Below are 144,179 nucleotides of genomic sequence, written 5' to 3'. Positions count from 1 at the left end.
CATTTTCTAAGGGCCCAGATCTATATACCCATATGCTGGTCTTTAACTTCATCAGCTAAACATATTGGATTTGTTTCTTAAGCTTGGAACAACATTATTTACCCTCTGCTCGATCATGCAAAGTTTAAAAGTGAACTCAATTGGTTTTGCTATTTGTCCTAAAACTAAGGCAATGATCTCTATCATCAGCATTAAATTCAGCTTGTTCTTAAAACTCATCACAGTTCTCTAAATCGCTCTTCTGTTTTCACAGGGGGGGTTGGTTGAATTTTCTTCTTTGAGAAAACTGCCTATATACAAATATATCAGCCTATGAAACGGTCGCCAACATTTGGTAGAGAAAGGAAGACAAGCATACCCTGTACCAAATTCTGTGCAGTTGTTATCCTCCATTACACAAACACTTGGCAGGCTTCCATTATAAAATTTATGCACTAAAATTACCTCTCACAATTGCAATCAATTGCAACAATGAAGCGTAAGTAATTAAAAAAAAAAAAAAAAGGTGAGCATGGAAAACAATGTTACAGCACTGCAGTGGTTCCTCTATTTATTTATAATTATGTCCAATACAGTCTTTCTATCCATTGTTCGTAAGGCTGCAAACACACAACCCGTAAGCAGAGTCATTTCTCAACAAGAAGCTTCCTTCTGCGATGCCCCAGAACATTTCCTTGTCATTTCATTTCTGGCACTCTCTCCCCATCTTGGGGAAGGAGGCTGGGAAGGCACCCTACAAACTCTCCAGTGCAGAAGATGCTCGCCTCCATCTCCTCACACCCCAGGTTTATCCAGCACCTCTTGGGCTGCTTCATGTACGCGTGCACGCACCCCCTTTTCCTTGCCCCTCTTTCTGCATACAAGTGACCTGGGCACCGCTGCCCTCTCCGCTCTTCCTCGCCCAGAAGCCATCTGCGCAGTGCTAAGGGAAGGGATGGTGCCGCTCCGCAGGATCCCCGCAGGGACAACCTGGCCCTGGCTCTATAGATTCTTCCCAGGGCTGAATCCCATCTCTGTCGAGTAGAGGAGCACAGGGGATTTCCAGGAGCAGCGGGGAGGGACAGGTCCCTAAAGCAGCACCAGGGCTGCCTGTCACCGTTAACAGCTTGCAGAGCGGGGACGTGCGCATCACCACTTTGAAAACATGAGCCTTATTTTCTCGCTACAGTGTGGGGAGGGATTAAGGGTTAAAAGCCATCTTACCAACCAACAGCAAAGCATCAGGAATACTCCTCAAAAAGACTTTCGTGACCACGAATGACTTTAAGACTACTACACAGTGACTTGGTTGATAGGCATTTTTTTTTTATCATCCTCTTTGACGCAGATGGTATATACTGTGGATAGTATGGTGCCAGAGCAGAACTCAAAGTTACAGGCAGCTTTGTACAGATTTTTCCCCCCTTGAAACAACTACTCATGAAACTAGTAATAAATGTTATATTGTTTGGAACAAAAAGCAGATAATATATATAAACTTCTGGAAACTAAACACATATGGCAAGAATATGCTAGAGAATACAGAATACTCTAGAGAATGCAAATAATGAAAAAACCCTCTCTGTGTAATTCAGTGTAAATATTACATCTGATTGTCTCTTCTCTCCCACATGCATACAAGCAAATCAATGTCTGGCATCCCACTTTAATCTGAGCAGTCCTCCATCTTCTATACTAACAATCTATGTAACTTCTGACCCCCGAGAACCTACATATTGCATGTCATCACACATTCAAACTGAATTACCTGCCACTGTTTTAATTCACTTCTGGGTTTTGGGTTGTTTTATTTTAAACAGGTCACAGCTGTATTATAAAGGAATATAGATATATAAATAAGCATATGGTATTAAAGGAACATTTTCATTTTGCAAAGAGAGGAGTAAGAAAAGCTTGCATGGTACAGCTTGATCAAATCAGAAGCAAAGCCCTCGGGTACTACACATTTGTCTCCCTTCCTCAGTTCCTAACAGCAGATGCTCTTCTGATCCAGACCTGAAGAGAAAGATCCACACTGAAGAGAAAAAACGAGCATAAACTCATCATTCTTTGTATCATCTAAAAGCTATTTACAGTGGTCAACATGAAAAAAATTAAGCCGTTTTGGACACAAGAGAGCCCACCAACACAAGTTTAAGAATTTTCCATGGATGTCACTTGGCCTTGGTCCAAGCCCGTCATGTCATTTCTCGCTGACATCCTTTTGCACGATGAAATTCATGTTCACAATTCATATCAGATAAAGCCAAAGAGGCCTCTCAGCAAAACGTCCAGAGAACCAGCTGACTCTTCAGCAAAGTCTACCGTAAAAAAAAGCGTATGGGCGTGATCAAAAATGGATTTAGTATAATACTGGTTCACATGACACTAAACAGAAGCTGGTATCTAGCACGTCTTGCCTTTTTTTTATTTTTTCATTGAATGCACCTGTTCTTCTCATTCAAGATGAGGGCTAAGATGTTTAAACAGACAAGTGACTTTGCAAGCTATCTCCCTTAGCACACAAGCAAGCCCAGGCAAGAGAAGAACATCCCTCCAAAACATGGCTGCTCCCTGGAGACAGTGCAGGGCGAAATTTGTAGAGTAAATATGCTCTGTGACTGCACAAAGAGCCTCACACTTGGCGTTTCAGCACAGTATATTCCATGATTGCTTCCCCCCACCCTGAAATGCATGTTGCAATGGGTTCTACCATCAAACTCTCATCAATTCGGCTTTTTTGCTCACAGACTGAGCCGCACCTGCAGGTTCAAGTTCCTCCACCCCTCCAGGCAAACCAGCCGGCATCAGAAGAAGGTGACTGTCAAAAATGATACTGGAAAACAAGAGCTACAAAAATATTTTTTTATATGAAAAGTCTTTCAGTTGAGGGATGAAAGTTTCTTTTCAAAGGAGAAGAGAAATCCCAGAAGACCCATCCATCCCGTGGCCATTCACCTGGGAGGATCAGACGTGTCTTGGGAAGAAGAGCAGGAACCTGAACCTGGGCTCCCACTTTCCATTCAAGCACCCTGATCACTGCCAAGGCAATGCTCATCATTCAAGTCCAGAGCAGCTTCTTTACACCCTCCCTGATTCAAATCCAGTTTTAACGCAAGCATAGGGAGAACATTTCTGATGATTGCTTCAAGTTTTAGAGGACAGCATTTATATTTTCAATGCAACTGCAATTAAAAGTTATGCATAAAATGCAGGGGTGATGTCAAGTTATTTAAAATTCCTCATTTTGAGTTTGCATTAAGAGGAAAAACATCTAAGGAAAGATTTTTTTAAAATATATGTGCTGTAAGGGTTAGTTTTAAATATAGCAAAAAAGCCAACGGCTAGAGGAAAGGATTTGGAGAACTGAAGCTGATAGCCAGGAAAGGGGAATACAACAACATGCCAGACTGCAGAATGCCCTCCAAAAGCAATGAAAAGATAATCATTGCAAAAAGCATTGCCACAACAGAAGATGATCAGCAGCTGAACACATCTCTATAAATTCTCATGCTCCTGCAGTGCTATGGAAATGCAATGATATCCCAAATACTGGAATTTTCTTAGACTAGAGAGACAGGGAAAAGAAAACGGCCACACTCCAAAAGTATCTTAAAATATTTTCTGTGTTGACTAGCACAAAAACCAAATAGTAGCAGAGACTTATATACCCATGTTCCCAGAAGGGAAAGGTCTCATTAATTTGCCATCCCACTCCTCAGCCTAGGAAGCATGCTGCCAAGCTGCTCCAGGTACCAGGGGCAAAAAGTCCAAGAGCAGCCGCTTAAGTAGGTAACTTCAAACGTGGCATGACCAACCCAGGCACTACATGTCTTTCAAGATCAGGTGCTCACTGAGCAGATGACTGTTCAGATAACAAGCTGTAAACAAAATCATACACATGGATACACAGAAGAAATACTTTGGCTTCAAAGGCATTTTTCTTCAGCACGTAAACATTGCAGGAATTTCTCTCATGTCTCAAATAGCATTACTCTGTGCACAAAGTCAAGTCCACTCACAGCATGGTTTATTTTTGTCCGACCATTAGAAACAAAACAACAGCCTTTAACCACTCCAATAGACTGCGGTACAACATTCTGAGGTTCAGAGATGCTCTGCAACGATGGGATAAGCTATTTTTGGAACTCTATCTGGTTGCTAGGGCAAATTCTTCTAACGATATGTACCATCCACCAAGCAGAATCTGGTTTGCAAGTCAGGAGAGGCGGAAAAATTAAGATGAGAGATGACTAACCGGGGTAACGTGAGAAACCAAATGAAATGCCACGCTATATAGAAACATGGTTATGGCTTCCATCAAGACGCAGCTGAACTCCTACGTGAAACACGCCTGGTTGTTTTGAGCCAACAGAGCCTAGATCACAGGCTTGAAAGAAATTTCAAAAGGTTGTACAAGGCATCCTGCTGCCCCCAAGGCAGGATTAACTATATCTAAATAGTACCTTATGCAGGGCATACCACTACTGAATCATAAGCATTTGTTCATACAGCTCTCTTGTATCAATATTTTTTGTCTTTTACACAAGGGAGTAAATGAGGCAGACAGAAATGAAGCAGTTAGTTAGCCCTCAATTGCACACTGTCTCTCCTGCAAAATTAGGAAATCATTCCGGATGCTCAAAAACCCACAAATAACTGATGGATCAGTTTTCTAGGAGCTGTATATGCATGGATATCTTCTCATTTTCAAAATTACTGGAGCCTCAGTTCACATCAACCTGTTACACATCTGGATAGTCTAACATATTTTACAAAAGACCATGACAGTTTTTCTATCCAAATTCCAAGCTTTCAGCTCAAGAAATGTCTTTTGAAAGTTAACAGGGCAAAGATGGTAAAGAAAGGACTAAGGGAGGAGGGGGGGATTATAAACTATTTTCCATTTTCTCCACAAACAGTGAAGAATGGAAACTTGCATGCTAATGTTCAAAAACACCAGCTTTGGATGACGCAAACTGGAAAAGGTTGTATAATGTATACTTTACTGCCATATCTTCTGGTCAGCTTTGCGCTGAACTCAACTGAGATTATAAGAAAGTGTGCGGATCAAGTTTAGGAAACTGCCATACTCTTCTTGGTAGCTGAGCGCTTTGCATGTCAGAAGAAAGCTTCTGTAATTAAAATAGTATCTCCCCTACAACTGAGAAGAGAGAATATTTAGTTAGGCTTCAAACTGTTGAGGAGAGGCTTATATAATAATCTCACTTAGACCTCAAAGTCAAATGAACAGCGCCTACCAAGACTTAGTAAAACTTAAGCGTACCTCACTGGTAACAGAGAGTACTCCCAATACCACCTGGCATTAAAACTGAATTAGTGTGCTCTTTTCCTCCATTTTGACTTCTGAAATAAAAAGATTCAAATCGATGACAGATTTAAAGACTGCAGAGACCACAAACTAAGTGAAATTCATAGAGCCACCAGACTTAAAGATTACTGCTGTAATCTGCAGGAGCAACGCTAAGAGCAGAATGACCACCAAGACTGAAGCAGAAACCTCTGCCACAGGTGATGGATGGGCATCCAGCGGGGCAGACACCGCCGCTGCAGTCCTGGGCACGTTTCACAGGTCTCTGGTCAGCAGGGGTTGCAAGTCTCTTCGCTGGAATAACCACGAACCAGGCAACGCACGAGACACCAATTCGTTCTTCTGTGCCAACACAGCGCACCCCCAGCTCCCTGCCTTTACAAAAGAGCAGTTTTCAGATGAAGGTCCGTCTGACTCGTTTACCTTTGGGCAGCAGATTCCTCACATACATGTGTATGACATAGGGACCCCCTGCAAGGGTTGTCCCTGCCCACAGGGTGGCACAGCCCTGGCAGAAGGTATAGACACAAGCCTCCAAGGGACAGGCCAGCACACCAAACCAGGCAGGAAGCCCTCCCCGTTTCTACTGAACATGCAGAGCTTCAATGCCACTCAGAGCTGAAGCAGCAGCCCTCCTTTTGCTCCTCTGCTACGGAAACAAATCAACTCTTACTTGATGGAGCATTTGGGCAAGTAAAGATAAGGACCTAGCTGAACTATTCAGCGCTTAAACTGCAGCTGCCTTCAAACCCTTAACCATAACACCAAACACAAGGTTTTGTACTCTCCCAGTTGCCTCCCAAAAAACTCTTCAAATGAGACGTCTTTATATGTGGGATTTCCCTAGCCAGTCATAAAAAATTGGCAATTCTCCATATCCACAGTGCGTTCTGCTGTGTGAGCTCCAGCCAAGTCACCTGCACCACTTGGAGGCAAAGCACAAGTAAGAGTAAGGCGCTCCCGAGTTTCTGCAGTGATCCAAAGATACTACTCAGGCCCTGTAAGGACCATACTGTGCACGTGGGTACACACATGCAGCAGTTTAAGAAAGGGTCTTGTTCACTTTAGGTACTGTTAAAGAGGCTAATGCTTCTAAATAACTCAATTTTGAAAAATGGGGCTTAAATAGCATTGAAACCTAAGATCATAAAGAGAAAAACACATGTGCATATGCTCCTAAGAAACCAAACAGCTTTTCAAAACAGAATTTCTCTGACATGCTCCTAAAGAAAGCTTTCTTACTTAAACCATCGTCAACTGAAGAGCAGGAGAAAGACTTCAACAAATTTGTCAGTAAATACTCCCATTCTACACAGGTAAAAACACTGGCACAAAAGTAATCTAATAACTTCCTAAGCTGGTAAGATGCCATTATAAATTACAATATATATGCATATGTGATATTTGTATATGAACATATACATGTATCACAATGTATAGCTTTTTTTAAACAACTTCAGGAGTGAGTCTGGCCATACGATGACCTACCTGTACAGAAAAGACTAAAGGGGAAGATAATCTCTAATCCAAGTGAAATCCATCGCAGTCAGGAGACCCATCCTATTGACAAAGATCAGACAGGGAATGAGGAGACCCAGCTTCTATCTCCTGCAGCATCGTTTCCTTCTGGGCAGCCCCACTACATTTCCCCAAGCCTCTGCCGCTCCTTCAGTCGTTGTCCTTACAGGCAGGCTGGCAGCTTATTTATGGAAAGGGCTCACCTTTGCTATGGGTGTGAGCATTTACCTGCATTAAGGTCCTCATCTCCCTCCAAAGGGCCTCACAGACAGATAAGCTGGCTTCTGTTCTCCGCTTCCCGCTGAAGGGAATATGGGTTAATAAATATTGGGAGGGAATCTGTTTGGAGGTTTACTAGACTGCATAAATGGTTAAAATTTTCCTAGAGCAGCAGGAAGCTTGTGGGGAGGACACGAAATGCACAGCTGCGCAAATGTAAGATTAAGGAAGGAGGATGGAAGGTACCAGGAGGTCAGAAATATTTTTGGTGAGATACATACACAGGCTCACCCAGTCTCCTGACAAGTACTCTGATTTTAAAAGGCGCTTTAATCTGCCTTAGATCTATACAAACAAAGATCATAGAAACAATTATATATAGCAGCCTGGGAAAGAGAAATACTGGTATCATCTTTCATTTTGTAGCTTTATGTTGGAGAGGAGGGAGAAGGAAAGAGGGAAGTAAAGTAACCACGCTCAGCATCATGGCTCGACGTGAACAGGCCTGTTTCTTTTGTTACTTTGGGTCATCAGGATAATTAAATCCTTTATAATAGCCACCAATCTGCGTCAGACAGCGCGTATAACTGCGAGCCAACTTATCTAAGTTGCACAAAAGAGCTGCTATGTATTGCAAAATAGCCTCTACACCTTGCTCGGCGCTTTTGGGACAGATTCTGGCACTGCTACTTCAGCAGCACTGTACCACACTGATCGGCCAGACTGACAGACAGCCTCAGCCCACGCTGGCCACGGAGCCCCGCACATGGAGGTCCAGTGCCATTTGGGGAGCAAGGTGGTACTCCAGTGTCCGAGGTACAGCCTGCTTCATGCCACCCGGGGGACCCCACGATTCGACCACAGCTCGGACGCCGGACGCGGTTTTGGAAGAGCGGTGGAGTTGATGGAAAGGTCAGTCTGAGTCGCTGCACTTCTGTTTCCACCCCTCCTCCCCCAACTGCAGAGTTTCTAAATTAATCTGGGTCTTTAGGCTTGTTGGCTTTTATTGCCATTTATTAAAGAAAAGCCCAGCTTTCACGCTACAAACTACAGGGCTGAAATCCCCAGACAAGTTTAGTAAGTGCTTTTTGCAATTTGCCTTTGCCCTTATTCATCCAAGTGTACTCCCTTAAGTGTCTCCTAAAAATCTAAGATAGGAAATGTGCTTAGTTTCTTCCTTATTTTCCCCTCCCTGCAACGTTTTAATCAAAATGTGCCAGCCAGCTACATTCAGCAGACATGGGGCGGACGGGAACAGCACCGCTTTGTACAGATTGCACTCGACAAGTCACATCAGCGGGGTGCAGCCTGAACCAATAGCCCCCCTCCCTCCCCAAATCCTGACCTCTGCTACTCGGAGGTCTCTGACTTGGGGATGCCAGAGGGCAAGAAATCCCGCTTCTGTGCGACAAGACATTGTTAAAGGGAAAATTCCTCGGGTCTTTTTTTTTTTTTTCCTAAATCCTTGACAAGGAGATCTGTGTGTGTATGGACCACAGCAGAAATAATCCTACGCCTACCAAAATCAAACAGGAATTTACTGACCAGCTCTCACGCACTGCAGGGACCGAGCCAAAGCCTAGAAAATTGCACTGGCTGTCCCGTGACAATATAACACCTTTTCTATTTTAGTTTCACTTAAGTACGGGGGGGGGGGGGGGGAATTAGTAAAAACGTGTCTAACTAATAACTGGAAACTTTCTGTTAAACTAATCAGACCGCTATGTTTGGGTAGGGGCATGCTACGGCTTCCTAGGACGCGGTAACCAACCAAACATAACCCACCATCGGCTCCTGGCAGGATCAGCTGCTCAGCTGCAACAGCACACATCTGTTAGCACTGGCAATTTACAACTGGAAAGTATTAGGGAGGGCTGATTAATTGCTACAATATGACATTTCCATGCCTTCATTTTACATTAGTAGCTTCGCATTTAGCAAAAACCCGAGGGAAAACCAGAAAAGGGGGAGGAGCGGGGCGGGGGAGAAAGCAGTCCCTCTCAGACTTGTCCAGGGCCAGGAGCATCGTCAGAGGATGCTCCCTTTTCAGCAGAGCTTCAGCTTTCATCAGAAACAAACAAGGCCTCCACACTTTCAGGCTGCACAGAAAGTGCCACGGGTGGCAGCTGACACAGCGACATCCTCCAGAGCCCCCAGACAGCCCCAGTGCCCCTCTCCACCGCAGGAGGAGGCTGGCAGGGCTGGTGCCCAAGGGGCATGCAGCACTGTGGAGGGACCACAATGGCCACAAGATGGATGGAGGCAACACCATCCATCCTCCTGCCCCACCTTCTTCCCCCTCTTCCCCCCAGAAAAGGAGGGGTGAGGGTTATGCAGAGACTCCAAGGCTGCAAACCTCTTGCTTCGCACCCCCCTCCCCACCCAGCCCCTGGTGCCACATGTAGGGGCCAGCCGTCTTAAAAAGTCGAGACCATCAAGAGCCACCTTTGCCTTCCCAGAGTGCAGGAGCAGGCCCAAGCACACACACCTGAACAAGCATGGGGCCAGTGAGAGCCATGGGAAAATCCCAAATCCTCTGTCAGAGAGCAAGCTCACCACCAGCCCAAGGCGCAGGGACACACTGCACGGAGACACTGGTGTCACAGGCTTCCTGCCAAGATGCTCAGGTCCGACCTGTCAGCACAGGGGCAATTTGCACCTGCTGCCAAAGCGGGAAGTAGGAAACTCCACCACGTCTTGCTCCCCGGATGGAGCAAAGCAAGACGACGGCTTTGTTGTCGCCTCCCCTGCATCCCTTGCTCTCCCCTCCACACACAGGCAGTGGGCTTATTTCCAACACGCTTTGTGATACGAACTCAGACGAACAAAAGAACAAAAACTCTCGCCCCCTCCCTCCGGAGGAGAGGGGAGAATCCAGAGTTCAGTCTGCCACTCCGCTGCTAGCTGCTGCCGCCGCTACTGGTGCCATGCGGGCCACCAAGCACCGGGTAATTTCACACGCCATATGTGCGGCAATCGGGAAGCACCGAGAGCACAGTGCTGGAGAAGCAGCCACTGCCTGCAAATCAGCCGTACTACGGGGAGGGAGAAGCAGCAAAACAACATCCACAAGTAATCTGTCACATGCAGTCTTTCCAAGGTGACATAACGCCCCTGGACATGCTCCCAGTCCAACATGAAAGGCGTGTTGACACAGGGCACGCTTCAGCATCACCCGCCTGCACGTGCAGCGCTGCTGGCGGTGATAAACCCAGAACGCAGCATCCACCCCCACCACCACACGGCCCACAGGCAGGGGTTTGGGGGGCCAGCATCCCACGCGGTGATAGGCAAGGTCAGGGCAGCAGACCCAAGGGCACTGCACACATGGCTGGTTGCATGCCATGCACCTGGCTGAGCCCAGCAGCTTTGCCCCAGCCTACAGCCGTACCCCTGGAATCTCTGCCTCCGGCTGCACAACCCACTGGCATGTTTCCGGGATTGCCACTGACAGGGACCTGCACCAGGCAGGAGAGCAGCGTGCAGGCAGAACAGCCCTCAGCAGGGGCTGGCGATGCACACACTGGGTGCAAGAGATGAGCATCCTCTTGCCTGGGAGGAGAAACCCCCTCCTTGCAAGGAGCTCCACCAGTGGGAATACAGCATTGCCAAGCTTCAGGCATCAAAACCTTGAGGTCTACTTCACACCTGGGGTTTTCCAAGGGGTTTTGTTTTGTTTTTTAACAGCTGCTGCGTCCATGTGGCAAATTTTAAGCGAGCGAGATTCAAATCCTCATAATTCGAGAGGCACAGAAATGAGGGGGACACAACACACACGACGACATGACAGACACCCACACACTTAAACTGTAAAAACCTAAGAGGTAGAACAGCACAGAAGTTCTTGTCCCAGAAGTAGCAAAGCTTTATTTTTTTCTTTCTTGAAAACACCTCAGTCACTGAAGAAAGAAAAAAAAAAAGAACGAAATTTTAAAAACATGGTCTGACACATCACTTGTACTCACCTTGGCAAGATCTCCTTATTTTTCAAAGGTTGAACAGCTTCTAGGTGAATATAGCAGCTCCAAAAAGAGAGAGTTTGACAGTACTATCTGCAGAGAGATACCTTGAAAGCAGAGGGTCTGAGTTTTTCTCTGTGTAGACCCATTAACAGATTTTGGCCTTCACAGTTCCTCTAGTTGGCTTCTCCTTAGCAGAAGGGTCTGGAGATGAGTCGCGAGGCGGCTCTGGGACAAAATCCTGGGAGCTGAGCTCCAGCAATCGGGGGTGCAGGGCTGATGCACCACACGGCTGCGCCCCGGGCCGAGCCTCGCCATCAGGTACCAGCACACTCCCCTGTGCGAAGAGCAAACACAGAGCTGACAAATGCAGCCTTCAGCTACGGTGCAGCGTTTTGCTTGTGGTTTATGTAACCATTTATGACTGTTATTCAATTATGAAGGAGAGCTTACCATGGAAACTGCAAGGAGGTATTTTGTTTAAGATACAGAGTGCACTTTTTAAGTAAGAGCTGTTCATCTCTAATATGCAAACATCTGAACTGCATTCAAGGTTTTACACTTAAATGTGTTTCCCAGAAGACGGCCAGTCCTACTTGGAGGTTATGCACTGCACTGCACACTTTAAAACAAAGAATTTTTAAATCTTTCCTCCCTAAAGCTAAAAAGCCAGGTGAAACAAAGGAATGGATCCGCTCCTTTATGCGGCCATTGTAGGGTTCGGCGGGAAATGCCATTTTCCACTGAGGCCCCACGGGACTGTAGCGGCTTAGCAGGCTGCCAGCCTACATCAGCCCCCCAAACTGCTAAGCCTCAGGGACCAGTCCCAATCCTGTACGGCCCACTGTCAGTCGGTAAGCAACGTAGTAATCCAATTAGACAGCAACACAGGCTGTCTAAAGAAATAAAACAAAAGGAAATGGGGAAGGGAAAAGTAACAGGAAAGAAATTATGCCTAAAGCAAAGCATATCCTCATTACTTCTCTAATCTGCAGCTGTGTGCAGGAGCATAGCTGGGTGCCCAGTGCCTGGGAGAGGGGGAGAACAACCTACGGAAAGCCCAGCTCACATCCCAGCCTGGAAACCCCCCGTCACCAAACACAAGAGCTGCTCTCTGGGTGTACGGAAGACCAGGCAGTGAAGAGACAGTCCTCTCTAGCCAGCCTAGTCAGTAAAGCTTGGCATGATTTCTCCAACCTGTTCTAGCTATTTAAAGCACTTCTCTGGCTTTTGTAGCACCGCATTCAGCCATTGCCAGGTACTCAGAGTGCGTTATCCAGAAAACCACATGGCTGCAAAGGGACAGGGGAGGGACACCAAGATTACGCCTGCTGAACAGAGCCGTGTGGCAGAGGCTGCTCCCGCGAGCACTCCCTTGAGGTGCCCACCCACGGCTCCCCAACCCCAAAGAGTATCCCATGCTTTTCAGAGGATGCCCCACATCTAGCACAAATGTGAACTCGTTCAGCTTTAAAGGTCAGAACCCCTAGGAAGAGAAGGGAAATGCAATTTTGCAAGGCACTGTGAAAAACACTACAACTGCAAAAAGGGGATTTCTGGTTAAAACAAACGTTTAAACTGCCAGTGTTTTTCACACACCTAAGAAATGAGCATAGCCAAAGTTTTAAAAACACTTTCTAAGCAACTTCCTAGCTGAGCTCTGGCTTCCGCTGGGCCGTAAGATAATTACAAACTCAAACACAGAGCAAGAGATCTCAGCCACCGATGGATTTGTCTGTGGGTGTGAAAGCTCAAAAGCACGAAATCTATCACATCAGCTTCCATGCTGGAGGCCCAAACAGCAGCATTATCTGGGGTTTTGGAAAACAACAAAATAAAAGAAAAAAAGCCTTATAAATGCCACTGCTCTGGAAAATTAGCATTTTTAATAGGAAAGTAAACATAAGGTTTATTTTATATGATGATAACTATCAGCATGTCAAGTTTTTTTTATGGTTTCTCCATTATCATAACAAAAGCATGCTGAGCATCTTTGTTGAACTGCAGGAGTTAAAAATGCATAACATCCCGACTTCTTAGAGATAATTTTGCAAACAAGAAGTGACAAGGATGCACTTCAACCACTGATTTCTTTTATTAATAACTTTAACAGCACTTTAAGTCTGTAGAGAGATCCAGTTATTTTATCAAGATGGACCTGCAATCCAAGATCAGAGTTTGAAAGCAAGAAAGGTTAAGGAACTGAGCTGGGCATTCATCTCTGGGTTAGAAAAATCCTTCTCCTGAGTATTATCACAAAGGACTCACTTTTGCTCTGTATTCTGTGACACAACGCTGCACAGCATCATCTATCAATGAAGCTATGCCTCTTGGTAGCAGTTCGCCATGCTACCAAAGCCTTGGCTCAGCGTGGCCAGGCCCCGTTTTGAGACAGAGCAGCTCCCACACTGGTCCAGCTCCTACACCAGGGCCTCCTCTGGACCAGAGAAGACCCAGGGGCAGCCAAATTGCCCTCCCCGGCCAAGGCCAGACATGCAGCAGCTGAAGCCCATGCCTGCCCAGCCACAGACAGGTTTTTCCACCACAAGGGTGCCCTGGCATGGGGTACAGCCCCCGGGGGATTCTCTGTGCCCCAGCACAAGTGCTTGCCCAGCAGTACCAGAGGCAGCGCCAGCCTCCCACACAGCAGGGAGCACTGGGCCCAGCACAGAGGGCAGCCCCAAAACATGCTCCCACATGTCCCCCACTGTGGGCAGCAGCTGGCAGGGAGGGACAAGGAGCTTGGGACCCGAGCAAGTAAATCTCGAAGGCTGCAGCTTTGCCTGAGCCACCAGGCAGCATTCATGCTGTCAGCTACACAGGTCTAGGGAGCGACCAAGTTCGCAGCGAACAAAATATTTTTCTACCCTCTCCATGGACGATTAGCAACACAAGCCTGAAACGTCAAAAAACAACTCTTAATTACCGAAGTTAGCACTTAATGACTCCAATTACATTTCCACTGATTTCTGAAAATTGGATTCTCCACTACACTTGCTGTGTTTAAATTAGTTTCTTACCTCATTCACGGTAATTATACTTTGACAAACCAAATTAAAATACAGTTGAGATTTCTAAAATCCTACTTAAAAATAGTGGGGATTCAAGAAAAAAATTCTTAATCTTACCGCCATCCACATTTTTCATCGCCCTCCCTTCAGGGCACAGGAATGCAGAGGGTTAAAAGATGAGAGAGATGCAAAAGGCAGAATTTTGTTAAAATGCCATAGAAACAGTGTTTTAGTAGTAGGAAACAGTGGTTTAATTCTGTGATAGAAACTTACTGTCTTATCCCCCCCATATCACGGAAATTAGCTTCTCCTTTTATCCTAAAAACCAACAAAAGTTACTCTTCTCAGGCTCACCATCACCAGTACCGCAGAGGACTTCAGCAATGAGGAGATTCAGATGTGTATTTATCAGGAGGGAATACATTTCTCACTTAAAACTAACAGCGCTCTGTATCTAACCTGCATGCTGAGACCCCAGTATCTAGACCTACCATCAAAACATGCCTATGGGATAAGCATGGCTTCTGCGGGATGCGGTTGCACCCATCTGGGGATGCCCACCCTTTATGACAGAATTATTTTCAAGTTCCTGTTCATAATTAGTATTAGAAATGGAAAAGGACAGGAGAGTAGGCAGTATATTTCAAGAAATTAAGCAACCAATGGAAAGAATGCATAAAACATAGTGTTTTAGGGAAAGCCTCTACATGTATTTACTTCATATGATACAGAGAGCGCAGTGATTTCTCCAAAGAGGATGCCCCTCCATACATTTTTCTCCCAAAAGAAGGAAGAAAAACCACTAACAGCCCCTAATCCCTTTGCCAATCTCAAAACCAAAACATCCCAAGCATGTACCCTTAACATTGCAGCAGCCTGGCAATAGCCACGGGAGTTGTCGAGTATCCACAATAACTATGGCAAAGCCAAGGTGCCCATACCAGCACTGCGGGCAGCATCGCAGTCCAGGCAATACAGTCACAGGAGTGTGTCTCAGTACCTAGACAAATTGATCCTAAACCCTGCAGGACCAGAGCTGTTTCGGGAGCCAGCTACCTGGCACTGCATCTCGAAGGACAGGCAAGCATTACACTGGCTGGGAGGTTAGTACACTGAGCAACCAAGCCAGCCCCAAAGTTAGCAGACGGTAGATTAAAAAAAGGTTTCAGGTTCCTGAGGGATCACAACTGCCTCAAAGGAGCAATGACAACAAGTCCGAAGCAGTCTGGACCAATGTGGTGTGCCATCCTCTAGTTCCTTATGGAAAAGCGGTAAGGCATCGCAAAGCCCCCACCAGCTCACTACAACTAGAGAGGAATACAAAGCAAACCATCTGTACATGTTCAATGTGTATAGGGTTAATTCAAGAGGCAGGAAGATACAGGTTTACAGGGTCACATTTTCATTTCAATACAGGGATATAATATGCCGCTGTCACAGCTACTTCTTGCAATAATACCTTTTCATTATGTTTGTTTCTGCTTTATTTTTATTCTTATCTTTCGCAGATACCCATTACTCAGCAGTGGTTGTTGGATTTTATGTTCACATATGGTTTAAAGAGGTGGCTGTTTAATGTTCCCTATATGTAAATAACTACATGCTGCTCCAGTCCCTGCTGTGCAAGTGAAGGAATGATTAGATTATAAATCTCAAATACAGAAATATGTCAAGTTGGTTTTCATCTACAAATCTATTAGAGCTTACTCTGGGTTACATTTTCTATCTTCCCTTTTACACACGAATTCCCACTGCTTTTAATGAGCACATAAAGCAACCAGCAACAGGCAAAAAAAAGCCCAAAAAGCAGGACCCCAGGGGAGCAGCCAGCAGCCCAGGTGCAGCCCTCTCATAGGCATCCTTCTGCCTGGAGGCAGGGCTTTCGCCACTGCCAAGCCGAATCTGATGTGGCAATGCCAAGGGGGCCTGCGTGCTGAGGATGCCTGGGGAACCCCCCACAGCACAGCAGAGAGCAAGGCACCCGGGGAAAGGCCACAGGGGATAACACGGCAACCCCTGCCGCCACCCGTGCCAGTGCCCCACACGAGCAGGAGCCACCGCACAGGGAGCTGGCTTCACCACCAGCAAAAAGCAACCATGGGACAACACATGCGAACAGCAGTGCAGCACAGCATGGTAAGAGCCAGGAGGGGCAAGCACCTGCATTTTAAATGATTCTGCTTTTACTCTACTTGTGGCATAACCCTAGTGCTGCTACTAGAAATGAACACACGTTTTTCAACGTAATTTATCATCTTTTTAATATCGCTGACAGTATTCATTTCAAATCAAAGCTCCCATGCCAAGCACATTAAAACCATTTTTCAAAAGTGAATGCCGTGAGAGCCAGAAGCAATATTAACATAACCACTAACATTTCCAGCTTGTTCGGTATCAGAAACCAGCATATAGAATAATCTTTTGAACTTTCCAAGGTGGAGAAATGCTCTTTAAGCAAATAAAGAGGAGATACATAATTCGTTGTTCAGCCAGTCTCCCTTCCTTGCTCAGCCATGACAGACCTCAGGAAACGCTCCTGCTCCCTGCCACCCCCAGCCCTGATACTCCCAGGCCTTTCAGTGCAAGGGAAGAAAGGCAGAAAGCTCGCGCCAGCTATCGAGCAAGCATCCTATAGCCGCAGGTAAATGGGCAGCAGACCCTTCATCGCAAGCACCCTCAGACAGCCCACACTGCAAGCCGCAAAGTGCTTGCCCGACAAAAAACTGGGCCTGGGCTGCAGAAGATGGAAAGCCTTAATAAACTATGATGTACCACTGAAAGCAAGCAGGAAACGTGGCAGGCAGCAGTGGCAGCATCCAATTTCTTTCCAATAAAGAGAGAGTTTGTTGTGTTAAAACTCCCATCTCATCCTAGGAGGGTGAGCACACAACTGGCTGCCATGCGTGGGCGTGGGACAGCGAGCAGTGATCACTGCCAACTCAATCCGGCAGCAAAATTGCCCAAGTGTATCAGTACTGCTGTGCACAGGTGTAAGCACTCCCCATGCAACCACCTGCCTCGGGTAGGTGGGTGTAGAAATCAATCTCCAGTGGCAAACAAACAAGCAAAACCAGGAAAAGCCTCAGAAGGCAGAAATTAAGACACTAATCAAGAAGCCAGGAAGGAAGGAAAAATCTCTGGCCTGTGGAAGCAGGCAGTAGATAGCCTGAAACTGGATATTAATTCAATTTATACAAATTAGTCCAAGCTATCAAGTTTGGGCATAGTCTTTCTGTAGTTAGGAGACACTGGAGTGACTGCAAGAGCTACGGGATTCAAAAGATGCTCCAAATCAACACTGCAGTACGAGGATGGGAGGAACCCCAAAGCTGCTCAGGTTTGCCTTCTTCCATCCCCATACCACCCCCACACTCTCTCAGTATACTAATGAGGAATCCTTGCCCAAATGCAGTCCCAGTAACTGATTTCTGCTGACCTAAAGTTATCCTGCAGCTCTAACAACAGATGATGGATCTCATTTCCTACCCTAGCAGCCCCTGTTGTGTGGCATTGCTCTGCATATTAATGATCCTTAATGACACCTAAAAGCATCTGCAAAGTCTCGGGTATGGATTTTACCACTTAGTCTGAAGCCATAAAGAGCCGATCATGGTGAAGTATGTTTAATGATCAAAACCAAGAAAGGAAAGCATTAAGACATCCTCTTACTCTTGTGGAAAGGTGCATTAAGATGATTTCTCCTGGACCAGTGGTTGCAGGTGAGTAAGGGGATGAGTAGTATTAGCCTGAAAGGGATCTTTTAAAAATAAATATGTATTTAAGTTGGCAGGGAATAAGCCTATTCAGTGGAAGCAGAAAAAAAAAAAAAAAAGAAGGTCAAAGGAGTGAAGGAAAAGAGCTGCTCACTTGCGCGTGATATTGTCAGCTTCGGACAGTGATGGAAGATTAGTCCTTAGGAATATAAATCACCTCCAGTCAGGGCTCCTGGAATTCAGTGCTTCCTGTGATTGCTGAAGAGGCGCTGTCAGCTGATCCTTATTTCTCAAGTTTGGGATGATGACTGGGGTGGGATAAGGCTGAAAAGAAGGGTTAATTAAACAGAGAAGCAAATAGGCAAGAGCCTTTAGAAATTGATTAGACAATGAAAGTAAATGACTTGGCAAAACCACCTTGATTTCACTGCCAGAGTTATAAAAACATCTAAGAGATGGAGTGCTGTTTTAATGATTGATAGTCTCACTGTATGTTCCTGCAGAAATGATAAGTACTAGGACATTTATTGGGGTAAATGAAATCACAACTGAACCACCTCCTTTTCTACTCTGTGAAAGAAGAAAAAGCTGCCAAGGATCTCTTCATCCAGAAACCAAAGCACCACCAAGGACTTAGGAAAATGATCATGTTGCCAAAATAAGGCTCAAAAAATATATTCATGAAGCTCATGTGGCATTTGTTATTTCCTTGCTTGGAGGAACAGTGCATCAACATTCAGGTAGGCGACCAAAACCAGAAACCCACCTTCCCTCCGCGTTTCTGCTCTATAGCTAGGCTCCACATTTTCCACTCTCCCATGCAGATCTATTTCTGTTTGTTTGGGAAGTCATATGGCCAGGGGAAGGCCCAGAGCCTGGGTGGGGGGGGGGGGGGAAATATATGTAAAACATAGATCATGCCTATGTTAGTCATCCGATGGTTATTTAATGCTTTTTTGTAATATACCAGTAAAGAAAACAGACTTCAGTCCAATTTCGTAACACCGAAGTCTTTGTGTTCATGAGGTCAGAACCTCAAAATCATCATGTTCATGAGGTCAGAACTACAACTGGTATAAATTTACTTACCACCACCATAAATCCCAGCATTGTAATGCTGAAATATTCCAGCTGTCAGAGCAGCGATGTTGCAGACTGCCCTGCATTTTTAACCTTGATTGTACATAATTGTTAATCACTGACCCATTCTCCGGCAGCCCTTGGCGGGAGCGGGTTGCTAAGCGACCTGTTTTTGCTCCAGATACTTTTAAAAGCTAGTTTAGAAATGGCCAAAAGTAAAAGTGAGTATTGAGACTATTGCGGAGAGATTTGAGGTGGAGGTGCGAGTGTAGGAAGCAAGTGAGACTTAACACCCACCTCTATCAGAAGTGTAATAATATTCAGTGCCACTCTGCTATGTATGAATATCTCTTAAAGAAGCCTTTCTGCAGCCCCGACACCGCTCTCACACCTCCAGACCTGCAATATTAACTGCCTCCTGCTTCTGAATGAACTCCCGTGCAATTGCCAGCACAAGAAGATAGAGATGAGGAGCCAGACCTCCGTGCTCACCCTGCCGAGGAGTCTCACCCATGTTTGGGAGGCATAAGGGCTGCAACCTGGCACAGCTGAGAGCAGACACCCCGCTGTGCCCATCTACCAGCCCCACAGCGGTGGTGAGCCCGAACATCCGCAGCTCAAACAGAGCCCACAGGTAACGGGCAACACCCTCCAGACCAGCGCTTGCAGGCACCCAAAGGACCATGCCAAACAACAACAGCCTTCAGAAGCAGGCACGGGGTTTTATTAGGGAAAACCACGCTCTTCTTTGAAAGCTAATGGGAATACAATTACTTTCCCAGCCAGGAGTGCAGGGACTTTCTAGAGACCGATGATTAGAAATAATCAGGTAGAATTAATCAAGTAGAGGGTAGAAATCATCCAGCCTGTGTTTCTGAGTCCGTGTCACCCTGCAGCCTTCCCTTCCCAGCTCCCTTGTTAGCAGGTACACTGGCATGCACGCCCTGCTGGCACCCAGCTGTGGGCCTGACAAGCAGCACATCAGGCAGCCAAATTATTTCTGCTGCTCCCTTCAGCAGGCTGGGTCTCTCACGCCCACGAGGCTGCCACACTCCTCAGGATTTGCAGGGAGGGACCTCGTAAATCTGGAACTTAAATCCTTCTGGCAAACTAGGTTGGGTGGGACATGGATGGCACAGGGAGGACTGTGAATGCTGCCCTATCTATTTTTTCCTCCCTTTTTTCTTTTTTGAAAAAACATCCTGAAAAAGAGGAGCAACACTTACTGTGTTATGTCATCTCAGAGAAACATGTCCTTCTTATCTTGGTATTTTACTCATGTATCACCATCTCATCAACAACCACTATGGTATGTCATTATTAGTTATAGAAACTTGATTTTTGTCCTATAGAAACCAGTGGTTAAAATGGTACAGATTTAAATAGAAGCAAGACTGAGCAACCACATTAACTGCCAAGAAGGAACTGGAAAAGTTGCAGGATTCAGGAGGAACATGCAGACCGTTCTGCTTTTTCTGGCCCCCCCCCTTTTTTTTTTAAAAGATAACCTACTAGTGTAGGTTATAGTAGTAACTATAGTTACTAGTGTAACTAGTGTAAATTAGACCTTTATGATCAGGTTCACAAAGCAGCTGAGCAATTCAGTAAGAGAGGCTGTGGCTATATGCCAGAGTAGATACTCAAGTAGCTGAATACGTCTTGTTTTCAGAACAGGCTGTGTATCAGTTAAATACATTTATGCAAACATGCCTTTTTTTCTTTAAATGTTCAAGAAAACTTTAAGAACAGCCTAGCACAACAAGTACTGGGGTAAGTACACACAAAAATAGTAAAGGCTTCCAGCTTGTGTCTCTCTTTTACCGTCATGAATCTTCTTTTCACTAAAAGTAGCCTGGGCTACAATACCAATGTTTTAGGAGTAACAGAGATGGGTTAAAGAACAATGCAAGCTGTATTTTGTAAAGAGGGAGAGAAAGATTTGGGCAACCAGATGATTGCCAGGGACAACACGTGCAAAAAAAGGCGGAGAGCTATGAGGATCAAGAGGTCAGAGTAAAGCAGAGAGGGACCCTGAGCAGAGCACCCACCCAATGGAGCTGGCGGGCATCACCCAGTGGGGCTCTGGCCAGATGCACAACAGGGCAGGGGGACAGAAATGGGGTTCCCCATCGCTGAGTCTTCCCCCTGACCAGCGTCCCCCCAGCCAGCATCCCCCTTCCTGCTGGGTGGGCCAGGGCAATGGGGAGACCGATGGGGAAGTCCTATGATTTGGCCCCATCTTCACCATAGGTGAATTTTCACCCCCCGAGCACCAGCTGAAGCCTACAGGCAGGGATGTGTAGTACATCAACCTATACCACCACATTCACCTACACACCCCACAAACACTTGGCGTTTGTTTCACTTAGCCTCTGTTTTATAACCTTGTGAAAGAAATGCTATGAAATTATTATCTTGGAAAAGAAATGATTAAGCACGAAGAAATCATACAAAACCGGGGGCCCAATGAGTAATCTGACCGCTTCTGTTTAGACTATTTTTTGATAGTTTGTTATAAAGGACTTAAAACCTTAACCCAGCTTGCCTTCGCTGCTGCTGCCGGGGTCCGAGAGAGCTGTTTATCACACTTGGTGATACTAGAACCAGTTATGCAGCATAAAGCTTTGTCACTGCCTTGTCAGTCACTCCAAGCAACACGATACCATCACCTCCAGCTGACCCCTGGAAGTTAAGTATTGTTTCATGAAAAAAATACTGAAGCTTGTTGATGGCAATCTGCCCTCCAGACAGACAGACCTTGCGCAACACCCGACCTGCATCCAAAGCCAAGGCATCACCCAGCAGGATTGCTAACCGGACATAAATACCCACAGCACATGGGAAGGTGATGAGCCAGAAACACAAAAACAGTGATTTCGGGAAGGCTACTGGGATTAAACAATAACGTTTCCAATGGTTATGCAGAGGAAGAGCTAGAGACGACCCAGAGTAGGAAACTGCCAAATGAAACTGCTAGGAGCTGGACTGCTCACTGTTCACTTTTGCAAGCAAAGCTTCTAGGAAAAGAAAACAAACCCCTTTTGGTCCTAGAAGTGCCTGGAGTACAAAACCTGGACTCAGCTCTATATCCTGCCTGTCCCCAAGAATAAAAAGGATCAGGCAGGGAGAGCAGAAGGACAGTGCAATATGTGTGTGCACGCAGGCATCAAACAGGCGCTGCTGCTCAGGAGCCAGGAGACAGACAGCAGAAGTAATTTTAGGCCCACTGGCCTCTGCAGAACGGTAACAAAAGAAAAAAGGAACTGTGAAAAGCTTCAAAATGTAAAACATTTCTTGGAGGAAGAGAGCTATTCGAGTAGCACCTGATAAATGTTGCAGTTGTTAAATGATTGAAGCCCGCAGGCATCAAGCAACCAGCCTCACGCCAAAAGCAGAGGTGACTGCTGAGATCGCTGGAAGTTTTGCCTGTACAGAGACCTGAGGACCAAGCCTAAAAGTTTCAATGAACTCCATGATCCCTGAAGAAAGAAGAAAAAAGAAAAAACAAAAAAAAGGACAAAAAAGAGACAACCAGAGCTGATCTGCACAGTGCTCTACTCCATTGGATAGGAAGCAAATCCAACCATACGGGTTGGATGCATAAAATATGACTATGCATTTGGAACCAAATTCATATTTCATCAGACCTATGAAAACCAACCATCAAGGGCAGCCTCAACCTACTCGACACAAGCAAGCACCAGGCGATCGGGTCTGCCAGGAGGCTTGGGGCAGCAGAGGAGGCAGGCAGGAGCAGCCACAAGAGAGAGTGGAAAACGAAGAGGAGTGCGCAAGACCACCTCCATAGCGCGGCGGAGACAGAGATGCATGCTGCTCCGGGTGTCTCGGGCTGGTCAAAGCCCACGCTGTTGCCAGAGATGACAACTCCTTCTTCCATGTGCACACTGCATGCCAGACCCTGCCTTCTGCAGTCCTGGATGGTCCTGCACCCACGCAACTCAGGGTGTGCAGGTGGAAGTGAAATCTTGGTGAAAATTAACCCTACCAAGAGTGGTTTCAAGCAGACTGGCTCCCTGAACACCTCACCACGTGGTCGCTAGCATTTTCCTTGTCCTCTCCCTTATGCCAGCCTCCCCAGGATGCCAAGGGATGGAAATCCTCCTCCTTCTCCTCCCACCCCATGTTGCAGGGATGCACATGGGGCAGAACAGGGCAGAGCTGGCACAGCCACTCCTGTGCTGAATCCCTTCTGGTAAAGCGTCTTCGTGTTTCCAGAGAGCCATTAATCTACCACCCTTCAGCTCTAAAATTCATACAAATTACTTTATTCATAATTAATTAAGATCTCTAAATGTGGAAATTAAATTACCATTTACAGTGTAAAAGGAGATAGCACAGAAAAACCTAGATAGCAGCAACAGCTCTCTCCTCTGTATGAATCAGGAGGACAGGTGGGGGTGGGGGCTATCTGGCAGTAGCTTTAGGTCATAATACAGATTTCAGCATCTTTGAAAAGCTGCTCAGGCCCAGTCACAAGAGACCTTTATGTCTGAGTTGCCAAATTAATCCCAAAACTCAGGTGCCCCTCACCTCTGCTCCCAATAATCCCCTGGACTCTTGCATTAAGAGTACATTTGCAGGACAGCTAAAAACCCAGTGTTTCTTTTATCGCTTGGCTCCTCTGCTGGAAAACAAGCTGTTCGAAGCACAAAAGAGCCACTCCTCGTCATATGTATTTAGACTCACCTTTCCATTCAAATCAGGCTGCAGCAAAAGAGAGAACATACAGGGAAACAGATGGCCCTGCACTGAACACAAGGCATAATTCACTTGAGGGGCTGAGAGTCAGGGAGGTAGATGGGATGAGCAAGATACAGATCAACACCACTCTTGAATTCAGCCTTGTATTTACAGCAGGGCTCTGCTGTAAATACTGTAACACATACTACAGCCACAAACATTTTCTCATTAACTCAGAAGGGAAAGATTCTGGAAAGTTTTTTCACTTTTTTCAATGGCAAAGCAGCATCTGAATCAGTGATGGGGATGATGATGACAGTTTCAAAGGCAACTTCCTCCCATCCCCGATAGCTCACCAACGCAGTTAGTACCAGAATCCATTATGAGAGTAAAAGGATCTTTTTCCCTTATATTCAGCTACTGGTTTGCCCAATTGCAAAGGGATATTTAGGCTGAGACGATGGTAGGAAGATGGTCTGTATACAGTTACTCAAAGACACCAGGAAACAGACGTGTCCCAAGACATTAGCATACTCAGCCAGGCAGCCAGATTGCAGAAAGGGTAATAGCCATGTTGAAATTAAGCAAAGTAGAAAAGGTTAATATACATGACCTTTCTGATTCTGCACAGCCAAAAATAACGATGCACAAACTACAGGAAAGTTTTAGGGCTAGATTTCCTCCCCCCCTGCCCCCAAGCACCCTCATGTCTCACTGAAGTCAGCGGGGGCTGAGTTGATGCCTGTGCTAACAGTATGCACAACTTTTCCTTACAGGGGGAACAGGGGGAGGCTTCTCGCAGTATCCCACAGGAGCCTTTCAGATCAGTTCTTCACTTGGCAAGACAAAAACCACCAAGCCAAGTAACAGCACAGGCATGTTTGTTGCTGAAAAAGCAGGCTCTGAAAAGATCGAGAACGTGGATAGCAGGAACAAGAAGAACTGCTCCGTCTGGTCTCTCTTCCTCGTGCACCCATCTCCATGAACCCGCTGTCTTTGTGAATCCAACCAACTGGTAAGTCCCCTTCTGCCGCTGACGCACGAAGGATGCGAAACCTCAATTAAGGATCCATGTCTCGCAGGTTGTCGTAATTCATGCCTTTAGCTCTGTAGGACCCCAGGTCAATTCCTGACGCATAGCTGCTCCATAAACACAGCTCAGAGGCTAGCACTTCCAAAATGCCTACAGACACACATGCAGAGGTATATAATTGAGCGCCAAAAGAAATGCAACTGCTGTGGAATAGTCAGTTTTAAAAACCCACCGTTTGTTTCTTGCAACATATTCACTAGATACAATGAAAACATAGTTACTTTTTCCATTTCAGTTCAGGCTATTCCACATTGCATCTGACAGTTTAAGTCCTGCAGAGGCCAAGGCATGTGCTTGGCTTTATTACATATTTATGCATGGTCTATATTTACACACCATGAGTGTAACAGTTAAGCAGATGCCCAAATCTCAGCAGGACAGCAGTTGGTATTTCAGTGCCATACCCAAAGGAGCTTATCTCTGTATCTCCAATATGATATGGCTCCAGCAAGCTTGGTGACCACAGTGGAGCTGAATGAAGCTCTTGGTTTTCAGCTGGAATGAACTATGTAATTTTATATGAGAGGTGGCTCGAATTGATGCCAGCATCAAGACACTATAAAAATAAGGAGACGAGTGTGAAAAGTAAGCAACTGAGATGTACCTCAAAAGGCGTACCGCATATAAATGTCACTGCAACACCGAGGAAAACGAAAAGCCCCTCCAAAGGCAGCTCTATTATTATTTGTAGACATACCTCCTCTTGAAAACCCCAAGAGTTGCAGCCATGTCCCAGGTGCCCACGTTGCACAAACACAGACCCCAGCCCATCTCCAGAGAGCAGCCACAGGCAAGGGCTGTCCCTCTCCCCCAGCCACGCCAGCAGATCCCCACAGCAGCAGGGCCAGGGCATGCCTCCCAAGCAGTCCTCTTGCAAGGACTGCCTCAGCTCCTTCCTTAGTCTCTTCCTCAGCCACAGACACCAAACCAGCCTGCTTGCTAGGGTATCTGCCTGCCCGGGGTATCTGCCTGCTCCCAGGAGGCAGTGGGGAAGAAAGGAGATGTTTCCACACTCCCTTGCCAACACAGCTCTTTGTGCAAAACACTGTTTTGTGAAGCCTGGTTTAAATCAGACCACACTCCTGCAAAACACATCCTCACCTCCCATTCCCAGTGTGCAAACCTAACAACCTAATGGGACTACTTACAAACACAGCCACACATGGACGTGCCATACAGTCCTCAGACCTGCCATGGCACAGCATAAGCCTTTGAGATGCGCAAGTAGAGACACGCAGAACACGCGGATTTTGTTTGCACGTTTGTTGTTTTATTTAACATCAGATAATCCTAACCACGTGGCTTCCCATTTGCTCAGAGACCCACTGAGCTCCCTGTTCAGTCTGAACACAGCAATAGCACTGCCATCCTAATTTCTGCCACGAGCTTTGGGTCATGTCCTCCAGAAGGTAGGGGGCTGCAGCAGAGCCACCTGCCTTCCAACTCAGAAAGCCAAAACCCAAGACCGTCCACCATTTCCAAGCAGCATGTACACAAACTGCTGAAGCACGGTAGACAGGAAAAAAAACCAATTTCCTTGTCACTACTGCTTTTGTTAGCAACAGGAGCCAAAGCAGCAAAAACACCTTCTGCAAACCACCCTCACCAAACCAAGAGCACATAACACATCATAAATACCTCTCTTCAGCTGGGGATCAAGTGCTTTTCTTCCTAATGAGCCTTTCCAAACCAGAGCAGACAATGACCACAAAACAATTACAAAGAATAATATTGGAAATTGCCAATTAGGTATAGCATATAAAAAAACTTCAAAGAAGAAAAAGAACTTCAACAAAGACACTACTTATTTTTACCTAGCTACAGACAGTACTTATTTAAGGGAAAACATTTTGCTGGAAAACATGTTTGTTTTAATTATATAACTCTGACTTCACACACAAACAAATCTAAGCTATGGAAAATGCCGTACCGAGGCTTTTAAAATGGCAAGAGTTGAGCCAAAGAGAAGAACATGCTACAGTAATTAATGTTTCTTTGCAATCTAAAAGGTATTTACCATTTGGTTTTGCCCATGGGAAATAAACGCTGTTGCAAAGTGATATAAAACACTGTTCCAGAATAAAATCTGCTTCTGCCCTGTCCTCGTTACTGCCTGGAAAAAAATCTGTGCGTGCACATGAACAGAAAGAAGTAGGTAACCTCATAAAGGCAGAGACGCTGCCCCTTCTCGCCTTCCCAGCCCAAGTACCACCTCTTTCCAGGAGCACCCACGAGGGGCTACACTGCCCCTCGCTCCCCGTGGGAGAGCTGCCTGCCACCTTTCATGTCAGGGCACCCAGGGGGGTGGCTGGAGGCAGCAGCAATGCTGTGGCCAGTCCAGCCCATGCCGCCTGTCACAGAGGTACCCAGGGCTGCCCTGGATGGCTTTCGGACACCCAGCATGGGTCCGCTTCCATTCCCATGGGGACTGGCAGCGAAGCCAACACAGCTGCTCGTGGTGTGGCAGCGGGCAACCAAAGGTCACACCAATGCACTAGGAAAAAAAGATTGGAAATCGCTGTTACTTCCAGAGCAGAAAACTGGTCTTCAAGTATAAAAACTTTTTATTTCAGCTCCATTTCTATATAGTTGAAGCATCCCAAACTGCCCGAGGTTATCAGCACAAACATCAAACATACAGAGCCATATTAAACGCGTCAGCAGCTGGCCCAGTCAGATCTCTAAAAGCAATGCCAGTGCTGGCAGAGTAAGTTGCTAACCCGACTACGAGCACCAGGATACAAGGGAATTGGATGCAAAGGAAAAAAGAAAAGTGAGACAGGTATATGCATAGTTAAGAAGAAAGCTTACCAGGCAATTAAAAAGAAAAGAAGAATATAAAACTTCTTCACATCAGAAGAGAAATCATCATCCAGGCTATTCCATTTGCTTTTTAGCAGTGCTACCCATTCAAGTTAAATATCAGATAGAGAATTTATACTTTTAGTCTTTTGAAGCAAACCTTCTTCCATAAAAAGGAGAATCGACCTGATAGCAATTCATTCACAGTGGGAAAAGAAAGGGATTCCCTCTCATGCACAGCAAATTCAGTGGCAAAACTCTATAAATATTGCAAACCGGTTTCAGCAATACATCTGATTTGAAAGGAGCTCAGAAGCCAAGGCTTAAAACAAGCCATTAAAGTCAAATACTTTTGCAGTGAAGTGTTCAGAGGTAGTCTTTGGGGGATTTTCTGATTTTGGGGGTTTTTTTAATCCTCTGTGACACTGTTATATCAAAAGCTTGATTTAAACCCCAAAGGGGAAAATACCAATAGAGGCCCTGTTTAAGCTGCAGAAGGAGATTTTTGGACCCCTCCATCAGGTGGCAGTCCCAGCTAGAGAGCCAGGCTGCTTCCCCAGGGAAGAAGCCAAAAGCTTCTTCTGTCAGTGAGATGTTCACAGGAGCTCTCCTTGCTTTAAGACTTAGGGGTTAGTACTGATCTCCTTCCTCATAGTGCAGGAATTTAATAGTTAGAAGGACAACCTTCTCTCTAGCCAAACAAAGATTTGACATGACAATGAAGCACAGCCCAAATTCCCCCAGCATCTAAATCATTTCTAAAGGGAATTCCCACAGCCTAGGAAGGAAGAGCAATAGCAATTCCATAAAGCCACAAGAGAGATGCAAAACAGAGCAACAACAACCCATCAAAGATATGTCCTGCTATTTCTGCACAAACTACTTTTATAAAGGAAAAGGAAAAAAAGCAAACTGCTGCTTAAAATATTCTTTGGAGGTTACATAAGGGATGTTTAAAAAAAAAATAAAAACCTATTAATTCTTTGCTAAAAGGAAACATCCTGAACGACAGTCCTAGGAAGGAAAAAAATAAACTCATTACACAATTGCATACCATTTACTTAAGACCGCTGTGATGAATGCGCACAAGCAGTCTTCAGGCACTGTTTCCCCTGAACTTCCAAGTGTTCAACTCTTCTGCTCTTAACACTGAATAAAATAAATAAGTCAAATTGAATACTGTATGCATGAGTAACTCCTGACTTAAAATATTTATGAAAGACTATTATCATTACCCCTGACGTGGGTCATCCACAGTGCGAAGACATTCAGATCCACAGCACAAGCAGCAAGGACTAGTAAGAATAAGCATCAGAAATGTTCTTTGCTACCTGATCACTTATAACTGCTGGTAGGTCTCAAAGCTACCAGGCATCAAAGAAGGGTTCAAACACTCACAACAGGGTGGTTTGACTGCAGGTTTCAGAGAGAAGTCTGCTCCCAAATGTTACCCTATATTAAAGCATCCACACAAGTTAGATCAGCACAATTAAAACAAGCTGGAACAATCCTATTACAGCTAGGCTGGCTAGTTTCTCACACAGACAAGCTTAAATTCATACTTGATTAGCTATTTTAAGAAAGCTCAGTAGTCTCTTTCTAAGATCAGCTTTCCAGAACTGAAGGGCCCACCAGCTGCATTTTCAAAAGACAGTGGGGAAAAAAAACAAAAACCATTTCCTTCTGTAGAAGAGGCCCCACCGAGACTGCAGGGCACATGGACTCATCTGCACCAAACCCCCTCGACAGCCATGGGGCCATGCAAATCCACATCAGCTGCCGGCGAGGCAAGAGGCTGCCTTTAGTCTCCTGTGCCCTTGCTGGGGCTGGCTGTGACACCTGGAGCAGCAGCCACATTCCAGGTACCACTAGAAGTTTCACTCACCATGGCAGATAACAAAAGTACCCAGTATAAGCAGCTGACTCCCTTATTCTCATTATACAGTATAATAGTGATCTTGCAGCGCCTGTCAAGTACCACAAGTACTGCAGTACCACAAGCAGTGAAACTGAACCACAGGGCAGCAACACCTTGTGATCCTCACAACCTCGTGGTCAGACTTTATTTTATTTATTAGTGTTTTCTTTATGAGACACAGGCTATTTTACATGAAATGCTTAAGCACACTGGGCCTTTGGGTCACTAGCCTGACACCACTTTAACACAAATAAATACTGAGAGTATGCCAGGTTATATTCACCTCCAAAAAAAACAACTAAAGAGACTACTTGAACAAAAGGAGCAGCAGGTTTACTTTAGGCATCTGGAGTGGAAGCAGGTATTACAAGCCAAGTACAAAAGAGAGTCGTAAGTGGCAGCAGGACTCTGATAACGAGACAGGGGGATTAAAACAGACCCAAACATCAGAACAAACCTTTGAGGAATCCAAAGGGAGAAACCCAAGGTCTGACAATCACTTTGACATCATTGCAGCTTTAGCTATATAGATGGATGGATATCAGTGTTTAAATTCTTTTGAGGATTTCTACAAGTTTTATCTTATTCTGTAAAAAGAAGTTACACAAAACGACTCTACTTCGCTTTCGAATGTTTTCTCTGCAACAAAGGCTACAGGTACTTCAGCCTCCTCTGGCAATGCCGCATGTTTTCAGCCCCTGAAATTTAGAATGTTTTTAAGTTAAATGAGAATGCAAAATTCAACATTTTAATCTTGGCTAGGAGAAACAGTATTTCAAATACAGAAAACACTGGCAAGGGTTAACAAATGACAAATTGATTCAATCTCTTCAAAAGCTTGGAAGGGTAGAAATGATCTTCTTCCACCAAGCACTATGTAAGCAATTTTAAAGGAAAGCATCCACTGACAACTGACACTGCTACATCTAACTTGAAAGACAAGATTTAAGGCTAGATTAAGTTTTGTTGGCAAGCTGGAGGAACCCCATCAATATCAACTGTCCTACCCACTTACACAAAGCCAGGACTTGTTTTATGGTGCTGCACAACGTGACCTCAGTTTTGAGCTTGTATTAGCTAGGAACAGTGTGTCCCACTGAAGCATTAAAGTCTATGGACTCAGCCAAATCTTCCATCTCAACGTGCCACCAAGTCAAACCAGCAACAATTATCGTCCCGGTCTTGAAATATGCAATAGCACATGCAAGAAATATGCTCCACTTGATCTGGGAGATAGATCAGATCCCAGCACTTCTTAATTCCTTCAGAAATACAGTCACCTTTAATGCCTCAAAAAAGAGGCCATTCCAGCAGCATTTAGCTGTCAGCACTTGGTGAGACAGAAGAAGAAAGTATCAATTTTCTTCAACAGGTATCTAAAGATTGGGAGGGAAGGGAACATGCACCAAGAATCCCTAGAAGGAAAGCAATTAGCAGTGCAGAGGGAAGAGAGTACCTCCTGCAAAGACAAGACTGGAAATGGTATAGTAGTGAATTACAGCAAAAACATCCCTCCCTCAACAAACCTGTCCTCTATGTGTTGGTGCTTTCTTCTTACAGAGTCAGCCAGTGCAACTGGCAAGCAGCAGGTTGGGACACCCCACAGCCTTGCCCAGGCCCAGCATGCATGGTGCTGCACCCATGCTCCAGGGACAGCCCTGGGCATCCCCCACCCTTAACCCACAGGATGGGAGGGTGAGAAGCAAGTGACGTTTCTCAACACATGCTACCTTCAAATTTCACACTGGTTAAAATTCATCAGGCAAGCATTTAGTGGCCAGATACTGCTACGGATCAGAGATTCATTTAGTTGCCACAGTCAACTGCAGGGAAGAAGCAAACAAACAACCCACACACACACAATTGCCTCTCCTTTCCTATATTTCTGGCATCTTCCTATTTTGTGTGGCTTGTGACACCACCAGCAAAGGGAAAGTCCAAAGCATTCTGCAAACAAAAGAAGAAAAGCTGGTCTTTCACCGGGATAAAAGAAGGAGGTATAGTACCTGCCCCTGAAGTACAACAGGTTCAGACACCTTCTCTTGGAAAGAGAAAGTGTTTCACATACAATTCCTCCTACCGCCTCAAGGAGGCTTTAAAGTACTTGGGGAAAGGAAGGATGGATGTGCTAAGAGAAGATTGTACATTTGCATCAGACACTTTGATGGTATAAACACTTCTGTGTACCCACATTTATTAAGAGATGATTATGACTACCATGCATGAGTGAAAACAAACAGGCCTCACCAAACATAGCATGCAACATGGGCAGCGGTGGAAGACTCAGGACTCCAGAGCTCCTGGGTGAGGGAAGGTCTTCTACAGCTTCACACATGCACGGTTCTAATGCTGGCAGGTCTGTGACCATGGCAAATGGAGGAGGAGGAGGAGGAAAGGAGAGGGAAACAGGAAGCTGGCATACAGACACATGGTGAAATACCCCCCTCTGATATTATTCAGGTTAAGACTGCACTTCAATAAATACCTGTGTAACATGAAGTGAAGATTAAGTGCACAGACATACTAGAAATGAAAAAAAAAGTTTTTTCTTATGTTCTGTAAAACTTGAGACTCAATCATCACCTTGGGACAATTCGTTCTTTCTATCCACAATGAGGAGAAATCCAGAGTTGCCAAGCTAGGTGAAGACACTTCTAACTTCTGGTCTCCCTAAGAGCTTATGTATTTTCATAATCACTTCAAAAACAAAGGTCGTCTTAACACCTGAAAACCTGACTAACAATACATTTAAAGCTAACACTAAGGCAACAGTGATTAAATTATTCTTTTTCACAAAGACCAAAGCAGGCCTAGAAACAAAACAAGTCGAGCACAGATTTTCTCCCCATCTCAGAAACTTGCATATGCCCACATTGCGACCTGCTGGTGCTGGCTGATCTCCTTCATGCAGTTCAGCCTTACCAATCTTACGCTTCTCCTGTTGTTTGTCACTTACCATAATTGTACGATTAAGGTATCAGTCGTCTCTCACTAACTCCTACAGACTATACCCAGCCCTCTCTTACAGCAGATTCAGCTCCAAGCAATTTTTGGCACAGCTCTCTAAAGGAAGCAGTTTCACCACTGAGGTACAACTGACAGCCGAGACCAAGAAAATAATTTAGTGACATGAAGAGAGATCCTTAGCTTAGCACATCAGCTAATGAGCACACTGGTGCTGGAAAAGCCATATGCAGATTTCAGGCAGGGCAACACTCTTGGGTAACTTTCAAAATGCTTGACAAATCTTATTGCTTCCTTGGAAACCCTTCAAAAGTACAAAAAATAAAGCAATTTCCAGCTTCAGCTTGAGAGAAGGTATACATCCTTTTCAGGACAGCCACCAGCCCTAAAGAGAGACTTTTGACCATCACAGACATTATGTTGAATTCTCATCATTTCCATCATTTTTTCCCCTTGTTCCAACACAGGGCGTGCTCTCAGCAGCTTCAGTAGATAGCATCCTTGCAGCCGAAAACCGTGTCTGTGTACAAATAGGGTCACATAATACAGATGTCTTCAGAAGATCCCCACCCAGCAACAACACTGCAAGACTCCCCATGTTTGCAGCCTCTTCAAATGAGCCTTTCCCATTCAAGAGAGGAACTGAAACCCAGCAGGCTTCCCAGCTCCAATGCCTAAAGATTATTGGTGGCCCAGAGGAAAGGTGGATAAACGGGTCCCCCTTTGTGTATGTATGCAGGGTGTGCTGGAGCAGAGAAGGCATGAGGCAAGAAACCTGCACATTCCTTCTGTCAGCAAGGATTTGGGCAGATCTAAGAGAGCAATGTTTACTACTATCGGTCATGAGTGAAAGCCCCTGAAGATGTGTCGGACTCCACTGACATAAACAAACCTGCTCTTGGCCTACGGGCTGCATAGCTCAGAGACCACGCATCCCTCTGACCTCCCACCCAGCTCTGCCTGCACCAGCAGCCCCAGTTCACTGTCAGTCCTTTTTATCTGCCCGGTTGGCAGGGTCAGGACATCTTATCCTGGAGCAGGTCTGTACACTTCCTCGAGCGGCCTCCTTCCCCCTCGCACACGCCTGACGATCCACCTGGACCAGTGCTGTTACCCCACCTAGCATTACACGGGTATGCCTGCTTCGCGTTGCTGGCCACAGCTCCCCAGCATCAAACTGAAACCTCGGGAGCTTCCCCCAGGGCTGCTGCTTTTGCTGGCTGTCACGAACCACGGCCCTTGGGCTGTGCAAGTCGCTGAGCAGGATCCCCAGCCCGAGACACTTGCATTACGCTGCTGCTCACTCCCTTTTGCACTTGCCAAGAGGCACCATGCATGAGCTCTTCCCTCTCCATCAAAAGAAGGAATAAATTACCTCCCAGCAGGCTGAGATTTGGTTGTTCACTGGCTCCAGAGACCTCGAGCATCTGCAGCAGGCAAATCTCCTGAGGCATTTCATGTGCTGCCATTCCCAGTCCTGCCACATGATGATTCCTGTTAGGGTGCCCCCACCTCCTCCACAGACGTGGGTTTGCATTTCAGCTGGCATGGATCCTGAGGGCTCTCTCCACCGGCAGCAAAACTGTGCTTTCACTACTGCTGCTGACCCTTACAGCACGCCAACAGGGTACAGCTCAAATTGTTCTAGAAAAATGGTCTTTTCTGTTTCTGGTACAGAGCTCCATCGATACCCTGGGCTTTTTTCCCCACCCGAGGATGGAGCAAACAGGTCAGGCAAGAGCCAGGCTCAAGGACAACATCCCACACTTCCAGCACAAGGTGGGGAACAGAACAAACTGAGGCATAATTTCTCTTCCTCTCCTCCCCTATTTCAAGACAATTTGGGTACTCTGCAGAAAAATTACAAATTTGCTTCTACAGTCGCACCAAGCTGAAAGTTTTGGTTTTGAGCACAGGATTCAGTCATCTTTGCTGCTGCTGCCTCTCCTGCTCCCACTGCAGGACAAAAGAAGACAACAGGCAAAGTACTGAAGAAAAGAGTCATTAAACTTGTAAGACTACTCCATTTGAATGGAACAATCCTAGGCAAAGAGACTAAATTTTACCCCAGCAAGCCTGTATTTCATGTCTGAGCTCCACAGAAACAGAAGGCCACACCAAGAAAACAAACTACAGGGGCCAGGGCCAGCAACAGCCACAGAAGCTCAGCAACAAATAATCAAGCACACAAGCTCACCTAGCTGGTGTTTCAGGTGTCCAGCAAGAGGAAGAGCACTTGCAGAGGACTTGCTTTTCCTTCCAGCAGCGGTCTGTGCTTGTCCTGACACACCTGCCCTACAAAGACCTGTGCAAAACCAGGGAACACAGGAGAAGCCCTCCAGCATTTTGGGACCCCACTCACAGCAGCCACAGTCTCATCCATCCGCCCGAGGAGGCTTTGTGGGACTTGACCAACAGTTTAGTTCTCTTTAAAAACGTCAGTAAAACCAGAGAGCACTAGGGCTCAGAGGGAGGATAAGGGCCTATGTGGGGTAGGGGCTAAGGGAAAGACACCTCTCCCCACCACAAAAATGCAGACAGCTTATCTGTCATACCCTAGGGGGTCCCTTCTGAAGGCTGCTTTTTCTTCTTTTCCAGGAAGGGAGAGGAAGGGGGAGTGTCTTCTGGCACTCTTAGTTAAAAAAAAAAAAAAAAAAAAAAAAAAAAAAAAACCAAGGAGACCTACTCTCTGTTGGCCAAACTTACAAGCACTTTTTCACCCCCCCAATTCGTCCCATTCTCCAGATGCCTCCTTGCTGTCCCCTAGCCTCTTTCACCCCCCCAGACAAGGCCACAGGTGGAGGACATCAGGGCAGATCCCACCCTGCAATGGGGAGAAAAGGCGAGGGAAGGGGATGACATGTAGGATCCTTCAGTTAAGTCAAGCATTTGGCTTCACAACTGCGTCCAAACATGTACACTTTTCTTCTTGGTTTAATTCGAGGGTGCCCATACTCACAGCTTTTGTTTTAACAAGGTCTGCTTTCTTAAAAACAGAGTGTTTTCTAATTTAACATAGACAGAAACCAAGGTACAGCAAAGGGATGTTTTTGTCATTTCAGAAGACCTTATTTATATGTTGTACATCCACAACTTCCAAGAAACTCACCTACCACACACACACCCCCCAGCTGCCACTAATTGCACTTGCTCAGGGCCATTTTTACCAGAGGGCTCCTGTAGCGGCTTTCTCATGTTTCTTTGCTGGATTTTGTTCCCTGTCCTTCAGTCCCTCCACTTTTCCACAGCTGGCAGAGGCCAGGCACACTTGCATACAAGACAGAGTGACTGTCGGCCAGCAGACAAACAAATACAGAAAAGATACTGAGTTTCCTCAGTAACCACCAGTCTTTTTCTGAAGTCTTAACACTTCATAAGCATTTTGCAAATTTTTTTCATACCCGGCTTCTTCCCACAAGCTTAGAGCACCCTATGGTTGGAGACTTGTCCCACACCTCCTTGTCAAAGGGTGTCTATTTGTAGGGGCCAGGCAGACAGCTGAAACTCTTCTTCTGAGCATTGCCATGGGAGAACTGAGCAAGCAACATCTACAGCCGTCAGACCTTAACAACATGCTACGGAGCCAGCAGCACGTTAACCACAGATGGCCCAAGCAAGCTGTAGTGAGTAATGTAATTAGTGAACCACGAAGTACCTCCACGGTCAGGTGCTTCAGTGACTGTCTTCAGAAAGCTGTGAATAGCCCACTGCAGCTATGCCCGAGCTTTTAACATCGAAATTAATTCATCCTTGACCTGAGGCACAAAAAAAACCCTAAAAACCACCCACAGCATGGATTTAGTCATCAGCTAAACTGATGACTGCTGGTCAATACCATCCAAGCCTTTCCTTGACCCATCACAAGCCTCACACATCACATACACCCAATACAGGTGATTTATACAATGACAACACTGCCAAATTTCAAGTTCACATTATCCAGAGAGAAATGCATGCAGTCATCACAAAAACTGAAGCAGACCATCAGAAATCAAGTGAGAGAGGAGAATCAGCATTTGGGTACCTCTAAATTGGAGGGCACAGTCTCCGATGCCCTGAAATACACTCACAAGGACATGAAATCCCTTACACCAGAGCATCTGCAACAAGTATCCACATACACCTCGTTGCAGATGCTCCAGCATAAGGGATTTCATGTCAATGCCACCACAGGCTGCTACGCAGATGTTTAACCCAAGCACCACTGCCACACAGCTAGTTGAAACGTAAAAGCCCAAAGTAGTAACAAAGTAAACCTTCGCTCGTATCTAAACCATAATTTTTTCCCTATCCTTAGGTTGTGGCTGCACTGGAGATGGATAGCAACAGCCAGGTGGCATCTGACCGATGGTCCACCTAGGCAAGCTCCATGGCCATGCGAGTCAGGAGCACCTTTGGGACTCACACCACCCAGAGGTCTCACGGCCACTGCCACTCATAGGAAGGGCAAAACAACACATTGCTTCTCTCCCTCTGGAAAAAGCTGTTAAATACAAAGAGGCTGCTACTGGCCTGCGAAATCCCCAAACTGCACGGTGCTGGAAGCTGGGAGAGCACTTCAGAGAAGTGTCAGTAGCATCCGCCCTTGTCTTATACCTATCCCAAGGACAGAAGGGTCTGGCACTATTTAGTAGCCTTCCACAGACGTATCTCATGGAAGAAAAAAATCTAATACAATGTGCGAGTGTATTCACAAGACCCCACGGGAAGAAGAGGCTGCACGAAGAACTGCCTCATTCATCCAGTTTGAGCTTACCTTCAACTCATGCCCCAGTAGGTACCTCCAGACACAAGTGACCAAAGGAAAACTGTTTTATTATTCTCACAAGCTTCTTAAGCCTCCCTGTGATGCAAAGAGTACATTTCCCTGAAATCATATTTTGCCAACAAACAATTTCCACATGCAGAAGAAAAGTAAAAATTTCAGACCAATTCAAAGTTGAAAGCTAAACAGTTTTAATTTGGGAAATAAGGATGAAAATGTGAATTGCCAACAAATAATTCCCCAAAGTAAAGCAACACACACCCCCTCTCACACCCCCACGTGAGCAAGCCCCAGACACAACCCTTTCAGAGAGGACACATGCCTTGTGTCTACACACATTAGGAGGGTTCCGGTGGAATAATTACAATTAATCCATTACTTAATCTCCTAATCACTTCTGAGCAAACAGCATTCCCGGACATTTGTTAATGACACATTCATTTTCATACCATCCTACTCATGAAAATTTAACCAAGAAAATAAATTGAAAAATGCCCAGGTAACAGCAGTTACCTCATTCAAAGCTCCAAGCATGAAAGATTCGCAGCTGAGGCCTCATCCGCAGTGGCAACTCACCGTCACTGGTGCAGGCACCGATAGCTACCCCACACCGGGGAGTCTCATCGCCGAGCTGCCCCTGCCACCGCAGCAGCCGCCCTCCATTTGCAGCCGCTCAGGCTGGGTTTTAAGTGGCTTGTGGTCCATGAGCTGCATCAGTAACTGGATACGCAGAATCCCCCAGTGACTCCCCTCTTACTCAATATATTCCACCTAACATATATATTGCAGATTTAAACGCACAGTGAACGAGTTTAACCACCCCACGGGATGCGATAACTAGGTGTTACCAGGGAAGTCTGAGAGGAGACAAGTGTAAGAATAGAAATTTAGCCAGTCTTTGCAACACTTCAGTTCTGTGTCTCGCTTGGTAGGTTTAGGAAAGACCTCTAACACTGACTTTTTTTTTGGTTTATTACCAGAGGAAAGAGAATATTCCAGCATGGGAGCCCTGAAGCTAAAATTAAAAACCTGTAATTTGGGCTCAGTAGCAGTTGGTATAATTCAGATCCCAGCCACAATGAGAGGTCTCCAACATTATCAACTGTCAACAATTATTACTGGCTAGGCACACAAAACAGCTTTGTTCTGAACTGGAAGCCACAACTGCAAGCAGCAGTAATTGCTACCAAAGGCAAAACACACAAAAAACCCCCAGCCTTTCCTTGCAAAATACTCTCCAAAGAGGAATATAGCAATGGACACAAAAGTCTTATTATCTCCACTTACATCTTTAAAAAACAAAGAAAAAATCCAAGACTGTATACCCAGCAAAGGAGGGGGCTAGCAAAGAAGAGGGATCCCAAAAAGACACTTGTTAACTATTCTGAGCTGAACACACATTTAATGAAACATGCAGTTCATTAGTTATTGAATTTCATTAGCAGTTTAAGGGAAAGCTACACATGGAAGAGATGAAATGCAATCAATTTCTCCTGAAATTGCATACATTTCCACACTAATCCTCAGCAAGTTCATCCCAACTGATATTAAAAACCAAATCAATTAATACTAATTGCTCACCTTATTTTCACAGAGGGATCTTCACACTTCAGCAAGCCTCAAAAAAAAAAAAAAAAAAAGGAAGAAAAAAGGCTATTTGTACAAAAGCAATTTACTTGTCTGGTCTTTTTATATTCATTTAGCTATGCACTTAATTATTTTGGCAGGTAATTCTGTCAGCTCAAGTTTCCTTCCTCACAACTACCCTTTTGCAAACTGACAGCACGAAGCAATCACGTTTTTATAACCCCACAGCCTATAGCAACAGAATAAACAAAGTTTTCTGAGTCATGGGGTGAAATCCCGAACCCACTGACTTCATTAGCAGATCTGCCATTAAGTTAATACAACTGGTGCGACTTTTCCAGGAGACAATGATGACCAAGTGAGGAAACATATTTTACTAGCAACAAGCAAACGTAGCAGGATTTACACTCAATTTTTCTGGAACACAACACATACATTTTTAACACATGCCGTACAGACAGCACAGAGTAAACGGAAGCTACATTTGTCCTCCTCTGCTGTAAGAACACAAAAGGTTTTCTCACCATCACATGCTGAGTCTTCAAAAGAGGTTTTCTCTTCTGGCACTCCATATAACCACACTATACTTCAACATCACTCCCCCATTAACAGGTCTTGAAAATTTGTTACACAGGTCCATTAATGTCTACAAGCAAAACAAGACAAATAGCTTTTTAAAAAAAAAAAAAAAAGGGCACTTAATGCTGACAGTCTTTCTTCTTGGTTAGCGTTACGGAGACAACCCTGCCAAAATGGCTCTCCAAAATGCTAAGTAACTTGGAACTGCATGGCCCAAATCAATCAGTGCATCCCTAAATCATCCTGCTCCCCTCGGCCCAGGGACAAGCGGGTGTCAGTACCAGTCACGCTCTGGGGAGGCCTTCCCAGGGGCTAAACAACAAGCACAACATCTGCCTAGCCTCGACTGCTCCTGGGGTTTCCTCCTGCCTCCAAAATCACCGCAGATAGCTCGTGTCTCACCTGTCCCAGCTCCCACAGATGTAGGGGATGCACAATAACATAAGACAGTGCCAGGCTGAAAACCTTCAGTTCATCTGGAAGGAGATTGCCACTGTTACTGCCTCTGGTGCCTGAGCTGAGATCCTTTTGCAGCTCTTGCTTCAGCTCTATCTGAGCAGCCAAGAAGTGACTAAAGCAGAACTAGTAACAAGGTGGGGATGCAACAGCCTCAACTCCAAATGCTTCTCGCATCATCCTGTTTCTGCACTTTCTGCATTGTTTTACATTTTTCCTCCCTCACTCGGTCTTGGCTAATACTGCAGGGAAGCCAAGTCTCTTTAGGGAAGATGCTTGACCTTTTTTCACTCCCAAGTTAGAACAAGTTAAGTATCGCTAGCTGTCATGCTGCTTCATCACCATAACAGCTCTCCGTCTCCCAGCACAGCAGATATCAAACCCTCTGGATCAAAACCCACTGTCATCTCTTAAAAGCGTGATGATAAAAGAACATGATAGTAAGTGGAAAAAATAACTGAAATCAGCCCTCTCTGTGTTTTTTTTTACTGTGGTTCTCCAGATCACCAGTCACAAAGTCAGTGGAGAACAGTTTTAGAAGTGCCTCTGCAATTGTGTCACACAGGCATCTACCCAAATTCTAGGGAAGGTCCGTGATGAAGGAACAAGCTACAAATGGAGGCCTCCTGCAAGTAATGCAGGTGCAGATAGAAGTGCAAATAGGGCATCAATTAAGGCTTTCATAAAAGTTTCAAACAGCACCAAAACTCTGCAGGAACTCATTGGGTGGTTAGGAAGCAGTACTCTTAAGGTTTTAAGAGATGCTTTCAATAAGCAAACTGAGCCGAGGAGCTGATACAAGTGAGCAGAGGCCTGCTAGAGCACTGGCTGGGACAGAGGGAGATGCCTTTTGCCCAAGGCTTCACTGGTGACTAATGGCAGCAAGTCACAGGGAAGGCGCCGGCAGAGAGGAGAGTGGTGGGACACAGCACAGAGAGCCTGGTCTGTTTGCAAGGCCATTCATTGTGAAGGAATGACTGGCAGCAGGACAGTAAGCTTTCAAAGCTCAGGGGGTTTCCACAGCCCAGGATATCAAAGCGGTGCTGGAGTGGGAGGAGGTGGCAAACAGGAGAGAGAAGGGCCTGTTTTGAGATCAGGATGGCAAGAGCTGAAGTCAGATGGGAAGCAGTTGGGAAGCCTGCCTGGGGTTAATGAGGAAACCCACATCTCTCCCCAAACCATGCCAAGAGATAAAGGCAGGCATAGGATTTGCTTTAGAAGAAGCAAAGGGAACTAACTGTGATGGACTAGGGTAAGAGATAATTTGAAACAACAAAAACCACCTGCTGCTATGACAATGGATGAGTCCGACAGACAAGCAGTAACGGGATCCAAGCAGGAACTGCCCTGGCTTGCTGAAAGCCTGGTGCCTGACTGAGCACTGCTTATCAGGGAGGATGGAAAGCCAGACAGAGGGCTAATGTGATGACAAATTGGCCAGGTTACTGTACAAAAAAAAAAAGGGGGGGGGAAGAGGGGAATCAAAATGAAAAGTGAAACTTTCATAAACACTAGTTTTCTCCACACTTTCCTCTGCAAGCGAGACAGACAAGATACAGGTGATCAAGGTATTCATGTTCTTGTAGAGTAGCACTGGTATAGCAGGAAATCGTGGGGAAAGTACTAGGCCACAGCTTTCTGGCATGAGGTTTTAAATCTCTAGATATACAATGTTTCGAGGGAGAGACAAGACATGTTTTCCAGCTGTGGTTTAATTTTAGCCAAGAGATATGCAGTTGCTCTATAAAGGTAGTTCCTAAGAGTATTTTTTACAACAAAGGGAGAGGAAACTCCAGTCATCTGAGAGCGCTATTGTCAGCCAGTCTGAGATGAAACGGCAGAGCACTGACTGATAACGATGCAGGATGAGATGGCTCTCACATTAGGGAAAAATACTTCTTTCCTTAGGTAGTTGGTTTGGGTTGCAGTTCTCCAGAGGCAGCTGTGGAGCGTGTATGGCTCTACATGGGGAAAGTAGGAGAGCCGTTCCTCTTTGAAAAGACATTTTGGAAAGAAAACTAGCAGAAAGGACTTTCCAGATAGGGAAGCACTCCTGCAGCCCCTCCACCCTCCCCAGCAAGAGGCACATCTGCCCCCACCAGCGCAAGAGTTTTGCATGAGCCCTAAGATGAGCCCACAGCAGTGGGAATGGCAACAGCAGAGGGGGAATTTGACAGCTCCTGGCTCCTAAACCTCTCTGACAGCTCTCTTCTCACCAGCAGTAACTGTTGCCACCTCTGAGCAGGTGCTCCTGGCACCACAGAGCCGAGTCCAGACCTTCTGGAGCAGCCAGCCACCCCCCTGCCCCATGAGCCCTGCCACTTCACACGGGCATCCCATTTGGCCCAAAAGACCCTGGCATCTTCACATGCCGTGCCAGGTAAGGGGCGCATTGCAGGTAATGCACAGTCAAATCCAACATTGGAGGTTGCCTCAAACCTTCTGCAGTCAACATTGTCTTCACGGAACACCTTCCAACAGAGCAATCGAGTTACTGTGCAACACAGACCCGCTTTGCATCGATGTCTTTGCCATCATTCTGCAAAGGGAAGGACGGTCCTGCCCTCCAGTAAGTCATACAATTAGGCAAAGTAAACGAGTTGTCAATAAACCCTTGATTGTTCAATGAGACATCGCTAATGGGAAGGCAAATGTACACTGCCAGAATCCATGACATGATAGCGATAATTTTCAAGTTATGCTTGATGTTTCTGTGATGAAGCTATTTTCAGTTGCTTTGAATCTTCTTCAGAAAAGTCAGTCTTTGAATCAAAAAAAAAAAAAAAGTTGTGATTGTTCTAAGCTCAGATGCATGCATTTAATCAGTTCAGGTGTTTAAATTATTTATCCATGAGGAGGAAAACTGTACTAATCTTAGGAACAGAGCATATGAAGGGGAAAAATAATTAGACCTAAAGACATGCTGAATAATGTGAAGCAGTAGAGAATTCTCTCACGCACAAGATAACGGTGACCAAGGGTGTTGCAAGTATTTATGTTATTGCAGCCTGGGCTGCAAAACTCAAAACACAGAGATTTGCCGCTACTAGAAGAAGTGTTTCCCAACCATAAGGCAAAATGATTGTTTTCAACAAGCACAAAGCCCCAGTCAAAAGTTGGTACTTTCCCTAGTTTGAAAGAGCAGAACTTTAATGTTTTTTCAAAAACAAACACAGTGTCTGGGGAAAAACAGAGTACTTCATGAACTGTTCTTCCGTAAGTAAGTATGACATCCAATGCTCTGGACCAGACCATCTCTCCTCATCACTTAGGCACAGACAATAACCTCTTGCCTTTCTTCTTTGATCTTAACCTTCTCCTCCTCTATCTCGCTTTTCAAAGCCAAGCTGCAAGGGAGGCCTCCCAGGTGGAAGATATACAGGGTCGGAGCGACACTCCAGCGCACTGCAGCCTTGTTAGATCGCTCCCCCAGCAATGGTTACAACAGAAGCAGCTGGTCAGGCACTACAGCTGTAGGTCCCCAGGTGGACTGAAGGACTGTGGTGACGCACCAGGACACCTGGTTAAGAATACAAGACCTTCGCACCACCCTTACTCACTGCCTACTCTTTCAAGGGAAGAAATTCTTAAAATAAGTCTGCTTTAATGTTAATGGATTAGGTATCTTGTTCCAACTCTCAAATGCCTGGTCCCTCAGAAGACTTGGCTTTATCCACTGAAATTAATGGAGAAGGTCAAGAAAGAGGTGTATTTATGCTGTGCACTGGAGAAAAGTAAAACTAGGTGTCCTGCTGCCAAGACAGACGCATTTACACGTTGAGCCCCAGCATCGGTACCTTCACTTAGAAAGACTTAGCCAATTAAGTTGATAGCACAGCACACATTGGCATTTTCTGAGCATGCAGGGAAATAAACAGGCAGTTCTTATTCCAGCAAAGAATCTGGCTCTTCTCCCAGCTTGTTACCAGCTTTCTCTGCCTCACCACCCGGCATGCAACATCGCCTGCCATGGAGGTGGGTTACAACTACTGAGCAACAGCCTGCTCCGATGCGAACAAGCTGAAATCCTTTCTTGGTCTGTGCCATATCGCAAAGGTTGGGCTGACTACAGAGAAAAAATCCCTACCTTTGCTCAAAGAGACCCAGGGAGAAGTTCAAGGTATTTCAACTCACTTCAAGCCATTGCCAGCTGCTGTTTCAATCATTTTGTTTCTATAATCTGGGCAGAACACCAAAGATCACAAGGTTTGGGTTTAAGTTTCATTTAAAAACCATCTCATAGGAGAAGAACCATTCCTCCATTTTATTAAGCAAAAACCATAGGCTGCTGACAATGCTATTATAGGCGGCAACATCAATGGAACATTTTATATATATATATATGTATAAAAAAAATATATAGAAAGAAAAACATTGAGCTGGAAGGTTACTAACAAAAATAGAAAGGAAGACCCTTGAGACATTCTCTTTGTAATTCCTTTTTACACAAACCAACACTTAAAGCCTCCTGGCTGAGATTCCCCAGGTAACCTACAAACCATTTTATAGCATCATCGCTCAAACCAATCTGTGTACCCAGTAGGGCAATTTATAAGGGAATGACAGGCCTATTATTGACAAAATTCTTCACAGAGCAAGGAGAAAACGTACAATGCAGATACATCAACTTTTTTGAAAGTAACATTGGCTCAAATTGAGTTATAATGTGAAAGTGACCTGTTTTGATGCCAAAGGTCCTTGGCTCAGAGGGAAAGTGTCTGTGCAACACTGCAAGAGGGACCCAGTTACAGAAGGAGCAGCAGCCAAATGAGAGGGGAAAGAAAAAAAAATAATAATATCAGACCAGCCTCCGGCACCACAGCCTGCCCAACTGCTCCCAGGTACAGGGGATCCCGAGTCCCCTTCCTTCTTACGATCAATTCTCCAGCCATGGGAATCCTTCATTTGATGTTTGCTTTCAGCCTTTTTACTCAGTTTTGCCAGATTGCACTTTTGTCATTAGTTCTGGTTAGAGATACAGATGAGATGGCACTGCCATTTTTTTTTTTTTTTAGCTAAAAAAATAAAAAAAAATAAAAAAATAAAGTGCCTTATGCTGTAGTTCTAAGGATAATTACTTTGGGGGCTGAAATTTCCCATTTGTGTTCTCATTGCAGAGGTACATATCTGAAGATGATCTGCTTGGTCATTTAAGGTTTTTAAACATGTTCTCAGATAAGCACAGCTGCACTTTTAACAGTAGCTAAAACTACAGAATTTAAGAAAGGAAAATTTGATGTGATGTTTCGTGCTTTAGTGAACAGTCTTCCAAGATACAAAGCTCCAGTTGCTCTGGAAACTGTAACTTGGACACAACCATGTAGATACATCAACCCCCTGGCTATAAATGAAAACACTTTAGCAATACTGCACATTCATGTGACAAACATTCTTAAAAACAAGCATTGCATCCTCATCTTCATATAGGAAAGGCACATCCTGGAGCCCTCCACACAGGGCGCAGTTCTCTGTCTGCATTTCCTTTAAGCCTCAAGAGAAATGACTGAGCAAGACCCAGGAGAGAATGTGGACCTACCATTGAGACAACAACCCTCCAGATAAGGGAGAGATGGGAAACACAGGTGGTTATTTGAGGGATATGCCAGGGATGCAAAGCAGGGCTGTTTCTTCCCATGTTTGCACGGTGCCTATCACATCGCAGGCACAGCTGGAAGCAAACGCTGGTACCAAAAGGAGGGCTTAGAAGACAAATGAGCATGGTGGACAGGCTGGGATCTGGTACACAGAGCCCTCAGCCGCTGGCCCAGGAGAAGGCAGCAGGAAGCTTCAAGCTGGGAACAGAGCAAGACGACGGCTATTGGGAGAAGGAAAGTAGAGGGGGATGCTCAAAAGCCGAGTAGGAGGAATGAGCGTGGGGTGTTCAAGGAGGAGGACTGGACACAGCACAACACCAGAAGCCAGATACTTTTTTTTTTTTTTTTTAAAAGGGGGAAATATTACACACGTAAATGATGGCCTGAGTGCTGGTTGCTGTGGAAACCATAACTTTGAATTCAGTGGCTAAAACCTAGCATTGCTATTTATACCATGCTCCTCACTACAGCACGAGAACTTCATCTGAGAAACGGAGCGCTCTGGTACCAGACAAACGTGTTTTTTCCCTCCATTACACGCAGTGATCCTTTCAAACGATGCCTCACAAGGTTTTTCCGATGTTCCTGGCCACTGAATGACTACACGGCATAATCACCTCTGATAGAAAAAAAAAAAAAAAAAAAAAAAAAAAAACCTCACCACTGTCTTTCCTCTGCCAAGCAACACTAGATGAATCACTGGACAGACATCGGGTAGGATTCACTGAATTCTACTTTGGTCAAGAGCAACAAGAGAAGCCAAAAAGGCCATTTAAAACAGCAGTATATCTTCTTTCCCTTAAGGCAAATTACAGTCAGCATTGCATGAGATTATGGAGGGCCAGATCCTGAAGTCAGTTATCATTAAAGATGACAAGCATTTGTTTAAGGACTCCAGAATATTGCCTTTAATATACTGGAAAACTTAACTGGATCATTAATGCAAGAATAACAATAACAAAAAGGCTACAGATTAAACTCCTGTTGGGAGAATCCCTTTAAAAAAATTCCATTTTTTAGTTGCTCTGCTGTTCAAGAAGGAAACGGCTTTTTCCTCCATGGGAAACATGATGCTGGGACAGCAAGTGTTCCCACAGCCTAAGTGGGAGCAGGACTAATCTGCCTGTAACCAAAGCAGAGGTGAGTCAAGTCCCCACGGGTATGTCACATTCCTCTTCCACCTCCACCATTCCAGGGCCCGGAAGGGAAGAAACCGTCGCATTCCCCACCCACTCCTAAATCATGTTTTACCTCAAGTCGTATGGAGGTGCTAGTGTAGCACGTTCATTGCCACTACCAAATATACACAATAACTACCACAGGGCTGATGATCAGGTTTTAAGACACTTCCCAGGACCTGTGCACACATCAGTCCCCAAATCAAAGAGCTCGTGGCGTACAAGGGCAATTAAGGCAAAAGCTGAGAGAGAAAACCACAGCGCTTTCCAAGGTCACTCACACCTTCAAAATCCCACGGGACCGTCCCATCCATGTGGGCTCATCAGGAAGCAGCAAGGACAACCGTTACACGCAATCCAATAAGCAATACTCTGCCTGAACAAGGCAGCTTTTGCCAGGGGAAGGGCAGCCGGGGATTGCGCAGGGACAGGAGCAAGGACTCGGCAGAGGGGCTCCAACAGCTGCTGAACCAGGAGGGGTGGAAGGAGGTTGCTCTCTGTGGGATTGGGCCCTTACGGCTAAGGTGAAGGAGGTCTCGTTTGCCCTTGTTCAATAATTTATATCACAGCATTGAAGTGTCATTGAAATTGACAGAAGCATTTTAATAATACAGGAAGGGGAAAAGATGCTCTAATCACAGATTAGGCACCCAAGTAATCACTCCATAGATCTCAGCCTCCCCTAATTTATTCCAATACATTTTTTAATCAGAATTTCATACATAGCAAAACGATTAACAAGTCATGAATACTACCTATTTCCTAGCTCCAGCCAGCTTTCACTAGCCCAGAGTCCTCTGGCTGCCACGGAGAGGGGGAAGTGGGAACGAAGGACCGACAAGGAACGGAAAGCCAATTTCTCCCAGCGCTTCCCAATCCAATGTGGTAGTACTGAGCTGCATGCTGGAATTACATACCCGTTCCCGCAACTCTACTTAAGACCGCATTTGTGCCAGCGCTTCCCGTCAAGCCTAGGACTGCGCGCATCAGTCAGGAGTCCCCAACTTCAGCAAGGGCAGCGCGGGCAGGCTGTGCCCTGCCTTCGGTGACCCGCAGGCGAAAACACACCCCCCTTACCTGCTGTACGCTCGTTAAGTGTGTGTTCCCTAAGTGACACCCCGGCTGCGTCCCCGCACCGTGGCCGGTACGGCTGCCCCACAGCAGCAGGATCACGCGGCGGTGAAGGGACCCGGTGGCCGCCCCCGCCCCGCGCGGGGCTAGCACCGGGCAGCGCCGGCTGCTGGGGCTCTCCGGGGGGCCTGACAGCCGCCGCACAGACCCCGCGCAGCCCCCCCCGAGGGGCGGCGGTGACATTTTAGGCGCAGGAGCGGCGCTCTCGGAGACCGGCTGCCGCAAGGCCGGCTCCGAAGCCGCGCAGCGGCGGGGCCGGACCCCACCGAAGACCTGGGCATCCCGGCGGGGCCACCCCCGCGCCGCCGCACCGGCGGGGGGAGCGGCGCCGGCTGCCGGCGGCCCACACCGCGAACAATAAAGCGGGCCCCGGCAGGCCGGGCGCCCACCGCCCGCAGCGGAGGAGCGCGGCCGCGCCCCCCTCGCACCCTGCCCGGGCCCCCCGGTGCGGGCGGCGGCGGATGGGCTGCGAGCCGGGCCGCGGCCGCGGCGCCGCGCAACGCCCCCAGCGCGGGGCGCTCCGCCAGGGCGCACCGGCGTGAGGTGGGATGCCGTGCACGGGGGACGGGGACGTGATCCGCCGCCCACTCACCTGCCGCGGCTGGGCTCGGCACCGGGGGTCGTCGTCGTCGTCGTCGTCGTCGCCGCTGCCCGCCCGCCCAGGGAGCTGCTCCCCGTCGCCGCCGCCGGGCGCCCGCGGCCGCCGCCGCTGCTCAGAGCGCGCCGCCACCAATAGGCGCCGCTGCCATATTGTGACTGCCGGCGCTGCGAGGGGCGGTGCCGGCGGCCGCCTTGGAAACCGGCGGCCATTGGCTGCCCGGTGACTCAATCCGGGCCGGGCGAGCCAATAGGCGGCGGCGGCGGCGAACAGCGGGGCGTTCGGAGTTGGAATGTTGTGTGACAATGGCCCACGCGGATCCCAGGCGGGAGGGGAGGGGCCGCTCCCCGGGGGGCGGCGGGGGCGGGCGGCGCCGCGTGCGGACCACCCCCCCCACACCCCTCCGCACCGCGGAGCCCGCAACAAAAGCGGCTAATGGGGCGTGCGGGCGCCCGCCGCGCGGGGGAGCCCGACCAATGGGGGGGGGGGAGGAGGGAAACGGGGGGCGACGGCTGAAGTTGGCGCGCGCGGCGGCGGTGGCGAGCGGGGATTGGCTGCGGGCGGGGAGAGCTTGACTTCGAAGTCAAACCGACTTCTGAGGCGGTTTGGAGCCGTCCTCTCACGGCTCCCGCCACCCACCCACCTCCTCCGCCGCGTCTCCGGCCGCACCGCCCCGTTCGGGGAAGAAGGTTCCTGACCGCCGCGAGGGGGTCGGGAGCCAGGAGAGGTAGGTGCCTGACCGCTTCAGAAGTCGGTTGGACTTCGAGGGGGTCGGGAGCCAGGAGAGGAAGGTGCCTGACCGCCTCAGGCGGTCAGGCACCTTCCTCTCCTGGCTCCCGACCCCCTCGAAGTCCCCTGGAGCAGTGCTGAGCTTTCCCCATCTCTCCCTCCTCCACATTCACCACCAGACACTTACAAGGAGCCACCGCCCAGCACATGTCGGTGGCACCAGGTCTTTCGCCCGGGGCCTCGTCTACGCTTGCTTCCCTCGCTGCGGGCGCCACGTTCCCCTTCCTTCTCTGCCGTTTACCGGAGACCCGCCTCCAAGGGCCAATGGCTATCTACGCGGCTCAGAGCCGCAAACAAGGTTCTACGGCTTTTCCCCCGTGCCAGCCTGCTCCTGTGCTATTCCTGCAGCTGAAGATTTTGAGGGAATTTAAGCCCGTGCTTTAGCTGTGCACCACGCACACAGACTCCGTTCGATGGGACGCAGAGAAGCCAGAGAGCACCTTGTCACAAGCGCTGCCCTGGCTGCCAAAGTGCTGGGTTGTTTTTTTTTTAAAGTAATGACTCAGCTTAAATCTGGATGAGTACATTTTAAAATGCATTAATAAATAAACATGAGCTGTGTCTTAACTGAAAGTATTTTACAAAACCTGCCAAACTACACAAGTTGATTTTTAAACACAAAAAGGTGGAAGCACCTCCCCATCAATTCTGAAAGTCAAGATGGGGAAATCCAAATCAATTGTCGTTGTCAATCTTAATGCTTGGATGTGTATCGAATAAAGAATATTTATTTTCAAATACTGTGTATTTGTTCTGCCTTTAAAAATCGCAACTATCTACTCACTAGTCACTATGTTGCTTGCAAATCAAACATAAAATGTCAGTTTTCTTCATCAAGCCACTGATTAATTAATGGCAGGTTTTAAATGGCATTACCACACCAAGCACTTTAGTCAAAGCATTTAATCAGCAAGATTAAATGCAGGTCCCTTGCTGACATTGATTTTTAGGTAAAATTCCCCACTGATTCAGCCAGGAGGTCATATTAAAATTTGACAGTGTGCTACGGCCCTGGATTAGGAAAGTTCAGCTAGTCAAGCGGCCACTCTGAATAATCGTACGAACCCAGGCAAGTGACAGCTACCCCAGGTGTGCAGTTTGTTTTATAGCTCACAATCGGTAGCGTAACTTAAAACTAGATCTTCAAGGTGCCCATCAGCTTATGAAGAAATGTATCTCATCAGGCTATGGGTTGCACGTCAAAATCTCCGTGTACCCAAGAGCCATCCTAGCCCCGTGTAGGGCTGCTGCACCTCCTACAACGCCCCAGACCAGGAGGACAGCCCTGGCCCTTGGCCACCTCAGCCCTTCAACCACAACTAGGACCACAAAGGGAAGTCATGCTTGACCAACCTGATAATCTTCTACAATGAAATGCCTGGCTCCGTAGATGAGAGGAGAGCAAGTGCGTATTGTCTACTGTGACTTCAGTGTGGCTTTTGACACTGTTTCCCATAAGATCCTCATAGACAAGATGATGAAGTATGGGCTGGATGAGCAGAGAGGTGGAGTGAAAACTGGCTGAACAGCTGGCCCAGAGGGTGGTAATCACTGGTGCCTGGAGGCCAGTAACTAACACTGTACCCGTGGCGTCAATACTGGGTCCAGTCCTGTTCAACATCCTCATTAATGATCTGGATGATGGGGCAGAGTGTACCCTCAGCAAGTTTGCAGAAGACACAAAACTGGGAAGAGTGACACAAAACAGAGAGTCGTGCTGCCATCCAGAGGGACCTAGACAGGCGGGAGAAATGGGCTGACAGAACTTCATGAAGTTCAGCAAGGGGAAGTGCAAACTCCTGTACCTCGGAAACAACAACCCCATGCACCAATATATGCTGGGGGCCACCCAGCTGGAAAGCAGCTTGGCAGAAAAGGACCTTCTGCCCTTGCAGCAAAAGTGGCAATGGTACCCTGGGCTGCATTAGCAGCCAGCAGGTTGAGGGAGGTGATCCTTCCCCTTTATTCAGCGCTGGTGAGGCCACACCTGGAGCACTGTGTCCAGTTCTGGGCTCCCCAGTACGAGAGAGACATGGACACACTGCAGAGAGCCCAGTGAAGGGCCACGAAGATGATGAAGGGACTGGAGCATCTCTCCTAGGAGGAAAGGCTGAGAGAGCTGGGACTGTTCAGCCTGGAGAAGAGAAGGCTCAGGGGGATCTTGTCAATGTATGTAAATACCTGAAGGGAGGGTGCAAAGGGGACGGAGCCAGGCTCTTTTCAGTGGTGCCCAGTGACAGGACCAGAGGCAATGGGCACTGACTGAAACACAGGAGGTTTCCTCTGAACATCGGGAAAGACTTTTTCGCTGTGGAGGTGACTGAGCACTGGCACAAGTTGCCCAGAGACACTGTGGAGTGCCCCACCTTGGAGATATTCAAAAGCCATCTGGGCAACTGGCTCTAGGTGGCTCTACTTGAGCCGGGGGGTTGGACCAGATGCCCTCCAGAGCCCCCTTCCAACATCAGCCATTCTGTGATTCTGTGGCCAAATCCTATGTACGCTGGCCTCCCTCCCCTCGTGCAAGTATATGCACCTACTCCACTTTGGGCTCTTTATATCTGATGCGTGCCTCAGTTGCACCACCAGTACCTTTGGCCACAAGTGCAACCTGGCCACTGAGCGGGTGCGAGTCACTGGCTCGGCCAAGTGGCGCCATGCGATGCTGCTTTGTCATCACGTGCCAGCTAAGTCTGGTGAGCTGCTGTCCCACCAGGCAGGTGTGCCTGGCACAGCACTGCTGTATTTCTGTATATCCTGCAGCCCAGGATCAACTTCTTCCATGTTGCAAGCAGCTCCACACAGCCCAGGGAAAATCTGCCCCCTTGGTCAGTAGGCTATGCTTGGCTCCTCAGCCAATGTTTGGGCACACTTGATACACACGTTCCTTTGTAACAACAACTTGTGAGTCTTTAAGGTCTCACAGTCTGGCTATTAGTTCTACGGTTAATGAGATTTGTAACTCCGATCTGATTTGCCACTTTGGAAAACTTCTAGTGAAAGGGAAGGGAAAAGGCATGGTAAAAAAAAAAGGGGGAGAACATCATTTCAACTCTCAACCGAGGCAAAGCTACCAAAGACAGCGGAAGATCCTCCATGCAGCACGGCTGCTTTGCCCAAGCAGTGGCTGAGGAAGGCTGTATCACTGCCTCGGTTTGGCCAGTACCATCCAGCAGCAGACTGCTTTGATGATGAGCTGTCCTCACAGAGCAAAATCGGGACAAGGAGCCAAACGCTCCCACTTTATGTGACTCTGCAAAGAGAAGCCAGAAGGACTGGATTAAGCTGAGCATGCTGAATTGTCCATGCATTACAGATGAGACTACCAAGCTGCTACCACCCCACATGGTAAGCAAAGCAATTCAGAGAGCGCTTCATTGAAACGAGTTGGGGGGAAGGGAGAAAAGCAGATAGGAGAGTAGAGGTATTTTAAGGAGGGCTGAGGAAGGCAATACGGTGCAGAAGATCTTCTTTATTACATGGAGCACTGGTGACATCAGTTGGACTGTAAATCACAGGAAAGTGAAGTCAGAAGGGACCTCTGGGAGCCTCTAGACCCATCTTCTGCTCCAAGCGAGGCTAATTTCAGTCAGGGAGGCTGTGCATGGACTTGCCTCATCAAGGTTTGAATATCTTCAAGGCTGGAGGTTTCACAGCTTCTGGGCAGCCTGGACTCCTTGCACACCATGAGCTGCCGCCCCTCGCTCTGTGTCCTTCCACCAGACACACTCCAGTCTGCCAGTCTCCCTCTGGTACGGGGGCTTTCTTATGTGTCCAAAGGAGAAATCCCGCAGCTGTCAGCATGGTTTGAGACAAACACAAGGCAACAAATCAGGCAATCATCCAACAGGTCCTGTTGCACCCTGTATCCTCCTTTTCTCAGCCTATGGCTCCTGCAGAGCACCGTACAGCAGAGTACCGTATAGCCCTCCAGGCTCCTCTCTCACCCAGTATCTACTCTGTCCTATAGGTCCTCTGCGGTACACGGAGAAGAATGGTAAAGAAGAGCTAACGGTGAAGAAAGGCCAGGACATTTTCCAGCAGCTTGTAAAGCAAAACGGTAGCAAGACACATCCGGTGGTGTACGAGAGCCCAACGCCAGAGAGGTGCTCTCGCCCTCTGCCACCACAGTGCACGACACTAGCACGGTCCTGCTTAAACACTGGTGTGATTTTCAGCAGCTGCCCCAGAACAGGGCGAAACCGAAAGGGTCAGGGGTATTGACCTACAGGTGACATCTACCATCAGACCCAATCGGGGAATATTTCTCTCCCCGTGGAAAGCTCCAGGTGTCTGAGGGAGGAGGGGGCTGCCCCCCGCCCAGACCAGCTCCTGTATCCCGTTCACCACTCCGCTCTACAGATGCTCATGTCAGCACCAGCAGGGAAAAAAAGAGGCTGAAACCCCTGCAGGGACTGCTTTTCTCTGCTGCGGCGCAGGCTCGGGCGCACATCAAACAACAGCACAGGAGAACCTCAGTGCTGCCGCCCCCCTCCCCGGCTGCAGCCCCGCACACGCCGGATGCGGGTCCCACGGTCAGGCGCATGCAGGCAGGCGGCTGCGTCTCAGCAGACCTGACTGCGCAACTGGGGCTTATGCCAGCTAATATAGGCATATTTTTAAGTAATCGCACTTCATTAGCTACTTTTCCAGGGCCTCAGCATATAATGAGTGAAATCCATTAGTCATCTGACAGTTCTAGTTATTCTGCATGTCAAGTCCCATCTCTTCATTTACATATCCAGACTGTTATGGCAAGCTGGTGTGCTAGTTGTACCCCTCCACCTACTCAGTGCTAATTTAAGAGTTGTTATTTTTGGCTCACAGTGATTGTGTGCATAAAAAGTTCAGTTTCCTCCAATAAATTTTAAAAGGAAGCAGAACGCGGGACTGAGCAGAAAACTCCCCTTGCTAAACACCATTTGCCCAACATCAGCAAACCTTGTTTTCAGGTAATGTAGCAGAAGTAAAGCATCTTCCTATGAAGATTCTGTCTGAGTTTATGAATGATTGAGTTGCAAAAAACATAGTCGTTTTTGACAGGGGCATACAGGAGTAGCTCACTCAGAAAAAACAACTTGGCAATTCACAATGAACAGAGTATAACTTACTGCAAGGATGGTAATTCCGTGGTTGAAAACATGAAATAGTATTGGCTTATCGAAAAATTTGTATGGATGAGCAAAGCTCAAAAGCAAAGTTCTGTCTCTACTCCAGACTTTCCTTGTCCATTCATAAAATTAATTATCTGTAAATAAAGCATTTTTCTCTTTGCAATGCATGTTTTGACATTTCGCCTCTACACAAAAGAATGCTCTTATTCCTGAGCAGTGTACTCATGTACCTGACAGACAGGAATGGCAGAGGACATTTCAAGTTGAAAAATTCAAAAAGGGGTTAAAAAAACCAGGGAAATTGTTCTTTGAAAAATAGTTGTAGACTGTTACCGGTACATGCATTCAAGGATGTGCTGCTGCATGCATGTAAGCTGACATTTTGTGTCCTGCACACAGCAGGATTGCTTACCACCGAAGTCGTAACCAGGCCATCAAAACTGGATTGAATTAGGGCTTGTTCTGTACTGGTGAACTTTGTGCCTTCTACTTATTTTCCCGTCAGTTTTGCCCGTAGCTTAAAAAAGATGTTCACCACAACCCAGAAGTTGTTGCCTTCTTTTTTCTTTGAAAACAGGAACAACAATGTAATAATGGAGGTTTCTTTCTGGCTTTTAAGTAAAAGTAACTCAGGCTGGTTCCAAGACCTTGAACTCCATACGTAGAAAGTAACTATCCCTGATTAGTATCCCTTTTAGCAGGGATGGTCTGCTTCCATGAGTGCAAAATATCTATTACCCCTTATAGTCCCTTGAAGAAGCTCTCCCAGGCCTTTGCATGCTTCAAAAATTATAATAATGCCTTCCCTGTTTTTTTCAGCCGGTATTTGTCTGAATAATTTTCAGGTTGCAGCAAGGCTAATAGTAGGATCGAACCCTCGCACATCTAGGATTATGTAAAAGAGGAGATGCATTTGATGAATTATTGCCCACCTTAGCCTCTCTTTTGAACAATGCTGTTATCTGTGTTCACTGCCATTTGTGAGTGAAGTGATATGTAAAATCAGAGTACTTTGGATAATGGCAAAGTCTGAGCTTTCCCAGCGGTATGATTGCTCATGTCATAAGGACACATATGGGGAAGGCAATAGCCCTTGCTTCCAATCCCTGTTTTGTTGTCGGTTTATGGTATTAAAGGGTTTCTCTCAATGTCATTGCTAATTTCATAGAATCGCAGAATGGTTTGGGTTGGAAGAGACCTTAAAGATCATCTAGTTCCAACCCCTCTGCCATGGGCAGGGACACCTTCCACTAGAGCAGGTTGCTCAAAGCCCCATCCAACCTGGCCTTGAACACCTCCAGGGAGGGGGCATCCACAACTTCTCTGGGCAACCTGTTCCAGTGCCTCACCACCCTCACAGTAAAGAATTTCTTCCTTACATCGAATCTAAATCTACCCTCTTTCAGTTTAAAGCCATTACCCCTTGTCCTATCACTATGTGCCCTTGTAAAAAGTCCCTCTCTGGCTTTCTTGTAGGCCCTCTTTAGGTACTGGAAGGCTGCTATAAGGTCTCCCTGGAGCCTTCTCTTCTCCAGGCTGAACAACCCCAACTCTCTCAGCCTGTCTTCATAGGAAAGGTGCTCTAGCCCTCTGATCATCTTCGTGGCCCTCCTCTGGACTCGCCCCAACAGATCCATGTCCTTCTTATGCTGGGGGCCCCAGAGGTGAACGCAGTACTTCAGATGGGGTCTCAAGAGAGTGGAGTAGAGGGGGAGAATCACCTCCCTTGACCTGCTGGTCACGCTTCTTTTGATGCAGCCCAGAATACGGTTGGCTTTCTGGGCTGCAAATGCACATTGCCAGGTCATGTTGAGCTTCTCATCAACCAACACCCCCAAGTCCTTCTCCTCAGGGCTGCTCTCAATCCTTTCATCCCCCAGCCTGTATTTGTGCTTGGGATTACCCCAACCGATGGGCAGGACCTTGCACTTGGCCTTGTTGAACTTCATGAGGTTTGCACAGGCCCACCTCTCAAGCCTGCCAAGGTCCCTCTGGATGGCATCCCTTCCCTCCAGTGTGTCAACCGCACCACACAGCTTGGTGTCGTCGGCAAACTTGCTGAGCGTGCACTCCATCCCACTGTCCATGTCACTGACAAAGATGTTAAACAGCGCCAGTCCCAATACCCCTGAGGAACACCACTCATCACTGGTTTCCACCTGGATATCAAGGCATTGACTGCAACTCTTTGAGTGTGACCATCCAGCCAATTCCTTATCCACTGAGTGGTCCATCCATCAAATCCATGGCTCTCCAATTTAGAGATAAGGATGTCGTGCGGGACAGTGTCAAATGCTTTGCGCAAGTCCAGGTAAATGACGTCAGTTGCTCTTCCCTTATCCACCAACACTGTAACCCTGTCATAGAAGGCCACCAAATTTGTCAGGCATGTTTTGCCCTTAGTGAAGCCATGTTGGCTGTCACCAATCACCTCCTTGTTTTCCATGTGCCTTAGCATAGTTTCCAGGAGGATCCGCTCCATGATCTTGCCAGGCACAGAGGTGAGACTGACTGGCCTGTAGTCCCCAGGTCCTCCTTTTTTCCCTTTTTAAAAATGGGGTTATGTTTCCCCTTTTCCAGTCAGTGGGAACTTCCCTGGACTGCCACAGCTTCTCCAGTATGATGGATAGTGGCTTAGCAACTTCATCCACCAGTTCTCTCGGACCCATGGATGCATCTCATCAGGTCCCATGGACTTGTGCACCTTCAAGTTCCTTAGATGGTCATGAACCTCATCTTCTCCTACACTGGGCAGTTCTTCATTCTCCCAGTCCCTGCCTTTGCCTTCTGCCACTTCGGTGGTGTGGCTGGAGCACTTGCTGGTGAAGACTGAGGCAAAAAAGTTGAATACTTCAGCCTGCTCCATATCCTGGGTAACCAGGTCTGCTGTTTCCTTCCGGAGAGGGCCCACATTGTCCCTAGTCTCCCTTTTATCACTGACGTACCTATAGAAGCTTTTCTTGTTGCCCTTGATGCCCCTGGCCAGATTTAATTCTGTCAGGGCTTTAGCTTTCCTAACCTGATCCCTGGCTGCTCAGACAATTTCTCTGTATTCCTCCCAGGCTACCTGTCCTTGCTTTCACCCTCTGCAGGCTTCCTTTTTGTGTTTGAGTTTGTCCAGGAGCTCCTTGTTCATCCATGCAGGTCTCCTGGCGTTTTTGCCTGACTTCCTCTTTGTTGGGATGCATCACTCCTGAGCCTGAAGGAGGTGATTCTTGAATATTAACCAGCTTTCTTGGGCCCCTCTTCCCTCCAGGGCCGTATCCCATGGTACTCTACCAAGCAGGTCCCTGAAGAGGCCAAAGTCTGCTCTCCTGAAGGCCAGGATAGTGAGCTTGCTGTGTGTCCTCCTCGCTGCCCTAAGGGTCTTGAACTCCACCATTTCATGGTCACTGCAGCCAAGGCTGCCCTTGAGCTTCACATTCCCCACCAGCCCCTCCTTGTTGTTGAGAACAAGGTCCAGCATAGCACCTCTCCTCGTTGGCTCCTCTATCACTTGGAGAAGGGAGTTGTCATCAATGCATTCCAGGAACCTCCCGGATTGCTTATGCCCTGCTGTGTTGTCCCTCCAACAGATATCAGGGTGGCTCAAGTCCCCCATGAGGACCGGGGCTGTGAATGTGAGGCTGCTCCTATCTGTCTATAGAGGGCCTCATCTGCTTGGTCTTCCTGGTCGGGTGGCCTGTAGCAGACCCCCACTATAATGTCACCTGTCCCTGCCCTCCCTTTAATCCTGACCCATAAGCTCTCCATTGGCTCCTCATCCATCCCCAGGTGGAGCTCCATGCACTCCAGCTGGTCATTGACATAGAGGGCGACACCCCCTCCTCATCTCCCCTGCCTGTCTTTCCTAAAGAGCCTGTATCCTTCCATTCCAACACTCCAGTCACAGGAGACATCCCACCATGTCTCCATGATGCCAATAAGATCGTAGCCCTGCAGGCGTGCGCACATCTCTAACTGCTCTTGTTTATTCTCCATGCTACATGCATTTGCATAGAGGCATTTAAGTTGGGCCCCCAGTGAAGCTAACTTACTGGCTGTAGCGGCTGGAATTACATTTTGCTGCTCTTCAGGTGCTCTCCTGTTGACCTGTGATCCCTCTCCAGGCTCTGGGCATCTGTTGCTGGCACTGGAATCAAACTGGTAGGAGTGGGATGGATTGAGGTTCCCCTCCCCCAGCAACTTTAGTTTAAAACCCTCTTCACTGGCTTGGCAAGCCTATGACTGAAGGTGCTCTTCCCATTCTCTGACAGATAGACCCCATCAGCCCCCAGCAGACCAGGTTTCAGCTGATCGTTGATGTCAATTTATGGATAAAGAATGTATTACTGAAAAGCCTATATGAGGAGGGAAAAAAAAAGGACCATCATTGAAAATATTTGAATCTTGTTGGATTAGCTTAACCCACACATGTAAACATAAGCAAAATCTGTGTTATTGCATTAGCCTTTTACTACTGGAAGCCTGGCCTCAGCCCTGATATAGGTCACAGACAGAAAATCATTTACTGTCCTTAACTAAATCCCAAAGGGGGCATTTGCCCTTGCAATCACCTCACTAAAACCCCAGCCGGCTTTGGTCTGGCTTTTGCCTTTGTGAAAGGAACCACAAGGAACCCACGAAGGTCGACAGAGGCGAGGACAGGGATGGCACACTTTGTGGCAGCATTTTCCTCTTCTACCTTTCCATCTGCAAACACACCAACACCGAGGTGTGGGATAAAACAGCAAGAGACTGGTGTGTTGAGTGCATGAGTGACAATTTCATAGGGGGCACCAGCACTGTCTGAAACGTCAAGGATGCACCTTAAGAGGATGGAAATAACCAAAATTTTGAAAGCTAGATGCAAGGGGAGTGCCTACATGAAAGATACCCCTTATAAATGGCAGAGCAAGAAAGACAACCTACCAGACAGACAGCGGGCTTTGCCGTCAGGAGACACAGGCTGAGAACACAGATTTCTAGGCAGATTTCTTCCTGCCTAGAACCTCTAGGCAGATTAACCAATCTCACTTCTTCTCTTGAGATGCAGCTTGATACTACATCTAAGCTACCCTTGACAGCAAATGACAGCGCAAAGGGGCAGTGTTGGTCCCGCTCCCTCACTGTCTGCCTTGCACAACCTGACCCTGCAATGAGCAAGCTCAGTCACCCAAACATTAACTCTCCAAAACCAAGACGTCAGCTTTCTCTTGGTCTAGCTCCCTGAGCAGGCTGGCAGGATGGACAGGTGGGTGCTGGTACAAGCAAAAAGGAAAGCAGAACCTTCCCTTAGCAGATAGCTATTATACTGGTTTAGCTATAACGTAAAGAGTACAGCAAGTAGCGCCATGAATGGTGGTGTCGGTGCAGCAAAAGGAGATGGTGGAGGTAGGACTGGGTAGGGAAAGTAGAGAGGAGCCAAAAGACACTCGAGGTGCCATTGCCGTTGAGAAAAGCAGAGCCTAAGCCCACAAATCACGTGTTTGCAGGGACAGGCAGTTTGGTTTGGTGTTGAGCGGTTGTTGGCTTCTTTCACTAGATCCATTGATACTGTTGAGAAACAGCAGCTTTCAGGCACACAAGCCCTTCCTCACTTCTGAAACAGAAGCAGCAATCTTCATGTTAAGAACAGATTGAGATGAGTTGTTCTGGGTTTAACTGAATTATGTTAATCAGCTGGACAATTTGAGAACATGTTTAGTCAGTACTTGTGACGTGCTCACAAGGGAGAGGTGGTAGGAGAGGTAGGTAATACTGCTTGGGGGATACTGAGGTGCTAGTAGGAGGGGAGCATCTATAATATATCTTAAAAGTTAGTATCTTCTTTATAGCTGAGATGTCTTTTTAGCCAGTAGGTTCATTAATTCCAGATTCACCTTTTGAAGGTGTTTTGTTCCTCTGAGTGTCTGTTTTATGCAAAATGCCCCCCTCCCCCATTTTCAATTTGGGGCATCTTTGTGGGCTGTTTGTAGGAGTCCATTCTGGCGACTAGTGGTTGCCCGGTTCCCCCACGTTCTTTCTTCAAGGGCAGCGGTGCACCGAGTGGCGTGGACATCCTTCTGGTGCATGCATGTGCGTGCTGCGCCCGACTGCTGTGGTGGTTGGGGATGGGCGATGGCAAATTTTGCAGCTGGTGCTGTGCAGTAATCCCCCTTATGGGGAGGCCTAGGGAAGAGCTTGGCTGAGTAATTCAGGAGAGGCACTGATGTTCTGCAGAGATGATGTCTAAGAAATACCTGTATGAGTAATAACAATGGATTTTAAAAAGTCATTTTATCTCAAAAATGGTATTACTCAGCTTGTAAGTATGCGGGCTCCTACAGAGGTAGCCTTCAGTGCTTCTGATGGCTTGCTCTGCAGCATCATCTGGTGGTAGCAGCAGGGAAAAATTTCCCTTGCAGCACCTCTCATTTCTGTACCCTCCATTGCTGTAGTGCCTCATAACCTCCCTGCCTCTTTTTCTTCTCCCCACCGCTCCTGCTTCTCCTCTAGGTAAGTTATTCCTCCTACAGTGACTGGAGTCACAGGAAAAGCTCGAGGAGTACTTGGTTCAGGTGACTCTGAAAGACTGCTGGTCCCACAACTGGCATTATGTGAAACTTGGCCCTTGGTAGAGGCTCAGCAGGGGCCAACGTTATCATTGAACCCCTTTGGAGAGTTGCATAGCATTTATACAGCCCACAAGTTTCACACAGTCCTCAGTGGAGGCCATACATCACACTGTTGCTATCTGGAGAGCAGACAGAGTGCATGTAAAACTTAAATGAATGCTGGCTCATGCTACAGGGCTGAATTTCCCCTTACAGCCTGAGCGGTGCATGGATAAGGTGTCTCACCCTTGCTCTCCGGCACAAGGAGAGGGGCAGTTGCTGCAGGCCTGCTGCTCCCACATCAGCCAAGCATGGTGAGGGGCAAGCAAGCAGCAACCGAGCATGCAGAGTCGGACGCTGCCCATCAGCACCTCAGTCAGGCACAAACCCCTGGGGGAGAAAGGGCACAGCTTTAAGCTCCCCCCAGAGCATGGAGGGACGGGGACCGAGATGTGACCAGGGGGCTGTGTTGCCATCAGATGGCTTTCTTGCAGCAGGTGAGCACCACCACGTTTGTGTTCATCTGGTGAACTTGGACACTGATAACCGTGGGGACGTGGTGGTCCTGGCTTTGGCACGGACCCTTATAAGCTTGCCCTGTTACCTGCCCGAGTGGCTTGCTGTGCTGAGGTCTGGTGCTGCATGCCTGGCCTTGTTACCTTCCCTGGGTGGACTCGGGAAAAGCTGGGCATGCCTCAGCCCTGGCTGCGCAGAGAGATGATTTCAACCTGTGTGCTCCCCAGCCCGTGTGCCGCAGCAGCAGGGTGCTCGCCTGCAGGGAGCGTTCAGCACAGCTCTTCGTAGCTTGTTTTCCTGATTGCTAAAGCTGACTCTGAGCAGCATGGCGATCTGCAGGAACATACTCCCAGAGCAAGTCTTATGGACCTAGCTTTGTAGTCCGTTGGACTTGCCTGCTGGCCCGTCTCCTGAAAGGGCTACCTGAGGAAACATTCTTGTAGCCTGCAGAATGACAGGGGAAAGGGGCAGGCGACCCTGCTGCTCGAGGGTGAGCAGGCTGCAGGAAGCCTCACTCAAACCTCCAAGCCTTCTGTCCCCAGTGATGTCGAATCAATTTGCCTTTTTGAGGCAAACTTACAGCCCATGCATATTTATGGAAAATTAATCATACTTTACCCCATAATGTGTCAGGACTGTGAGATCTAGAGAAGCACAAAGCTGCTTATGAAAGGATGGGGAGAGAGTACCCCTGCCCTTCCTGTCTAAATCATTAGCCTGGAGCTTTTCTTCTTCAAATATTAATGTTTTCCTGATTACCTGCTCCTTATGAAAAGGTGATTGTGCCTGCGGACTCTCTGAATAATTCATTTAAAATATTAAAGCCAGAGGGAAGTGAACTTTTACTTAACAGTGGGTTAGAGCATGGCCTGCCCATGCCATCCTTGCCCCAGGGGAGGAAAGCAATGGGAAGCATTCCCAGCATCCTGGTCCTTTGGAGATGGCAGTACGGAGAGCAAAAACAGTGGTCAGAGTTGCTACAGACCATCTTCTCCCACATGCGTGTAGGTGTGGAGTGGGGAAGGAAGGAAGGAAGTGGGGGAAGCGGGGGGCAAGGGGGGGACGGCTCAATGAGCTTTCCTTCAATTTATCTGAATTTTTAAGCCACTCTTAGCATCATTGCTTCTGTAGGTAGCCACTGATGGGGTCAATGCCTTTCCTCAAAATAAAAAAATTAAGCAGACAGCGCAAACCTGTGTCATTCTTACTCCTGCTATCCGTGGTGCCATAAGCAACCCAGGTTTAATCCTCCTTTTGTTTTTTCATGGCACTTCCCAAGGTCAACCAAGAACCTGGATTCACTTAATGCAATTTAAGGCACAGCTTAACAAATGGTTTGGCAGATCAGCGACTGCAAGCTTTGAGCAGTTGGCCCAGGCATTTGCACCTGCAGACCCTTTGGAAGGACATGATCTTGAAAGGGATTTGAGGTATGGTTAAGATGTGCTGGAAGGTGAAGGATGAGGTGACAGAAGACACAACTCCTTGCATACGTGTCCCACCTAAATTGGTGACTACTGGCCACTATGGGAAAGCACCAGGGTGGTTCTCTATTGCTAACTCAGCTTTGAACATGTGCTGGCAGGAGAAGAGAAGACATCGTGATTTATAGGGGCTTGAAAGAGGACTGCTGCTCTGACCCTGGGGCAGAGGCTTTGACTCGTGTCATGTCTCAGTGGCAGGAGAGCCCACCACAACCACTGCATGGGTGGCTCCAGCCCTAGAAGGAAGGAAGGTCCCGAAGTCTTCACTGTCACCTCTGGCTATGCTTGCGCTGCTGGATGGAAGAAGAGCAAGGATCGATTCCTAGCTTAGCAACTAAACAGCGCATCCCCTGTGCACAGCTATGGGCTAGCCTGTTCTGGTGGCAGACGTACCTTGGAGGGGCTGATTGAAACGATCTAAAATATCGACCTAATAATTACTCAGTGCAGATAATCAGGAATCCAGTGCTTGAACTTACTCCCTGGTCCTTCCATACGCAGCAAGTGTAGACATACCTGCCATCTTCTTGAGGAGCTAGGGACAAAAGTGCTACCCTGCAAGGACTCTCACAAGCCAGAGTATGTGCTGTAAGACTTGGGCGAAAAGGCAGAAAGCAGGTGAAACCGGACTCCAAGTTAGCTTCTCTGGAGATGTGTCCTCCAGGACAGTTTTAAACAACCCCGTGACTTTTATGAATTCTGGCTTTTTTGAGTTTTCTGCTTGGACTCTAAAGCTCTGAGATACTTTGATGTAGGCAATTTGCCAGTGCAGTCTTGGGCAGCTCAGGAGTCCAGAACTGGCTGGGCTGAGGGCATACCCATCCATCTTGCCCTTGCCTGCTGTGATGGATGTTAGATCCCACCTCAGAGGGGACCAGAGGGTGTTAGGTGTTGCTGAATGCTTGTGCCTATTGATTTGTGTTTCTTAGTTCCATTATTCCTATTTACACAAGTGCTTTTGCTGTCCTCCCATAACTCAACCCTGTCAGGCTAATGCAGGTAATAAGTCACTCTACCCTCCGATTCCAGCAAATGGCCTCTCCATGATGGGCGTTTGTTTTCTGCCTACACGGACAAACTACAGTCTGTCTGTGCTGGAAGTAGAGGGAACAAAATAGCTTTGTGCCAAGCGTAGTACATATGACCAGCCATAAGCACTGCTCTTGCAGGTTTTGGCTAAGCGAGGGGAGAGGGGGAGGCAAAAACCTTGGAGGCTCCTCGTGGAATTCAGCCCCTGCAATGTTAAGTGGCTGCCGGTACTGCCTCTGCGCCCTTTCATTACTAAATCCTGTTATGGGATTAGTTCATCTGTGTCCTCGGCATTTTGCTTTCATTTTTGAAGCAGGGTGAATTGTTTAGTGGTCTGTAGAATCAGGAAATGGTATGTTGGGGGACCCAGGTGTTGCCTAAATTGGTATTCCCATCTCATGCATACAAGGGGGCTTCTGTTACATGGGGTTCCTACGTTCCCCACTTCTCTCTGTCCTGGCGAGGTCCTATGTGTTGCCAAAGGGCAAGAGATCGCATCCTGCCATTTTTACTGAAGCTGTTGACATTACATGATTATTGCAGTATTGGAAAACTCACGAAGTATCTCTGTGCCATTCACTTTAAAATCTTTTTTCCCCAGACAGACCATGTGAACATGACAGACTGGTTCCGTGTTCTGCAATGGATGGGTTTTTTCCCTCCACAAGCAAGTCCTTATGCCCCATGTTTTTATTACAGTCTGATGTAAGACGCCATACAAAGATCTCCTCTGTGTCCCCAGAGGAATTAGAGTAATCATTTGTACGAACGTGAATGCTTTCTGATCTCTTTTCAGACTAGTTGTTTTCAACCCTTGTGAGACAGATTCTCTCTTCCAGAAAACTGTCAGCTATCCTCTCCAGGCATTGTGGAATAAGGAAGGGGATTTTTTTTTCCACAGTTTATATTGTCACCCAGCCAAAGATTCATCAAGCTTTCCAAACTACAAACCTAATTTTAAAAGGACAAATTTATTTTTGTTGAGCTGATAAGCCTACATCATTTCTTCCCTTTGCTTCCTCAGACCTATCATCCACAAATCTTAACATTACCAAGCATATCCAACAGGCTACTAGGTTTTAGCCAAGTCCTGCTTTTGCCAGATGGTCTGAAGCTGGAATCTGTATAAAACGGGATTAGACATGAAGCATGTTGGATGGTTAAAGAGGTATACTGGGAGGAGGGCAATAAGGAGCCTACCACAACAGTTCCTGTTTAATGGAGCAAGGACCGTCTTCTCAAAATGTTCCTTTTAGGTCTTATTTTAATTGAAATGGACTGATCTATGCACCAACAGGGAATCAAGCACGACTTAAAAAACCTTGCCTGGCTCAGCCGGCCTTTGGTTTCTCACAGTCCCTAGATCTGAATGCCTAGCAGATAGGTGCAGGGGTTCCCCACAGAAAACTTTCTCTGAAGAGCTCAATACTTCCCAGGGCCTGACACCAGCAACTCGCACACTGCTCGTTCAACCGAGCAGGGCCTGCCTGAACCCAACACTGCTAAAAATCAAGTGCCCAAAACTGGGATGAGATGGGCTGCAGAAAGTCAGTGGCCATTTCAGAAAAGCTGATGGTTGGTCTGCTGGTTTATGAGGTGCAGCTGGAATTTCTTCTTTCGCCTCTGGGTTTCCTAAAGAAGGATGAAGACAGTAATATTTGTATGAGAGAGGGCAGAGGCAGTCGTTTGTATGTATAAAATAACCAACTTCTTTTTCTAGCTACTACAAATTTTCCAGTATATTAGCAAATGAAGAGTAGAAGTACTGCAGAAGGTAGAATCTGTCAAACGAAACCTGGACCACTAATGCCATCCAGTGGCTGGCACACACACTAACGCACTTGCCATCGCTAATAAACCCTGAATTGACTGGAACAAACATTAACTCTAAACTCTTCCCCCCTTGCCGTTTACCATCATTCACACAGCTGTTTTTTGCACTTGGTCCCATCAGAGCCCAAGCTTATACTGAAAAAATGTAAGAAACCACACATATGTTGTATCCAGCTTGTTTTAAGCACGTTTTTCCTTTCCCACCTCTGTTTTCTTTAGAAAGTATCACCTAGAGCTTAGTCTCTGTGAAGCAATCCCCATAAACGTTGTACATGCTGCTGAGTTTGTATCTGATCTTTCTTCATGCACCTGATGCAATAAGCTGTCCTGCCCTTTTACAGTCAGTACTTTCAGCCAAGAGCCACAGGGGAAATGCATTAAAGTGAATTTGGGGTACAGAGCAAAACCGACATTGTTTTATTTGTTTCTGCAACGGTGTGTTACACAGTCACATACTGTTGCCCCTACGTAGTTCATGTAGCCTCTATAAAACAGCTAGGCACAACAGGAACTCTCAGTGTCAGCTGGCAGGAGGCAAGGAGAGAGCTGTAGTTCCAACGGTTTGTACTACCGAGATTAGCCCGGCACCTACTGCTACATCCTCCAAAAACCCAATTAGCTAACCGCCACCACAGTCAAATCACAGTCATCTGCATCCTGCTCTGGTCTGCTCCTCGCCCACATCTGCTGAGAGAGAGCAGGCACGGCTGCAGGATCACGAAACCTGGCCAGGACATGTTTGTGCATCCGCTCAAGTGTTTGTGCGGGGGACTGGCAGCGGGCTCCTAGCAGAGCCCTAGAGGACACCATCCCCTGCTTTCAGAGCAAGGGAAGAAAGCAGAAAGGTGGGACGGTGTGGGGAATTCTCCTTCTGCTTTCAGACAGAAAACATTTCATTTTTTTTCATGCCCCACAGGGGTGAGGAGTCCTGGCCTGGGCTGCCTGGACAGCCAGGCCGCTGCCTGCTCTCACGGGCACAGAGGAGGAGTTTGGTGTGCAGAGGTCGCTGAGGTGAAAGCAATGAGAAAACTCTGTAAAGAAGCAGGGTGTTGGCCTAAAAGAAAGAGGAGCTGAGGGTCCCACAGTCAAACCAAAGCAGGGATGGTACCTGGGGAGATAAGGGGCATGACTCACTGACCAGCACAGAGGTGATCCTTCTGTGACGGGAGCTCTTGTGGGCTGAGCCCATGCTCTACACATGACCTGAACAGGCAGGCTAAAGGCTCCCCCACTATCTCCAGGCGTACAGCAGGTCCTGGGCATCCAAATAACATCTTCTGTGCTGGCAAGAAACCATCTCAGAGTTACCACCTGCAGGCCCTCAACTACTCAGAGCCAGGCACAACTGGGATATATGACCGGAAAACTCTGCATGGGTGTTGTCTCCACCACAGAGATCAGTCGTAACCAAGATCACGACAGGGATGTTGATCAGAAACACGAGGGCATTATGCACATAGCTGCTGCGATTGCCGTTTCTCCCAAATACAGTCACGATGCTCAGGATGTCACAGAAAGCCAACAGCTCCAGGGGAAACTAGGCAGCAGACAGCTTTGCACAACTCCCGATGGCTTCAAGGTACTCGCCAGCTCTGAGCTGCTGTAAGCCCGGTCGGTGGGTGCCAGGCACTGCCAGAAGGCACGGCTGCCAGAGGGCAATGCCCACCCATTGCTGAAATGAGAGAGGGGCCAGAAAGAATGAAAATTGCACATCCAGAGCTAGTGCCGTGGAAGTGGCCTTCCACGTCCTGAGGCGAATGGGCTGCTGTCGATCATTAACCTCTGCAGGATAGCATGGTCCTACTGTCACAGAAACACTGGACAGATAGCAATATATTTCAAAAGTCAATTTTCTTTAATGATATCAAAATGCAATGGTCAAATTGAATAGGAATGTTATTGAGGTATAACAGCCAGATTAGATGGGAATATTAGGTCGTAAACATTGCGACAAACACAGCTTACAGGTTCAGGATGTCAGTTGGGAACTATCACTACATGAAATATAACCAAATCTAAGCTTAGAATGATGACTCAAAATGCGCAATCACTCACCGATAAGGTGCTCAACCCTGGGAGTTTCCTTAGATGGCGTCCTGATCCAAGGGGAGAGTCTCCGACTGCAGACCCACTGCTTCGAGGAAGACTGGCTCAAAGGGGTCTTCCAGCGGGGCTCCATTTATACCCTAAGTCAGATCGGGGCTTTGTGGTCATGTATGGTCAGTGGTCTGAAAACGTCTCTTAACTGAGGTGTTTCAGTGGTTGAGGTGTTTCTGGTGGGCTGTGGGTAGCTGGGGTAGGTGACTTGGGGCACTCTGTGTACGTGACTCCACCCTGCGGCTGGCCAGCTCTACCCCCAAACCGTGGCTTCTAGTTTTAACCCTTTCCTTTCAGCAGTCGAGAAGTTTCAGTCTTTATTGGGGTGGGTGCACCTGCGACACCCACAAGGAGTGCCTCTGGTGCATGCCCAGATCCTAATGCCACAGCCGGAGGCATTAGGTGGCAGCCGGGACTCGCTGTAAAAAAGGCACAAGAATTACTTTGTGGAAGGTGGCTGGCCCAGTTGTTCACCAGAGAGGTCTGAACTGAGGCTGCAATGAAAATTCATGGTGAGGATTTGGGTCTGGAGAGGTGTCTGGCACTCTGCAGCGGGGGCTGCATTGCACGCACCCATGCCAAGCAGCTCCTTCAGCCTGCCCCAAGCAAAGGTTGCCGTTGTCCCTCCACCACAATTGCACGTGGAGCTGCTCCTTAACCACATTATGTCAGAGTGATCCCGGCTAGAAAATCCCTGCTATTAAAAGCATGCAAATTAGCCTCGATCATAGCGGCAGGACTGGATTAGGGGAATAACTACGCATGAAGTCAGGAAGCGGTGCTGCTCTCCAGCAGCTGGGTGCCGTATCCTCATCTTCCTCCACAGCCATGGACGGACAGGCATAGCCGAGCAGTTGGCAGCCATGTGACGCAGTGGGCTGCCTGCCAGGGCCGTTGGGAGGTTTAAATTACTCCGGTCCAGGAAAGGTATGGGGACTGTCCCGCCGGGCCCACGTGCCCATTCGGAGTCCCCGGCACCTACAAGCTGGCGAGTGTGCCGACAGGGCTGGACGCGGTTCAATGCAGACGTGGGTTTTGGTGGATGCCACAGCCCGTTCCAGAACAGCGACAAAGCTTGGCCTGGCAGAGACCTACAGGCGGGCTTTTAAAAGTCTCTCAACACTTACAAGTGAATGTGGAAGGGGACTTTTTCCTCTGTCCACCAAAACCAACAGTTACAGTGCCCGAGTCCCGCCTGGGAACTTGCATATCTGCTTTGGCCACATTTTATGAAGGCATTCCAGATCACACAAACCCAGAGGGACGATGGTTCCCGGCGTGCACGCTGGGTGCAAAGTCTGCAGGCTTTCTCCTGGGGTGCACTTCGTCCTTTTGGCAAGGCTGGAGATGTCTGCTGACCCACAGAAAAAATTTCCTAACAGATGCAAAGTGGTCACATAAATATTAATTATGCAGTACTATGGAAATTGTATTACAATACCTGGCTAATGCATTTCGCAGCTGCATTCCCACTTATTAATTGCCTATATTAAAACAGCACCCAGAAGCCTCGTTTCACTGACAGCTGTACAAACCCAAGCTGAGTTCTGCTTCTTGCTCATGAAAGAACTCGGCTACTCCCCAACCACCCAGTGTCCCCAGAGGAGAAATCACGTGTTTAAAAATCCAAATAAAAACACATCTTTGTTATTCTGGAGACTTGCCTAGACGTATTCTGTTTGGCAGTCTTGATTTCTCACTGCAGAAATGGGATAGTTTACCCTGTTGTATCATTTAGGTATTTTCTAATTGCATATTAATTACCATTTTCACTGTGGTTTTGTACTGAATCAAACAACTGCATCTCCAGGATTACCCAACATAGCTGAGTTAAGCCAAAAAAAAAAAAAAAATACAAACCACCTCATCCTTTGGTGTACTGACACCTGCTGTACTACCAAAATGTAACATGGTAAATACTGAAGAAAGATTGCAGAACAGTTTGTCAGAGAGTGCTGAAAAGTATATCCAAATGAAACCGCATGGGAAGTTACCTCTGGCATATGCTTATGTGGGTTGGGATTTGCAAAGCAACTTATATACCAAGTGACATTAAGAGTTTAGTTACAACTACAAGGACTTTTACAAATAAAATCCTAGCTAAAAATCTAAGAATAAGCTTTTCTTTTTCTATGCTGTGAATGAAATCTTTAGTAGGTCATTATATATAACATATATACAATGTATGAAAAGGACCAGGCTTTCTTTAGACTTTATTGATTTTTATCCTAGTTGATATTTTAAATATATTTTCCTAATATGTATTTATACACACACACACGCACAATGTTTTAGTTGCATCCATTTAGGTGCCTGGACCCTTTCAGTGGACAAAATAACATTCCTGAACGCATAAACATTTTGACAGTCTCTAATTTAAAAAAACTTTTTTCAGATGACCTTTCTGGACAATGTTCTTCCTTTGACCAGTTTTAAAGGTAACGTTTTCACTTTTTCATGACAAAAACTTTAATCACCAGTAACCTGAAGCGTGCTTTGCTCTATAGTCCTGGTTCTGCTCCCCAGCAGAAGCAGCCTTGCCAGCCACCACCAAGTACCTTCAAACGCGCGCATACCCGTTTTTCTCCTGACAGTGCAAATGCCCGATAAGCGCTGGCCGTGATGCCGGAGCTCGAGCACCTCCCGCTCCGCTGCTCCTGGGCTTGGCGCGGGGCCAGCCGAGAGCCTGGCGTCACGCCAGGGAGCTCTGCTGGCGCAGCCTCAAGAGATGCCTTTTTGCCAGAAACGGGGTGAAGGACTCACGTGACTTTGGTCTGCCCTACGTTGGCCATGCCGACAGCCCTGTGTTCCCGTGGGAGGCGAAACCCAAACCCTCTGGGCCCAATTTTTGCTCCGGTGAATTCAGCTGCAGCAAACGATCCTGGGGCTTGCCCACGGCTTTCTGCCCCACTCGCCCAGAAGCGGCAGGAGGTGGGGGCTGCGGGGGGCCACCGCGGCCAGAGGAGAGGTGCCCATCACCTCGGTGAGGTGCACACCGGCGCAGCCGTTTTCTGTGGCTGCTGGCTGTGGTTGTGCTTCTCTGCCTGTAATCCAAGTGGGTAAATAAACTGCTCCACATGAGGAGTGTATGCACTGAAACTGTCGGAGCAACGCTAGTTTAAAATAGGTACGTGCAGGAGAATAAGGCCTCAAATTAACCAAAATACTCTTTTGAATTTTGTATAAACTATTCAAGCCCAGTAAAAAAAAAAAATCTAGTTAACAGTTTAAAAGCCATTTTAAACTTCAGCTAGGTTTCCCCACAATTCAGTTTGATTGCAGTCATCACTTTGTGCTATAGCATCAGCTCCCATAAAGACATCAGCAAATTTTTCTTTCTACAAACACCAGAGAATCCCCAGAATCCATGTGTGCATCCATCCCGTCTTGCGTATGACAATCCTGCCGGTCACTGTTAGCTGTTTTGTGCTCCCAGTTTCAGCCTGTCGGGCTGTTTCGATGGGGAAACTCGCACGATGGCTGCCAGGCATGCGGGAGCTCCGGCCTGCAAGCTCTGAGTGCGGCGCTGCAGGACTGGCCGTGCCTGGCAGGAACTCCTTGTTTTTTCTGGATTTTTTTTAGCCAAAGGTCACACAGCCTTTTGAGCAGAAACGGAGGGCTACGGTTTCTCCTACAAGCTACTTCTGCTCTTTCAAGGAGACAGAGGTAAACAATATCATAGCCTTACTAATATAATTTAAAAATTGTCAGCATTTTAGCACAGCGCTGGCAGCTGCTAGGAACCCGGTCTGAAATCCCCCTGGCAGCGGGCACTGCCAGGAGCACCCTCTCCCGTGACTGCCCCTGCCCCGCGCAGGCACCTACCACCCAGTTCCTTCACAGCGTGCCCATACAGGGGTGCATGGACGAGAGGGGACGTTGAGCATCGGTTTTGCACCGCTTTCACAGACCGCCTGCTGCCAACCTCCATATGTGGTTCAGCAGGGGATGTGTACGATCTGTTGAATTCACTAGAAATACACACCGGAATAACATGCTGTTGCGGTTTAACCCCAGTCAGCAACTCAGCACCACACAGCCGCTTCCCTCTCCCCCCTCCCAGTGGGGTGAGGAGGAGGAAAGGGAAACAAAAAAGTAAAACTCGTGGGTTGAGATAAGAACAGTTTAATAACTAAAGTAGAATATAATACTAACAATAGTAATAATGAAATATAATAATAATAATAGTAATGAAAAGGAATATAACAAAAAAAGGAAGGGGGGGGAGAAAAAAAACAGTGATGCACAATGCAATTGCTCACCACCTGCTGACCGATGCCCAGTTAGTTCCCGAGCCGCGATCCGCCCCTCCCGCCAACTCCCACCAGTTTATATACTGGGCATGACGTTCCATGGTATGGAATATCCCTTTGGCTAGTTCGGGTCAGCTGCCCTGGCTATGCTCCCTCCCAGCTTCTTGCACACCTGCTTGCTGGCAGAGCATGGGAAACTGAAAAGTCCTTGGCTTTAAGATAAGCGCTACTTAGCAACAACTAAAACATCAGCGTGTTATCAACATTATTCTCACACTAAATCCAAAACCCTGCACTGTACCAGCTACTAAGAAGAGAGTTAACTCTGTCCCAGCCAAAACCACAACACATGCACAGGCTTTGGTACTGCATGAAATATTTAAAGTCCAGCCCTTGGTGAATGTCAACAAGTTTAAAAAAAAAAAAAAATCAGTGGACAGACCTTGAATAGCACCAGTGCCCTAGAAGGGTTGTAGTAACTTGCAGCTGCAAGCCCCATGCTGGGTACAAAGGTCTTCATCAACATTTACACAACCTCTCCTTTGAGTCTCATGTTTCAAGTTTGCTCAGCTTGTCAAGCAGTAGAGGATGAGGGACTTGCAGCAGACAGATCAGGTCAGTTCAGCTGTTAAAAGTAAATGTTATTTTTAATCTTGTATGTTCCATGTAAAGGCTTTCCAGCTGACACTATTTTAATTACATGAATACTCTGGTTATCAGCACCACTACCCCTTAATTGGAATGGCAGGCTTTCCCCTAGGGAGCCACCGTCAAAGTTTCTAGTGAAATAACACTTAATAATTTCCGCAGCACATTTCATCTTCAAAATGCTATACAAACATAAATTCAGTCAATTACCTCTCCCAGCATCCCTTCGAGGCAGGGAAGTGTCGTTACCCACGTGTAATCAAAGGGGAAGGCTTTAACGGCACATGACACCTTGCCCAGGACAACACAAAGGCCTGGGGTTTGTTTTGGTTTCTCAGCATAGGTCTAGCGCTCTTTGAGATGCCGTAGAGTGCCTTCGGGGATGCACAGGGGGCTGGCAGGTAGGGAACAGCAGCTCCAGGACCCCTTCTGTAGCAGCTAGAGGCCAGAGGAGATAGTCTGGAGTATCTCAGATGGTGCTAGACACTGATGCGTAGATAGCTGAGTCCAGTGACAAAGCGTTAGACACTAGGAGATTCCAGCATCTAGACTGTGGGATCCTGTCCTGGTTTCGGCTGGGACAGAGTTAACTCTCTTCTTAGTAGCTGGTACAGTGCTGGGTTTTGGATTTAGTGTGAGAATAATGTTGATAACACGCTGATGTTTTAGTTGTTGCCAAGTAGCGCTTATCTTAAGCCAAGGACTTTTCAGTTTCCCATGCTCTGCCAGCAAGCAGGTGTGCAAGAAGCTGGGAGGGAGCAGACCGGGGCAGCTGACCTGAACTAGCCAAAGGGGTATTCCATACCATGGAACGTCATGCCCAGTATATAAACCGGGGGGAGTTGGCCGGGAGGGGCGGATCGCAGCTCTGGCATCGGTCAGCGGGTGGTGAGCAATTGCCTTGTGCATCACTTGTCTTTTCTTGGGTGTTATTTTTTTTTTTTTTGTTGTATTCCTTTTTCATTACAATTATTATTATTATTAGTTAGTAGTGTATTTTTATTTTTACTTTAGTTATTAAACTGTTCTTATCTCAACCCACGAGTTTTACTTTTTTTCCTTTCCTCCTCCCCACCCCACTGGAGGGGGGAGGGGGAAGCAGCTGCGTGGTGCTTAGTTGCTGGCTGGGGTTAAACCACAACAGATCCCAAAGGAAAAAAACAAACCCACCCACAAGCCTCTTCCAGACCACTGAAAATACAGAATAATAATCTACACGTGGTGCAGCACTCTCCTTACTGAGCAAGCCCGAACAAACACATGTATATTGTGTTCTCTGTGCATTAGGTGACTCTCAAATGCAGCAAGCCTTCTATGGTGCCACAGCACAAGGTCACGCTAACATTGGAAATGCAGCTTCCACCTTTCCACAGAGAAGCTCTAGATGACAAGACCGTGCAACCTGTCCATTACCGCACTGGGAAGCCACTGCTCATCACCTTCGTGTAACAGGGGTTACTCAGGCGCTGAGCTGGAAAAATGGGTTAAGAACAGCCAAAGATCTGCTCCAGGAGCAGGAGGAAGGACTGCTCTGATCCAGCCCCGCTGGGATTCCCAGTCGCTCGAGCACAAGGTTGTGGAGAAGAGACAGTTGTCTGCTTTCCTGCATGCTGGGATGAGCACACCCGTACTTATCTCACCATCAGTCTCCCCTCCAGAGACACACATCCACAGACGTAACGGGCCCATAGGAAGGATTATTATTTAAAGTTCATGTTGTTTCTGCTTGCTTTTCTTAATGTAAGAGAATAAACATAAAAAATTACATTAATGCAGATTTGTGGACAGTGATCTTGATGAGTGAGCACCTATGGACACAAGCTCAGGCAATCTGGAGTGATGTTTACTATTGCAATCTTAGTTTCACTCTGTATTTTTCCAGAAGAGTCATCACAAGTAGAAAATACTATGTATTTGCACAATGTGCCAGAGGTATGGCTGCCATGGGAACCACAACCCTCAAAATTCCCTCTAATTTTTTAACCCGTATAAAATCTCGATCAGAAAGCATGTTGAAGTGCTGGATGGGCTTTATGTTTGATATACGCCATATATTCACAGTACATAAGGGTCTGGGATTTTTTGTTACTTTTGCACATTTTGCTTAGAAGTTTATTAGCTTCTGTCTACATAGATTAGACTTCTGTTAACCTACATCACACAGTAATTATTTCATTTGCCCTTTAAGTTGGCAAATTAGGAAATAACCAAGATCGTCTTGAATCCTAGTTCTTCAGAGATCCCCGTGTGTCTACCCTTATGCAGTGAGAGCAACCCTTTTGATCAACACTAAAAACTGCTTCAGTCCCCTCCTACAATGGATATGCTTTGCAGGCAGCTACAGAACAAGGCAAATAAATAGACAAAGATGTGCGTCCACCCGGCCTTAAGTTTGTCCCTCCTGTATTCGTTTCAACCCTCTGGGCTCCAGATCAGCCCACTTTATCACCAGTTTACCTATAAAGGTGCGGCTAGGCCCAAGCTCTAGGCTTCTTCCAAGCTGGGATGGCAGAACCAGGGGATGGGGCAAAAGGGGATGTCAAACAAGAGGTGCCAGAGTTGCAAGAGATGCCGCTCTTTCTGATGCCTGCCAGATCCTCTGTCCTACTGGAGTTCCTGCTATCAAAGTTTGTAATCCCACCTTGCACTTTTTCTTCTTTCCTCTCTGCTTTGACTCCGATACTCCAAATAACAAAATAAGGTATCGCTACCAAACACCCTGTCCAGCTTCTTTGGGGTGGATTTTTTCACCTACTGGTGAGATTTAAGAAAATTAATGAGTTAAAAGGAAGTACATGGGAGAAAACAAAACAAAAACCTTTCCCTGGCTTCTTATATAAGACTTGTGTGAAAGAGTACACCTGTAAACTAATACTTTTGTGTTTCTATTCTACTTGTGAAAGAAAAGAATAATAGAAAACACTCTAAAGTGTGAGGCCATGACCTATATAAGATTACTGATCTCTCTCTGCATGCAGCATACAAACTCTTGCATATTAGTCCTTGAAAGTCACATCTCTTCTTTAGCCTACTACTGATCTCTTCACCATGGTGTCTCTTAGTACGTCAGCTTTGTTAGCTGCATTCTGCCTAACTTAGGCATTGGGCACCTCAGGGTACCTTCACAGGTAACCTGACATTGATGCCTAATGTGATAAATCTCTGAAATCATTACTTTAGATTATTTCACTTCACATAGTAAGAAGCCTGACACATCTGGCTTTTATCCATCTGTTTGTCCTACATTCAGGTAGAGGCATGAAGAAGGGCAGATCTTGAAAACTTAGGAAGGAATAAACCTGTCTGGTAAAAACATAGGTAGATTTGGAGAAAGGCCTAAAAATAAGAGAAAGCACTATAACACAGCATTCAAGATGCCCCTCTTTATGAATGGGCACTACCAAGTAAAGATAGTGATATGTGAAGCCAAAGATGACTGAAAGTAAAATGAGTCACTACTATCCCTCCAAGTTGACAAACCATTTTAAATCAAACAAGATTTGCCTCGAGGGCACTGGAATCTTTCCTCTTGATCTAGCAAGCACTCAGGGTGCTGCATGTTGTGCCATGAGCACAGACCTGTTTGCTCACAAGTAATTTACAATGTCTCTTCTCTCCGGGCACATCAGGAATGAAACTCTAGGGAGTTTAACTCACAGTGCCATGATGCCTCCTAGATAGGAAGCTGCCCAACTCTCCTTCTCTCTCAGCTTCTTTCCGGGATTAAACTACAAATCTTTATCTGTCTCTCAGACAAATAGTCTCCATGTATTTATGTGGGTTTTTTTCCCTGCTTCTTCTTTCTCAAGCAGAGAAATACACCGTTCAAGCAAACAAATCCCTGTTTGTTTCAGTCGTGTCAGCTGAGCCATGACTCAGGTGTCACGGCTGAGTCTGATGTGTGAAACAGATGTTGTACGTCGTTCCCTGACCATATGGCATTCTCAACCACATGACTTAAAACCACCTGGGCTTTAAGTCATTTATACCTCAGTCATATACACAGATTACCTAAAGTCCCAGGTACTGTAAAATCATTTTGTGCTTCTGATTTAATTTCTCCATCAATAATGCAGCAGAAAAACAAGCCATGTGGTTTTGCCAAAGGAATTAATTAAATGCAATCTTTCGTTCTTAAAATGCTCAAAGGTTGCAGATCTTTGAACAGAACTGCAGAGCTGTATGCTCCCCAAGTCTGGTGTTAATCTTCCCTTCGAGTCTAAGGTTTGCCAGTGTTATCAACATGGAGATAATCTATTTTGTCATCCCTCCCCTACATATCCCTCAGACAAGGAGTGGTCCACGGCCACACCAAGACACACGCCATTTTAAGCAGAGCTCTAAGCTGCATACTACATACCCAGCCTGTTGCTGTGGATAGCCTACGTGCAAAGGTCTCTCTAAGAAAAGTCAGCAGCTGAGCAACACCAGCTTCAGACTGTAACTTTGATGGTTTCTGTACAAAACATCTTCTGGGCTGGGCAACTATTTTGAAATGCAAAGCTATTCAGGGGCAACTTCAATACTGCATTCCAATTTTAGATGAGAGTTCATGATGCGACACACTTCAGTCACAGTAATACTGGAAAATAGCCTCCAGGGGAGGGAAAAAGATACAAAGATACTAGAAGAAAAATGTTTGCAGAAAAGGAAAACAACACTGCTGCTGCTTCTCCCCATGTCACTACTTTAGGGTATGCCTAAAAGAAAAGGTTTATGTCTGGGTGAAATCATACTGTTAGAAGACTGAGACACTGAAGCTCGATCATTTGAGAGAGAAAGCTTTGAAGTGAGACTGCTTAAAGCACAGGGTCTCCTCAGGGCCCAAATGCCACCACGATATGAAACGCAGGAGCAAATTCCCTCAGGCTCTCGAGAGAAAACGCCGAATAGGCCAAAGCGCGGGGTCTGACCCCTTCTCCCCCGCTGCCCAGCTTGCCCAGGCCCAGTCACTGCTGGCCGAGGCCCCGCTTCGCCTCTGCCCGCACCGGCGGCGGCTCCCGCCCCGACGGTTTCGCCCGCAGCGCCGCCGCCGCCATCTCGACCACCGCCGCCGCCGCCGCCGCCGCCGCCGCCATCACGACCGTTACACAACACACCCCACCCACCGCGAGGGGACGGCTCACCCACCCATTGGCTCAGAGGCGGGAGCCGCTGATTGGCGCGCGCCCGCGCGCTGCCGCGACCCGTCCCCCTCGATTGGCCGAGCCCCGCGTAATAATTGCGCGAGGAGACCGGCGAGCGCACTGCGATTGGCCGCGGCGCTGACGGCTCGCCCTATATAAAGGCTGCGAGAGGGGCGGACCCCTAGTTCTCGGGTGCTGGTGGGGGGGCTCGTCTTCTGCGCCGCTCTCTGGCCGCCGCGGGAACATGGCGACGCTGAAGGCCGTATGCGTGATGAAGGGGGACGGCCCCGTGCAGGGCGTCATCTACTTCCAGCAGCAGGCAAGGGCTGGCGGCGGCGGGCGCGAACCCTGTCGCGCTGCAGCTTCCCCCCGGGGGGCTCGCCCGGCCGCAGCGCTGAGTCATTGTGCGGGGCGGGTGGCGCGGTTCTCCCTTCCCCTTCTCGCCGGTGGGAGCTGCGCTGGGCAGGCTTGTCCTGGGCCGCGGCCCCGCGCCGGTGCGGTGGCGGGAAGGACCGGGGCTGTTGCTCTTGCGCCCCCCCGCCCCGGTCAGGCAGCGTGTGGCGCCCCGCGAGCCCCAGCGCCGCGCGGAGGGGGGCGGGGGAGCACTCACGGGGCCGGCAGCGAGCGTGTGCCTTCTGCCCTGCTCGGGAGTGCGCAGCTGAGCGCGGTGCTGGAGCCGGCCTTAGGCTTACTGCGGAGCTTGTTTGCCACTGTCAGAGTAGGGCTTAACGGGGCTGGAATTGCTAAATGGCCAGAGCCCTTTTGAACACTCGGTCATGTATACTCGGTACAGAAGTTGGGGCTGCATACAGGCAATACTATATCTGTAGAGGAGGAATGACTTCAGGGTCACTTGTGCTTCCAGGTGGAAGTACACAATCGTTGTCAAAAGCAAGCAGTCTGATAAAAGGCATTCCTTTTGCTTGTTTATGCATAATAGGAAGAGCATATTTTAGGTGGCTAAATAAATGCAGACATTCTGTGAAATACTGTATTGGTATATAGAATCAGTTAATGTAAGGTAATTGTTCATGTCTTGGTAGCTGAACTGGTAGGGGAGTCTCTAGTGCTTTCTGTTGACTAAGAAGCTTCATTTGACACAAGGCCATTTAATGCTGTAGTCATTTTGCTGATAATACATTCTTTCCATTAAAGGGTAATGGACCAGTAAAAGTTACCGGAAGAATCAGTGGCTTGACTGATGGAGAACATGGCTTCCATGTCCATGAATTTGGTGACAATACAAATGGTAAGATGTCTGTCCAAGCTCTTGAATTACAGCTGTAATGTGATTGCTCAGTGTTAACGAGCTTCTCTTAGTGTTGCAGCAGCAACTAGCATAGGTGTACTTGAGTCTCATGACTGCAAATCTGTATGAAGAAATGACATTTCCTAAGGAATTGCTTCCTATTTAATACTTTGAACATGTTTAGGCTGGTGTTCAAGATCTGACGTATCAAGCACTAACCTAAATACTTTGATAACCTAGTGTTAAGAAATAAGAAAGCTTTCAGCTGAGCCCAGAGTGTTTGAGAATGAGTAATCTTATTGAACGTGTAAGTCTGTAGTAGGTTACTTACCTCCAGAGGATTAGTAGAACATCTAACAGGAGAGTAGCTATTTCATCATTAGTGACTTCACTTCCTCTGGCTATAGGAGGACTACCTTGGTGTAGTGTATAAGCAATAGACTTAAACTGGCTACTGCAAAAAAAATCTACATTTGATGGCTGCATTCTGTTTCAGGGTGTACCAGTGCAGGTTCTCACTTCAATCCTGAAGGCAAGCAGCATGGTGGACCAAGTGATGCAGAAAGGTGAGTTTAATGTGCCTGGCCTCTTACTGGGTAGCTACTCCATGCAGCAGCCATCTAAGTGCTACTTTGTGCTTGGGTGGCCACTTCATGAATAATGCTAGGGTGATACCAGAAGAAAACTGGTGATTCCTGCAGGACTTCTGGGATCACTTAAAGGCTCTGATAACTGTACAGTGATTTGTTAGACACCTTGGCTCCAAGAGTATGGGTAAAATGGAGTCTTTGGGACATATTCTTGGTTTTATCATAGCTTGGGGAGAAGAGGAAATAAAGGTTCTTACTGAGTGAAGGTTCCTCAGGATGTGAGTGTGGGGGATTCAGGTGTTAAAGCCTTATTTGGTCAGTGGTGATTTGCTTCTGTTTCGAGGCCAGCTTTTGACAACAGGGACCCTAAACTATCAATCGTTGAGCTGTATGCAGGCTTGTGATGTGGCAGATCAGGATCATCAGTGGAAGGTGCTGAGGCTTCAGGGGAGAATGCAAGATGAATATAAAGCCGTGTGTGCTGGGGCATGGTGGCTTTTTATTGGATGTGCTGGACTGTTCTTAGCCTCTTAGCTTAGGTACTGTACTACCTGCAGTACGTACTCCTCAGGGGCTGTGTCAGTAGAGGGTCTGATGCTTATGCTGAATATCTCTCTACCTCAGTGTGAGCTGAGACCTAGTTCTTCCCCTGGAAGCAGTTTTCATAGTCCAGTTACCTTCAGGAAACCCTTGCATATTTGAGACCTGATGTCTGAGCAGCTGGTTTAGATAGTATGCTGCCTGGGATTGGAGACTGGGAGGGGGCTGCAGAAGAGCTGAAGGCCAGGGCGGTAGTGAGTGGTGCTAGGAGCAAGTGTAAAAGATAGGCTGGTCTTGCACAGGTAGGGTCTGGACTAGCATTGGGACCAACTTGGCATTGTGATTAGCCTTCGAATCCTAATGTTTATGTCCATAACGGCACCTTCTGTGACTGATAAATTCATACCTGAGTGATCAGTTGTATGCCAGACCAAGCAAGCTGGCTGCTAGCCAGCTCTCTGGATGACAGAGCAGCACGAAATGGTGTGCTCACAGGCTTCACTGGCAGCCAACTGCTCCAGTGCTAAAGGTCAAAATGGCATGAATGTTGTGCCTTCTGCTGGTTCTGCTTTGTCAAATCCTGTGTCTGGTGTAACCTGCCTGCTCAGGCAGCTGTAGGCTGGGGAATTCCTTAGGAGGGTATAAGAACTAGATCGTGCTTTTATCAGTGTAGAGTTGAAACAATTGGTCTGGAAGCTTAAATCAAGCAAATTCCTAAGGGGAAAACTGCTCTGGACCTGATTTTATAGGACTTGGTTAAAAATATGGAATTGGTGCTTTGCTGTCTAAGAAGCTGGTAGTCAGCATTCAGTGAGCTGAGCTGGTCACCCTGCATGCATGGTGAGTTTTAGAAATGAGTTGGTATTCAAGGTTCTGAATCTGGATGGAAGAGTCTTGCAGAACGTCAACTTGTATTTTGAGTGAGAATGGTTTATTTTGGGGTAGAAACCTTCCAGTTTCAAGTTCTGCCTAGGACTGAATTTTAATCACCTCTTGAACTAAAGGAGTTAAAGTAGTGGAAGTGTTCAAGATTGACTGGTGGTGGTAAATGAGGACATGTGCTCTTTAAGATAAGATGGTGGAGTACTTGAGTGTAGTAACTATGGGTATTGTATTGTCCAGGCCATCACTTAGAAGAGCTTTCAATTCAACCAAGTTTTCTTTGAGTTTCTCTGCATCTTTGTGTAGGCATGTGGGAGACCTTGGCAATGTGACTGCTGAAGGAGGAGTAGCAGAAGTGGAAAGAGAAGATCTTGTCATTTCTCTTAGCGGACCACATAGCATCATCGGACGTACCATGGTGGTAAGTGCCTACTTGGATGCTTTAAGGAACTCTAGAGCTGTCTTGACAGTGAGTGGAGACTTTTTTGATGCTGGAGGCCAGTCCCTGGTGTTTCTTATAGAACTTCTAGTGCAAGACTTCCAATGTGGGGAGTTCTTTGAAGCCCTGCCTGAAAGTCCTCTGTGTATTAGTATGGCACTTCCTTGCTGCAAGGTCTGAATTTTCTGGCAGGCTGGCACAAATGCTGTCACTGACAGGCATGGCAATGGGCACTTCAGGGCACTGTTCGCTAGTACTGGTCTGGTAGCTGCTGGTGTAACTTCTGCTGTGGCCTCCCTGGGAAGGAGGGAGGCCGAGTGGACTTGGCCACCCATGGGTGTTGTCAGTCTTGTTTCCCTTGGGACTCCAGTGTGTGCTGAGACCACTGTACTCCTGCATCAAACAGGCTCGGACTGATGACCGAGGAGCAGGGAGATGTGTAGGGCAGCGCTTCGGATGGTGTGGCCAAGGCACCGTGCCCGCAGTGCAGTGGTCAGCCCTGTGTTGTAAGGGTGACCTTGAATGTCAAGTCTGAGCTTGCTTTTGGACTAGTAATAACTTTTTGAAACATGGGGTTTTGGTGACTTCCAGTTCAAACAAATTCAGCTGAAGGCAACTTAGCTTTTTAGCCAAGTCTGGTCTTAAGTTTTTAGCATGAGTATCAATTTGGCATTCAGCATTACATAATTACAGTAGGTTCTCTCTGTGTAACACACCCTGCTGGTAGCTGGCAATACTACTTGTCACTGCTGCTACTAATGTGAGTAGTGAAAAATGTTGATTAGTTATGCAATAACATGAATTAAGATATCTTCAATTCTCTTTTAGGTCCATGAAAAACGTGATGACCTGGGTAGAGGGGGAGATAATGAGAGCAAATTAACTGGAAATGCTGGCCCTCGCTTAGCTTGTGGTGTCATTGGAATAGCGAAGAGCTAAGCATTGTACCTGAAATGCTTAAGATGAGTGGTGAATGGGCTGTATTTCATGGCAAATGCTGTACTTGCCCTTCCTTGTGCAAGCAACAGATTATCACTTAATCTCATTACTACTCTGCATTCTGAGTATCACTTAAACTGGTGAAGACTGACTTAATTTTGTATGATGTATATTGCAATTAAAGTGACCCTGCTGGAATGTCTCTGTAGTCTTCTGCTAAAGCATCTGCTGTAACCATTAAGTATAACTTCACTAACTGGAACCCCCATTCTCTGTAATGGAAGATGTATAGTAGTGGTCACATCCTGAACACCAAAACTCGTAGTACACTGTGTGATTTGGAGGATTAGCCTTAGAGCTTTGGCAAGACGACTCACCAAAGAGCAGCAGGCACTGTATGTGTTGGGGCTTCCTCCTGGCAAAGTTGCAGCATTTGTAGGTTTCAAACTTGTGTAATAAACTTGCTGGGCAAATACACCTTGGTCTTGCTGTCTATTAAAAAAAAAACAAACACTGAACCCCTACCTGCTGGCTTGCTAACATGGAAAAGTAGGCCTGGACTTGATAATGTCAGTAGTTAACTTGCTAGACACCAACAGCATCCAACAAGTTGTTTCCAGCCAGTAACCCTGGAACAATGAAAAGACTTGAGCTCCATCAGTATGTTTCTGGTTACTTGTATTGTCATGTGTCTTCCTGTGATAGAATCCTGTGTTCTGTGGTAATAACCTGACACCCTCTGCATGTTACAGCCAGGGGTTTTATGTACCATTGCTGCTTTACAGAAATACCTTCTTGCTTTAAAATGTAATGGTGTGTGACACTTGTCACACTTGTGTGCTTGCAAAGTCTGTGTGTGCATGTGTGGTGGTGAAGCCTCAAGCACATAAAATGGTCTGGCTCCAACGTGTTGTTGTGCCTCATCTGGACCTCTGGCTGTGTGGGTTGGATTGTTCTGGGCTGGTGAAGACAACTCTTTTCTTCAAGCTATGCAGGAGTGTCTTGCGTGGAATCTGTCTGTCCTTAAAAAGGCTATACATAGCCAGAAGTTCTGTATTTAATTTCATAAAGCTTTGCAGCCATGTAATCACTCCGTATGAGTGCCAGCTTTCATTATTTTCTTGTATGTACCTCTTAAACACAGATTTCCAAGTCTTTTAATAGAGAAAATTATTAATTTTAATGAAGACTTGTATCAACATTCCTTTATCTTGTACATAAGAGATATTCATGGAAGTAGTTGGTTGTAGTTCTAGACACCCAGATTCCAGTGTAGCATGTTACAGATGGAATGGCTTTTGGTAGTATAGCAAGAATACTGCAAAAACACTTTAAACTTACATTCATTGCAGGTGGCAAACAATTGTGTGTACAGTCTGTACCCACCTGTACCTCTTCCAGTGGGTTAGTCTATGCTCTGCTTCAGCTGCTGCAGCAGAACTAAGATAGCGACTGCACCTTTCAGCTCCCTCCTTAAGCATCAGGGGATACTGAACACACCCAGGAATACCACCAGCGCCTCTTTGCGTGTCCGAAGTTCAGAGGACGGTTATGTCGTCTCCCCTTGCCCTAAGGGGGAAAAAGGGCAAGTACTTGACAACTGTAGGTTGAGCTGTAGTGGAATGAGAGCTCTGGCAGCTCTATTGCTTGCCTCCTCTCCCAGCCATTCTCGGCGCTGAACCTTGCTGCTTTGAAAGCCTGGTATACGCAGATCACTACTTTCAAACCTGTATTCTCGTGTTGGGTTCAATGTCTGATGGCACACTAGCCTATAAGTCAGTGCTGTACTGAAGGACGTAGAAGTAACGCTCGGTTTATGTACAAATCATTGTAACTGGCAAGCACAGGCTCAATAACCAAGGTGTTAATTGCTAGCACTCTATTGTCTTTATCAGTAATGGATGCTTGCACTGAGCTGATTAATCTTTACGTACAAATTTCTGGCTTATTTTAAAGCCAGAAATTTGGTAGTTGTGGAAGGGTAGGATACATTTACACTGGTGATGCTGTAAAGATGTTGCATCGCTAGTGGGTTTATTGTACAAGCGCTGCTTCAGAAGGCAGTAAGCAATTGTTCCACAAAGGACATGGAAGGTTTTTCTAGGCTTTGTTTTCCAATTCCTAACAAGGGAAACAGAGAGAATGTGACGTGGCATTTGTGTGAACAGATAAGCCTTCCGTCTCTTTCATTCTTGTCTTCAAATCTTTTAATAAAGTGTATTCATTAAAAAAATCTCCTACCTCCTTACAGAATTATGGCAGTTTTTACTAAGATGAGTCTTAAACATAAGACATAAATGTCTGGCTTTGTATGAAAAAAGTTAGTTCCACTGGCCCAGCATGAAACAAACATTAAGGACACAAGTTTTAACACATGGAAGTTGAGTTCACTACAAGTATGTAAACAGTTTTTTTCTCTCTTTATTCTGCTATTGCAAGAACATAAAAATATATGTCCTCTCCCCAGTCGGTAACTCCACATTTGCTTTCCCACCCCCCTCCCTCCCCCAGAAAAAATTCCCTCTGCCGCAGAGCAGCTATGAAAAAGTACTGATGTAAGAAAGCAGCTGCCCTTCACTTAGGGAAAAAACCTCAACTTTAAAAGTAGAACACACCTATATCAAGGAGAAAAAAAAAAAAATATTAAATATGCACAGGATTCATACAATTTTTCCACTACACTTCTAGAGTTAAACAAGCTTCAACTGAAGAAGGCCTGGTGCCACCCGAGCCCGGCGGCCCAGTGCGTGGCTGATGGCCGGGCGAGCGCATTTCAGGGCAGAACTGCCAGGGTGCTGACTCCGCTCAGTACAGCGCAGCCGTCTTTCAAACCTGTCTGTGCCTGACGGGCCGACCACCATGAACTAGTATTTGCCCTCTTAAAATCTGACAAAATTACTGAAGTGATATGGAGAGAAGATGGCAAAACTCACACAAATACATGAACATGCACTCTTTGTCCATCAGTCCGATCGATAGGTACAACACTAGGTGGGTAAAAATTTTAAACCTACCTCTTGCAGGATTACAGGAGGTAGACATCGTTAACAGACAACAGTAGCAGCCCAGATTTGTGTGAATGAAGAGGCAGCATTTAAAAATCCTCGCGCACCCTCCCACCTCCCTTCCTTTGCCCAGCCCCATTTAAAAAAAATAGCATTTTATATTGTGTTTTGGTGTCTTTGATTTCTCTTTCACCCCACTTTCCAAAAAGCATCAATGAATAACAAGTACAAAAGATGCTGAACTGGTGTGCTTCCTAGCCCACCACACACAGTCATTTTATAACATCACAAGCAGAGCAGACTAAGTATGTCTGAAGGTGGCCGCTTTTTAAAAAAAGGCTAATTAGGGCGACATTTACCACAGAACTGGGGGGGAGGGGGGGGAGGAAAAAAAAGAAAAATTGATTGCATTGCAAACACTAAACAGTTAACTCTCCAATTAACATTTTAAAACCACTAGCTTTTACCTAGTATGGTCAAGTAGATCATTAAAATGCAGCAATCTAAAAATCAAGATGACTATTACAAATAAAAATTTGCTTCTGTGAATAGCTACACAAACAGATGTATTTCTTTTAACAAATATAAACAAAACAGTCTAATTTAGACTCCAGTACAGCATTAACAGTTCAAACTTTAAGATGTTGAACACTCCTTTTCCACTTCAGTGCAGTGTAGGAAGAATAGCACACGTTAAAGTTTGTTACGAAAATAGAGTTTATTAAAAACACATCCCTATTGTTTTGAGGAGCTTTCACCGTTACCTTTTCTTAAATTAAAAAAAAAATAGAAAGCACTTCTACTTCTGATTTGTAAACTTTTTAAAGTCAAAACTTTAAAAAAGTTACAGCAAAAATGGGTAATATTTTAATCATATCTTCAGTATTTCGTGTTATGTTGTGGCTATTTTAAATAGAAGGGAAGCAATCAAATTGCTTACAATTCCCCACCAACTACTGAGGGGCTGTGATATAAGCAGAAGCAAATATAATACAGCAGACTGTACAACTCTAAAGCTCTACACTCCAACAAATGTCACTGTCATCTTTCGACAACTTCCAGTCGCTAGCGAGGAGCCTCCGCCGCTGAGCCCAGATCCTTTTCCGCTTGTTCCACAGATGAGGTAGCCTCGGATGTCAACTCTTCAACAGGTTTTACACCTGTAGGTTCAGACTCTCCCGCAGCAAGTTCTGAGACAATGTCTGCGTCTTCCATTTTGCTGCTATGAGATTCATGGTTTTTGTCGCCATCTGCCCTGTCTGTCATCTCCGGTTTTTCCTTTCCTCGATTTTCTTCCTTGTCTCTACGAGACTCCCTATCTCTCGAATCTCTCTCTCTGTCTCGATGGCCACTGGACCGCCTGTTCCTGTCCTCCAAGTCTCTGTGTCTGTCACGCTCGGGGCTTCTTCGTCCCCAGTCTCGCCTGTCACGATTACCAAGTCGCTCGTGATCTCTGTCATCGTTGCGGTTACCATAGCGCTCACGATCGTTTTCTACCCGATTTCCAAAAGATCTCCTGCCAAACCTTTCCTGGTCTCTGTTAGGCGTGAACGTCTGCCTGTCATTCCTAAACTGCCTCCCATCTCTGTTATCCTCGGGTCCGCCTGGCCCCCCGCTTCCCGGCATCCCCCCAGGTCTCACAAAGTGACCCGGCGGTGGGAAGGGGGTTTTCATTCCGTGGGGGGGAGGCATCCCAAAGCCCCCTGGCCCCGGCGGGGGCCCTCTGTGCATCATGTGGGGAGGCATGTGTCGCGGTGGCATCAAGGGAAACCGCTGCAGAGGAGGGGGCGGCATTCCGGGCGGTCGCTGGAGTGGTATCAAACCAGGCCGGGCACCTAAGAGGCCAGTGGATGGAGTCTGCAACCCAACAACGGGGGCTGGCGGGGGCGGCGCAACTCCTTGCGTGCCTGAAACAAACAAACACACACACAAAGTAAAGTCAGAGGCTGGCAGGAGCGGGGAAAAAAGCATTTCCATCATTTAAAAACATTCTGAAATTATCTCATGAAATGAGTAACACCAAAAGCGGGCGGGGGAGGGAGGGGAGGAAGAGAGCAGCCTGCAAAGCTTCCTGTGCTGGTTTACATACTGTAAAGACAGCATCGTCTTTAAACAGAAGTTTGTGTTGTGCTACAAGTAATTAATATTGCAATGGTAGTAACTAATCACTTACTTATCCTAAAGGCTTCCTTTTGTGAAGAAGCCATTGCCATTTTGCAGGTCAGAGCTCTTCCTGATCTGCACCTCAGTGTCTTGCTTCGTCAACTGACTGCTGACGGAACACCTTCCTAATACGTTATGCTTCCCAGGCTTCTAATTAAAGACACCTCACCTCCTTTAGTTAGCTTTAAAACATTTCTCCTCTATTACAAACATCATCGAAATCGTATCTGGCTACAATGTCTGAGATTTGAACTGGTCATCAACAAGATTTTCAACGTGCAGAAGAGGCGGCAGGTTCAGTAAGCTACGAAGGGAGGCAAGGTCAGAACAGGGCTGGAGTAGGAGCAGGAAATCACAGAGAGTTCAATTTACCGTTTCAGAGAAAAGGGATACAACAAAGTTTAATTTTAGTAGAATAAACCTTGCAATGTAAACTAAAAGGAAATGCAACAGGTAATTTCTGGAATTTTTTTTTTTTTAAATACAATTTTCCATCCTTTGTAGCACATATCCAACACCAACTATTCTCCATTTTTATTCCTGGACTCTTGTTTTTAGCATGGTCTTCGTAAGAGGAAAAAAAATTAACTCAAAACATACCGTTTGAGAAAGCTCAGCCCAAAGCTTGTTGACATCAACACAACGAGCCACAACGAGCCAAAACGAACGAGGATTACCGAGCTCCAGATGAGGACTTCACACCAATAAGCGTGTGCCAGCTTATCTCGCGTGCCTCCTTTTGTTTGAACTAGTAACACTATTGTCTCACGTTCTCTGTAGCCTTTATACTGGATCTGTCTGCTCTTTCTGCTCACTAGCAGCTATTTACCTGAAAATAAGCTCCATATCTGAGAAAGCATGTGTTGTTTTTTAAACTCCCAAACTGAAATTTAAAGGAATCGACAGTCGCCAGCAGAACAGCACAAATCTCTCCTAATCCATCTTGCGTTCCTTTATAAATTTGTTGAGACTATAAATAATGTTTTATGTCCACATACATTAATAAAAATGAAAGTTAATGCAAATTACGTAAAATTTTGTAACTCCTGCCCTGGGTAAAACGCAGATGTGAAATAGCTATGTGAATTAATGCTAGAATTAAATACTTGGCAGTGTCATCAGTGAAAACTGCACTTTGATTTCAGCTTAATGAGCACGGTGGAGCAGACATCCCAAATAACCATCCATTCGGCTATCGTAGCTTCCCTCTTCCTCCCTCTGATTCATTTAGGGCTTCTATCCCAAATATGCCTGAGCCTTTGGAGGAATGTACATGTTGCCCTTCCACCACACCACTTCTTATGGTTAAGAACATCTCTAACAGAAACCTTTTTATCTGAGTGCTCTTTATATTCCTATTAGAAGGAAATTATATTTTGCCAATCAGGAGAACTCGGGCAACAAAGATGTGAACATTCTTCCAGTCCATGGTGTCACCTTACCTTCCCCTCCAAGCAGTCGCTTTTAAGACATGCCTTGACAGGTCACACTCTTTGAAAGAAATGTTCCAGCAGCAAGAGTGTATTTTTTCTGACTTTTTTTTTTCCTTTTTAACTTTAAAATGCACAGCCCTCCCCCTCCGGTTCAGAACCAGGGCTGTAAGTCACCTAGTTTAAACTCCTCCCATGACTTAGTACTACAGATCTGACGAGACAGACATATGGCTAATGATGTCTTCCAAGAATGTTATTTTGCTGAATTCTGAAGTTTGGGGATATTTTTGTTGATAACTAACTTCTTCCACAGAAGATTAAAAATAAGGCAGAAAAGAATAACTGAGATCTAATGAGCTGAAGAGGATAAGCAAATGCTTCTGCTCTATAGCAGCAGAGTAGATGTGGGTTACAACAGCATGAACATGAGGCAAGTGTGAAAAGTTTTTTTTAAATTTAACAAGTACGAGTAATTTAATTTCTCAACCTTGTTTCTACACAAAATGCAGCACAGAAGTGGCATAATGGTATCTGAAACTCATTCTCTTTCAATCTGGACTGCATCAGCAGGGTAGCTGAACACTTTTTATTTTAAATCAGCCCACTCAAATTTTGAGGCTGAAGTACACTGTAGAAAGAACTATTAGAGTTTCCTCGCTGTGCTGACAAATCAGACACCAATTAAAAATTTACTCTCAAAGAGCTGTCCAGAAACACATCCAAGTTTACTGAAAATGCTCAGTAAAATTAATGGTACAGATTGCACGTGCAATGTCTAGGAAAATTTAAAGCCCTTTGTTGTCTTATATAGGGAAAGACAGTATGTAAAATTTAAATAGTTTGTCAAACTTGAAAAGACATACCAGAGCTCCTAGAGAAACAATGAAGTGATTTAATGACCATCTCATACCTGTGCAGACAAGTGACGGAATTTATCTGCCCCAGCCTGTATTTTATTCATTTGTTCATAACTGTAAGCCTTTTTGTAGTAGCTAACCTTGTCTTCTTGCTTATGGGTATGAAATACAACCATCCCTTCACCAGCTGCTTATTCTGCATAACTTGGCTAAGACATGGCTTTTATTACAAGACATGGCTTTTAATACTGGAGATATAATCCTCCCACCTTACACCTAATATGGTATTCTGTTCAAATGTGTAAAAATACAGATTGCTTTCACGACTTATTTTTATTTGTAACTTTTACCAGTGATGCATAGTGAAAGGTCCTCAGAACTTGCAAAGAGTGTTTACTACAAAGAACGCAGATACAAGTGTACTAGGAAAACCCACCGCCAACCACGAGTCTTGTTTCAGAGGTGCAAGAACCATCACACAGTGTCAAAAGTTTCGCAATTTCACTTTACTCGTAAGACATAGCCCAAAATGCTATAGCTGTCCTGAAGAAGTGTCTTCTATCCAGAGAGGTCACAGGAGTCATCCTTACTGTTTTGACAAATCAGGTAAAAAGCCAGGTTTCTGTGTGACTGTAATTCCATTTCTGATTATCTTCTCTTCTGGCTGGACAAAGCCCATGTTCCCGTGTGATAATTATCAGTGTTACAAATGCTAACATAACCAAGAAGTGTAGCATCTGATTTTTTTTTGTTTTAAACTGAACTCTGCTCAATAAGTGATTACAGTGTCTCCTATAATCTGTTAAATTACTTCTCAGCTGTGCTGTTACAAGAAAGCAAGTGGAGGAATGGTGTTTTCTGTATCTGACACAGCAATCCTGCTTCAAATACACCTCCTCTGCAAATCTGATGGAAATGTGTATGAGAACAAGAAGTCAAAAGCTTACGATTCCAGCAGAACAGGCTAAAGGTTTACACTTTGACGCTGATGTTCTGCAACATTTAGCATGTCACATTAATTCTCCTATCATTCTCCAGTGGGGAATGTTGCATCTTAAAACTAGAACATTTAATACTACCAGGAAATTCTTGAAAGAGGGACAATGTTGTAAGTCTCGTGTCTTTTTCTGGAGTTTGATACAGAATCCTTTAGACCAGGCCAAGACTGTAAAGAAAGAAGCCTAAACTTAAGAGCCTAAATATCGATTCATAGCTTAAATAACTTGCCATAAATACCAACATTTTTCAGGGTAGTCAATGTCCATCACCGAAGCCAGTAGGAGCTTGCTCCTATTCATGCAAGATGGTTAAACAAGGATGTAAAGAGTCAACACTCTGTTACGTGTACAGTGTTGGTTACTGGTATTAAGACTTCTAAAATTCCTGCTTTATAAAACACAAACACTAAACTGATCCAGGTCAAGGGAACCATCAAGGCAAAATTGAATTCCATGAATGGTGCTTGAGAGTTCATGTTCCCTTACCTCTGAATTCTCATTCAGTAGTATTATGAAAGCAACAGTCATATATATACTTAGCAAACATGCAGTGTTTGTTATGCTTTTAAAATGGGCTATCACAAGAAATTTGGAAATGTATTAGGTTTATCACTGTTCACATCCTGTACTAATAAAAAGCTCATCCTTCCTGTGAAGGAAGTATCCACTTCATAATGTAGTAATACTCTGATGAGCTCAGAGAATATTGTAGTCTGTCTTATAATTTAATGCAGATTACAAAAAGACAATGTAGTTACTTAAGAACAAACCAGCAAGGGAGAAAAGAATAATAATTCAGCATGCATTAACAGGAAATTAATACCAAGGTTGATGAGAACTACAGTATAATTAATCTTTGATAATATGTAATTATCATTGTAGGAATTTTGGTAAAAAGAGCACTAGACCAGAACCTACAAACTGCAATACGGTGTATTTAATCAAGATAATAGATCACAGAATCTGAATATTCGAAACACAGCATCTGCAACAGCAGTTTATTACTGGTCCAAATTACAGCATTTGCTCAATGCTAAGAACAAGTTGGCAAACCAAAAATGATTTAAAAGCCTGTCACTTTCTGCAATATGCACACGTAAAAGGAGTCTAAAAATATCTGCTTTGCAGATCATTTAAAAAATGACATATGAGCACACACTCACAAAACCGGTCACAGTCTGGATAATCTTGTTCAAATTAAGAACAAGAAGCTATTAACAGCAGCGAATATGATCAAGAATACAACTAAATCAAAACAACCTGAGGGTGGTTTTTAGAAATAAGCACAAAAAATTCAGACACAATGTCCACGAGGGATCACTCCTCTGCAGCACAAACATGTCTTTGTTGGAAGTGATGAAAGAATTACATTGGAGGAACAAATGAAATTAGTGGAGATGAAACCGACCGTAACTTACATTACTAAGAAAACATACGAAATCTTACAATAATCAGTTTAGAATTACTTTGTAACATATCTTCCATATAAAAACTGAACAGATAGATAGATAAGCTGCATTTTGAAGTTACAAAAATTAGAAAAGAGCTCCTGCGTTTGTACAGATTACATACGGTGTTCTCAAGCAAGGTTAAGTTTAGATTTCTATGACAGTCTCTTCAGAGCAATCTTCTTTCCTTGAATTCAGCCTGCTGAAGTCAAGTTCTTCTATCCTGCCCAAATATCCGACCATTTCTTCATTCTTCATGTTACACTACTCAAGCCCCTTCATCCCTATTTCCCCAAGCAGAGTCCTCATGACATACTTCATCATGCTGTCAAACAAATCTTTCTTCCACCTTCTTATCTCAGCTTGGAGAGCCACATCATGGGAATGTTTAACAAGCAGTTTGAGGACTTCGTGAGAAACCAGTCACACGATCAGTCATCTATTCAAATTGCTAAACCATGTACTTGTGAACATGAGGTTCTTTACTCTGAAGCATTTGATTTCCCTTGTCTGCACTTTCCCATGGCTAACTGAGGGTGATGCTGTACCTACTCATTTACTTTGTCCAGTTCATTTGCCTCTGACCTGTACAAGAGTGTAGGTCAGACACTACGGCTACATTTAAATTGTCAAGCCTGCAAGTACTTCTGGGCTCTGGGACCAGGATGCATATGTAGATTGCATCTCATGTCCGCACACGTGGTGAAACCCTGGCACACTCCATTTCCCATGCTTTGATTTCCCTAGGAGTGAAACCCGACACACAGAATGAAAAGGAAGGAATGACAATGCAGCCTGGCCAGCTCTTGAACTCAGAGGATGGAGAGGGCAAGACTTCAAGGGACACTTCTTTGCTATCTAGATCAGCACGAGTGGTGGAAAATATCATCTCTCTCATGTTTTTCTTCCAGCCTAAGGAGAGACCAGACCTGGACTCTCACACACAGAGCTAAGCTCAATTGATAAGTGAATCAAAGTGGTTTTAAGAAGACAGTTTCATTTAGGTTAACTTACTGAAAAGTTTTAAAAGCAAAGACAACTGATATTAATCTTTTATCTTTAATCGTGTAAAATATTATAATCTGTTTCTTCTAGTTTTCTTGTACCTTATATCAGATTGTGAACGGTCCCCCTTAATTCCGAAATGTCAGGATGGAAGGATTTTACGTAACTCCTATAGGAAACTTCTTCTTGAAATAAGACACTCATCAACATAAAATGCTATTACTTAAGTAAACACACAGATCTCTAAGCTATTACTTCAGGACTACTCTGTAAGCTCACACATGCAATCTTATAAAAAGAAAAAACTCTCCTATCCCCTTGTTGATGACACTGAACGTTGAGAGAAGTCACGCTGACCACATGGACAACTTTATCTGCCTCAACTATTCAGTAAACAAGTTAATAAAAACAAAGGCAAGTTCTTGATCTTCAGAGTTCTCAAATTCAGGTTCCTTGAATTTGTAAGAATAAAAAAAGCTACTGTCCAAGTAACTAAGGTGGGTATATAATTTACTTCACTCCGATCTTAATCCTGTAAAATCTTTTTCTTATGTGTATGGCAATACAGCAAACTGCAGAGTGACTGAATACATTCCAAAGGCTTGGAATAAAAAGTTCAAGTTATGTCGTACAAGACATAGTACCATGAAACTTCAAAAATCTGGTAATACTGTATTACAATTACAAAAAGCATAACTTCATCATTAAGAAGTGAATGTTTTAAATGTATAGCCCAATAATCCTTATCACTACAAAATTCTCTCAATCCATGGTGTCACTGCAGAATTTTTTTTAAGCTTTTCTCTGTTTGCCAAGTGTCGAAGATACTCTAAAACAATTAGCTGCTGGTTTTGCATATCTGCTTTGATAGATTTTAAAAAGCAGACTGATTTTCAGAGAGAAGCAGCTCTTCACTTTTTGAAAAATGCTTTTTAAAAGGGTCTTATTTCGAGTTTCCAATGTGAAGGATCCAAAAACGACTAGTCACGGCTGGAAAATTTAGCCATCAGATCCAACAGAGCAGTAAGCTCTCAGGGAGACAAACCTTTGGGTTTTTTTCAGTGTACAGTGTAAAGTTCTGGGCAGAAACACACTAAAACAAAATCATCTTCATTCACTTGTTAGGCTCTCATTTAGAGGTCTGAAATACCATAAATGTAATAATCTCATTAAAATTTTTAGGGAACAAGTCTCTTGAGTATATTCTTGACACTGACCCATAAAAGGCCATCCTAAAATAAATATTTAGCAGACCTCTGTAACATTAAACAGTATACACTCTCTGTAAAAATCTGACCAAGTTCATATCATATTGTGAAAAGTAATTTATGTAAGATATCCAAAGTTAGCTTGGTTTTGCTAGACAAAATACCATTTTGTAATATTTAAATAAGGTAACATATTGTTAGAAAGGTTTCAAAACCTATAATACTGCAGGGCTGGAAAAAAGCTTTTGTTTTTTCGTTTTATTAAAATAATTTATTCCATACATAAAAAGTATATCATATTTTCACAGATTTAAAAAATACACTTAAAAAATACTGTTTCTCTGTAAGTTAATTTTATACATGCAATAGTTGAGTCTAAAACATAGTTCATATGTCATACAGATGTTTTATTGTAAGTTAATTTTCTATATGGTATAAACCTCAATTTGTTAAAAGTAGACAGCATTTCGTTCTGTCCTGAATTTGTAATGGCTTTTTTGTTTCTTCAGAAAACAGATCTTCAATAATAAAAAAAAAAGACTGCTCCTTCTGTGCAAAATCAAGCCCCTAAAAATGATTTAAAAGCCAACAGAAGGGCAGAAATTTGAACACATTTAGAAAAATCTGCTTTACTTTTCCATGAACTCTAAGTCAGCAGCAAAATCCAAATTGTATTTTAAATTCAGGGAACAAGAAATTGAAGAATATATACAAAAATGAACTTACCAAGAAGTGGAATAGCTTGGGTGACAGGAGCAGGTACATTAGTAGGCGCTACAGGAGGTGGAACAGTCCCATATATTTTGGAACTATCGGTAGTTTCAGCATTCCCTCTGGATCCAGAAACCACTGTTGGGATGGGATTTCCTACAGATGAATCTTTTGTAGTGTCTTCATTCACACCAGTTGCTGTAGCTAAGAAACAATGCATTGACGTATTAAAAAAACCAGTCAGCTTTTCTGTTTGCACGATACCTTCCTTCTACTGCCACTTGCCCAAGATTTAAACACTTACAATTTGGGATGTTTACTGCTGGAGTGTGAGGAACAGATACTGGAGGAGTTATAGGTGGTGGTGGTCCAGGAGGAAGAAAGCCTATAAAAAAAAGTATATATTAACACTGAGTATCACTTCACCAAAATATACTTGTGCAGTTTATAGGACAGATGCTTTATTTGCTAGATGGTTTAAAAAAGGACTTAATATTCCTAAAAATATATAAATATACCTGGGGGTAAATGCATTGGGTTGAAACCAGGTCGTAAAAATGGAGGCGGCGGCGGCGGTGGCACTCCAGGAGCAAATCCAGGAGGTGGGATTCCTAAAGGTGCTGTGAAAGCAGGTGGTTGGAGTGCACCAACCACAGGAGGACCTGATGGATGTGGTGGAACCTAAGAAAAAAGGAAGGGGAAAAATGTGTTACCTCAAGACTGAACAGATTATTTGTTGTTCAGCTGTGGACTGCTGTCTTCTGTGCTTTGTCCATCAAAACAAGAAAATTTAAGCTACCTTAAATTACTCTGCAACAAGGTCAATTACATAACTGATCTAATTAGCAGTCAAAGAACTCCTACAACTTAAAATATCAACATTGATCTTGTTTGCCTTTGTTCTTAAAGAAAAAACTATTCTCTGTGGAAAATCGATATTAATGCAAGCTGGTAACTCATCTAAATATACCCTTTACACAGTAGCTGGAATTAAATTTACCATCCAGCATGATACACTATAATGCATACAACCTTAGAGCAATTAAAAACCTTTTCTTTTTTCTTTTTCACTACCTGAGTTTGTATATGATATTAGAGTGACTATTATTTCCTTATTCATTTATTTTTTTTATTCTGATTTATATCAAGTTCGGAATGAAAACTGATTTAAATTTAAATTAAGCTGGTCCTTAGACTCATATTTATGCGCTTACTATAAAATCTACATTAAATGTGTGGGAATCAAAAGGAAAAAAGTTTAATCAAAATATGCTCTGCATTTAAAATTTATTTATTAAAGCAAAGGAGAGCTGTGTACTCAAGTGATAATAACTGACTCACCTCCATGACCATCAAAATTTCAGAACTACTACACCAAGACCCTTCATAACTCATTTTTTATTTCTAAAGTAAAGAAGGAAAAGCCTTTACTGTTTTATTCTCAGAACTGAAAGAAGTGGCATTAAACAAAAGTAAGCAAAATATTCTCCTTAAACCTGGAGAAGATGCTAAAGCTGCCAAGCACCTGATACCACTTCAAACTTCTGTTCCAAGTTCTTTACCAATGGCTAGGTTAGTAAGCTGAGGCACATTAAAACTTGGACTATTAGAATTTTAAAATCAATTAATTACAATAGGCTTTAATGTAGACCACTACTTTTTATTTTTAGTTTTAAATTGGTTATTTATTAGTTTATAATAACCTGCTGATTGGGCCCTGGCCTCAAGTTAAGCTAACTGAGCAGGATGTGAGAAACTACTGGATGTGGCACGAGAAACAGCCAGACATGACAGATAACAATGTGAGAAGCTGATGAAAGTTACAGATGGCACCATGAAGGATGGCTGAATTCTGCAGGTGGTTAAGGGGTTGTTACGTGAACAACAGCCAAACTTCAGAGAGAAGCAGAAAGGAGCACTGGGGACCTTCTGGGGACTAGGACCTTGCAAGGCCAACTGTGCACAGGTAAGCATATCTAGGAGTACCATATAAGGCCAAGACTACCTAGATGAACATTAACTTCGAGCAACCCTAGAGGTGTTTCCATTAATCACAGTTAAAGCTTTAGGAAAAGTGCTCCAAAACCACAGTAACCTATTAGACTTGGTAGATCTTTTTGTTTGTTTTACAGGGCACTCCTTCAAAGAACAACAACTTACAAAATTAGCTAAACATAGCGACAGATCTGTTGATCGCAGTAATGTTCTGTGAAGCAAGCATTCATGTACAGAGTGTGTACGTAGCAGAAGGAATTGAGGAGGGGTATCAAGAAGGCAAAAAGGTTTCAAAAAGAGGGGAAACTTGCTAAGTGCTCAGTCCTTAAGTAGTTAAAAGCTGAGGAACTGCAGATGAAGCATGGGTACACAATGGCTTGAGAAAGTATAATGAATAGTAAAATATTATGATGGAACCAGAACAGAAGTAACATCAAAGGAAGATGATTTAGATACCTATTAGAGATATTCATACCTAATTATCCAAGCTTAACTGCTGTACTTAATTTTTTTCTAAAAAGTTAACCCTCTAATACGTAATTGAAAATAACATATTAAAACCTTTCCTTTAAGCAGAAAGAAAAATGGAAGGCGGTAAAAATCTGTGCATAAATGTCACATCTAATTTAAAATATAATTTGAAGTATAAAGTTTCTGTTTGTTGAAGAGATGGAACCAATGGCTAATAAACACTGACAGATAACAAACACAGAGGACTGGTGAACAGTTTCAGAACAATAGCTAATGAACTGCATAAAACAAGTAACAAAAATGGTACTGGGGAGACCCTTTATTAATGGGGACACAAATATTGGGAAAACCTGGTATTTTACTAGCAACACTGGAAACTGGAATAACTAACCTCTCAGCAACTGTAATGCAGATTGCCAGGTGCATCTCAATGAACATGTCTTGGGGTTTGGCCTGTGTCCAGGTACAACTATTTCTTACTGCACACCTCTCGGATTGAGACTTGAAGGAGAATCATTGGCCCTGTGAACTAAAGGAGCACAGTGTACCTACAGTGCTCCAAGACAAGTAAATATGTACTTTTTTATATATACAAAAATATATATATTTAAGCACACCTGGAGTCTCCAGCAGGAAGACTGCAAAGGAGGAGTCTGCCAGTTTCAATAGGAAGGGTACGGGATGGATATTGGACCAATGCACAACTCCCACATCTAGTTACAGGGAGAAGGAGCACATGGGATTGAGAAATACATCAGGAAATTTGGGAGGTACACACTCAACTTGGACTCTGGTTTCTAGCTGAAAACCCATTAAATGAAGAAAAGGGACTTCGGATTGGATTGGGAAACTTATGGAAAGGGTAGCCACAGCAAACCCTCTGGACTTCAATGTATAACGCTGGCAAAGCCTGAGCCATGGTTCACTGTAAAAGAATGGCAGTTTCGGTAGGGTAACACCAAGCTTTGCCAGGAGAACGGAACGCCAATTGCCCAAAACCTCGTCAATGAATGCGCAACACAAGTGATATCACAAGTGCTATTAACTGAAACTGACTCTCAATAACTAAGAAATAGACTGAAGTTGATCTTGGACACTGCAATATGACTTAAAAATAAACACAGACCTACCCTCAGAGCGGACCACCGAGGTGGATTACTCAGACCTGGAGGAGTGGGACCAGATTCAGCAACAGCTCAGAGATCTGAATCTATGGGCAAGAAAAGGGCTCACTCCAGTGGCACAACACAACAGAAGTATTCCACCTATCTTGCCAACAACCCAGGACCCTGTGGCTGAGAAGACGCTGTGTGCGCTGTTGAGGCCAAAGAACCAGACTTACCTACGCAGGCTATCACTTAGAAGGACATTATCCATTTTAAGTGCCTTACTACACAGAGGTTACATTCATGGGTCAAGGTGATACCAGCAATAACAGGAGGTCAGTCTGCAGTTAGTTACACTGCTCACAGGTAATGTCCAGCAGAGCAGGGCTCTATCCCTATGTGTCCAGCCCATGCAGGGGGGTAGCGCAGGAGGCCCATTCAAGCTCTACCAGAGAAAGGAGTGATAGAGCTCCTTCCCATCCTACCTTTGAGTGTGGGATTGTTAGGGCTGTGGGCAGATCACAAAGCTGCTGACTAGGCCCTGGCCTGAAGTTAAGCTTCATGAGAAAGGGCATTAAGGACATTACGGGCATGAGAAGCTACTGGACACAACATGAGAAACTGCCAGACATGACAGGTAACAATGCAAGAAGCTGACAAGTTACAGATAGTGGCATAAGGGATGGCTGGATTTTGCAGATGGTTAACAAGGTGCTTCGTGAACAATAGCCAAACTTCACAGATAACCAGAAAGGAGCACTGGGGATCTTATGGGGAAAAGGACCTTCCTTGTGAGGCCAACAGTGCATAAGTAACCATATCCAGGAATATCATACAAGGACAATATTACTTAGGTAATCATATCATAAATAGCAAATCTGGGTAGGAATGCAGTAAAACTAGGACCAACATGGAAAAAAATAATTAGAGGAGGGTTGTTACTTGGGAGGAGATTGGAGTGGAGAAAGGGAGGAGAAAGCACAACGAAAAGGAAGGTCAAGAAGCGAGAAAAGAGAAAGTTAATGGGAATCATGTAGTCAAAGCTGTTTGGGGTTATCTGTCAGGCAGCCCTATGCTTGGTCACCGCAGCCTGGATCAGGACAATGCATAAAGCCTGTTCTGGCATACCACACACATCAAACCTGCCTCTCCAGTCAGAAGGACCAGGGTGGGCAGGGTGCTTTCCACAGCTAAGAGGGGAGCAGCCAGACAGACGTATCGAGCAACCTGGTATCACTGTACTGATGCCCATTCCAGGCTGGACAGCATCAGCAGCTACCCAGGACTCATAACAACCTCCCCACCTCTTACAGTTCCGAACACTGAAGGCAAATACAAATGAAAGCAGTTCTGCTTGTATCAGAGGACAAAAATACATGAGCTAATTAAAATGCAATGGTACTCTACAAAGTTACTTAAATAAAAGAAGTGGAATATAATGAGCTTTTTCCTTTAGGTGCCAGGTCACATTTGCATATTACTCACACCACTAACATCATCACAGCTGAACTTAATTTGTAAGTTTTAAGAACTATTTACAAATTACTAAACTATTGTAATTTTATGGCCAGACAAGACAACTGAATTGGTCAAGTATAAGTCAGAATAAAAAAGTTCATAGCAAAACCAAAGATGAAGACTAAATACAGTTCTCTGATCCTGGCCTGAATTTGTGAAGACACAAGTTTCTCTGCCATAGTAAAAAACTGAAGCTGATGAGGCTGAGACAAGCAATCAGCACACTCAATATATTCTGAAACTGGTTGGTTTTTTCTTTACACTTTCTTTTTCAGCAAGTATTTAAGGAAAATAAACAAAATCACTACTATTTAATACAGTTAATGGCTATTCAAACTCTCTGAAATTAGAAATTTGACTTAGGTGTTCATTTACTAATAATACCTTATAGCATTTCAGGAATTCTCTGTCAAAACAACACAAAATTCAACATACTGTGTTCTCGCATCACATAACTGGCTACATTATATATGTCTTCAAATAATTTGAGTTCTTGATCTTTTCTGAGTGTCTGCCATATTGTAGCTCATAAATCACATTTTCTCAAGACGTAAAATAGTTTCATTCACACTTCCTTCTATTTGGGAGAAGGTGTACTACTATTTTAATAGTGACAAGAAAGAAACTATTACTATAAAAGTAGTAACGTGTCTGTCAATAAGTAAAGCTAAAAGAAATACCGATTATAAAACACTAGAAGGAGTAATTATTATTACACGCTACTTAAACTAATGGTAAAATTTCAGAGTGTTCTTTTAGCGAATGAACATACAACATCAGCTTTGACTGAAGAACCATTATAACAACAAAGGAAGAGTATGAAAATTTTTATATTAAACTCCCAAAGGCTGTTAAAAGACAGTATACACAATATGAACAAACATGAAAGCAATGTGCATATTTTAGAAGGTCTATAGTTTGTTTAAGCCAACAGTGAGGAAAATTAATTAGGAAAATGGAAAAAAAATAATGCAATCATAAAACTGAGAGGATGCAGTTCAGCCCATTAATAAAAAGAATCTACTGCAAGAACCTATCTGGGACTGAGAACAGATACTGGAAGTACAGTCCTACAATACTTCAAATAAAGATCTGGCAGACACACATACGCTCTGTCTACATTAGAATTAGAGCAGCAACGAGGTTTTGGAGCACATCCTCCATCATTCCCACTAACCACGTGCTGACTCAGTTCCCAAGGCTTTTCTGGTACATGAAAACTACATGCCTTTTCAGGGAAGTCAAACCAGATGCTCTGCTCCTGCTAGACACAAAACATGCTCCAAACCCTAACGGGTTCAGTTTTTTCCAAGTCTTCCATTGCCACTGTGACTTAGCAAAAACAAATGTTCTTCTATGAACACTGTATTGCTTTTTTACATGAAGAAGCTCAAATAATGGCTTTCAGGTGCATACTCGATTTATGGCACAGGAAAGTTATCTTCATAAATTGACAGCATAGCCAGTCTGCTAATGAGCATTTTTAACCAGGGACAACAATATGACAAACACACACACACACAAAATCAACTAGTTACTATTCATTGTATTTCCTCCCTCTCTTTAACTTACATATTGCCATACTGAATTATTATTTAAAGTAAGTTTTTTAGACATCCAGAGCAAATGAGAAGCAACTCTCACCTGTGGAGGGGGTACTGTTATTGGTGCAGGCATGGGAACCGGAATTGGAACAGGTAAAGCTTTAGGTATAGGTGACACTGGTTCATTATGCGTAGCTTCTGCACCTCCATTTTGAGCTACTTCATTTTCAGACTTCTTGGGAATCCCCTTCCACTCTATTAAAAAAAAAACCCAACAACCCAAACATACATGTGTCAGCTCAGTAGAAGCAGACAAGTAGTCAAGTACTGCCATGTAAAACTACCTTGTTCTGTGATGTTCACAAAAATGACATAATTGAAAATATTCAGATCATGAGAAGCACAGAGCTAAGAAGTATTTAAACATATTTCTGACAATAAAAACTTCAAATTACTTTAAACACAGTACAGCAAATCACTGAAACATAGCAAGTAAATTTATTCCTTTCATTAGTCATTTAACAATTCTTTGCACTGACAGCATTTACACATGCCCAGGACTCTGAAACACATTATCTGTAACAAAAACACTAAGGCTGTTTTGGGACAAGCTCTCAACAGATTCATTCCATTGCTCTTGAGCAAGAAGGCAGCAGCTTTTTCACTAATTCGAGAAGTCATTTCTGAAAAAACAACATTTTCAAGTCTTGAACAAGGAAAATAAGAATACCACAATAAAGAATCACAGGAAAGTAAGAGAAACATCAAATACAGCTTTAAACGCATTTTACAGAAGAAATATGGCTCCTATTGTTTGCCAGAACTTCCCAGGAAAAGACAGCTAAGCAGAAAAAAGGGATCAGTGAAGAGGCATTATAGGAAAGAGAAAAGCATTGAGAAGACTGGAACACACTGAGGTTATGTTTATAATTCATGAGACTTTAATTTAAAATACACACTCAACTTATTTTTCTGTATTTATCATGAAGAGATGCTACTATTTAGAATAACCACCACCTAATTAGGGCAAATTGGACAGAATAACAAAACCCTGAAATAATGTTTCAATAACTAGACAGCACTCCACACAATGGTTAAAACCAACACAGCAGTCTAGAGTACCAATTCAAAGCACTTAAGGCAATTTCAATTTTTAAGTACTGCATCCATTTAATATTACTTTTAAAATAACAGCCAGCACACTAGCGACTCTACATTGATTTGAAGCCTGTAATTGATTTGAAGCTGCTGATTATAACAGGTGTCATTTTCTTAATACAACCATAGAAGCCTGATATTTTCATTGCTTACATACAAAATAACAAGATTCCTATTAGGTCCCTATAAATACAAGACTTGCTAAAGAAACTGAAAATGCCACAAGTGTGAAAACTATAGGCACTTTTTTTAGAAATTATAAAGTTGCCGTTAGCTCAGTTGCTACACAAGTACTCCAAAGGCAGTCTCCTTTGCTAGGGGTGCCTCACACAAACCGGGGGTGGGGGGGACCAAGCTGGCTCTGAGACTAACAAGTACAACACACTTGCATTGTGCATTACCATCAAGGGCAAACACCAGCGCAGCTGACAGGTCACCTGGCATCCATGTGCATTTTTAGCCCAGCCTCTTGTAACACAGCTGCACAACTCCTGATGAGGGACTGTCATTAACTGCTTACAAACTCTCTCCAATCTACGGGTTACACATGTTGCACTTCTGAGCCATTTCAAGGATTTTATATGCACCTTCAAAGTCATGAAAGTCAGGCACACCAACTTCCGTACACCAGCACAAAGGACAATTTTTTACAAGCATTTAAAGATGCAGCAATACTGTACCTGGACTAAGAGTTTCATTGTCCAACATTCCTCCTTCACAGAAACTTTCAAGATCTTCAGGTTTCACTTTGTCCCATGGTATGTAAGTAACACCTAATTCTACATCCCAATACTGCTTGTAATCTGGCTTTATTCCTTTATTCAAAGCCCATGCAATCTTGGGGGAAAAAAATACATGTGGTCAGTAAAATGTTTCCATTTTAATGGATCTAATATTTAGTTCTCACAAAACAGCATTACCATTTGAGGCTAAAGAGCAAAAAGAATACTTTAATTGAAACAGCGGGAAAAATAGGTTAGCTACAAAACTCTGAAATAAGAGGGTTTTTTAAAGCAGACTTAGTTCTTATTTCTTGGCTTGACTCTTGCACACAATTTGTAAAAATGTATAAAGGTAGTTTCTTCAAATGTTCCCCAGTCACTCAGATTCTCTTTCCCTTCAGAGGACAGTGTCACACTCTAATACGATGCTCTACAAAAGGAAGAACTTCACTAATGAATGCATTCTTCCTTATTTACTAGTACTCTTTGTAGGATTATCATATATAATTAAACTCGGTTATAAGACAAACAACCAGCAACAGGAAAAACATAGTTACAGTCCACTGTAATGTCTAAAAGGACACCATTTTTGTTGGTTAAATAGACAATTATTGGCAATCTTTCAAGGAAACTGATACAGGTTCCACTAGTCACATAACAGAACAGGAAGAATACTTATCAAGAAAAAAAAGTGGTCCATTCACATAACTTTACAGAATACCATATCCAGAATACATAAAGTCTAAAATACCCAAAAGTCTAGAATAGATGAAAAAGGATTACAGTAATTACAGTAAGTTTAGAACAGCTTTACATTTTCCAAGAAGTACCTTTATAGATTTCTGATTGACTTTGAAGTTTCCTCGGCTCAGTTTTTGTAGGGCACGGTAAGCATCTTGTCTGTGAACCATTACAATATAGGCACATCCTCTAGGTGGTATCATCTGTTTGTATTTTAAGAAAAAAAATTGGTTTCTAGCACATTAACAAAGTAATGAACACCATACAAGTGTTCAATTACAGTAAGCTGGAACATCAGCAGGTGTTTCAAAAAGGACTATGGAAGTATGAAAGAGAATGTTAGTTTAAGAGGCTAAGATAGCCAGTATCTTCTGGAAATACGAATTTCTAGTAAATTAAAAGCAACTTCTTATGTAGAAAGTTTTAAACTCTATTCCGTGTAAGAATATGGATGACTGTTGTATATTTAATCCTTTAAATTGTTAAACAGTAGTGTTCATGTAAATGCTGTGGTCTGGCAATTAGTTACTTTGTTGGAAGTAACAAGACATTCTAATACCCCGCTTCATTCCATATACCACAAGCTGCCAGCTGCACCTCCACATTCAGTTTTATCTGCAGTTTTGTAATAATTTTTATTATTTGTAATGCATTTGGGAAAAAACTTCTATGTTGTTTTACAAAATTCGGGAATAGGAAGAAAATTACAGTCACTTCTTTTTGTTTGTTTGTTTAAATGAAATTTTATAGCTACCGGAACAGCTATCATTTATATATAAAAATATTCTTAAATACAGCAAAGCATAACAATAGTTCTCCATGTTTATGACTAAAATGACAGAAAAGAAACAAGCAAAAGAAACAAGAACACCAGCTGAGAGTCCACATTTCTATAACCAAACAAAACGGAACAGACAAGGAACTCAGTAGCACAGTATGTAATTCTGTACCCATCTCCTCAATAGCTCTTTCTCATTCAATTCTCTCCAGAGAAAGCATGATTTTTATGAAAATGAGATAATCTTCTGTATCACCCCCAAGAGCATTTTTAAATTGCAAAAAACTAAAGCAACTGCCTTCTTGTTTTTCTACAAAGCAGCCAAATGAATTGAGTTTACACATTAGAAAACAGAACCATATAGGAAATGAGAGCTCTCGACTCTTTTCAATGTATCAAAAGTAAAGCGGTCTTAAAGTCTGAAAAGACTTTTTGTAATCAAGACATATCAAACTAGCTTACACTGCACCATTTATACTTACATTTATTGATTCAATTGGGCCAAACTCCTCCAAAAGACTTCCAACATCCTGTTGAGTTGTCCTTTTGTCAAGTTGTCCTACCCAAAGCGTAGTACTACAAACTACAATCAAAGAGTTAACACAGATTGTAAGAGCACTTGGAAATACACATTTCACAAGCCAGAATGTCAAATAGTCATTTTAAAATAGTCAGTTATTCTAATGAAAAAGCCAGCTAATATTAAAATATGTATTTTAATCTTTAGGAGTGTTTGACAGAATCCTCTTTGTCTTGCCTGCCTGGAGCTGCATTAACAGTTAACCACAGCAACTACATCAGAATCAGTGTCTGAATGCACTAAGCTCTCTAGTTAACTAATATTGAAGTGACCTGCAAGTTCTGATGATCGTGAGCTCTACAAATCATCATAAAAAGGAAAAATATGCTTTGCTCCTAACAAGGCTCCATGAAATATCCCAAGACATACAGTGGATATTTCACAACAAGGTAACTCTGCTTAGTATGAAATCCAAGCTACAGGCCACCGTCACAAGTTATGGATGGTACTTACTGGGAAGATAATCAGATTGTGTATGGTGATACACCCACTACTAGCAAGATTTTCCTCCAGATGTGACAATTCAACTACAATGAGCAAAGAAACTTTTAACCTCTTTAGTGACCTATTCAATGCCATTTCTTTCTACGGTTAAGTGAAAAATTATTGACAGAAGCTTTTTCTTTCAGGAAAGAGTAAGCAACATGCTTATCTCACTCCATGCTTCAAGGTAATAAAACAGCAGATGAGCTACAAGTATCACATTTGCTGAAGACTACTACAGTAACATTTAATACTCATCTACGTTTTCCCCACTAAGTGATGTAAAACTACAAACCTAAAAAGCATTATGTGACAGAATTCGGGAGAGATGTTGGCAAAAGCACATCTTACACCATTGCCAGTAAGCTTTTAATGAACAGCTACTAAGTCTTTGGAGTCCTTTTCAACTAATGGTATTGTCATTCACAAGGTTTTGGCTAGTTAAAACTCTTTAGTTTTTGTCCGTCTTCTATAAAAAAGAATGTTCTCATTTTAATTGATGACTCCAGAGAAGATTCCACACTCCCCAGGAATATTCAGAAGACAACTACTACATTTTGCCTATAAACACAGGCAAAGCCAGGATTATTTCAGAAATCCGAACATTAGCCTGTGTGTTTTCCAGGTCAAAGCTCCTCTCCAGGTCTGACAGACACACAACACTGAATCATTAGAAAAATCATAATAATGTGCTCAACTTCTTGTTGCTCATTCTGCTTTACCTTATATGTCTCGAAGGAATGAAAAGAAAAACATGGTGTTTCAGCTTTTTCTTTCATTTTACAGCCAAAATATTTCTGACTTGGAGATATTCCAAAAATGCCAAATTGTCTACTATGAGTAAAGGAAGTACAGGGATGTGTGGTGAATGTAATTCTTCCCAGCTTTAAAACAGTTCAGAAAATAAATCACAGTACAGTTTACTTTTATTCTGTTTGGATGAGTCTTGGAACCCACATCAAATAGCATTAAAGCCAAGAAAAAGGAACAAAAAAATTGAAAAAATAACACATGAGATTAAGAGTTGTCTTCTGGGGTATTCTGAGCAGATATATACTGAAGGTAAGCGGACTTGTCAACATTAAATTTTAAAAAAAAGTCTAATAGATACAAGAAGTGTATTTCTTCGACATTTAGTTTTTCTAAAATACTTGTTTGTCTTCTTACTATTCCATTTTACATAGCCATAGTATCTACTGTAGTATCTTCAACTTCACAGAACTCTAAAATTCATTAAGAAAATACTGCGCACAGACAAAAAATCCCATATATGAACCAGGAAGACGTTGAGCATCTGAAAAATGGTATTACAAGAATTTGCAGAGTTACATCAACAATAAAGAGAAAGAATAAACTTACCACTAACAGTTTCTGACTTGATCTGAGGAAGGCCTTTTGATCTGCGTTCTCTCTCCCTCTCACGTTCACGTCTTTCTTGTGACCGAGACTTAGGAGAGTGTCGGCGTCTATCCCTGGACCGAGATCGAGATCGACGATGACGTGACCTTCGAGATCGGGAGCCAGATCTTGAACGTCTCCTTTTAGGTGACCTAGTTTAAACCAACAACCATTTACATTCGATCTTTCTGACCCAGACATTGACAGATAGATAACTATTTCAGATATCTATTTAAATAATCAGGCAAGAATTCAGTCAATAAAAAAAAAAATAAATCCAAGTTCATTCACATGCATTTAGAACTAGAATAAATTATTACAGTAGCTTATTAATGCACTCCAGCTGAACAGTTGTCAATTTCTTACCTTCTATTAATTTTGTATTGAAGCTGACTATCAAAACTATGTCCACATTAACATAGAAAAAAATTACATCTGCTTAAATGAGGAAAATGTTTATTGCTTTTACAAAAGAATGACTAAAAAAAAGAGATTAAAAATAAATTCTGCCAGCGAAATTGTATTTTACATCATGTTTAAGTTTTAAACCACTCAAGGTCTGGAAGACAGAGTAAACATTCAAAGTCATACGAAACTTGGCAAAGGAGAAGACTTGTAACTAAGTAGATAGCTTTGCTTTAATACTGGAGCCAATTTGTTAGGTCAGCTGAGATACGTGAAATACTGCCTCTGTGACAGGGAAAGTCCCATAGGACACTGGATCACAGATTTCTTCATAAGAAAAGTGTCTTTAGAGCACAGACAAAATTAAACTATCATATTCCGCTTCCCTAAAATTTACTCAGTATTGACGGCCATGGAAGTTACCCTCTACCAATAAAAGAGAACTGTATAGATACCCCATTTTCCTTAGAAGGTAGATGACTTTCAGAGGTTCACAAGTCTTAAGAGTCACTTATCTGTTTCTCATTACCACTGCACTGAAGCACATACAACATCTAGCTGTATTTATACACAACTCCCTCACAGGTAAGAGATTAAAAGGGTCTCTTTTTTTTCATCCCTTCCAGAAGGGCAATTCAAATAAAGCCCTTGACAGTTTTGACTTTACCAAGAAATTTCACTAGTGTTGTCCATACAGAGACAGTAATTTCTTGTAATTAATCCTTAGATTAAATTGAAATGGACTCTTTTGCTAAATGTGTCTTTTGGCATTTAGTCATAGAATCCAACTTGTACAGCACAACTGGGCACTTACAAGAAACGACCTCAAAGAAGTATGCTGAGCGGGGGACCCAAGAAGCCAACTTGAAATACAGGTAACAGGACTATGTCCTAAGGCACTGAAAATGAGCTCCACCAATAGTTCAAGGAGTTAGCTCACCTCTTAGCTATTTACTGTCATCTCAGTTAGAAGTTACCACCCCCACAACAGATTTGGCAGCACAGCACCAGATTCTCTGAGCTCCAGATAATCAGCATAACTCTCCTCAGTACTCGTACAGAATTAGTAAAGCATTTTCAAGTCTTTGGACATGACACATTTAAGTTCCTTATGTTCAAATCCAATACTTGATATAATATATACCCTCACTAAAAGAATTTCACTAGTTTACCTTGATGCAGATCTAGATCTTGACTTTCTGTTGTCAGAAACATGCCGTTTTCCCTCTTGAATAGGTGGCTGTTCCACTTCCATATCCTAAAATATTAAGTTGACTGGTGTTACAGGTGAGTAGCGCAAGCACTTTATTTCATTTTATGCCTAGACTAAATTACATAACAGCACTAAAATTATATTGAATATTCACATATGTGAAATTAAAATGTAATGCAACTCTCCTCAGAAGCTTCACCGCTACTTTGTAGTCACTAATAGACAGTCCAGTATTAAATGAACTTAATACAACCACTGCAAAAACATAATAAAAATAATTTACACAAAATTCTCATTTTCAATTTGCAAATCATTGTTTTTCCACATTTTAATCCATTTCAGCACCGCATGTATCTCCACAGAATATGATTATATTCCTTAAAGTCAGTCAGTGGGTCTTGCTCTGTCATCAAAATCACAGGCAAAGTAAGGTCTACTAGAAAACTCTTCTCCAAGATGTTACAGGAAACTACTTTAAGCCATATATATAAGCAAATTACAATACAATAAATTTGAAGAATGAAGCAGTAAGTCATCAAAACAATACATAAAATGCAAGAACCTACTTAAAAAAAAAACAACAGTAAGTTCAACACAGCTCTTCCTTCCTACCCCAAATCCTCTACAGCTTCCCACTCCAGAATATACTGTGTCCTGCCTAAACTTTAAACAGTCTTCGCAATGCGACCCTGGCAGGGAACATCCAAACAAGCAATCTCTCAGAATGTACTGATTCAACAGAATTCAAGACTAAAAAACTAATTACAAAGATACTCTTGAGAATTGCCCCTTTATTCCAAGTGGAAAGCAAGAACTTATTTCTAGAATCTGTGACATCACAGGTCACTTCATAAAGACAGCTTGGTACCATCTCTATTTCTCATTTTAGGATTTCCTTTTCTTGGAACAAAAGAGGCAAATATATTCAATTTTTTCTTTTTTTTTTTTTTAAATACAGGCTCATAAATAGACTTGCTCTTTGATTTCTTCTTAATAGCAACCAGTTACCGAACCAGCAATATCCTCCAGAATCTTAGGAACAAGAGAGAGGTGTTTACATACACTTGGATTTTTTAAAACTTTTACAGACTTCTGAGTCCATTTCCACTATATTAGCAATCTACCAGGCCCTTAAAAATTAACTTTTCCAGATAGTTTCTCTCCAGAATGAGATTGCATTGTTAGAATTCCACGACCAAAATATTGCTGAAGCATGATGGGGACAGGAAAGGGAGGATGAGGGAAAGTGAGAAGTGGAAGGACAAAATGCGATCCAAAGTCTTCCACAAAAGGAGGCATGAAGCCTACATATGCTCGTTTTGCTAGACTTCTGAAATACCAGACTTGTCATGTAGCACTGCAGCTATCCAACTTTCTCTCAGATGAGCTACCCTCACAGCCATCTCTGTCCATGGTTATAATAAAATTTCCTCTCCTGAACAAACCATACGCATTTGAGAAAGACATGTATTAGAGCATTTAAGCTAGTTTGTTTACTGCAAGGAGTCCTCACCTGCTGATGTGGTTTCTGCATGTGTGATTCACTCTGTACTGGAAAAGGAGACTGAAAAGTTTGCTGCACAGGTGCTGTTGGCGGAATCACAGGCTGAGCCATGGGTGGAAACTGAGGGGTAGGCAGGAGACCAAAACCTGGCATTTGCCCATTAGGAGGAAGTGGAACCTTTGGAGAAGAAAAAACACCAAAACTTCCAGTTAGGAAAAAAAATTACATTAGCTTTCCCAGTTTGCTAAAGTAAAACTGTATCTCTGCTCCAAAATCACAATAAAAGACCAGAAGCCCGAGAAAGATGAAGCAGGTCAAGCATTCAGGTGTATAAAATAAAAATCTTGTTCTTCAAAGCTTGACTAGAACAGAGGACAAAAATATGTTTCTTGGGAAACTTGGAGGGCTAAGCCATATTCACTTTTCACTAATAGGAACACCACTTCCTTACTTCTGCACCAAAGAAAACAACAAAAGATAGAAAACGTAACACAACATAGGGACAAGGGAAAAGCCTGAAGTTACCTGGTGACGCATTGGATCCTGTTGTATTCCCATCATGCGCTGCTGAAACGGATCCATATTTGGGAGTTGAGGAAATACTGGCTGTTGTATACCTTCTCCTGGAAATCCACTAAAACCAGTAATATTTTGGTGAGACAAGTCAGTAGATACACAGATTTTTTGCCTTTATTTTACATATTTCTATGTACATTTACACGTTCTTGCTTCAAATTTAGACAGAAAAATTATCTCTATTATGATCCCATTTCCTCTCTAAAAAGTGAAAACAAAAAAAGGAGAAAGAGTGGCCTCCTTATCTTTTCTCCACTGTAAGAGTAGTCCTTTAACGTTTAAAGAAATGCTACATAAAGGTTTAAGCCTCCCTTCCCCCTGTACTTATATGATCTTGCTAAAGATCTCAGTCTATGGAAATTTTTTATGAAGGTTGTCTGCCTTAGGCTAACTTTCTTCCTTTCCAGTTCCTCTTTTGGGAACAAAAGAAGTAAGCCTTCTCCTTAAGGAAAATAAATTGGCCATACTTTTGCTGGAAAAACAACTTCAGTTTGGGAGGAATTTAGGGCAGAGAAGAAAGGGATATGTATATCACACAAGGATTACAGTAATGCCATTCACTTCTTGATTCAACACACAGAATGGACAGTGCTCAGGGAATTAATGAGGTCTGTGCAGTTAATAGGACCTGTTTACAGGATGCAGTTTGTGCAAGAAACTGAACAGGATTTCAGGAAGATAAAGGAATTTCATGGTGATGTGAAATGGAACTTTGTAGTATTTTAAGACACAGGTGCCATACAATTTTTAGATGATTCTGGACAGATCAGTTTTTCATACAGAGCATGCCCAAAATGAGACTACTGGAATCCAATCTTCAGAGGCATCTTACACAACTATAAGGTAATAAGGACAGAGGCTTTGAAGTGCTACAAACAGAACGTAAGCATGCTGAAAAGCCTAGTCCCATGAACTCTAGTTGGGCATACACAAACAGTGCTTATGTTTGACCTACCTCATCTTTCTGTACTCCAGAGTTCCATCTGTATTATAGGGAAAATACTACCAATTTACTTAAAAGGCATTTTAATTAACTAATACTTGCGGAACATTAAAGTGCTCAAGGTGATAAACACAGTAAGAAAGCTAATGACAAAGTTAGTGATTCTGTTTTTGAGAGCAGGGTTCAGATGGTATATACAGAAAGTAAGACATGGGGCCACATACTGAAGCAGGGAAAAAAGAAATATTGACTAACCCAGGTATTGAGCACCATCCAGCCTGTGCACTGAATGAGAGAGAGGTCCTGTGGAAAAAACTAGTATGTGATCATGTAATTTAAGACTTTATCATAATGCATATCAAAAGGGAAACAGGCGTTTGAGTTAGTTTGCGTGGGTATTTAATGTTTGAGAACGTAAAGCTGCAAAGCCAATTTTAATTTTTTAAATAGTTAAAACTACCACAACGTTTGGAATAGCACCTTTTCCCCAGCCAGCAAAGCAATCCAGCTGATTACTAACAATGCCCTGACACACTCAGTTGTGCAATAAAAACATGGAACTCATCTTGAAACCAAAACCGAGCTTTTCTCTACAGAACACATGCCTCAATCAATGGTGCAACATGCCAAATCTACAGTGGATCACCAAAGTAAAAAGACAAAAAAAAAAAAAAAAAAAACCAACCAAAAACACCAGAAGTTGTTAAGAATGTTTTAACTTTGGACTGTAAAAGTTAATCACTGAAGTAACTTGGAATTTTAATCAGCTTTCTAACCTAAACATTTTTAGAACAAAGATTTGATAATTTTATTATGTCGCAAAACTTACAAAGCTGGCTGAGAAACTGAAGGAGAAGGAGCTGAATCTTCTTTCTTTGAATCTTCCACTGCTTCTGGTTCATCATCATAGTCAAACCGATCTAGCAGCTTCTGAAAGTAATTACATTGAGCCAACTATTTTTTCTGTATCTTATATAATTGGCAGCCAAAATATCCTTATTATCGAAGTCTTACTATATATCTAACAGCTCTGGAATTAAAGACAAGGTTAGAATCAGGAAAAAAATTATCTATATTCTAATACAGAATCAGAAACTGGCCAAAACCAGTTTTATTCAGCTTCAGAAAATGCAAAGGCTATAAAAACAGGAAGCTGACCTCCAAACGGAAAGAGAAGAAACAAAATTTGCATCATTTCTCTCCTCTTACAAATGGAGGACATTGAGGCATCCATCAAACAGTGTTCTGCTGAACTGAAAAAGTTAAACACAAAGAACAAATGAAGACTTACTTTGTCAAATGATGTTTTTTGCTCAGGTGGTGGGAAAGCAGCTTTTTGTTCTGGTGGTTGTGCTGCTGTAGTTTTCAACTGAGCAGTAATAGCTTGAACCTGAGCCATCACAGTGTTATCTATGACGGGTGACTGGGGTTTTTGAGGCTGTTGAAAAGTCTGAAGAATTTGCTGAAGCTACAAAAACATACATAGTATTAAGTATATATTCTTACATAAACATATAGTATTGAAAGAGTTGTAGGATATCAATTTTACATCAAACCAGACTATGGCACAGGATGAACACCACCAACCACCTGACTGAACTATGGAGAACTTTCAGCGAGACCAAAAGTCACTTTTTAAATACGTCAGTGGCAAAATTCAGCAGATCCCAACACTTCAGTATTCAGGCCTTTCAGCACTACAAACATTTAAGTGGACCAAACAATAAAACTCAACATTTTGTTTGATTTATTCCACCTGTTCTTGAAATTTTCTAACTGCATCAATTCAGAACTAATTATTTAGGAACACATAACTGAATTTTTCTCAAATACCATAATTACTGGATAGAAGCGTCACAGATGATTCAAATACTGACTCTAACTCTTACAAGTTTTCCACTGAAGACCTTAGGGAGGCTTTTTGTTTTGCTTCAAATCAAGGATATTACTTCCATCATTTTTTCCCCCCTCATTTAACATAAAAACTGAAGTTAGAAGGGAACCAAATATAAACAGGTTACCTGTTGTCCTTGCGTTGTTTGAAACAACTGAGCTACAGCTGCAAAGGCATCAGAACTGGGCAACTGTGGCACAGTAGGTACTGAGTTAGCAGTAACTTGAGGGGGCTCCGAAGGAACCTTTGCTGGAGGGGGTGGTGAACCTGAGAGTTTCACAGGAATTGAGAAAGCGTTACATTACTCCAAAACATCCATCTTACTCTTCAGTGCATACATCTACGTCCCCAAAACAAGTGTCTATCTACAATACTCTACTTTAACCCAAAAAGTCCTAGCTAAACTACCCCAATTGCATATTCTATTCATTTCGCCTTTAACTGCTCCATCCACTGCTCACATCTGTGCATTATATACACTAAGAAGAAAACAAAGAAAAATGGCCTACATGAAAGCTAGTCCAGTATGGTATTTCAGATCACAACTCAATGTTTATAATTGTACAATTTTAGAAAAGCTAAGAGAAAAACTATTACTCAAACAGTGTTAAGCAATGAGTATCAATACACTTAAAATGTTAGTTCTGGTTACAAAGTTCTGGACTCATTCTTTTGGATGAATATTTCAAATCAATCACCTAATGGCTCACTTTAATAGCAACTGAGTTTCTCTTAATATTTCCTGTTTTCTAGCAGTAACTGAATTTTTGCTGAAATGTCTGGTAATAATTAAAGGTTTTTTAAAATTATTTCACAAGCAACTCTTCTTCTTTGATAAGGTTTGTTCACATGCCGCTTTTGCATAGGCACAAGCCAAACCTGCATCTGAGAGAGAAATCCTCCTACCATAAAAAAAATTTGTTAATTCTTCCAGGAAAAGACTCCCATTTCCACTGAGCTTTACCAAAACTGAGATCACATTTTAAGATATGCTATTAGCTTTGTCTACACATGCAGCTTTCCCATTCTTTTTGCTTTAGATTACAACACTTTTTTTTAATAAACATGTTGCCAGTACAAAGTAAATTAGCAGTAATACCATCAATTCCTACGTGCTGTGAGCAAGTAACTATTCTTTAGCAAATATATTTTAATGGACTACTATTAAACTGTACAAGGAGAGACAGTTAAAAAAACACCAGACAGAAATATTTTTTAGTTTGAGACACTAAGCAAATGTTTGCCTCACAACACCAACTTCTTTAAAGCCATTCATCTGTTTGCAGTTTCAATAACTGCAGTGTTGACAAGCAGCAAGCAGAGACAAACGTGTTGAATAATATTTTCCCAGAAGTCAGATGCTACATAAAAATACTGCAAAGAGATACGTGATTGTTTTTAAATATGAATTAACCTCCAAATTTTTTCCTGTTTATATTCAGAAGGATATTTGCTTGCTCAAGGGAGAAAATTTGCATTTCTCTCTCTCTTTTTTTTGCTAAATAGACTTTGTAGCATTGTGAGCTAAACAGATTCTATTTCACATAATGCATTAATATATTTATTATTATTCATTAGTATATTTATATCAGGGCCAAATTATCCCCTCTGGTGCATCTGAATAACCTCACTGAAATCAGTAATTCTGTACATGAAAATCTATGCAGAAGGCACCCAACCTGTTTGCTACCAGTGATGAGACAAAGATGGAAATACAGTGCCACTCACCTGTCACATCAGAATGAAATTGTATAGCTACCAGTCTGCACCCAAGCTCAGATGCTAAAACATTCCCTCCCCCTGCCCTGCCATGTTTATAAAACATGTCAATAGGATACGCTTTCCTAAACACCACTGGAGACGATTTCACTTATGCTATTGTGCATCATTATTTGTTGTCTGTCACCACACCTCACTCACTCTCTTACATTTTTTGCCAGTCCTACTCCAACATACCCGAGTGCAATAAATAAGGAGGTTACCAAAGCTAAGTCTGAAATATAGAGTGCAAACTCAAAAAGAAGGCCCTCCAGAGAAAGAGAGAATTGTGGTATGCATATTCACATCCACAATTCGGTAACCTCACTACCAGCTTTTTATGTGGCATAAAATAGGTCAGTGAAAATACTGTGGGCAGGCCATCATTACTTTACTCTTTAGGTCCGTGGTTTTCAACTAGTAGCCCATGTAAAAGTTTACTGCCAGGCATAAATTTACTGTTCAAGAATTTGGATTTGAAACACCAATTAAAATGTTTCAGGGCTGCATATTGAAAGAGACTGACAGCTGTTGCTTTCAGATACTAAGCTGATTCAAAGAAAGATCAAGCACTTAACATGTAAGATCATGCTTTACTTACCCAGATTCTAACATTAAAAAAAATGACATCAGAATTATAAAATTGAGAAACAACAGAAATATATTTCAGACCAAAAGGAAAAAAATTTAAGATTTTTTTTTTAAGAGGGGACATTGAAGTAATCTGTAAGTAAAGTGTGCACATATGTATGTACATATGCACACACGATACACATTTCAGATATTTTCCAAGTAAGTGTTCACATGCTGATAATTTCTGAAGTACAGTATCAGCATTTATTTAGAATTAGTTCAGCTGCTCCACATAATTGGGACAACAAAGTTGAGTTTATTAATATGCTACTGTTGAAACTAATAGTAGGTGCTTTAATGTGAAAGCAAACAAGCTATTATCATTCACCCTTTTAAAAGAAGAAGCTATAATGTCATTCATACCTTCATTATTAGTAGCATTTTCTGTCATTGGTGCCGTGGCAGTAGTTCCTGCTGCCATATCCAGAAGAGGTTGAATTATTTCAATTTTAAATACTCCATTTTTCTGCCAAAGGTTCAGGACACGGACTATTTTACTCTGTTGAAATAAAAGCAAGCATCAACACTAAATACAACTTTCCTAATTCACAAATTCCAAATTTATCTTCTGTACATTGAGAAGAAAGGTTTGAACAGTATAGGAGTTCAACATAATCAGGCATACCTATTTAACAACCCCTATGTTGTCACATAAGTCAGCAAGACCTTTTACGTGGCCAACTTATTCTACTATCCACTTTAATAAAAAGCAACTCGTGCCATTTTTCTAAAACTGTTCTGGCCAGCCAGAAAATCCAGGTTTGATACACAATAGAGGAAGTCACATCAGCCCTACCATTTCTTCACAGATGGTCATAAAGGGGTGAAACAAACAACAAATGCAACAAGAAAGACAGAGAAAATTAAAATCAGCTGGAAAACCCTAATGAAGAGAGGAGCAATTAGACCATAAATGCTAGAACAAAGCTTTAAAGTTAGATAGAAGATTGTTTGAATTTTTTTCTACTAACCCAACCAATTCTGTGTTGACACCAGAAAACCCATCTCCATCATTATTCAAAAGATCAGGAAAGCAAGTGGAAAACATTCTAACTGATCACTGCAGAAAGATTAAATTAGAACCTCTAATTGTCAGCTGTTATTTTAAGCTCTTTTTTTTTTAACATTAAGAACAATGAAGCTTTCAGGAACAAGCTGGAAATTAGTCTTTCCTTCTTTAGCCCAGTATTAAACAATAATTTCTAACTCGATGTGCTGCTTCAGTTGGAACATTCAAGCAGGTAAAAGTCAGAATACATGTCATATTGACATACCTGTCCTTTTCGTATACTTAGTCATCTGACTTGCACACATACACGTTTTAAGTACTTTTTACTTCTACTGTAGCTGCAAAGAATGAATTGATTCTGTTCCTTCTTGTTTCAACAATAAAATGTCTTACTGTGACTCAGTTATATACACCCATGCAAACCCACCTATGCTTTCATAAGCTAAGCAACTGAAGAATTTCACAAAATGTTTTCTACAATAGGTTCAACTAGAGAGAAATCTGAAATGGCCATTTTCAAATAAGATTTTGGTCTGAAAAACAGTTAACTTTAAAACAGCAGCATTTTTTGGCTTTGGGTATTCTATGTCTCCAGAAGACTTGAAAATAATATGAAGGCCAAAATATGAATAAATTTAATACTCTTGTTTTCAGTCACGTATTAATCTTACAGAAAGGCTTTAAAAAAAAAAAAGTTGTATCATTCTCTTTGGATATCAACCATAGTTGCTGTGTATCTGCAGATCAGGTTTTTTGTTTAGGTACTGGAAATTCATTAAAGCAAGCATGTTATAAATAGTATTATTCCCCTAGTGGAAAGCATCTTAATTATTTTAGCAATGAGATATCAGGTAGTTCCATAAAGGAGATGGATAGTCTAATTCATTTAGATGAACAAAATGGTAACCACAAAGACAGAAAGAAGGGACTGCTCTATTTCACCAGGGTATTAACCCAGAAGCTCCACAATATCAGATTCAAGGCCTAAAGGTCTAAATGTTCCACATCAGAAAACTACAGAGCATCAAAGCCTTTCAAAAGCTTAGTTAGAAAGCTACGGAAAAAGTCAGTTAGAAAAAGAGTATTTTGCTCTTACAGTACTACAATTAAGAAAAAGAGCGAGTAGGCAATTTTCTGGAAACCAACTGGCAACTTCTAAAACACGCTTATCTTGGGAGTCTTTTGAAATTGTTCTGACAGAGGGCGTAAAAGCCATCTTCTGTTGGTAGCAACCTGGACCATCATGAATTCAGGATACTTTCTGAGCCTCTGTTCTATCAGCAAGTACAGCAAAACTACAAAAATTGAGGCCTTAAACCAGTCTTGACAACAGAGAGCAGCAATGACATTCTCAAGTATGGGATTTATAAAGACTGAAGAAATCAACATGATGGTTTTCTTAGAAAATATTTGGGAGCAGAACCTTCACTGCCTACAACACCAGAGCTACTCCTCTAACACCTTCTTTTTGTGGGAGACACCACCTTCCATAGTAAGTTTTCCTGAAGAAGCCTCAAGAAGAAAAGTTTTGGCATAGTCACACACTCTGTTGAATTGTCTGCATATGCAAAACAAAACTGATGAAGTTAGGCAAAGTAAATATTTTACCTAGAACTTTAAATATCACCTTTGATAATCTTTCTCAGTATGTTTTACCATTTCATATAATAACGTTCACTACCATGGACATAGAGAATCACCAAATTAGCTTTCACGTAAGTAGAAACACCAAGGTAGCACTGTTATGAATTCACAACAACGCTTGAGAAATCATAGTTGTACCTTGTCTTCAGATGGACAGAGATACAAATACTGGAATGTGGCAGTAATATTTTTAGAGAATCTTGGCCCAAAAACATCTTTGTCCGTTCCAAACTGGTGACGAGACTGACGAACAATAGAGTCAATAACGTACAATCCAGGGACTTTATATTCCGGTTTGCACTGAAAACATAGAAATAACTTTCCATTATGCAGTGATACTAACAAGGTAACATGCATCCACCTTAGGTCCTTACACAAAATCTATACTTAGTATACTTAGGTAGAAAAAAAAAAATAACATTAATTTGTTTTATGTAGAATTCTCTTAGTGCTTTACTTTTGTTTTGTTTATAGAAATGGAAAAAAAAAAACCGAGAAAAAGATGCTTTCACATTTGGGACAGAGTAAATATACCTATGTAGCTTGAAGCGGCCTTTATGTTCTCAATTACTGCTTTTAAAGTACCTTTAGCTTGACAACATGTGACCGCAACAGCAGGTCTACTTCGTTACAGCACAGTGTCACAACTCTGCTATCAAGCTACCTCACACTCAATGCACTGAACTACCTCCACCAACGCTATTCTCCAGAATTTAATGCAAAGTCCTTCTCTTTGGAAGTCTCTGAAGGACTTCGAATGAAAAAGAGTATTTTTCCTGTTCACTCAGAGGAACTTACTTTAGGCAGCATGATAGTTTGGGTTTAGTGAGTATTACATTCTAGCCTGTTGTTCGAGATACCTAGGCAAGCATGAAAACTGTATTTTCTGAAAATATATATTATCTTAGCCAGTGAAAATTAATTTGAAGTTCAGTATCTCCAGTTTCCTCCCCAGCTGCTGGGTGGAGGAGAAAGGGGGAATGTCACAATTTTTTTTTCTCCCCTTCTTAATGTACTACGGAAAACTAAAATGAGATTATATAGACAAAGAGATACCAAAATGTATAAAATCCTAACAAAACAGAATTCCTCCCTCAATCCCTGAATAACAGAAGCCTTTTTAGTTATTTACTAGCATTATTAATAATATCTAGTAACAGATGCAGACAATATCTTTATCAATAGATGATTTTTTATTTTTTACCTTTTTGATAAACTTCTCTACAATCTGTACAACATGCTTGTAGAGCTGGAAAATAAATACATAAATTAACTTATCATCTACTCAACAGTGGCGCATCATTTTATAAGTATTTTAACTCTTTGTGCTTACTACCATTTAGGAAAGACTACAAAATACTGTAGTCACATTCTAAAAAGAAGTATGTTATCAAGCTAAGTTAATCAAGCACAGAGAAAAAGATTTCATGGGGGGAACAGACAGACACAAGCCATCCTTTCTATCAGAAGTGTGTCAGTGTGTACACAAGACATACAGCTTCTAGAGTATTAGTGAGAGCTTTCTGGATTTATTTTCTAAGCAAGTCTGCTATGTTTTAATATGCTGAAGTGCAGTTGCATCCTGCAACATTTAAAATTTTATTACATAGAAATCACAACACCCTAGTGGGTGTAGCATTAAAAAGCAATGATTAAAAAAAAAAAAAAAAAAAAAAAAATCAAGCTGGCGTTACACTACTAGTCTAAAACCAAGAGATGATATTCACCACCCACTTGTTTCTAGATAACTTTCTTAACTCCAACTAGAATAAAACATCCATGAAGCTAAGACTGGGAAATTCAGAGATGCATTTACTTAGAAGTAAAATAATAAAACATTGCTACTGTTACAGTTTCATGTTTGTTCTATTGTACTTTACCTTAATAGCTTTAATGGCAGCTTTTGTGATGAGAATCATTTTTGCTCGGGAAATAGGAGGTTTCATCTCCATCAGTGAAAAGAGCTAAACAGAGAAAACAAATATTAAAAATGTATTCTGAAGTTTAAGCAATTAACCAAAAACACAACATTTCAGACAACTGATTGATTACTGACATTCCACACTATGTATCGCCACAATGCTGGCTGGCCCTTGAAACAAAGAGACTAACAGGCAGATCTTTATAGGCAATGTTTAAAGCTATCTTCCTTGTGAACTAACCCATATTCACTGATTTACCAGATTTTGATAAGGCTGCTGTCAAAGTTCCATTTACGTCTAAAAATTAGTATCTGCTAACTTATGGTATGGGAACTTGCTATTTTACAAAAACAATACAAAACAGAAATAACTGCTGCTTGATTTAAATTAGCCTGAGTATCTGCTTACCAAATAGAAATATTAGGACGGCCCTACAGATAGCTAGACTGACATAATCCTATAATCCTAAAATAATGTGCATAAAAAGTATGACAACTTTCATCCATCAAGGCAATCAAATCAATACTAAGTTTTCAGATTATCCCACTATATACAGGCATTGCAAATGTCTTTAATGGAGATGTTTACCATTTCACTTGCTATGACCATACCATATTATTATTAAAATTAACTGCACCAACTGTTTTGGAGAATCCTCTGCACTAATCTCCATACTAATGTCACGCAGTGGAAAAGTTAATTCCTCAAGGACAAAGTTTTCAGAAGTTACTAGTCTTTATAGATGACAGCTTGAGGCATTCTGTGAACCCAACTTACAGAATAATTCTGATCTCATTTCTATAAACATAGCCCAAGCACACTATTTCAGAGTTTTAATCGTATCAGAAGTTGAGTAGTGCTATTCTGTTAAGACCATTAAGCACAAAAAGGGATTCTGCAGTGCTAGATTTAAATACTTTTTTTTTAAAAGTCTGAATTCACAGAAAGCATATTCTATAGTCAAAATATGTAGGATACAGGTAGGATGTTCAGCTCTTCCAATCTGAAAGTGTGACTCTAAGCAAAAAAAACCCAAACTTCATTTTCACAAATAGCATCACCATGACTTAGATCTCACGTGTGAGGAAATTTATTACAAAACACTTTCAAAAAGTCTTGAACCTAAGCATTCAGAAAAGACACCGCTCTGTCTTCCAGTATTGACCATAACTCTGAAAACAAGTATTAGCTTCACACTTCAGAAACTGAGAGAAACTAAAACTTGCACACAGAACTGTCAGAGATGATGAAACATCCGTGAAGGCCTGAACACAGAGAGCTGAGGGAAGAGGGATACATTTTCCTCAGGACCCCAGCCCCACCTGAACAGCATGACATTCTTATTGTACTTTGCTTCCTGTAGAGCATTTTAAGAGAATAGGGAAATCAGGGATTTGGGGAGGTTTGTTTTTAAGTAACAGCCGTACAGTCTGGCACTCATAAGCATGCATGCACACACACCAGAAGACACCAAAATCCAATGCACATTTCACCACTTTCCAGACCACTCTGCCTACTCTGGATCTACAGTGAATTCTGTATACTCCATAAGCTGCTGTTGTAATTTCACATCATAAAATAACCAGTTGCAAAAACTACACTGTATGCTACACCGTGTTTTTACGGCATACTGTGCGCACTTCTGTTCTACTAGTCATTAGACCTGGAAACATAATCCACATTGACTTGTCAGGACCATTCTCTCTTCTCCAATCTTCCTTCCCATCTTCCAAGCAGAAAGAGAAGCCAGTCTACTTTTTAGTTCCTCCTTCTATACCACAGCTCATGGTTAGGTGCTCTGCTTCATTAAATATTATTTTGTATTCTTCCCATAAACTTAACTTCCTATTTAAGCTGTGGCTTACTAAAGGTAGAATCATTATATTGTCATGATTTGTATAGTGCAAAAAACCATGGAGATCTTCAACATTTCCTACACGCACAAAATAATTTTTACCTTGAAATATTCCCCACAAATCATAGAAAAAATGGTTTTGCATTACATAATTTGATTTTGCTCTTCACAATAAAGAAAAAATAGAGCCCTTGAAAACCAGCCAAAAATGTAATCAATTATTTGCCACAAAGCAAAATAAGAGAATAAAAGTATCTTCATTTGACGGTGTAATGGAAAGTAAGATGTCATGTTAAAATTTATCTCTTATTTTTCTATTAAAGTTCCAAGATACTTGTGAAGTGACCAACTTACACAGATTTATCCACTGTCTCAGTTAAAGAAAAAAACAATGCAAAAGATAAAAAAATTTGGCCAAATATTTAAAGGCAAGTAAAGTCATAACAAGACTTTCAGCAATACAAAATGAAAGCCTCACATCAATAAAACACAAAGAGTAGGCAAGAAGGTATTTACTTTCTTAATTCAATTCCTATTCCAGGAGATATGAAAGAAGAAAAATTGTCCTTCAAGACAGTGGTAGCCAGATACCTTTTCCAACACCAACATCAAGTCAAGACCATGACTTTTCATTATTAATGTCCATAAAAGGCAGGTTTCTAGTGCCAGAATGTTTGATTTTTAAAGCCATTCAAGTAAGACGTACTTCAGCTAATATCCCTGCTTGCTGAGAAATCACAGTAGGGACAAATAAAACCTGTCAGATCAAAGACAGGAGGAGAGAGGTGTCTGTGAGTTGACTTGTTTTTTAAAAAAGCTTCATTTCACTTTCGAATTATATTTCTTCAGAATAAGTGCAAAGACTCTTGATGAACAAAGTCAGTGCTACTATTAAAACTCAGGAAAATCTGGTTTAAGAGGTAATGAAAGACAAAAAAAAAAAAAGTTTCCAAAACCCAACACCCACAAACAAACCACCAGAAAGCTCAGAAAATGAAATGGAGGAGGAAAAAAGGAGCCAACATTAAGAGGCACTCCATATCCTTTCCTTTACACACCAAGAAGCAACTGATCCTCCAGAAAAAGGAGCCAGTCCCATATAACAAGAACAAAGAAGCCAGTGTGAAAGCAGCACTTCAGCGTTCGTATTTCAGGAACACAACCAGAGAGAACCAGGAAACTGGGAGAGCTCATACCAGGACAGAAGATGACAATAAACAACTGGCAGCAAAAAATAAAAAGAAGGGTCTTAAAAGGTATCCCAAGAATGACGTCGCAATGGGGGGGGGGGGGGGGGGGGGGGGGGGGCGGAATCCAAGGAGAAAGAAACTGCCAGAGGCCAGGAAAACGGGAAATCAGCTAGATGCACTGAAGTAGCCAGGGAAGATGCAATAAAAAATATGGTAGCTTGGACAAGTCATTAATTAAAGAACATGAGAGGCTGAAACTTAGGCTAATAAGGCAGGAACAAACAAGAGCTTTGGAAGAACAGGACTGAGCAGATCACTGTAAACTGTTCCTTTGCTGTTAAAGACAGCACTCTGGGCAACAGCAACAAAACCATAGTAAAAGCAATGAGGTCAGTACACACACATATTTCCAGCTCAGGATGAACTACAGCTGAAACATGCATCAAACTGAGGTGCAAATGTTTTTATATATAAATATATACGCACACATACATATATATACACATGTATGTATATGCATATATATATGTGTGTGTGTGCGTATATACATATGTATTCTGCCCTCTCTTCACACACCCCCCATCACTATCTCTTGGAATAGCACATCAAAACTTTGTTGCCTTTTTAAATTTTCATAAGATTTTAGAATACCAAATGACTATTTTAAAGCTGATTTTTATTTAATTTTCAGTATCATAGTTACATGTGTGAAAACCATGTTTTAAAGATGGGTAAATCTAAAATTTAACAACCTTACTAGTTCCTCATGGATCTTCACTGTTAGAAGGGGAAACTGTTCAGTAAGACGCCCATGTACTTTACATTTGCATATGTTCAATTAGACTTGGATTTTCTTTCATATACATTTCCCAAATCAATATATTAAAAAAACCCAAAAACTATTTTCAGAGGACCGTCCTTCCAATAATACATCTAATTCCTCAAAGGGCACCATGATCAGCTCAAAACACAACCTAGACGCAAAAAATTACACTTTATTAAAAAATAAAAGAAATACGATGGATGTAACAAAGGCAACAATAATTTGCAGCTTGAGAGTGTTTCTAATGTACTGCCTCACAACAGGAGCCTGTCCCTGGAATGCTCTGACCTGTAAAGCCTGACCTGCTAGAAATGACTTGCTGCTTTTACCAACCATAACTGGACGTTTGGAGAAAAAAAAAAAACAGCTCCCAGTTGTTCCCTACCTTCCTTCCCCATACAGTGACACCACTGGCTAAAGAAAAAAGCAGGAGCCTAGCTCTGCCTCTATTTCTACCGCCCACTGCCCCCAATCCATTCATTTGGCAATGAAAACCACCCAGGGTATCCCATTCACTAGGATGGGGGGGGTACCATAGGGCGAGAGACAGCAGGGGAAAAGAAATGAAGTGAAACTTTATTTTTACGTAAGAACTAATTTATCCAAGGACTATTCAAGACTGGTATCTTCATTCAGTTTTGATAATTTCAATAGTTTAAGAAGAATTTTCTCCTGCTGTCTGTGTGGATTCTTTCATACACAAAGAAAAACTAGTGTAGAAAAACTAGTAGAAAGGCTTAGCCACAAAATGTTATCAAAATCATTAAGGCAAAGGTCATAAGAAAAACTTTCCTATTTCAGTTGTAATAGTCTCACCTGTTGAAAGTAGTATGAAAAAAACCACTTTTGTTTTACACAAGCTCTAGCTGAGGATACAATTTCAATTTAAGAATTTCCAAACATTTCTGGAACCTCCCTCCCTATATTTGAAAGTCTGTGCACTGTAGCTGCACATGTTTTTAAAAGCACCATTTTTTTAAAAGGAATCATTTCTTTGTTGCTCCTTATCAACCCATGTACTACAAAAAAGTAGAAGTATTAAAGAGCCTACTAAACTCAAGCCACAATACAAAATATCAATTCAAGCGTATTTCTGCATACTTTTCACAACAGTACGGAAGTACAGGATAAAATATCTATAAAGCCAAGAACCTCAAAGGCAGAAAAATCACCTGCTCATTTTCAGGCTAATAAATGCATTTAAGTAACGAAGATGAGCCACTCATTAAACCATAGCAGATAGCAAAAGGAAGACTAACCATATTGCCTGCTATTTAAAAAGCAAGCTAGTAACCACCCCCAAATTAAAAATTCAATGTAAAGTACAGAAGTACTATAGAAAACGTGTGGCAGGAGTGAACTAAGGCGGCCTTCCAACTCAAACTGTAGAACCCGCTCCAGTTCATAAGCCCTGGGTGAGGTGTACTAGGAGGGGTGGGTAACGGGAGAAGGAATAGGATGATGGCCTTTAGTTTTCAGTCTTTCAATCAGCAAATTATTAATTTCTGCCATTCTACAATGAATGCCCTTTGAGGGTCTATTTTACGCAGAAGCCTGAGAACTATGGGGTTTTGAAGCAAAGGGAAGAATCACTATTTTCAAATTTACTCACAGCCTTAGCTTAGAATCCTAAAAAGACAGCATGTCTGGGCACAGCATGTCTTCAGAACAAGAGCAAGTTGAAATGCAGGAATACTATCAGCTTCACTTCGTTACTGAATTCATTACAAGAAAAGCAAAACCAGACAGTGATGTGTGCATGCCAGTAGAGAAGGAACAGGGGTGCCAAGGGAAAAACATAAGACACGTGGTCAGAGAAAAAAGGCAGCTCATACACTTTCCAAACCTGAAACTACTAGGAAAAGAAGTGAGACAGTGTCATCCAGTGAGACTTACCCCATTGGCACAGAAGGAAAAAGGTCAGGCTTATATGCTTTGGGGTGTCTCGAGCTTGATGTATGATCTTAAGTCTATTTACCTGTTTTAAGCATGAGATAACATAGTAGGAAGGTTAAAATACCTTTTAAGACTTGAACTGACTTCCCTGGCTTTGCTCTCTTACTGAAGTTTCTTTGCCATAAAAAGGTCTCTTTATTTACAAATAAAGAGGTACGGCTCTGTTTTATACACTTACTAAATAAAACCCACAGAAAAGAAGCAGCACAGATAGAAGCATGATCTACTGAAAGAAACACAGTGTCTAGTGATTAGTGGATATCAAGCACTCAGGTCATTGTTACAATACTCTTGTTCAATCTTCCCATCTCCAGTTTTCACAGAGCAGTCTAACACACCCTCAACAATTTCATCAAGTCTTACGTGTCCAAGAACATTTCTCTAAGCAGGCTCCATACAAACATATGACACAGTCAGTACCTTGTACATTCATTCATTATTTTTTTGAATGTATTTTATTTATGCATTTAGAAACCACCCAATACAGCCACACTACAAGTCACTTACAGACATATAATTCTAGTTATTTGTTCATGTGCCTACGGAAAAAAAAGGATGATGGAAGACATGGCTAACAAGCACAGATATGATACTATTTTGTTAACAAAACACCATTACTATTAATGCATGATCAGATCTTTAAAAGGTCAGATGTTTTAAAAAATATACACAGGTCCAAAGACAATCTCTTAGCCACATACATTTTCCTTCCCCTATAAAACTCATGGCTTCCTTTCCTCTTCAGGTTCCCATTCTTCCTTGAGCTACTAAGAAAAGGAGAAAGATAATGATGTCTACTAAACTTCTGTCAATAAGCTATGTCTCAGAGGATCAATGTTAAGTTTTAAATTCTTAACCATCAGCTGTGAAGCATACCAAGTATTAGGTGCTGCTGAAGGTAAGAGATCACCATAAAATTCATGGCTGTCAGGCTACATTCTTTGGAAAATAAAGAATGATTTGAATTTGACCAGATATGAACCCCAGGCAATGAAGCTAAATAGTACTTCATCAACTAAGCTATTTCTGTGGCCTAGAAAGACCATTCACAAATTCTGAATCACTGGGAGAAACACCTTTACAAAAGACACCCATATGAAAAGGACATCATAAAAGTACACAGAACAGAATTTTGTTTTTCTACACAAATGTTTTTGAAACTTATCTGCCTCTTAGGATCAGGGCTGTGCTCATAAGTCCAGCATGTCTCCTGAAAAGCCGTTCATCTCATTTCTTCTCTAACTAAGAATCTCTACTAGAATGCCACAGCTTTCAATATTCCTGGAAACAGTTCAGTGCAGAAGCAACAGACACAGCTCTTTCAGGATCACAGCGATGATGACCCTTCAATTACCGTGACACAGTCATAAAAGCAACAAAGCAACTTCCGTCCCAAAAGACCTGCACACTACTTCTGCAACAATTTCAGTCTGGGTCTCACAGTTTAAAAAAGGGACTAAATTCACTCTAAAACTCCAGTAGCACTTTCCTATCTTTCTCTCCCTCTACCCCATCCAAACAGCATTTGAACTGCTGCTTAAGCACTCTCCCAGGACACGTGGGAGGCAGCACTGACTTAAAAATACAGCCTATTGCACCTACTGCAATATGAGAATCATTTTAGGCAGCTACAACAGGTAGCAGCTTTCACTGTTTTCTTAAAGAAACAAAGGGTGCCAAAATGCACACAAGACTACGTTAATCCTTCCTCCAACCACAGACATTGGTAGTTGTGTCCTTGCTGCTTTGCCATACAACAGAGGGAATCTAACTGGGGTTCATGAGTTCCAGTAATAGCTGAAGAACCACTGTGAAGGATATCCTGCTAACCTCTATTTATAGGACCCGGAGAGGGGAGGGGAAGAACGGGGAGCAACAGATTGTAATGGAACATGCAAAATGAAGTCTTACCATTAGCATAAGATAGCTATACTAGATCAAAAATACAACTGTCCAGTTTGCTGAATATGGATAAATAGTAAAGAAGAAAGCTGCAGCTCTAACTTTAAAGAAACAGCCCACAAAATATCTATTCTGTTTGTGATCTAGGCATGCTGAAGTGGGATATCAATTGTTTCAGTGGTACAGATTAACTACTACCAACCTGAGACACACAATTAAGTGAATATACTGCATTACTCAATACAAATACAAGATTACAAAATAGGAAACTTGACTTTATTCTACTTCCAGCAGCAAGACTGTGAAGAAATCTCTGTATCTAACTTTTATAACAGTAAACTATCCCTCAAGTTTTTCAGATTAAAGGAAACACATATCCCCTAAATTAAAACATGGCAAGGATTAAAACCTTTATAAACCATGGCAGATGTGTGGTCTGGGTTTGGTTTTTTTTTTTAGAAAAATGTTTACTTGTTTTCTTAAAAACATAACAAAGTTTTGCACCATTATCAAGTTCTCTTTTGTGATTTACTTACACTGTACTATTAATTTAACACAACATATACACCTAACAGTACATGAATTCTAACTCATTCCTCCAGGATACAGTTTGAACTAATTTCCTGAGGGAGAATATACTATACTATGTAACTGCCAAATCCCACCTATTCAGTTGGTCGTATCTGCTCAGAGTACAGCTGGATAAAAATAAAGCAGCAAATGTGTTTGGTCATACAAAAAATGTGCTTGCTCCTGTAGAAAAATGAGAATTTTTAAGAGGCACATTTACTGGTAAACTTGCATTCAAAATGTAGGTACAAAGAACAGGACTAAGGGAATGGGCAACACAATCAAACAATCAAATTACGCAACCCATTTAAGTTACCACCCATTGCCAGAGCCAAACTGATTGACTCTAAGTGTTCTGTCCCAGTTTGCCACAATTGCTAAGTGCAACGTGCTAGCTCAAACCTCTATATTTAAGTTTTACCTCACAATTCAGATGGGCAGTTAAGATCACATACTTATCACAATTAGCTGACGGGCAGAAACTTGTTACTTCACTGCAACATAATCATACATACAGTCAGAAGCGTATAACCCAAAGGGCAGAAACTGAACTTCCGAGTAGAAATGGAGCCTAAGTCAGCCAAAACTATTAATGGTTTCTACTGGACTGGGTGAACAGCTTCAGCCAAAACAAAACGGTTCAAATTGCACAAATAAAAGTGTTGCTGGTGCTTTTCTCTTCCTCCCTAAGCTCTTTTGTCTGAGAAGAAGATACCAACCTAATAGCTTAGAGGATGCCTAATTTATAGCCATGATTCGAACTTGGACCTCCCACCATTCAAGAAATTGCTGTAATCACCAAACCCACCCCAGAAAACCCCAAATGATCATATCACCTGAAGCAATAAGTGGCATCTCCTCCTTCATGTAAACTTGCAAAGAGCTGACAGCTGCCACCTCCACAGAAGAAGAGACAGTAAAGCTGGAAGCACATCACCTCTAGCATACATGGGAAGTCCAGCACAAAACTCATGGCTGCTGCAGTTAAAGTTGCCATTACAAAACTGCAATTCTCTGCCTACAATGGTATTGTACAGCCAGCAAGTTCAGGAATTCTTGACCTACAGGGTATTCTGTAGATACCCCAATCTTCGCTGTTGAAGCTATTCCACTCTCAATAAAATAATTAACTATTCAGTGAACAGAGACTAGTACCTCTGCAGTCCTCACAATGTCTATGCATTATAAGACAGTCTTACAGACAAAATGAATTCTCACACAGTCACTAGCCTGCGCTATTCCCACCACTCTGTGAACAACGTTGAGACCTTTTGTAAAACAGCTCTTTCACTCTCTCCGCTTTCACTGAGAAAGCCCAGAAATGGAACAATATCTGACTGTAAATCTTACCCTCTTCAAAAAAGTTTGAGATGTTTCACACTTTATTTTAGTATGTATTGTTTTGCACGCACAGCTTCAGGCAACACATGCTGGAAAGTTAAGAGAACAGTTTAAGAACTGGACTTTATGTTCTTAGCTAATATTATAAACACACCTTCTGAGAACAGGACAGTAACTACACAAACTCTGAATTTGTTAACATGCTAGCTTTACACATAAGTAGCCCTATGGAACTGGTCATACATACAAATGATTGCAGAACAGGGATTTTAGGAAGTATAGTCTTCTTTCCCATAACTGATGTTCAAATGAAATCCAGTGTTTTACTACCTTTCAGCAGTCAGCCATCAGAATTTCACTCAATATTTCTGACTGTACCAAACAAAAGCATCACACTTACTACAACTGAGAGGAAGACGCATGAAATAAAACATGCCCATTTCTAAAACTGAGATTAGTCCCAGAATACCAAGAAACACTGCTTTCGCTCTAAAGTCACACATACTTTCACCACCAGATCAGCAAAAGAAACGTTTTTTATTGTCTGAGAAACACTAAGCACTGTCTGTACAATTATGTTTTATCAGGTAGCAACATGTTGAAATGAATGAAGTGAAAGCAATCGTCTGCTAGAACTTCTCTTTATATTTAGGCAGGTAAGAATATTTCTGTTCTCTGTTTACATGGAAATTGAAAATGCCACATGTGTGCCATTCTATTTCAACATATTTGGGAAGGTTGCTTTGTACCCTTCCATACCACTGGTTCATAACAGCACAATACACTCATAACATGGGCAAATAAATAAAAATAAGACCAGTAATAGGAGGCGTATGCTATCTCCTTTTCACTTTGTACTTCCATAATTTTGTTAAGGATGAGCAGATTTTCAGTTGTGTGTGTGCGTACGACAGGCAGTTGCAGAGAGTGAACTTTACACAGCATGACTTCATCACATGAGAGTAGTCTGCCATTTTTCCTCTTTCTGTTCAGCAAACATGCACAGCAACCTAACCTTCAAAACGTATTAAACATTCTGGCATAGGTTCTGGCTTAGCTTTAACTGATTATCTGCAACGCGAATATACATAGTCCACACAGGATCCGCAAAAGTCAAATCGTCAAACTGAGGCAGGAGCAACATCTAATCTAAAAATCATTTTAAGTCATGTGTCAAAAACTTTATAAAGTAGAGGCTAGAGTATTTTGTTATATATTATGCAAAAAACAATCACAGTCCATTTTGCTTCCAATTCCGATTGGCTGACTAAGGAATAAAAAAACCAATTCCTCAGAAGAAGTCAGGGACCTTTTCTGCGTACCGTGAAAGGAGACCGAACGCCTTACACTTTCCAACCTACCTCCCATGTCCCTAGTGTTGGGGTCGACCCCTTAGTCCCATCCCCAGGCGTCGTTTCTACACAGTGATAAGCCCCCTCGCAGTTTTCCCTCTCTCTATTCAACCTCCAGCCTATCCTATTTGCCGCCTGTTCACATGGCAGGTCTCTCGCCAAACCACTGCGAGGAAATAAAACTGCCTCGCGCCCCGAAACGCGGCTTCCCCCTCCTTAACAACACGCACGCAGCGGGAACGCCTTGTAACAGGGATGTCGGCTCGGACGTTCTCCAGTGGGGTGAGGAGGAAACTGGGGGGGGCAGAGAGGGGTGCCCAAAGATCCCCTCAGCGCCCCGCCCCGCCCGCCCCCCCGCCCGGCCCGTGCGGGAACCCGGCCTGCGGCGTCGCTCGGGGAACGCTCCAGGCCGTTGCAACTGCCGCGGCGAGCCTGACCCCGCTCGCCTCCATTTTACTCAGGAGACCCGATCTCCCCCCACCTCCCGCCCCTCGGGCCGGCGGGAGGCCCCGGGCCGAGCCAGGCCGAGTGCTGCCCGGGCCCTCCCCAGCGCAGGCCTCTGGCGGCGCCGCACCGGGCCCGCGCGGCCCAGAGCCGGAAGCCCAGCGCGGGTTGGGGGGGGGGGTGAGCGATGGCGGCCACCGTGACCCCCCCGCCCGGCGCGGCCCCCGGGCCCGCGCTCCCCTCCCCCCCGCTCCCCGGCTCCCACCTCCTGGTTGAAGGCGTTCACGGCCTCCATGTTGGCGGCGGCTGATGCGGGCGGGCGCCCGCGCGGGGGAGGGAAGGAGGGGAGGGGGAGGAGGGGCAGCTCGGTCCTGCTCAGGGGCTGCGCGCGGACATGGCCGTTTGGCGGCGGCGGCGGCGGGGCTCGTGCTCTCCCCTCTCCCTCGCTCGCTCGTTCGGTGCGGCGTCTCGCTGGCAGGGCCCCGGCACAGACCGTCTCTCCCAGCGGGATGGCGGAGCCCACGCCGCGCACAGCACCCTGGGATCGTGCAGGCCTCCCGGCCCCGCGCCACCCACAGGAGAGAGAAGGGGGGGGGCGGGGGGGGGAGGGGGGAGGAGAGGGAGGGAGCGAGCGCGCGCGCGGCGCGACGAGGGCACCACGTGACCCGGGGCCGGGTTACTCCCCGGGCCCCGCCATGTCAGCGCCGGCTCCTCCCCCGGGGAGGGGAAATGGCGGTGATCAAGTCGTCCGCCTCGCCAGCGCTGCCCGGCGCCGGCCTCGGCCGCGTCCGGGGGTCGGTAGCGAGTTGCCTCAGCCGCTGGGTGGGCGGTGGGGTCTGGGCGGAACCAGGAGGCTCCGCAGCTCGTTCCCTCAGGGGAGGCCGTAGCGTCCGTGGCATTGTTGGGGTGGCTGGGGCCGGATGGGCCAGGCTCGGCTCGGCTCGGCCCGGCTCCCTGAGCCGGGGGGCGGGGAGGGTGCGCGTCTGGGCCGAGGAGCTGCGGGGGGCTGGGGCGAAATCGGCGCCCCCTTCCATGTTCACACTTAAAAACTGGTGATTTTTTTAATCCCCCGTAATCGTGTCTCGCAGGTGGCACAGCACACGGTAAACCCGCTCTGAATAGAGCAAAGGACCGGCACTGGAGTGTGTTTGATACCTAGCATAACCAATACTGTGACGGTACAAGCAACTACGCTGCTTGCTTAAATATAAAACAGAGCAAAACTGCAAGGCTGTTCTCAAAGTCAAGTGTTTTGCACCGGTAAAGAAGATAGTTAATGACTACCTTCATGCTAACAATGGGAGCTAATGTTCATGAGAAAACTGCATGTATGCTGCAAAGTGTAGTTTCAAGGACATTAGCTGGCTGTTGGCATCTATTTAAGAGTGCATTTGTCAAGTACGCTGTCAAGTGCTATAGTAATGTGTTGATGTCAGTGCCAAATCATAGCGATTTGGGGTTTGCAGAGTGTTGTATGATATGGTATGTTCAAAATGTTACTGTTTAACTTAGAATTTCATTGTTTAATTCTAGTCCAGTACATCTGCAAGGGGGTAAATTGAAAAGAGGAGACTCAGAATGTTACAGGAATCTCACAGAAAGTGCATTTGTCTTTATTTTGTGTTCTGCTATTAAACCATGTCTGGTGTTTGAGTTCTTAGTCAAATGCAGATTACTCTCAGGAGTCTCTTCTCCCTGTCATCAATATATCGCTGGTCAGCAATTAGCCCTCTTTAAAAGCAAATATTTTGAAATTCAAAGAAAGTTGACAGAGTAGTAAGAACTCTTGTTCTACTCAGATTATGAAATGCATAAGGAGGAGTTTGTGTGCTGTTATATGGCTGATATTAAGAGGAATTTTTAAAATAAATAGGTTCTAGTGGCAAATGGAAAGCTATTTCAGATGTCATGAATTTCTATATGTTGATCTTTTATCAGAAAAAAAAATAATTCTAGCTTTCATAGTTCTCTTTTAAAGGAAGCTGCCAAGCTAGAGAAGAGTGGGGGGAAAAGAAGGTAATATTGCCCATTTAGTGTCAGTGTCTTTACTTTTTGTGATTTTTGCCAGTTTCAACATGGTAAATTACTTCATGTATAGCTTTTACTAATGTTCTTGTTCATGTCACTGTCCAAAAATTCACAAAAGGTAGCTTGTTCTGCCACCTGAAAAATATGAACAGCAAAGGTGGAGCTGGAGTAGGTGGTGAGAGGTTGAAAAAATGTAAATTATCTCTGTCCAGTTCTTGCATCAGCTAAAAAGCTTTCTGAGAAGTAAGAATGACTTCTTTGAGGGCTCCTGGCTTAGGGAGAGAGAATGAGTGAGAATGGACTTCCTGCATTGGTGATTAATTTTCAGGTTTGAAACCTAGATGTTAGATGGTGACAGCTGTTTCTATAATGTTCAGGACCTGATATTATTTTCCTTTCAGTATATACTTGATAATACAAATGCAGCTCTCAACACACTGTTAGTAACTTATACAGAATACCGAAAAAATGTTCCCAGGACAGGAAAGGCTGCCAGTGGTTCTGGAAATTCACATTAAATTTGGGAGATTTTTTACCTATTAAAACTTTTTAAGTTTTTTATATTATATATTTGTCTTTCACAGGCTGTGACTACAGGTTCTAGAGGTGACTCCTCTAAAAACAGTGTTAAATACTTTTAGTTTTCCTCATTGCTACTTATGTATTAGGTATTGTTTTATTATTAATCTTATTTTTAAAAAATCTGCTTTTGTAGCATGCTTGTAATCAGACTTTGTGCATAATTGGATTGTATATAACCTGCGGGGGGGGGGGAAATGTAGGCATACCCCAGTGTGTTTCAGAATTGTCTAGTACAAGCGCTGGTAGCTGCAGTGCCTTGGAGCTCCATGGGCTAGCTGTGTTAGTGCTTACCTTGCTGTGCTAAGCTCCGTGCCCGTTCACCTACCAAGCTAAAGTCTGATGTGGTTGTGTGTGTGCTATAATATGGTCCTGGTTCTGCGTGCAGTATAGACAAATCCTTAGGGTCTGTAGAATTATTCCTGGCAACTTCTGTTGATTGAGAATTAAATTCTGATTCCTCAGGGGCTGAATGTTAGGATTTAGGGGTGGGAAAGGGTGAAGCAGATGAATTACTGCAGCTTTAGACTTAAGTCTGGGTTTTACTAGGCTATGGCTTTGCTATTCAAAGCAGATCTACTTCATCAAGATAATACGCTCAGTAATTTTGAAGTAAAATTTGCCCTTGTATTGTATTATGACTACCTATAGAGATAGGAGACAATCATGTAACTTCTTAATGGAAGGCATGTTCTTTTCATTATACTTTTGTCAATTTTACATTTGCAGGTACTTGTGCTCGCAGCAGGCTTATTATTTAAAGTTGCTTTTATAACAACATTAGGCATTATATAAATATACGGTGTACAATGCCTAGCATTGTGTTACATATCTGTACAATATAAAGGATGGTCTTTGCCTCAAAGACCATGCAATCCAGTGTGGCTCATAGAGTATTTAATATCATTCTTCTTGTTCATGTAATATATATTTTAAAATATTGTTCTGTATTATTCCATGCGTCTTATGTTTAACAGTTTTGACTTGTGTTGGTGCATGGGTTTAGTTTGTTCAGCTTGCTGACTTTTGTTTTGGACAGATGGGCAATAAATGGGCACACCAATGTGTGGAAATTGCTGTTGAGAACAAATTATGGTTACTTGATGTAATGATTCTTTTTGTCTTTGTACCAGCTGATGAAATACATGTGCAAGTCTTATTCAAGCTTGTTGAAATCTGAAATGTTTTTGAATTCAGTGTAGTCCTTGTCATTTTATACATAATGAAATACAAGTTTAGCTGAATTTCAGTTAGCTTAAGCATTTAAAGTTTTACATAATGATATCTGTCATTTTGTCTTGCAGTAACATTAAGTCTTGATCTTTGAAGATGTTAAGAATCCTAAATTTTGCTCAGTCTCCTAAATTGTTATTAGCATTGCGCATCATTGTTGACAAAGAAAATGATTGACAATGATCATCCATGAAAAAGTCGTATTCCCTGTTCTTTGCTTCTCTGTGTCTGCCTATCAGTGTTTCTCTGACTCATTCGATAAGGATTAGTTATCACTTGCACATTATCACTCTCTAATTTACCGGTGTAACTTAACTTATGGGGCGACTTGGTTTTTTACTAGAATTTCCTGGAATCCTGTGTTCTATAGAAAGCAAAACCGTTTTTCCTGCAATGTTCAATACATTGCTGTGGCTTTATATTCTTTATTAAAATAATACTGTACCATGATTTAGAAGTATTTGCAATGTGATTGGCACTCTGGGTAGCTCTACCTCACATCACGGGGAGGGATTTACTTACTGTTCTCTAAATGTTGGCATCAAATACAGGCCACGCAAAAATCAGATCCCTGAAATCAATAGGTCTTTGAGGGAAGAGTTTGTCTTTCCCTCAGTGTTTGTACTCCAGCAGGATTAAACTTGTAGGCCTGGCACTGTGATTCTGTGCTTGAGAGTTAAACTGATGCTCATGGATGCTGATCTGTTCTTTTACTGTTTGTAAACTCAGGTATTACTGACAGGCAGACTGTAGAGGAACTGTGCTTTGAAAGCCTTTTGGAAACTTCATGGGACAGGGAGTGTTTTGCCTGCCTGCTTAGTGGAGTGAATCAGCGCGCAGAAGCTTTGGACAGAGCTAGCTTTCAATTTGATTTTAAGTTCCACCATAAGTACGCAGGTATAGTTTAAGGTCCTGGGTTCTAACATAGAAAACCTTGTAACGTTTAACAGCTGGTCACCTTAGAGGTTGTCTCTCTTCCTTTGCACTGTTGGAATGATATGAGTGACCAAAGTAAAACAAGGTGATTCTGCAGGCAGCCTTCTAATGCAGACAGCTAGATCTGATGGTTGCACTGAAGATATTCTAGCTGTGGGGCTTTCTCTTGTATTGTCTATCAATACCAAGATTTGAGCCTGGTGTAAAATACTTCTTTCTGGCCAGGGGGTTACTTTTGAACTATTTATTGAGGCAAGCTGGAGCAGGGGGAATTTATGGATTTTGTTGTGAGCATTTAGATTTTTATGCTCTGCCATAATGTTACTACTGTAGACTTGGCTTCAGTGTTAAAAAAAAAACTTGTTTTTTTTCTACTGCTGATGAGACAATATCTAAAACTGCTGTTGATGGATATCTAACCACTGAGGGTGTGGCATGTCTATATCTGATGCTTAGTGTAAACATTTGTTTTAATATTTTCCAGACAGGAGGAAGCCTCTGCCTTTAACAAGATATCTTGGATAACCATATGGAGATGGGACTGCCCACTAATCCCCTGCCTCCAGTGGATCTTGAATATTACCCCAGTATTTACAGAGATTCCAAATCATACAGCAAGATAACAAGGAGCTCACTTCACAAGATCTCTGTGCAACTCCTTATTAAGTGAATGGAGGTTTTGCACTTGAAAGCTTATGGGGTAGAATATTAGCTTGGTAGAAGACAAACCACCATTTAGGTTTTCTGTGCAATCTAGACTTGCTTTTGCCAGTAGACACGTGAGAACAGACTTCCCACTTTGCTTCTCCATAGTTACCTCACCAACTTCTTCTGGTCCGATGTGGAGGCTGGCAAGATTATAAGACTAGACAAGGTTTTATTGTAGGTACAGGACTGGAGATCAAAGAGTGTCAGAAATTACTTCCTTCTCTGGTAATACTGTGGTACTGCTGTTCCTGCTGTCCATCAGAGGCACAGAGACTGCTGAGAGCTAACAGCCATTAAATAAAGACTAGTTAATTCTGTTGAAAAATTCAGTGTTTAACTGTTGCTTAAGAGATGATGTGAATATATGGAATTTAGGACACAGAGCAAGAAAACAGATACAGAAATACGTATTATATGTGATGGTTAATAGTCTGTCTAGTACATTATGGGGTTTATAAGAACTGTAATGAATGTGTTCACATAGTCACATTATAATTAATTATTCAGTGCTTTAGAAAACCTGCACAATAGGAAGCAAGTTGGTTTTTTTAATTAGGAATCACAAATTACATTTTTAGTGAATCATTTATTTGAAAAAAAGCCTGCAATTCTAGGGCAGCCACCATTCTGAGGTTGAGACAATTTCTAGGCATGTGTGTAAGCCAATAGCAATAAAAATTTTAGAAATGTGAAACTGTTCACCACTTGTACAACATCTGTCTGGTAACTTTGTGGTCCTAGTTCTTTATCCCTTTTCTTGTTAGGTATTTTAAAACAAAGTATTTAATTTTGGATTCAATGAAATTTGACTTCAAAGAGTTTTTCCCACGCCCTCCAGAAGTGAGGTGAGAAGCAGCAAAAAACTGTTTGTGTCCAACTGGATGGGAGTTATGTTTCTTGTTTTCTGTGTTTGCTTGTTTATTTGGGAGAAGAAAAATCAGATTATACAGTCAACAGAAGCAGAAAATGCTGTCTTTATGAAACCAGCTTTCAGCTTACTGTGTTTCTTGTGACTAAAGCCTGGGAACGTTCACCTCTTCCAGCACTGATACCTATTTTGCAAAATCAGTTCTAAAGAGCGTCAAACCCTGATGTCCTCATTTAAGTTCTGTGCTTCTGAATTTCACTGAGGTAAAGCTGCCACACGTTTCAGTGGCTTTCGGTGATACGTTATTGCAGGCCTCGGTTCCTTTGCTCTGTACTTAACCTCCTACTGGCATCAGTAGGTCAGAAGCACTGGAGGCTTTGTCCTTCGTGATTATCACAAAACCCATCAAGCTCACTTTAGGTCTCAAAGGAGTTTGTACCAGACATCTTATACAGAAACAATAAATATCTCCCTGTTGTTCCTTTTAGCCTCTCTCCTTCCCTCCCCATATTATCTAGGGCAAAAGGGGGTCTGGATTTTAAAGTGATTTCTATTTGTGTGTAATCTGTTTGCAGTATATTGTATAATCTGTGTTTACAGTAACCCATTCTGTTGAATCTGTGTTAAAGTGCATTATTTTATATTGTCTATGTCATGCATTAAAAAACCACGTTCAGTCCTTTTTTTTTCCTCCCCCGTAATGAGTGAGACTTAAAAATCGCCAAGAACAGTAGACATGTTTTGTAATTATTTGCTTTCTCACTTTTGGAAGTTGGCTTTTTTGGTGTTTCTTCCTCACACTGATGAGAAAGTTAGGGTTTGGTTTTTTTTTTTTTAACATAAAGATGTTCATGTCATCATGTAGTCACTACTTCAGAAGATGGGATTTTAAGGCAGCTAAGCATCATGGGGTGCAGTAAAATTCTGGGCACTATCAGTGATACTTGATTTACTATGGGATGTAACCACAAAGTATTTAAGACTAAGAAGGAATATGTAACTAACTTTTAAGCATTTTTGGTTTTTGCAATATACTGGTAAAAATTTCTAGTCAGTTTATACTTGCGGGAGGAGAAAGAAGTCCTATGCAAGAGACAATAATTCTTAGGCCTAAGTTTATAAAATGTGGCAATAGGTAGGCGTCTCAGTCTTCATGGGAGATGCGTGGGCAGATTGCTGAGATTCAGTTGATTCAGGTGCATGTTTTCAGTAGGGTTCTGTGTTGGTGCTGCAGCCCGGCAACACAGTACGGGGGTGACCAATGTCAGGCTCTCTGAAATTCTACTAAAGTGCCCCGAGAGGGATTTGAACGCTTTTCCTTGGTGCTGTTGAGAAGTACTGGTGGCTCAATCCTTGTTTGTGGCGTCTGCTTAGCTTTTCAGGTTTCAGCATGTTGATCTTGGAAACACGGGATAAGGAGGACTTTCTGGGCCACTGGCTGCAGCTGCTTCCGACTGAGGCGAATGACATCATCTGATTAAGAAGCACCTAGAAGCAGAGCTTTGTGTCTATCCTTCCCTGCTCTACCAACTTTAGAAGGATGTTTGCAAATGTGACGGCTCTGAACTGTAGGAAGAAGCTTTCACCTTCCAGATGAAATTTCTTCACGTTAAATCTGTAGGCACTTGTTCTTTGTCCACTGCTATCTCTAGAGCAAATAATTCTTCACAGGCTTTACTCCTTAGATTTAAAACCGGTTGTTTGTTGGTTTTTTCCTCTTTATTTTACCACTTCTCTTACAGTCCCTGCTGTGGCCAGAAGATGGCACTTATGTACGCACTAAGAAGGGGTAAATGAGGCTAGTATAATTTATCTTTGCCGAAATTGTGTTTGTGGAATGGCAGTAAATATCTTGGGCAAATGATAACTCGCAGGATAAAAGATCACTTTGATCTCGTTGCACATGAGGGGCACAGATTCAAGAACAAAGTCCAGGAACTTGTTACTCCACATAGAAACTCTTTATTTCCTTATTCAGTAATAAGGATCTGAAATGCCCCTGAATTCAGAAGGCAATCATCAAATAAAAGTCCTGCGTGTTGGGGTTTTTTTACTTTATTTTTAAGGAGAATAATCTAAAAGCTGTTTCTAGCACTTTTTTTCTGTTTCAGCTGAGATTTTTTGCTACACATTAAGGCCTTGTCTAAAGGTGATTTTCCACTGAAATAACTTTGTCACCTATGTTTTTTGTACTTCTACTTGCCCTTCTTCCCCAAATTATGGTATTTATATCTTTCATGGAGGCTGAGTTGTACTGTTCTCCAGCATAACTAACTTCCCATACCCGTTTGTGATAAACCATCTCAACATGAACCTTTTAATGCCAGTATAACTTTGCCAAACATCAGGGACATTGCTCTAAACTAGTCTTGTTAAAACAATGCAGCTCTTCTGGGTAGCCAAGTTCGAAGGGATGGAGCTCTGAACTTGCATGTAAGAGATTGCGAGGGGAGGATTTAAAGTGGCTGCAATTCATCTGGGCAGTGTCCCAAGGCTGTCAGCATATTTTTGTGCAGATCATGGGGCCCATCTAAATCGGAGCAGAAACTAGAGTGGTTTGTCTGGCCTGCTGTGTGTGGGGTAGTGCTGCCTAAAATCCCTGGACTCATGCATGTGGTACTCTCACAGGGTCGGGATCCAGCCTCGCTATAGCCCTGCTCTTCGAATAAACCTTTTATCAGAGTCTGCCAGGGGTCTGATGATGTTATCAGTTCATTACACCAACAGCCGCAGTGACTGACCCCTCATGACCTTCTGTCCCTTTCACCTTCCATTGCCCACAGCCTTCTTCCCACTGCCGTTTTTTATTACTGATTTATTTTCAGGATTCACTTCCAGACCTTTTGCTTTGCTCTCCATAAGAGCAGTAAGCATTGTAGTGGAGAGTGCCAGCTTGCATCCAGACTTCCCCAGCCTGTGAGTCCTGTTCCAGTCAGAAAACTAAGTGTGAGGACAACTTGAAAACCTGTTTCATTTGTGTTTTCATCAGCTGTCTCTTGGTAAGAAAATAATTATGTGTGTGTATATATATATGTATATATATACCCACACACATGGATATTGCACCACGGCCACTAACAACCAGATTATTTTCTACACTGCATGCAGAAGGATTCTTGGAGAGGATGGTTCATCCCCTGGCTCTGGTGGTGGTTTTTGTGATTCAAGACCAAATTAAGCCATATCAAACCCCAGCCCAGTCTTTGAAGATCCACATCCAAGTGCTAAGCCCCTAAGCAATCCAAGGGCTCCTGGGCCTTGTGAAGTCTGAAGACTGCAATCAACAGTCTGGGAAGGGAAAGCAGCTGGAAAATACCTCTGGTGTCGATTGTATGCCGAAGTTAAATACTTGACCACTGGCAGGAGATAAAAGACTATGAGCTGTGAAAGGAGGAAGGGCTGCAAGGAGCACTAGGGGTGGGCTGGCTGGCTGCATCCGAACCGGCCGTGGGGAGGCTGCAGTGTAAGTGCTGGGGTCCTGGCTTGCCGATGGTCCAGAACAGGATCTTAGCTGGAACGAGGCACAGTTGTTATTCAGGCTGCATGCTTTCATTTTTATTTTTTTTTTATGTGGAAACCAGGTCTCAATAGTTCTTTGACTGGATGGCTGTAGGTGCTTGGCAGCAAGATGTAAGCCTTCTGCTGCTGTTCTGCACTGTCCCACTGCACGGGTCATAGGCTTCAAGCAGCTCTTGGCAGCGTGAGTGTACCTGCTACTAAATGCACGTGTAACACCATGCCTTCTTTGACCATGAACTATTAGCTGAACTGTTACACACTTCATTTGCAAAACTCACTGGGGTTTTTTTGGCAAAGTAGAAATACTGTCATTTCAAATATAATTAGCAAAACAGACCCTGCCAAGATAAACGTTACTCTGCATGTGTGAATCTTCCCCTGTGTAAAGAGAGAAAGCAAGTTATATGATGGTTACATTGTTTCACGTACTACTCAAAAACTCCAGTACTACCAAGAGAGGGGTGTTGTAAGAGCCTGAGTTGCATATAACTGAGATCTGGATGTAAGGTACTGTGAGAGTTGGGAGACCTGGCTTCTTTTTGTAGCCATCCTACAGCATCCTTGTGTTGTGGCTCAGCCACTTGGCCGTGGCACCCCTTCTGTCAGATGTGGGTGATGGTGCCTCTCAGGAGAAGTCATTGCTCACTTTGAAGTCCCAGGTGGATTAGCGTTTATGAAGCAAGTAAAGGACTTTACACAGTCCGTTGCAAAACAAGAGGACATGAAACATCAATACATATCAGTTTATATTTGACTCTGCTTAATATGTCATGAGATATGTTTACATTTCATTGGGTAAAGAAAAACAGCTTCTGAACCGATTAACTGAAATTAAGTCTATCAAAATAGTAATATACTGTTGAGGTGAAATTTTCAGCTAATTGCATAGCCTCCTACAAAGCGTATGTAGGTTGTTTTAACTTACACAAAAAAATCCTGTTGTGTGCATGTGAAATTAGTGCTTGCTCCTGCTGGGTGCTCGTCGATCAGGTCTGCAGATGGAAGCCCTGTATTTTTCTGCAGAAAAGCATTAGACTCTTTGGTGTCAGTGTAAATTCCTTCCAGTGTGGCACATAGCACACCTAGGTGTCCTGTCACTGTGGCTGAGGGGGAAATTCAGCCTATGTACTTTGCTGGGACAACCAGAAGGTTCTAGTTAGGGAGGTGGTTTTTTGGTTGCTGAAGCTCCTAAATTAGTTGAAGAGCACTCTTGAAATCCTTCTGTGAACATAGAGTGATCCTTGGTTACTTTGTGGAGGTACTACAGGCAGCCATCCCAGGCCTGAGTGGTAGCACATTAAACTTTCAAGCATGATAATGCCTGCAGGGTGCTAGAAACTCTGGAGGATGTCCTTCAGCTGTGCTTGCTGTTCACAGGGATGGCAAACTTTACTTTCAAGGGCAGTCTCAAAGCTCTCATCAAAAAGCAACACAGACTTAGAAATGCAAAAGCATTTCCCAAAGCCAGGCAAGCACTCAGAAGACTGTGTCCCACAGAAGTCCACAGGAACTAGATGGCCAAGTGATGTCCTGTGTCTGTGCCCAGGTTTGTATATGGGGCGGCAAGATGGGCATCCAGGGGAGGGACCCTTGTCAGACGTCCTGGTGCCACCCACCTGCTAATACCACCAGCAGCTCCATGTGCAGCGTGGAAGTGGGAGAGCAGCTGCAGAGTCCCTCCATCGCCCTCCTGGCCGGGTGCAGCCTGACTCGTCCCATGGTGTGGGTGCATGCAGTGTTTAGCTCCAAACCTTCCCGCATCTCATGGAAGC

At 43.6% G+C, this 144,179-nt stretch overlaps 2 protein-coding genes and 1 long non-coding RNA gene across 5 annotated transcripts; 2 read left to right on the top strand and 1 right to left on the bottom strand.

Moving 5' to 3' along the window:
- Positions 1 to 77,848: 77,848 nt before the first annotated feature.
- Positions 77,849 to 82,757, top strand: SOD1 (superoxide dismutase 1). The gene is made up of 5 exons (XM_050906614.1): positions 77,849 to 77,961; positions 78,795 to 78,890; positions 79,387 to 79,456; positions 81,209 to 81,323; positions 82,170 to 82,757. The coding sequence occupies exons 1-5, from the start codon at positions 77,886 to 77,888 to the stop codon at positions 82,278 to 82,280; spliced, it is 468 nt and encodes a 155-aa protein (XP_050762571.1). The 5' UTR covers positions 77,849 to 77,885; the 3' UTR covers positions 82,281 to 82,757.
- A 2,046-nt stretch (positions 82,758 to 84,803) lies between these two features.
- SCAF4 (SR-related CTD associated factor 4) lies at positions 84,804 to 132,981 on the bottom strand. Of its 3 annotated transcripts, none has more exons than XM_050894625.1 (21): positions 132,802 to 132,980; positions 121,062 to 121,145; positions 120,386 to 120,430; positions 119,320 to 119,481; positions 116,892 to 117,027; positions 114,265 to 114,404; positions 113,535 to 113,711; positions 113,073 to 113,173; positions 112,499 to 112,546; positions 111,250 to 111,358; positions 110,734 to 110,901; positions 109,180 to 109,265; positions 107,564 to 107,754; positions 105,624 to 105,724; positions 104,453 to 104,566; positions 103,581 to 103,737; positions 101,843 to 101,997; positions 95,627 to 95,789; positions 95,413 to 95,493; positions 95,124 to 95,312; positions 84,804 to 87,192 (listed from the first exon to the last, which is right to left on the bottom strand). In XM_050894625.1, the coding sequence occupies exons 1-21, from the start codon at positions 132,829 to 132,831 to the stop codon at positions 86,351 to 86,353; spliced, it is 3,279 nt and encodes a 1,092-aa protein (XP_050750582.1). In that variant the 5' UTR covers positions 132,832 to 132,980; the 3' UTR covers positions 84,804 to 86,350. The 3 variants fall into 3 exon arrangements, with proteins under 3 accessions (XP_050750582.1, XP_050750592.1, XP_050750602.1); XM_050894645.1 differs by lacking the exon at positions 84,804 to 87,192 and adding an exon at positions 92,824 to 93,096 and having other exon boundaries at positions 132,802 to 132,981; XM_050894635.1 differs by lacking the exon at positions 112,499 to 112,546.
- A 3,955-nt stretch (positions 132,982 to 136,936) lies between these two features.
- LOC127019995 (uncharacterized) lies at positions 136,937 to 140,947 on the top strand. Its single transcript, XR_007767003.1, has 3 exons — positions 136,937 to 137,273; positions 137,797 to 138,865; positions 140,263 to 140,947. It is a non-coding gene; the product is annotated as an uncharacterized LOC127019995 (long non-coding RNA).
- The last annotated feature ends 3,232 nt before the right edge of the window (positions 140,948 to 144,179 follow it).

This window comes from Gymnogyps californianus, chromosome 1 (assembly GCF_018139145.2).
Source record: "Gymnogyps californianus isolate 813 chromosome 1, ASM1813914v2, whole genome shotgun sequence".
Classification (NCBI taxonomy): Eukaryota; Metazoa; Chordata; class Aves; order Accipitriformes; family Cathartidae; genus Gymnogyps; species Gymnogyps californianus.
Note: the sequence above shows the minus strand (reverse complement) of the source record. Positions and strands in the feature narration are given on the sequence as shown.

Bases quoted from the DNA above. Each gene is read 5' to 3' on its own strand.
- SCAF4 (XM_050894625.1), bottom strand. From the start codon at position 132,831: ATGGAGGCCGTGAACGCCTTCAACCAGGAG. The intron at 120,431-121,061 runs GTAAAGTACAAT...TTTATTTTCCAG, and splicing joins CTGCCATTAAAGCTATTAAG to CTCTACAAGCATGTTGTACA. The intron at 103,738-104,452 runs GTACTTCTTGGA...TTTTCCCCCAAG, and splicing joins TCAATCAGAAATCTATAAAG to ATTGCATGGGCTTTGAATAA.
- SOD1 (XM_050906614.1), top strand. From the start codon at position 77,886: ATGGCGACGCTGAAGGCCGTATGCGTGATGAAGGGGGACGGCCCCGTG. The intron at 77,962-78,794 runs CAAGGGCTGGCG...TCTTTCCATTAA, and splicing joins CATCTACTTCCAGCAGCAGG to AGGGTAATGGACCAGTAAAA. The intron at 78,891-79,386 runs GTAAGATGTCTG...ATTCTGTTTCAG, and splicing joins ATTTGGTGACAATACAAATG to GGTGTACCAGTGCAGGTTCT.